The sequence below is a fragment of the Melospiza georgiana genome, chromosome 2, assembly GCF_028018845.1.
Source record: "Melospiza georgiana isolate bMelGeo1 chromosome 2, bMelGeo1.pri, whole genome shotgun sequence".
NCBI lineage: Eukaryota > Metazoa > Chordata > Aves > Passeriformes > Passerellidae > Melospiza > Melospiza georgiana.
Window position 1 is genome coordinate 70,834,219 of NC_080431.1, and position 144,179 is coordinate 70,978,397.

Consider the following 144,179-nt stretch of genomic DNA (forward strand, 5'->3'; position numbering starts at 1 on the left):
CAGATAGAATCATAGTCTACAGGCAGTTGGATGGCAACATAATTGAGGGCTACCAATGGCTCATTAAAATGTCGTGCAGAGTGATCACCTTGCAAGGTAGTACCTGAGAAAAAGTTAAAATACAAATGTTTACAAAAAGCGGGAGTGAAAACCCCTCAGACATAGGCAGAAGGGTTTTAGTGGCTTTGTATGGCTGCAGTTCTGGCATCCTCAACTGCAGCTGAACATGGGGATCTGGAACTCACAAAAGAAGGGAACAGGAATTAAGAAAAGATGGAATGGCATCTCTATGAAGGGAGATTTAAATAAATTAGGACTCTTCAGCCTGGAAAAGAGACAGGAGAAAGTTTGGCAGTGATCTGTCAAGAATAACATGACAGGGTAAATGCAATAATTGTTTTTATGTTGCAAGACTAGAGATTATCACGTAGCAGGCTCAAAAGGCACATTTTTTTGTACCATGCATGAGCAAATTATGGACTCACTGCCAATGGAGGGTCTGGAAGCCAAACATATAGCATCACAAAAGGAAGATTCCATGAAGAAACGGAATTCCCTCAAGACTTGAGCAGCCCCAAAGCTAAAGCCAGCCAGCATCTGTGTAGATGGATTGTATATTGAAACAGTATTTCTGTATATTTGATTGACTTTGTACTTTTTTTCCCTAAAAAAGTGTGTAAATTTAGCTAGAGTATAATTTGTGTTCAGATAGACCTAGCAGAGCATCTATTCTAACAAGGGAGATTTAAGCAGACCAAAATAAATTTACTGAAAATGGCCCTTAAAGATTTCAGTGTTAGCTTTTAATTAAAAAATTTAAAAATGGAAGAAGCTGGGTATTGTACCCCATCTGGCCTTGCTCTAAACCAACAGAAACAACATGAGTTGAATTCATGACTTTCATCTAAGAGAGATGCTGTGAATGCTATTCAGAAAAGGAAGCCTATGGCAAACAAGTGTTTGGTGTCTGCAATATTCTCATCATGAAGTCATTTTGCTTTGATGAATGGATGGCTAGAATTTAACCAGATGCACGCATTAAAGCAAATCCTTCTATTCTTACCAAAGAGAAACAAAATGCAGATTACAAAATCACTAATTTCTATCACATTACAGTATCTCCCATGTGTTTTTGAATATTCATTGGTCACCACTGGTTACTCACATGCTAGATATAACTTTTGGAGCATATTAGAAATATCTCTCTAAGCACACAACAAACCTGCTCCCAGAAAAAAGAATTTTATGGATGTAGCAGCAAGTAGTTGAAACAAAGTTCTCCATTGGGTAGGATGTGAAATAAACACGTATCATGTCCTTAACATCTCTTCAATGTCTACACAGAATTTAGTCAGTCAAGTCCTGAGATGCAATGACAAGGTAGAAAGAATGAACACTCAACTCAATACAACTTTAAAGATCTGTTAATTTTATATTTTCTCGAACAAAGTTTGGCATTGTTATAAACAAAGTAGAATATTGCATAAATGCTTGACACAAATATTGTAATTAGTGAGTCAGTTCCTTAAATTAAAAAACCTGCAGTCATGGATAGCCTACTGGGAACCCTTTTCTGAAATAAATTTAATGATAATAGCTCATGCACATGGCTCATTTTTTTAATGAAACTTTGGAGGAGTATTTGGAATACACATAAATTTGACAATTGAAAATGGATGTTTTCCCACTGGAAATTCTTCATAGTAGATAAATTAATTAATGATGTATGTCTAAAGATGACTGAAGTTTATGAGAAGCTTCAGAAGACTGCATTTCTCTTGTGTAGAAAAAAAAAATCAAATTACTTTATCCTACATTCTCCATGAAAAAAAAAAAAAAAAGAAGTTGTAGGAAAGCAGCAGCTGGAAACGTTATTACTTAAGTCAAGTCAGTCACAGATATAGGTAGTTCTGCTGAAGAAATACTGGCAGGAAAGAAGAAATACTGGAAAGCAACTAGCATAACAGGTTAAGGTGGGGAGGTTAGTGGTTAATCTCCAAGCGTTCCAGCTGCCCAGCACTGCTGAACTCTTCACACTCATCCCTGTTTGCCGTCTTTGCCGATTAATTCTGGCTCGAAGCTTGCAGTGCCCATCCAAAACCGGGCTCCCCAGCCCTGCCAGGGCACCGCTTTGTGGGGCCAGCACAACTAGGGCTACAGCAAAGCCAAAGCGCATCCCTAAGGATGGCAATGAAGTCACGGTTAAGGAGCCTCTGGACAGCGCTTTTAGTGACATGGCCTGGCTTTAGGTGCTCCTACATGGAGCAGGGCGTTGAAGATCCTGATGGGTCCCTCCCAAGTGGAGACACTCCACGATTCCATGGGCGGGTGCTGCCGCGGGACAGGAGGCCGAGGCAGGCGGCGGCCCCGCACCGGGAGCGGCACCGCCTCCCTCAGCCCGCGCACGGCCCGCCGGCCCGCCCGCCGCCCTCCATGGTTCGCTCCCGTCGGGCGCATGCGCCGCGCCGGCCGGCTCCACATCGGCGGAAGGGCGAGCGGAGCCCGGTGGGGCGATGGCCGGCGCGGGCAGGGAGGAGCTGGGTGAGGCGACCCGAGCCGTGCTACCCGGCGGCGGCGGGAGGGTGGCTGGCTGCGGGGCGAGAAGGAGGGGGCTTGAGCGCCGGGACCGGCCGGCCGGTCCCAACCCCCCTCCGCTTCATGAGAGATGGTTCGGCCCACCGGGGATGCGCTGCGGCGCTCAGCGCACCGAGGCGGGCGGGATGAACCATCCCACCTGGAGCGGGGGTGGGCGCTGCGGTGCGGTGTCTCCGCCTCGCCGGGGCCGCGGCGGCGAGGGCTGAGTTGCCGGGGCCGGACCACCGGCACCGGGACCGGGGCCGGGCGGGCTGAGGGCAGCGCAGCCCTCAGGGGCTCTGCGCGGCGGCAGGGGCCGCTCCCCGGCCCGTCAGTCGCACCTGGCTGGCGCTCGGTTTCTTGGTGAAGTCACGGCCTCCGTAGAAGTTCATGGAAATATGTTCTTTTTGCATCGGTGATGCATTTATCTGCCCTGCAAGGCTGGGTGGGGGTTTCCCGGGGCATATGTGTGTTTATGTGTTAGTGGTATTGTATTTATTGCATTTACAGTATATTACTCTTACCACCTTTAAATCTAATTGATGGAGGACACCTAGATGTTCATCTCTTGATTTTTCTGCCCATGGCTGGACAAGTTAGCTCGTAGTAGGTTTAGTTATAAAGTGCCGTTGTGGCTGGACTAGACTCATGGAAGATCGCATCTCAGAGCGGTGTTTCCAGAATCACAGAGTGGGTCCGGTTGGAAGGGACCACAGTGGGTTTATGTGGTCTGAGCTCCCTGCTCGAGCAGGGCCATCCTAGAGCTCATGGCACAGGATTGCATCCAAATGGGTTTTGAGTATCTCCAGAGAGGGACAATCCACAGCCTCTCTGGGTTACCTGTTCCAGTGCGCAGTCACCCACACTCTAAGAAGTTCTTCCTCGTGTTCAGGGGGATCTTGCTGTGCATCAGTTTCTGCCCATTGCCTCGTGTCCTAGTGGTTGGCACCACTGAGCAGAGCCTGGCTCCATCCTCCTGGCACCCTTCTTTAAATACTTAAATATATTGGTGAGGTCTCCTCTAAGCTGCTGCTTCTTGAGGCTGATCGAGCCCAGCTCCCTCAGCCTTTCTTCATAAGAGAGATGCTTCATTCCCCCAGTCATCCTTGTTCCCCCAGCTGGGAATCTGAGGATTACAGTTCCACTGTAACCTGCAGATTTTGTCCTGTCCCATGGCAATGATAGGACTTGGAAGACATGCTTCAAATTTTGTTGTCCCCAAGGCTGATCCGTCTTGCATCGAGAGTTTGTCACTTTGGAGGAAAGGTTGCTGAAAGAAACTTTAGAGCTTTTTTCTTTTTCCCCCCCACCCCGAAGTTCACCCATTGGACAGTTTTTCCTGTCAGAAGCCCTAGAAACTGGATTTTCTATGTTATTAACTATTTATAAATGCTGTTCCATACCTGATAAGAATTCCAAAACCTTTTGCATGGTTCAGTGCTATTGAATACTTAATAAAACTGAAGTCTTGCCAATGCGTTGTCACTTAAGAGCGTGTTAATTGTAGAAATGTGTGGCTTGGTCTAGACAGGATAGTGGATTATTTAAGACTAGTATCTGTCAGAATAAATGATCCATTGTGGGTTGGGGTAAAATTGCTCCTCTGTAAGTGTGCAATAGCTATGCAGACCTGTGTGCACTTTGGTTTAATAACTGCAAGTGTGCCCATTTTATGAGCCGTCTGGATCCAACAGTTATGATGCAAAAGCAAACACTTCCTCCTGCTTATTGTGAGGCGTTATTGACTTTCAACATTTGCTTAGAAATAACCATTCTCTAGATTAATACAGTCTACCACAAAGCTGAATAAATCTACTTTATTAAGTTACAGTCTGTAATGGAGAGAAATAAATGATCCGAGATTTATTTTCCAAAGAGAAATAAAAAGGGATGCAAATAACTGCATGAGGCATAGCTTGGAGTTCTTGACAAACACAACAAAAGCTGATGCTCACTTTTACTGTTTTGGAAAATGTAATTATTAGTATTTAATAGTAATTTTTAAACCAGATGAGATTTTCTTTTTCAATATTCAAACTGAATAATATATTTTATTTTGAGCATTTTGTTTGTTTATTTTTATGTCTCTTATATTCAGCAGGAGTAGCTGTAGTGGAAAATAAAAAGGGACCTGGCTTGTGTGTTGTTTAATGGTGTTGTCTGTTACTTCCCCCTTGAGCTAGGAAAATTTACCAAGGTTGATCCGTCTGGGCCAGCTAGGAAAATTTACCAAGGTTGATCCGTCTGGGCCAGCGTGCCTCTGGCAGTACCATTCAGAGTCACTTTGTCTTGCTCTGTAATTTCTTTGGAGGTGGTGGAGGCATGTGACTTAGCTGATCATGTGTGCTTTGTGGACAAAGCTGTACTGTGCAGAGAGATGTCTTCTGGAGAAGTGCTGGGAGGGTTGTTTGTAGGCTAAAGTACCTAAATACCTAAACAGCTATTTCTTTCTGTGGTTGAGGGAGTAACTGAGCATTACCATGAAAAAAATTAGTCACAATGTTTCCTTTGTAATTAAATTTGTCTTGGGAGCCATGGTTCTGAATGCTGAATTGAAAAGCCTCTCCACAGGACAGAGGTAATACACGGATCATCTGGCAACTGAATGCACTTGCTGGGAACAGTGAGCCTCTCCTGTTGTCACAGGTGTGGCTGCTGCCAGATATAAATGTTTATTCTGCGTTAACACTGCAGTGAAGGCTCCTTGAATGTGTCTGCTTGTTCATAATTCAGTCACTAACTTTGTCCCATTAGAGCAGCCAGCCCTGGTTGGTGACAGAAGCTCTGGGTATGTCCCCAGGATCATGAATATGACTTTTCATAGCCTGTGGGAAAACATTAGCATAAACTTGCATTTTAGGCTAGTGTAAAGATGATGTGGTGCTGATTTTCTCTTTTATGGAGCATGCTGGCCCAGTCAAAATAGCTGCTTGCTAAATTGAATCTTTATCCCAATTACAGAGGCACTGGGTCACCCTCTTTTTAATAAACACAGTTCACAGTTTGTGAATCTTGGGCAGTGTTTCTGGCCCTGTGGGCATGTTCTTGTGTAGAAGCTGACTGAGCAGTGAAGTGTGTGCAGGACCTCCTCTGCCTACTGCTTTTTGCTGAGCATTTAAGATACTTGTGAAGTGTTGCTCCAACAAGACCTGCGTGTTCCCTCTCCCATAAATGAGTCAAACCAGCTGATGCAAACAATGTTATGCTACGTCCTGTCCCCCAGATCTTTATATGCTTGTATGTCAAATCCAGTTCATTCACTTTGCTGACACTGCCTTCAAAAACCTGAAGGGTAAAAAACCCCAAGCAAATGAAAACCAGACCATATTGCTAAATTGGATTTGGAAAAGGGGTTTTAGACATGAATTTGTCTGGGGCGTGACCTTCTCCAAAGGAACATTAGAGGATCGTACTTGGTTTTTATTTTTAATATCTCCTTTAGCTTGCTATGCCTGCCTGGCAAACTCCTTCATTCTTTTGTCACTGTCTCTTCCACAAAATGAAAATTATGGGGATCAGTTTTATCTCCTGTGGTACTGAGTGGTTCAGTTAAATTTGGAAGTGTTAATTGCTTGAGCAATATAGAAAAATTACCTAAAGTCCTTGGTGAAAATTAATTTATTTGGTGAACTTTTGAACTAGAGGGTTTCTTCAGTGTGCTCGAAAAGCCTCAGAATTAAGTAAAGTTAGTAACAGTTCAAAGGTTTCTTTGGCAGTACATCCATAAGTGTTGGCAACATGCTGGCAAATTCTAGGGGATAGCAAAGTACACAAAATTGGGAGTAATAGTTGGAACAATTTTAATACTATGGATTTAATCTCTCTGTGTTACTGGGGGCTGATTAATGATTGAAATTTGGGTCTTTGAGGATACAGTGTTGACATTTATGCATGATTATAGTGTGATGTGCAGCTATAATGAATCAGAGATTTATCTCTCCAGTGGCTTAAGGAATTAGTTTCAAGATTGCTGTGATAAGGCTGGGAGAAGATGAAATTCACTTTGTGTTGCCTTGGTTGATAGCAGTAGATGCAGAGCTTTTTGGCACCCTGCTTGCATGGGTGTTCACAGAAGAAAGCAGAAACAATGTCAGTTTAATTAACTGTTAAAGACAATCAGAAGACAGCATTTGATCTGAAAAGATTTTTGTGGTGGAACAAGGAGGAAAGAAATTCATATTGGGTGATGGAAGGACAGGTCTGAAAATTGTCTTGTTCTTCGTCTAAGTGAAAACAAAAGGGTGTGCAGAAATGAATTCCCTTATTTTTAGTTATGCTGAATGATGATAATGCAAAATTTTCAGTGGCTTCTGTGGCTGATCACTGGGTTGGATTATTCATAGTGTGTTTGGGTGCAGCCAGGACAGTTTGGTGGAGCATGGGTCTAATGTTGGCTGAGGTGTTCTCTGTACCATGTGCTTTGTGAGAGCAGCAAGATAACTTCATCTCTGATTCAGGTCTCACATGCATATGCTGTGCTTGTGCTGCAGTTTGAGATTGTGTTTAAATTGCACGTATTGGACCTTTGTAGGAAGGAATCAAAGTAAATGTGGGGGTATTCAGTGCCAGATTTCTGGCAATGACTGCGGATGTTCCAGAATAATTTATTTCAAGCGAGATCCAAGTATGGAAAGCTCAGGCTTTTTTGCCTCATGTGCTTTAGACTACAAGTTTGGACCCATTAAATGTGGATGTTACACAAACCTGGATGTCACTGTGGGTATGGACTGTGGGACACGGCCACACTATTCCAACAGTAGAGATCTGTTATCAAATGAAAACCTGTGCTTAGAAAGTTGCATGATCCATACCTCCCATTAATGTCTCAGTACCATTACTGTCAATGGATTCACATATTTAGGCCAAAACTGTACAGCAGTCATGGGATGAAGGAGGAGTGATGAAGAAAAGAAGCAATTCAAGAGCATTTTTATGGCTAGGATAGAGACCAGATAGCATTCTTGGAATGTTTTCTATAATGCACTATTTCAGAGGAACATGTACTAAGGCAACCTGTATAGTTATGACAGTGTGAGTTGATGATGTTGCTGTAGCCTGTGTTTTAAAACTTCTGATGGAACTTATTCTCAAATGCATTGTTACATTAGAATAGGAACAGTGAACTCCAAGCCTTAGTGTGCATATTGGAAATGGATATTCTTGGGTCTAATTTAAGCCATTTCTGAGAAGGGGGGTGAATGGGGCAGTGGGACAGTGATAACAATAACCCTGAGATGACTCGATGGCTTTAAGCATGGGGACATGACTTTTCAGAAGAAAAATAGCTTGTGTTATGAAAAATTTAATTACTTGAAAGATGAGGGGAGTGCTTGAGTATATCTAAATCTGTTCTTAAAGGGCTACCTTTGTGATCATAAGATGGGTCAGGAAGTTGGGAGAGAAAGTAAAATGGGATGTCTAAATAAAGTTCAGAGTCTTTTGTGTGTCATCTGGCTGCATGGTAAACAGTGTAGGTGTATGTATATGCCAAACGTTCCAGTCTCAGGTTGCAATGAAAGAAGAAAATTTTACTTTTCTCCCTTGACTGAGCAGTTGCTGATACTCACCAAAGCATGGTCCTGTGGGTCATGCTGGTCCTGTGCTACTGCTAAATAAGAACCTGACTTGCTGCATGTTGTCATTATTGTTTGGCATTATGAAGAGTATCCTACAAAATGTGATGGAGAAAAAACTGGAAGATTAATTTAAGTATTATTTCTTTTATATGTTGTCGAATTTCATGTGATCAGAGACTTGCACACTTGTAGTTTGGCTTATTCCTTCAATTGCTAATTTAGAATCAATACCTTGAAGAATGAAAATCAGCCTAATCAGTTGCTCACTGGGTGAAACTTCCTGCTCCCTCTGATCCCTGAGGAGGCAAACTTTTATTCTAGAACTAGAGTGTGCAGGTCTTTGTGAGCATCAAATGTGCCCAGCAGGGACTCAGAGCTGAGGGGGAGGATGCTGGTGGCATTCTCAAGAACCAGTCAGCACAATGCTGTGGGAGCAGAGGGAGGGAACTCTGGTGATCCTTCTTTTGATCAATTCAAAGACTGTGTGCCATGTACAGAAATGTGGTGAAGTCCATCTTGATTTGTATAATTAGAACATCTGTGAGTATAAATTTGCTTTACAGTGTTCTTTCTGGTTGAGTCTCTGACCTCTGATTTTTGCTCTTGACTGGGCATCTTTGCTTCTGTCAAGTGCTTTCATTACTGCCTTTCAGCTTTTCAGACATGAAATTTTGACAACCTTTTGGTGTTTTCAGGAGAGTTTGAGCTATATGATTTAATGTTAATGACTTGGATAAGCTGCTTTCTCCTTTGTGGGGTTTTTACAGTTGTTCTCCAGTTTTTCTCTAGAAGTTGTTAGCACTGGCTTCAGTGCTCTGCTGGTGGGTTAAATATCTCCAAGACTTCATATAAACCTTAATCATTTGTTTAATGGCTGTGGTGGGTTGACTCTGGCTGGATTCTGGGTGTCCACAAAAGCTACTCTATCACTCCCCTCCTTAGCTGGAGAAAATACAACAAAATGCTTGTGTGTGGGTTGAGCAAAGGACAGGGACAGATCACTTGCCATTTGCAGTCATGGGCAAAACAGACTCGACTTGGGTAAATTAGTTAAACTTCTTATCAGTCAAATCAGAACAGGGTAATGAGAAATAAGAATAAATCTTAAGAAACCTTCTACCCATCTCTCCATTCTTCCCAGGTTCAACTTCGCTCAGAATTTCTCTACTTCCTCCCCTCCAGTGGTGCAGGGAGATGGGGCATGGGGGCTGTGGTCAGTTCACCCACATTGTTTCTTCTGCTTCTTTCTCCTCAGTGGGAGAACTCCTCACACTCTTTCCATGTTCCAGTGTGGAACATGTTTCCATGTTCCTCTCCCATGGGAGAAAGTCTTCTGAAAAATGCTCCAGTGTGGGTCCCCATGGGGTCACAAACATGCCAGCAAACCTGCTCCAGACTTAGACTCTTCTCTCCATGGGGCCACAGGTCCTCTGCCAGGAAGTCTGCTCCAGTATGGGCTTCCCTTGAGGTCACAGCCTTGTTTGGACATCCACCTGCTCCACTGTGGGGTCCTCCATGGGCTGCAGGTGGATCTCTGCTCCATCATGGACCTCCATGGGCTGCAGGGACACAGCTGCCTCACCATGGGCTGCCCCATGGGCTGCAGGGGAATCTCAGCTCCAGAGCCTGGAGCACCTCCTGCCCCTCCTTCTGCACTGAAGCCACTCCTGTAGCCCCATTACCAGCAAAACCCTGACACACAATGCCTGCTTTGTAACATAAATGTAAATTTTGTTGGTTTGTTTGGTTGTTTTTTTTTTTAAATACAAAATGTTAACATTACGGGGAACTTGAGACTTATTCAACAAATTTTATGAATGGATACTGTGGTAGGCAAGTGTAGGGTAAATAATCTTTTTGCTCTTGGCAGGATTTACTTTGCTTAACTGTAGTAATTTAGAATGGTTATAATTTCCTCAACATTAAACTGGCATAAGATGTTAGTTTTGCCTGAAAGGCAATTTTGTTCACTACTGACTGCTTGCTGTTACTTGGTGCTGTTACTTAGCTGGAATTTTATGCCAGTTTAAAAGGTTCAGGAAATTGCAGCTTTCAAAGCATGCAACCTGATTCCTGTATTTTGGTTCTTTCTTCAATGAATGGAGATGCTTTCTGTGGTATCTGTCTTGCCTCTCTGAGTGCAAACTCAGTGTTTAATTCTGAAGTAGCTACCAGTGTTTAAGATTAATCTCACCCTTTTGTAATGATGGATAACTTTTCTGTTTTGCTTTATGTTGCATTAGCTTGCAAAGTGATTTAAACTAGTGACATTTTCATGATAGAGATTTGCTTTTCTTAATGAAAAACTGTAGTGTTTGGCAATAATAATAACAACAACAATAATAATAACAATAATAACAATAATAATAATAATAATAAGGAGATGGTGTGCCACTTTAAAGAGAGAGACTATCCTGTGCAAACTTGTGCTCTATATGTCTGCTTAAATCATCTTTGTGTTTAGGAACATGTTAAAACCTCATTGCATGGGAAGTTTGGATCATGTCTTGCTTCTGAACTGTTAACTTGTTTCTAATGCTAATGTAGTGTTACCTCTGTTGTACAGGCATGGAAGTAATGAAGCCTTTAATTGAAGAAGAAGACTCAGATGGCATCTCAGATGAAGAGCATGAAAATACTTTCCTGCCAGTTAAGACACACTACCAGCTTGATAATGAAGAAGGCATTACGTATGTGTTAATCTTAAGCTTGTTCAGATTTCTTGCCTCTGTCTTGTTTCCTATGAGCAGTTTTCTAAACTCTGGAAGGGTCTTCTTGGACCTGCAGTTTTGTGGTTATACATAAGGACTTTGCATAATTCTCCCAAAAAACAGCCCATTTTGAGTAGGTTCTCACTTCTTTTGAAGCTGACAATGTACTGGCTGTAAAATAGTTCAAGGTTCCTATTTGTAAAGTGATTAGAACTATGAAAAGAACTGTGAAATGGCTGAGAAATTAACATTTTACAAGCTGGAGTAAAGAATTGAAGATCAGACTTGTGTGTTCTATTTGAGGGTGCTCACATGTAAGGATGAATAAAAGCATTATTTGAATGTGTTGCACTATTTTTAAAATAGCTGGACCACTGTAAATTTTAAGTTGAAACTTGAAATTTATCGTTTTATTATAGAGAAAGGGTGAGGCTTTGTTTTTGCCCTCTACCCCATCAGTGTGTACTTCTAATGTAACGTTTTATCCTCAGGTTTATACAAACACTGACTCACCTCCTCAAGGGAAACATCGGAACTGGGCTCCTTGGTCTTCCCCTTGCAATAAAAAATGCTGGCATTGTGGTAAGAATTCTTTTTTCATAGACTAGAAAAATCATCTAGAAAGATTTTCAGATATATGTCCTGAAAAACTAAAATCTCAATGCTTCTTATTTGTCACTGCCTTATTGATAGAGTTGTGTCATTTCTTCTCTATATTTTGGGGAAATCAGTAGTGAAGATTAAGATTTTTTTGTTTTATAGGAAGTTACTGCTTCACCCTGAAGACTTCATTGCATGAGTGGCATTTTTGCTTAGCCAAAGTATTTTTCTGGTCCAAACAAAAAGTTTGTCAGAAAAAAAGAAATATTTTGATTTACTCAGACTACTGTGATGTCTCATGGGAATTGTTTCTAGGGGTTGTCTTATCTTTATACAGACTTCTCTGGAGACAGATTGTATGTCTTAGGATGAAGCATCAGTTTGTTAAATCAATCTAGTGTTTCTGCAAAAATAGGATATAACCCAGCTTGTTTATACCTGGTAACAAACAATGCATTTCCTAGGGCAGGGTAAATTTAATCAAATGAAATTTTCACCTTATGACTAAATAATCGTGTAATTCCATAGTACATGTTGTTCAGTTTGAGAGTGAAAATTACATGGGTGTAAGGCAAGTTCCTTCTGTGAAAACTTATGGTCAAGCTTCTATTCTGAAGCAAATGATTTAATTTCATAGTTGTCTGGAGCTTTTAACTTTTGCTGTCATTGCCATTCAAGTGGCTCAAACTACTGAATTGTGCAGTCTGTGCAGTCTTCTTTCTTGAAGAAGTTTTTTGGCAAGTGAAACAGAGGAGTGAAGTACTCATTTCGTACTTATGGCTTGATCACTCCTGAATAGCCTTCTCTTAAGTAGTGAACTGAAAGTAAGGGATGACATGAAACATCAGCAGCAGCACCCTGCTGAGAGTGAAAAATTTTTAATTATTACTTTGTTTGCTACAATGTGAAATTTTTTCATGTAAATATTTTTCCCCAGCATACTTCCATGAAAGTGTCTGTATTTCCTGTGTCATCCCTTTTTTTTTTTTTCCATACCAGGTTGGACCAATCAGCCTTGTGTTCATAGGAGTTATATCTGTTCACTGTATGCACATCTTGGTACGTTGCAGCCACTCTCTATGTCAGAGGTAAATGTGGAACTATTCATTCAGTTGCTGAGTTTGAAGTAATTTTTTTAATTCTTCTTTTCTTTTTGTGATTTTTGGTCTACAAAATACTCTGGTACTGTAGCAGTTTCTTCTGTCAGTTTAGAATCTTCTTCTCAAATTCTTAGTGTGCACCTAGTAATGATAGCTATGCTTTGTGCAACACATTAAAAAAACATATTTGTTTTCTGCTCAAATACAAAATGAGTTTGGTTTAACTTGTTTTTTCCAGTACCTTTTTCCCTGCTGGCAAATAATCAAGTCTTTCTCTTGACAGTTTTAATTGCTTATTTTAAGTCCTTCTTTATATTCATAGAGCTTCTGAGTCTTCATAGCTTTGAAAAATGTAAATAATCTATGAATTCCCAGTTTATAAGTATTTTATAGGAGTAAAAGATAAATACTGGTAATGTCTTTCATGATTACATGTGAGCTCTGTCTCTGAATTGTGGCAACTTGATTCTTTGAATATGTAGTGCTGAAGGAATGTGTTAAAATGATGCTATTGAGCAGATAAGTACTAAATATTCCTCCAAGTGACATGTGCAGTACTGTGGGCAAGCAGTTACTCAGGTTTGACTGACAGAGAATTTTGATTAATAGTGACTTTCATTAAATATTTTTATTGTACTGTCAGGTGTTAAAGAGAAGCAGTGGGAGGGTCTCATGTTTCAGAGTGCAATGAACTTTTGAACTGAGTAGAATCACAAAACTATTAATGTCCCTGTAGCTGGAAAAATCTATTTTACCAGGTTTATATGATATTGTACTGTGAACAGACCCTTTCATTCCTGAATTTTTCCTGTGTAGTTTTGAATGGTCTTTAAAGTTGATGACTGAAATAAGATCATTGAATCAATTGTGATTAACTGCTTGTGCATCAAGAGTTGAATTCTGTTTAAGTTCTTTGTAACTTTTAGATTTGAGATTAATTTCTTAAGGTCATGTAAGAAGAATATGATTTTGGAGTAGTTTATCAGAAAAACCCCTTGTTTTGTAAGAAACTCATCTAGTACTGTTGAACTGGGGGGAAGCAGCTCTGTTTCACATGCTTGCAGAGTGCTAAATAGCCCTTGCTGGGGTAAAGAAGCCCAAACCATCCCTCTGAAATTCAGCAGCAGAGTGTTGCCACAGGTAACAAAGTGGTATAGTCATGGAAGACCAACAGCATTTTCAAAGTAGGGTTCTGGGTCGTCATAGTTTCTGGTAACTCTGTTTTTTCTTCACTTTTTGGTATCAGGATGAGGAAGTCCTCCCTGGGATACAGTGATACAGTCAGCTGTGCCATGGAAGTGGGGCCCCTGAGTGCTCTTCAGAAACGAGCTTCTTGGGGCCGGTAAGCTTGAGCTAGAATTGAATTGAGTACATTCATTTTTAAAAGTTAATGGCTACACTTGGAATGATTAGGAGATGTCTATTTTACTAAGATTTTACCTTCCTTAAAAATGCTCTTATGCAGTGTTATTTCCTCCTGCCAGCTGGTAGTGGTGAGATGGGAGGATATCTGACTTTATTAGCCATATCAATTTTCAGTTCTGCAAGAGCTCTGAAGAAAATGAATTCTGTTTAGTAATATAGAAAGAGGTGTGTTATAACCAGAAATGCATTCTGTGTTGTCTAATGCAATGAAGTAGTTTAAGTTTTCATTCTCTTTTCCCAGCATTTCTCTGCATTGCAGGTTTACCCTGCAAATGTTAATTGCTTTGATATATTTATTCTGAGACAAAGCAAAACAATTCTTTGGTTCCTGTTTAAATAAAAAAAACAAATAATGGAGAAATATTTACTGTTTTTGCAATAATGACATGAAGATATCAATGGATTGTTGTGTCTGTTAAATATTTTATCTCTCTTTTACCAAAAAACCACATTGTTTTTTCTTTGCCATCTGTTGCTGTTTGTAGAGTTTATGGTATGACTGCACAGTAGTGAAATTGTGAATCTGAAACAGACACATTGCTCAGCGTTTATTTAAAATGGTTTTTACCTCACTTGTGGAAGAATTTTTTAAATTCCTGTTACTTTCTAGGATGCAGCATCTTGCTAGTGAGCTGTTTAAAGGTATGTTGTGATGACTTCACAGGGATGAAGTAGAGCTCAATTAGAGGCAAATTTGGTTAGTTCTGATAAATAATTCTGATAGATTTTTTAATATTCTGAGATATAATTTTCTATTGCACCAAAGAATTACAAGCCTCAAATGGGCACTGGGGTCTCCAGAGACCTATGCTGCAGCAAATACATTCTCTGGGACAGATCTCTGCTCTGTGCTTGACTCTAGCAGAGTTTCATTGCAGTCTGTCTTCAGGCCACCATTGTGTATCACTTTTTTCTAAAGCAGTCTGAGCCACAGTGTTCTTGCAATGATCACCACCCTGTTTTGACAGGGGAGTAACCTGCACTGCACTGCTTGTGAGATTAATGTGGCATTTGAGTCTAGCGTTTTGACTACTCTTAAAAGGGGCAGTAATTGCATATTAGGTAGCAATGGGATAATTGTTTGATTCTGAAGTATAATGTATGTTTGTTTTTTCTTCCTCAGGTATATTGTGGACTTTTTCCTAGTGATAACACAGCTGGGATTTTGTGGCGTTTATGTTGTGTTCTTGGCAGAAAATGTGAAACAAGTGAGTAATGCTGCAATATGAAAGCAGTTAAGGGTTTAAATTCATTTTCCCACACTTTTATTTCCTATAAAGCTTTTGGTTAAAAGGGGCGCAGTGGGCAAGGTGAACTAAATTCAGCTCTGGTGAAAGTGTGTATTTCCTTCTGACTTGTTTGTTGAGTTTAAAAATTAATTGTGGAAATGATAGAAGATAACGCATAAAATGGTGTAGGAGCCAGTTGTCCCAGAAATATTTTTTTTCTAGGCTTTCTGCTGACTTCCTTTTTTTCTCTCCAAACTCCTGGGCATATTTTATCCTTTTCACATAACTGGAATTTTTTTTTAGGTTCTTGTTTAGTCCCTTCTATTCACAGAATCCACTGTATCTAAATGAATCCTGATTTTTGTTCCAAAAAATGCCTGACATTGACATTTCTACAGCTTCCTCAGTAGTCAGTTCCAATGCTTTCTTTATCTGTTAGACAGCTGCTTCTTCATAGAAGCCTCAGATTTCTTACTGATATTGTAAGTTCTTTTTTTTTTCATGTTCTAGCTATAAGTAATTTATTCTTTTCTATTTGTGGACATCTTTTATATTTTTGAATATTTTTATGCTGTCTCCCCTCTATCTAACAATGGGGAGACATGATATAATCTTAAAATTGTTCTTGCTCTTCTGTGAATGCTTTGCATTTGGTCACATCTCTTTCTTTCAAGTTTTATGCCTGAAGTTGCTGAAGTTGACTAAACATTGCAAATGGATCCCCACAACCACAAACACCTTTACACATTGCAAGCAACCCCAAACCTTACAATAAAGCCCCTTTTCTACCCCTTTTCTTCCCTGCTGCCATCCATCACTGACAAAAGCAAACAAAACCATGCCTGGCACTTTTGTGACGCTGCCCCTGCTTTCATTTATCTGCTTTGTCTCTTGCTCTCCAGTCCTTCCAAGCTCTTTCTCATAGGGGGATTCTCTTGATGGGGTCCTGGTGAGTGTTGGTTCTTCCTCAGGGCACACTTGGCAGTTGCAGTCAGCAGTTTGTGTGTCTGAGCACGTGGTCCATGGAGGGTCAGCCAGCACAGGATGGATGCTCAAACACGCGCGTTGAGCTTGTGGTGCCCTCTCTTCTTTTCACAATTCCAGGACACTACCAATGTGCTCTGCTGTGTTTTCTGCTCAGGGAACTATGGTTAGTCAGTTGTCATAAAGCTTGATGAGTCTGAATCTGCTTGGACCTGTATCCATACAAGCACTGGTGAGGCAGCACCTCGAGTTCTGTGTCCAGGTCTGGGCCCCTCACTTCAAGAAAGACACTGAGATGCTGGAGTGAGTCCTGGCAGGGGCAGTGAAGCTGGGGAAGTGACTAGAGAGGAAGTGATATGAAGAGTGACTGAGGGAGCTGGGGGTGTTAAACATGGAGAAAAGGAGGCTCAGGCATGACCTTATCACTCACTGCAACTGTCTGACAGGAGGCTGTAGCCAGGTGGGGATTGTTGTTTTCTCTGAGGCAGCCAGTGACAGGTTGAAAGGACATAGTCTGAAGTTATGCCAGGGAAGGTCCAGGTTGGACATCAGGAAGAATTTCTTCATGGGATGGTTTGTTAAGCATTGGAACAGACTATGTGGGGAGGTGGTGAAGTCCTGGAGGTGTTCAAGAAACAACTGGATGAGGCACACAGTGCCGTGGTATAGTTGACAAGGTGATGATTGGTCAAAGGTTGGACTTGGTGATCCTGGGGATCTTTTCCAACCCAAACATTTCTGTGACTCTCTGATTCTGTGTATGCTCCTGTGAGTAGTGAAGTGAGGAATAAGTTGTTGTAGGTTGCTGAGCATTAATTGTCCATATAGATTCTTACTCTACCCATAAGGTAGGCAACAGGTGTCTTGGCATAGCAGCTTACCTTAATTTAATTGGGAAGAAAAGTGTCCCCTTGGGCAGTTAGCACATAGAAGATAGTTTGGGTTTTTCATCCCCTTGTGGATGAGTATTTGTATAGTGTTTAAGAAGTTTTCCAAGTCTGTGGATGAAGATCTATCAGAACTAGGCAAATCTGTGTATTTGGAAGCTGGGTAGTCTGTAATTTGTATGTTGTGCGGGAGAAAAAAAAAAAAAGCCTTTAAAATTGCACTCCTGCCTTAAGAATCTGTCTCTAAAGCTAAAAATACTATCTGATGTCATTTTGCTGGCCTTTTGAAATGAGATCTTTAATGCATGCCTTGTAATGCAAGTTTAAATTAAAGCCTTTCTTATCAAATGCTTACCTGATCAGCTAGTTATGTTTATGCTGTGGCCTTAGGCAAAAGATGAGACTGAACATTTGCTGACCTTGGCTTTTGTAGGATGGGGGAAAAAAACCCCTAAAATGTTTTTCAGGAAACTTTTTGCTTTCTTGAGGAAATATTGAAAGCTCTTACAGGAAGGCAACTGCTGCAAAAGCAGTAGCTGCAGAGACCTGTAACATGGACCCTATGGATGGGTGGATTAAAGTCATAAGCAATTCAGAAGTTCCACTTCCAAAGGTACTTGATTTGGACTGCTCTGTGCTTGCTCTTCTCTGAGGGAGAACTCTGGTTTGTTTCTTCCTGGCAACTTTTATTGCAGAAATCAGTCCCGTAGAGGGCAGCAAAGAATGAAAATTGGTACAGCCTAAATCTCTAATGATTTGGGGTAGTGAAAGGATGGGGAAGGTGGACAGAGGGAGTGGGGAGGCAGGAAGGGGAGAACTGAGATAAAGGAAAAGCATAGTAAAATTACTACTCATAGCACACCTGATACATCTGCATTATAATCTGTACTTTGCTGATCATATTTGCATGTTGGTGTGTGCAAATTAAACCCATTGAAACTGCTGGAAACTTATACTGAGATTTTTCTGCATTGCATTATGGTTTCCCAGACACTGTGATGCAAGATCCTATCTTCAGTTATGTTGAATAGCAAGTCAAGCTTTTCCTAAGGAAAAATATTTTCCGGGAGCACCAAAGAAACTTAGACTGGTGACAAAAGTTCTGGTTAACTCTGTCGGGATGTAATACGAGACTTATGGGTGAAAGTGTTTCAGACTGGAGAAGAACAGTAAAGCTGGAACGAAAATCTTGAGGGCTGACTATAGCAAGGCTAGGGAAGGAACACACAGGGATAGAAAAAAGAAGCTGTGCTCAAAAAAACATGGTCCCTTTCATGCCATAGTTGCTTTGCATTTCCTGCTTGGACAGCAGAGGACCCTGTGTCAAGAGTCCTGGCATTTCATAGAGTCATGGAAATGTGAAGGTTGGTTTTGCAAAGATTTTTATCAAGATCAACAGATACTGCCATGTTCATCAGTAAGCCATGGTCCCAATTGCCACATCCACAAATTTCTTGAACGCTTAAAAGGGTGGTGATTCCAAGACTTTCCTGGAAAAGTTCTTCCAATGCCTCACCACTCTTTTTAGTGAAGGAAAATTTATTCCTTTCTTTTGCATGTTTGCTGAGTTCTCTGCATGTTTGCTGAGTTCTCTCTATGTTTGCTTAGTTCTCTGCAAGTGTCCTCTTTCATTGTTTGCTGATAAAGCTAAGAAATGAAAACATGTTCTTGCTTTTTGTGAGCATTTTTTTAGATCTTTAGCACCCTGAAGATGACCCATCAGTAGCATACTATGTAGTGGAATTCTGATTTTTTTTCCCAATTTTTTAGGGAAAAACCTCACAAAACTTTGGGAATTGTGCTTAGTCATAAAACTGGATGTGTTAAAAATGCTGCAAAGTACAATATTAAGTTTCAGGGAAGTGCCAGGACTAAATGAGCTGTGAAACATTTATTTGGCCTGTTCATGCAAAATTGCAGGGTTATAATATAGTCTTTATCTCTCTGATAACGTACTGATTTTATCCCAGACCTGGCCTTGTGTGTTGAACTGGCTGTTCCTCTGAGCTAAGTAAGTAAGAAATTAAGAGGAACAAGTGAGTTCAAGGACTGCTGCTTTGAGTTCACTAGATGTTGAAAAGTCCATAAAACTGCATGACAGAAAGAGTGTGGTTTGGGACACAGGCAAGGAAACAGTGGTCTCAGTTAAAGAGACTAAGGACATGGAATTATTTCATGCTTCTGAGATAGTTCCTGTAAAAAGGAAGTGTTTTGTTGTTTCAACTGGATTTTTTTCAGCCTCTAATTTTGCATTAGTTTTCTGAGCGGAGAAGGTACTTGATATCTAGATTTGCACAATGTTTGATATTCTTGTATTCAGCTGAATGCTATGCTTGGGTTGTGTAAATGAGTGAAAAAAACTTTTCCAGACATCACACCAGCATGGTAAATTAATGCTTGAGTAACTGAAGTAACTCCTGATGAAATCTTTTGTCTGGGGGCATCACTTTGCTTAGTGACTTCAGTGTCTATGTGCTTCCTTTCTAAAACCATAATGATATTTCTCATGTGGTTTGGGGAAATGTTTGACACCAGGTCATGTTGCTTTGTTCAGGACAAAGGCAGTTACATGGAGCGTTGGCTGCTCTTGGCTCAGCATGACTGCCACATGCAGTAATGCACTAGCAGAGAGCAGCAGAGCAAGATTGAAAGCGATTATTGTCCACAATAGAAATCTGAGGTAATATTAATTCTAATATTTAGGACACTACGTTAGATAGAAAGTGCATCATAGTCCGTCCTAACAGTCAGCAGTAGATCTGCACAGAACTAAACAGCACATGAAAATGTTTAAAAATCCAAAATTCTTCCTGCTCTTTTGTATTTTGGCACTTTTGGAACAGTTTTAAGTGTTGTCTGATCAATTTTTCAAAGCAAAATTTAGGAAAACACTTTAAAGTCATGATGATGTTAGCCTGAAAAAGTCATTATAATCTCATCTTCATTAGAGTTTTCCATTGCTACTCTACTGTCAGATCTCCCACAGCCATTGTTTCATTTGAAGAGAGAGAGTAGTGAGCCTTACTTTCCATAACTTTTGCATCTTACTTTCCAACTCAGCTTTCTTCTGCCTGTCAGTAACTGGTGCCTGTTTAGTTCTGCCACAAGATTAACCCTTGCTGGATCTTATCTGGTGTGCCTCTTCTGAGCTAATGTATAGGATCCCACATTTTGTCACATCTCAAAATCCACCTTTGCAGGTATTTTCTCTGGTCTTGCCTAAGCCTGTAAGTGGTACTGCTCTGACTGGTGGTGTTAAAGCTGCTCTCTTGATACAAAGTTGATTTAAAGGTGTATATGTATCCACAAAAGGGAATAAACTGTGTCCTCCCGTGCATTTTTATCAGTATAACTGTGTCCATGAATCTGAATTTGTACATGATGAGAAAGCACTAGATGTCACTTAGAATTTAGCAAGTTTTTCCATGCTGTCACTGACAGTAATTATCCTTGTATCCAAGAAAGGTTATTATGGGATGGATGGATGGATGGATGGATGGATGGATGGATGGATGGATGGATGGATGGATGAACGGACAACTAGCTAAAGAGGGGATAATAAAGCTGTTTGTGTCATCAGATTCAGAGGGTAGTGGTCATGATCAAGAGCCAGCAATGTGCCCTAAAAGCAGCAGCATCCTGGGTTGTATGAACAGAAGAATTGCTGGTAGATGGAGAAAAGTGATTGTCATCCTTACTACCCATTTGTTAGACCATATCTGCTGAGTTCTGATATCCTCAATACTGAAATGCCATTGACTGACAGAAGTGAGCTTAGGGGAGCCCACTGAAATCATTGGGACTGAGGCACCTGTCCTTTGAGGGCTGCAGAAACTGGGCTTTTTCAGCTTGGAGAAGTGGCTTTTGGAGGCCTTAGGGGCAGCCAGGACTGCAAAGAGTTTAGAAAATAAAGTCAAGTTTTGTACTTGGTGAGGTCAAAGGGGAGGACAAGGGAAAGTTGTAAAAAAACATACAAGTAGATGCTGTTCCTATCTCAGACTAAAGACAGCTGTGACTGCAAATCTGGTTAATGCAGAATAGTAATCTGTACTGAGCGGGTTAAGAATTTCATCATTTGTATATTTTTTATTTTTTCTCCCCTTACAGCTAGAATGTTTTTGATGCCCTGACTTCTTTCTTTAAACTATATTTCACGGAATGGGACCTGCTACAGGCTCCTGCAAGTCATGAAGTTTTTGAGAATCTGTTTGGCCTCCATCTCCTTCTCCAGGGAGTTCTGGAGCAGGGAACAATGTAGGGAGAAGGGTTACCACTCTTACTGTATTGTAAAGCAGATTATAGTGTTGTGATTTATTGCAGGAATATAACTCATTCTGAAAGTGCAAATGGGAGGTGGGAAGGTAGGGCCAGGGAGGCACTGTCTGAGAATTTTAGTCAGCTGTGTTTTGCTGATTGTGCATCAGTATCCATTCACCTGATGAAGGTTGGGGAGGGTTTGTGGTTAGGTGTAATATGTTCTTTCTCTGTGCTTCCCTCAGTACTCTTGTGAAAAAGTAAAAGGCAGATAATTACAAAGGCTATTTCATATGACCACACTTACCTAACAGAATGTGGAGATGTGATCTTACCACACCCATCATCAGGGCAGCTGATCACAGTAGGCCAAAATTTGGATATGATTTTATAGACTATTGTGTACTGCATTTTCCAACAGTATTAGCCAGTAAACTCCAGTTGAATGGAATTTGTGGTGGTAATAGGAAAAAAATATTTCTGACTTCAGGCACTTTCTAATGGGGTTTATGTGTACTAAGGGAATGCCTCTGTCTTTAAGGGAAGACTGAAGTGTTTGAATACTTGAAATTATTTGAGTAGAAGCTGGTTTATACTGTGGTTTTGTAAAAATGTATTTTAGAACCTGAACTGTATCTTGCCTACTAGTTTTTTGTTTGGTTTGGGTATTTATTTTTTTCTAATAGCTCATCAGGCTACAGATATTTGTATAAATTGAAGACTGTGCTGGGCTAAATGTTTATTGTAGCAGAGAGTTTCTGTGCTCAAATCACTTTGTGATTCTTCGAAGCTCTTTTACATGTCCTTGTGTGCAGAGCAGCTCTGGCTACCTGTAAGTGCCTGCAAGCAAGTAAACACACAAGACCTGTTAAAGTGAAAGGCCTAAAGTGCTTGTTCTGCATTTCTGTTTTAAGTGTAGTGGGAAAGCAGGAAGCTTCCACAGAGAGCTTTACTTCATGTGGCATTAGGGAAGTAATTTGGTTAAGTGTTTGACTTACAACTTGGCAAAGTCAAGTTATTGTAGCTGTGTGAATTAAATTCTAAATGTAATTAGAACTTCTTTGGAGCTTTGTAAAAATGGTATCTTAATGAGAACTACCAGATGTTAAATGTCTTGCAAGACACTTTAGATTCTTGCAAGGTAGAAACCATCAGTGTTTCCATAATGACCAGCGATGTTTTCATATAATTGAGATTTCTGGAAAGCATGCAGTTGCAGAATTATATAATTTGGCTTTTTCTTTTTCATTGTGGAAAAAAGAGTACAGTGCTTTTGGTTACAGAATGAATAGTTTTAAGTTAATTGACTCTTTCTGAATTTGTGGATTGTTTGAAACAATGCAAATCAAGCAAGTTATTTTGGTTATATATCAGTTTAGCATTTTTGTTTGTCTCTGTGCTATAAGGATTTTTTTTTTCGCTGTTTAGGTATGTTTTTGTAGCCATCAAGCCAAAGGCTTTATACAGCATGAGCAGGTTAAGTACAGTCATAGGCTCATTTGGAAGATGCTGAATGCAATGGTAGAGGAAGAAAAGGATACCTAAGGGAAACAGCATGAGGAGATCTAAAACAAATAAAACAGTTCTTGTTTTGCAGCAAGCAGAATCACCAGTAGCTCTGAATGTTTTGATTGTGGTGTGCATAGCACAGATGGCTGTGTAAATTTCCACAAAACAAATTTTGGCAGTTGCAGCCACGCTGACTTTTTCCGAAAAGAAGCAATGAGAGTCATAAAGAGTTCCAAACTCAATCTTCTGATTTGCACTACATGCAGCTATTGTAATGTTATGTACAAAAAAATCTAATGCACTTTCACACTGTGTACTACTTTTAATTTATAGGCATTAATTGGTATCAGTTTATTAGATACAGAACTCTCAATTCTGTCATGGTTTTAAAAGTTGAGTTAATACTCATTAATAAAAAAGTGAAGAGTGAAAAAAAAATCATTTGAATTAAAGGAAAGGCAGGCATGTTCATATTCTAACATTATTTTGTATGTATGCTGCTGTGATGTGTATGGTGAAGGCATAAGGTTGTTAGGCACTGAACTCAAGTGCAATAGCATTTTATTATCTAACCCACTTCCTCTCCCCAGGAAAATTCTAACTCTTAAGTTTTAGGCCCAGATCTGTCTGTCTTGCTTCCAGTTTACCAAACTCCCTTTCTGAAAGGACTCTGATCTAAACTGCATGTGTGAATTTCCTCAGTGGTGGGATAACGATGCTTTCAAGCCCTCATTTCATCATTTGCCTTAAGTATGAAATACTTGCTGGAAGTGCCTTGTCTTCCCCTCTGCACTGAGTACAAATACAGAGATCTCAAAATTCCTGTCCCTCACCAGGTGGAGCAGAGAGACAAACTTCCCTGTAGGAAAACAGCAATGTGACCATATACTCACTTCTACCACTGTTTAACATGTTGGTTTTGTTTGTTTTAATAAAGGTCCATGAAGGATTCTTGGAAAGTAAGATTGCTCCCATGAATGTTAGTGCCACTGGCAGCTCCTCTGAGAAAAGGAATACTGATTTACGAATATACATGCTGTGCTTCCTGCCATTCCTGGTCCTCCTGGTCTTCATTCGTGACCTTAAGACCCTGTCCTTGCTTTCATTGCTTGCCAATCTGTCCATGGCTGTCAGCCTGGTAATTATTTACCAGTATATTGTTAGAGTGAGTATAAAAAAGTTTATTATCTGTTCTTTGCAGTGTGGCAAGTTATGTTTGTTGAATGTGGCAGTTGGTTTCTGATAGATATATACTGACTGACAATTTCTGAAAGGCAACATTAACTTTATTTAAGGCATCTTAATTTAAGATAATAAAAATATTTATTTTCATGAGTGGGAAGTGGAGCATGGGGAGAGAGGCAATGAGAATATGGACTGAGCAAGAAGGCAGGAGAATTTATGAAAAAAATTTGGATAATTAATAGTAATAGTAATTAATCATTCTGCAGAACTTTGTCTTGTGTTAAAGAGATGTTCTTTTAGTGTCCCTTATGGTTTTAAAGAATATCTGTGCAGTATGAAAGCAGGTTAGAAAGAGCAGTACACTAAGAAGTTTGCAGAAGATAAGACTTGAGATGTGCCCTTTCCCTTCTGTTTTAATTGATGCTCCTTTATGCACGCCGATGTGTTACATTAAATGTGAAAATTTCTAGTGACAGTGATGGAATCTAGAATAAATACATCTGCAAGTTTCCATGTGGGAAGGTGGTATAAATGTGTATAGAGGACTAGGTTTGGGAGGAAAACCAGGGATTGTAAATAGCAACATATACACCACTATCAACATGTACTGAATTTTCTTTTGTATAACATAATGCATCAGTCAAAATTGTAGGAAGAGCTAATGCACTGTTTTGCTTTGTTTTCTTCAGGATCTAGCAGATCCTCGAAAACTGCCACCTGTGGTTGGCTGGAAGAAATACCCACTGTTTTTTGGGACTGCAGTATTTGCTTTTGAAGGAATTGGTGTGGTAAGTGCTTTTCACTGACTCTTCAAAATCACTGGTTTTGTGCTGGGGATACAGGCAGTTTTACTCCTGTTGTTATTTTTTTGGTTTTGTGAAGCACTGATCTCCTGTGTTCGTGTGAAAAGGATTAATTTGTCTGGTCAAATAAGGTGAAAGTTGTGGACACAACATCCCCATGGCTTGGATACTTAGCCCTGTCCCAAATTGCAAAAATGCATTTAGTCCCAAATAGTTAGTGTCAGGAAAATCCACAAACACCTGAAGTTTATGTCCAGAAAGGAGACAGAGGAGTCCTGCAACTTTATGTAACCAAAGGCAGAGTCCTCTGGGGCACACACCTGTGAGGTTTTCTCTCTCAAGGTTTCAGAGGGTGCAGCCTCCTTTTATCCCAAACTCCCTGCTGCATGTTGCCCTTTTCCTTTCCCCAGTGCTGAGGTACTCAGAGGGTCCAGCCTTCCTGAACTGCCTACCACATACTCCCCCCTTGAATCTACTGTTTTACCCCAAAGTTCAGAAGTTCAGGTTTGTACAGGGCCACTTGGCTGTTTCAGGAGCCAGACTGTTGGGGCTCTGTAATGAACCTGCTGCCCAAAGCCAGTAGAGATATTAAGACCCATTTCAAAGATGTTAACACCCGTCCTTTCATCCATCAAATTATTTGCAAAGACATTAGCTTTCCTCTCATTAGTTAACCACTTTTGTTCCATGTGGTATATTTTAAAAGGTAGCTCAAGAAGCCTCTTGGAATGGTAGGTCATAAATTGTTGGGAAATTAGTGTACATACTTTATTTGTTATATATTTACATATTTAAGCAAGTGTTATGCTTAAAGTGTATGTTTAAAATTAAAAACCAGCCAACCAACCCTCCTTCTGTCCCTAGCCCATCCCCCAAAAAAACTCTGAACAAACCCAAACTAAAACAACTCCAAAGCAGCATGCAGTTAAGCTGAAATTATTGTCTGTCACTCATATAACACAGAAGATTTTCAAGTCTGTTTTCTTTTTTAGATTTGTCAATTCTGACTTAAACCAGATTATTTTACTTTGTTGTTGTGTTGTCAGTGGCAGAATAGCTGAATAGGAAAACCTTTTTACTTAGTTTGAAAACATACTTTGTAACATATTTTCCACTGTTTCTCACATATGAACTGATTGATTCAGAGGTTTACCTACCATAAATCTCTGTGTATCTGAACATCTTTTGTCATGTGGAAATTTCATTATAGGAAATCAGCTGTTTGTCTGAGATAATTTGATACCTACAGGTCTTGGGCAAAAAACCTCCACAGACTCAGAGAATCAGACTGGACTACACTAAGCTTGTTACTTTTTGGTTATATAGTCTACCTGGGACAGACTACACTTGCTGTGTGTGTCATGCATAGTACATCTGATGCATGCCCCTGTTTTGTCAGGTTTGCTCATGTACTGCATTGCACACAGGGAATCCCAAGTGAGAGCTCTGTAAGCCTCAGGAAGGTGGTGAAGGCTTATCATTTGGTAGCAGTAGTTTATTAAATTATAGGTAGGGAATTGGTTTATTGTAATTATTTGCTGGCACATTGGATCCCAAATTAGACAGCTCCTTAAGTTTGCATCAGTAGTGGCAGCATTGACTTCTGATGTAAACCTCTTAAAGAACTGCCCAGAGCATTTGCTTGTTTGATTCCCTGGTTGTTACTAAGGACATCTTCAAGAAAATTAATTTTTTATCTCTCTTTTATTCAAGAGCTTAATGATGTAGGGTTTATTCTGTGTGTACCTTTAAAATGTAAAAATGCTACTTTATATTATTACATATTAGTGTTACGTATGTATTGCGTGTATTTCTGCACAGGCTGTCTCTGTTTTTTACTTGGTGATAATTTACTCCCTCTTCAAAGCAAATTGAAAGCATGGTTAAGTTTTCACCTTGTTATTAGTGTTTACAAACTAATTAAATGTTTATGTTTATTATGGTTCAATACACTTTGTGTGTGTGCTTACATTACAAAAAACCATTAATATAACATGGCTACCTTTATAAACTGAAATCAAAGTGAAAATCTATAGCTTAATGTCTGTTCATTATATGCAGCATGGTATTAAGATGTCCCTGCCTCTCAGGGATATTTTAGGCATGCAGCATGTTTGCTGTGCATGCTTATGCTGTATTTGCCTTCACTATAGAGAAGATCTGAAGAAGAGATTATTTCATATATTTGAATAATCAGAACTAAACAAAGTTGTTGAAGCATGAAATAAAAAAAAAGATAAGTGAAGCAAAGCAAGACATTTCCTCTTTACATAATTAGTATTTCATATAATTCTTGGTGAATGATTTAATTGATAACTAGTTATTATAGCTCAGGAAGTTGCCATCATAAACCTGTTGTGTAGCTGGTGTGTGGTAACTTTGTTACCCCCTGTCTTACCGTTCCTGGATCCATGTGGTTGAGTTGTTCTGGTAAGGAAAAAAAAGGCTCCATTTAATTCAATTGGCTCCTTAGTCTACTCTTGTCTGACTGCAGGCACATAAAATGGATTTATGTAATCTTGGTCTCGTTTTTAGATACTTGATTTTAGGTTCTGTTCTGGAATGTCTTGCAAATATCTAATATTACTGTGAAGCTGTCTGAACATGGCATTATAAACAGACGCCTTAAGGTCTTAATTCTCAGAAAAGTTGATTTTGATTGCTTAATTTTATACAGTAAGTTGGCATACCAGTTATGGTATGTTATGAGGTCTCATTTCTCCTTTTCCTTGAATCTGAATGTGTGTTATGCCAATTCTCATCTTGAGAGCTGCCAGATTACTGGTGTTATGAAAAGGGACAATGAAATTCTGAGGTTTTGGGCTAGTGAAGTCATCTTAAGCAGAACCTGACAAGAGAGGAAAACTGCCCTTAGTGTGTTTGCTTGGGTTTTTTTTCATCCCATTGCTCCAAAATACATATATCTTAATTTTTTTTTCTTTTGGTTTAGCACTTGTCATCACTTAAAATATGACTATAGTTCATTAGTAACTAATAAAAATTAGTGACACTAATAAAACAGAGGACCTGTTCGCTAAATTGAACATGTTTCAGAGAGCTGCAATGATTCAGCAGATTCCTACTAGAACTTTCCTCTTGATCTTGAGAAATCATGTTTGCCTCACAGATGATGAGTGTATGAACATGGGTTTTGGTTAAAATCTATTGTTAGATTAGGACTGATTAGCTGTCATAGTGCTGTAAGAAAATCAACAGTATGGATTTTGGAATATTGTTGCTTTGGGTATAGTCGATCCCTAAATAAATATACTTGAAGAACCTCAATTTTACTGATTTGAGTCTGTAATAACGAAAACGTGGACTATTTATATTTGAAATATAGGATCTCAAAGAAGCCAAGGTAGTGCCTAGAAAGTAGCATTTGGGTGGTACTAAGAGCTAGTTTAAACATTTCATCAGCCAGTATTATAAAACTATTTTGAGATATATTTCGTTAAAATGAAAACAATTAATATGATGAATTGATGATATTAATGTGATGAATTGAGCTGTTCATATTTGCCTGTGATCCATCTAGACTCTTACTTGATAGCAGGTTTGAGCAATTTTGATAATTTGCTGAAGTCTAGGCAAGTTGTCTTTTGTTGCAATTGCTGTAGCAGGAATAAGGTTAGAGCTGTTGGAGAGCTGATTAATGTTAATTCATGCTACACTCTGAGTGATGCTTGTAACAGGATTAAGAAGTGCTGCAGTCAGTTGCTTGTGCTGTTCATTTAGTTGCTGCCACTTAGAGATGTCTGTAAAAATGGGGTTACTCCAGATTGGTCTAAGGTTGCTGCTGCAAATGGTGGCTGTCTTGACAGCTGAGTGGGATTGATCATTACTGTGTGGGAACAGGAGAAGTTGGCAGCAGGGGCACCCAGTGACCCCGAGGTAGCAAACAGCAGCTGAGAGCTCAGTACTGTCAGTCTCGGGGTTACCATTCATAGTGTTGAGAGTTGTTATGGGATTTCATCACTTGTGAGTTTAGACTTTACCATGATCAGGGTGGCCTTGTGAAAATCCTACTGACTGGTGACATCAGTTCAGTTTGTGGAACAGCAGTGGCAACAGAAATGCAGTACTCCCAAGTGGATGTGTTAAGAAAATTAATCCACAAACACCAGAGGTTTATGTCCAAAAAGGAGACAGAGGAGTCCTTTCTGTCTTTTTTCCAATAAAGGGAGAGACCATGGGGCATTCTGGGATCTCTCAAATTTTTGGAGGATGCAGCCTCCTTTTTATCCTGATTTCCCAGCTGCGTTTCCCTTCTCTCTTTCTCCGCTGGCTGAGGTACTTGAGAGGTACAGACTCCCCGATACACCTGATAAAAGAGATTTCCCTCTAATGTATAACCCTCCCTTTAAATTTTTAATTGATATGGAATTTAGAGGTTTTTCTTCCCCATTATTTCGTTCATCTCTCAATGTCTAATTTTGTTTATCAGCAAACATAAAGTTTATTTGTAAAAGCAAGTATCTTTTTCCATTCATCAGTCAGTGGAATCCTTCCCATTGTTTCTTTTATCTCCCAGTGCTAGTTTTATCTACCAGCAGACCCACAGCTTGTTTGTAAAGACAAATCTGCTATTCCTCTCAGATGCAACAAACCACATAAGATGTTTGGTCTTGTTTAAACCTTCAAGTGAAGATTTTGGCTCAGGGACAGAATGTGGATTTCAAAGTGGAGAAAATGTATCTTCAGCCCTCAGTGAACCTTTTTGAGTACAGGACTCTGCTGGGGCTGGGAGATGTGGCAGCTGCTGCTCTCCCTCTGTAGTTTGGTTCTCTGTGGCTGTGGGTTCCCTGTGCCAGATGATGCTGCCTGGCAAAGCACGGGGCTGGTGTTCAGGCCACAGAACAGAAGAGAGAACCAATGCTACTCCTTGAATGCAGGAACTGTGGGTGATGTAGTAGAGTGAAGATGTCTTTCACAGAACATGAAACATTATTTTGTAAGAACCATGTTAGAATGCTCCTTTCATATTCCAGAGGTGAGTAGGCCTGATTTTAAAATTAATGTGAGATTTTGTTACTGAATTAAAAGTAACTTCAGACTGAGTTTGTCCAAAATGAAATTAAGAGTGTTGAACACCCTTTTTAAAAGGGTGTAAAGCAGCGCCTTCAGGCTTGGCTCTGTCTGCAGCATTGCCATGTACAGGTAAAGGCTTTGCATAATGTTCAGTTTATGTAATAACAGTTACACTTAATGAATATTTTGCGTCAAAAGTCTGCTTGGGTTTCTTGTTCTAGATATAAAAAACCAAATCCAAATGTGAAAGTGATACTTTATAATAAGCTTCAGGAGGAAGAAGGATGGAATAGAATCATAATATTTAAACAAGAAATATAATTTTCCTTCTCCATTACATATAAATATGCTACATTAACTGCAGTTTTTACAATTGAGTGTGATTTTTCTCCTCCTGTTGAGTGCTGCAGACAGATTAGCTTAGTGAAGAGAAAAACATTACTTTCCAACATTAATTTCAGGTTTGGAAAATAAGACTTCTTATATTTTGGCCTATTACTTGAAGATGTCTATTCAAACTGCTTTTGAACTTGGATATCACAGCTTTGCAGCTGAAGATAGGGCGGTATTTGTATACCAGAAGACAGGCTCTGGAATCACATTAGGCAGCAGCTAACCAATTCCAGAAGATTTAAAAAGAGAAAACTAAGTGGATTATCATTTTAAAATGTCATTATTTGGATTTGGGAAGTAATGCAGATGAGCTCGTTAGGCCTGTGGCTTTGAGATAAAAGCCTCTCATTGTCAAAAACTCTTTTGACAGATTAGTATTGTCCTTAAAAAAAAAAAAAAAGAAACCCAGTGGCATGCTTCCCTTGTCCTTAAGACCAGACTGTATTTATCAGAAGCAGACATTTAACAGGTAACCTGACATCATCTAAATCTACTTGAGGCATCAGCTCTTTGGACCAAGGTATATCAATTCCATTGGTGTTCTTTTTGATGATGCAAAGGCTTGTATCCTCAAAATGTGAAAGGTGGGAATTCTCTGAGGATGGTTCTGTGTTTCGACAAGCATGTCTTTGCATTTGGACTGGGTTTGATGACTGTGGACATGACCTACTACTAAATGTACATGGTAAGTGTGGACTTCAGGTGTTGTGTTAGCAAGAGGTGTGTTGTAGCTACTGTGCAAAATCAGGAAATGGTGATGAGCAAATGTGTTAGAAACAGAGATTGTTGTTAGGTGCAGCAAATAGAAAGATGTTGTATCAGAAACTGTTAAAAATATACATCTCCCCAATTCAGATGAATGTTGATAAAGTATCAGACAACTTGATATCACCTCTTTATCAAGTTAAATATTCCTTAGCAGTAATCTGCACTTCCTGAGAATGGAGGAACTTGCTTTCACCCTGGAGAACCATTGTTTTTTACATATTGTACTTTTATTACTTCTTATTTTGAAGGCAATTCTTAATAACACAAACAGAAAGTCCCTAGGATAACATTCTTTCAGGCAGCATCCCACACACATGCTTGCAGCATTCAAATGTTTCTTTTTCTTTAGAAAACCTAAGATATACATGCATTTACGCAATCGTAGAACAAAGGCATTTTAAGTTTACTGCTTACTTGCCTGAAACTTTTCTTAATCATTATGTGGTTGGTGGCTTGGAAGAAGGAGGCAAAGAGCAAGTGTCAGAGTGCCAAATTGTCGTGCTGTGCCTTGCCAGCTTATGGCAGGTGGCTTTTGGGGTGTGAGACACAGCTTCAGTGAGGTACAAAAGCTAATTTTCCTTTTAGATGTGACCCTGTCTTAGATGGAAGATGTGTCTGCCTTAATTATACATGCAGTAGAGGCAGAGTGATGCACAAACTACTTATGATGATGTTATATATAATTAGAAACATAGTTAAATAATTTCAGGCAGGAATATTCATCCAAATTATTTTGCTTTTTTGGAGCCAGATTTTTTGTTCCCCTGGCCCACCATTCTGTAAGTCCTCTAAACTGCAGCTTTTTTGAACTTAGTTGTGACATTTGGAAAAGATTTCCTTTCTGTTATGTTCTGAGTGAGCACTTACCTGCAGTGTATGGAATTCCCAAGTTGTATTTAAATGTAAGTCTTCATGATGTGAGAAAGATCTTGAATATAACCCTGAAGATGCAGAAATGTTAATAACTTTTCCTGGAGAGAGCAGCTAGCTAGAATAAATACTTGCATCCTTGGTTTTAGACTTTCATGTCTGTCATTTAATCAGCAGCATCTTAACTTTACCATCTATAATAGCCTCTGTGCAGGCTTTTTATTGATGAAAGTAGCATTGCAGTGTGCAATGCTTGTGTCTATATGTAACAATAAATAAAGTTTAAGTTCTAGTTTGCCTCTTAAATATTTTGCCAACATGTTTATTTTTTAAGTTAAATATGTTGTAAATCATGAATCATTTACATTTATTGAATAAGGGATGATGGAGACAGCAGCTGGAAAAAAGTGATTTTATTATATAGCTGAAAATACTAGGTATTAATAAACCTATCATTTTGTCAAAAGAATTTTTAACTCAGTAATGTTCTTGAATGTTCACTGAAGAATACCTTTCCTAAACCTAAAATTTTGTATTAATACATGTTCTCCCAGAGTTGAGAGCCCTAGTAATGTACTGCTGAACACTTTTGCAGGCATCAGTGATGGCTCCCTAATAAACGTTGTGGTTGAAAAATTATACTGATTTCTCAGGAGCAGCAGAAGAAAGAATCCTAAAAGAAATGGGAGAGGTGGAAAGGGAAAATATTGTAATGGGGAAGATATTTGGAGTGAGAAGATTATAGCAGGAAGTGATGTGGTGTGTGTCCTTCAACTTGTCTTGGTGTATTCTTGGTGTTGTGCTTGAGCTGTGTGAGTGTGTCATGGGAAGGGTGATGGGTAGTGTAGCTGCCAAAGCATGGCATGCTCTCAGGGCAAGCTGAATTGTATGGAACTGTTCTAAAGAAAGTGAAATTGTCAGTGCCTTCTCTTCCTTCTGTTTGGGTTGGTTGGGGTTTCTTTTCAGAATTGGGTGGTTATTTCTTTCAATGATGGCCTTGTAAAATGTAAAATGTGACATGCAAAACACTTTCTGTTTTGGGGTCCTGTTGTTTTTTTAGCTGTTGATCCAGGAGTGTATATGTCTGTATTTTCAAGGCTCCTTATCCCAGGGCAGAGAAATTTCTGTATTTAAAAATTTTGTATTAAATTTCTGTATTAATTTCTGTATTAAAAAATTTTGTAGGTCTCTAATCCCATTTATTTCCTGTCATACTCATTAGTCCTCCGTGGAAACCATTGTAATTTATTTTTTCACTTCTGCAGTTAGGAAATTTGCACAGCCCCATGCAGGACCTTGCAATATGTGTATACTTTGTTCTGTGTCCCCTTAGAAAATAAAGCAACGTATGGGTGGAGGAGCATTTCACATAAAAGACAAAAGACCTTTTGGGAAAACGTTTTATTTTAAACCTTTCCATTGCAACAGATTGAAGTTTGTAAATTTTTTCTCTTGCTTACAAAGGAACAGGTCGGGATAGGTGAGAACTTAGTAATCACTGTCACTTATTTTGAGGGGACTTAAATTCAGTGTGGGTTTGATCATTGGCTGGCATAAAAATTTAAGTGCCATTACAGCTTTGGGAAATTTCATTTTTACCTCCTGAGCCAGAAAGAGTCCAGAAATACACAATCATATACTACATCTTTATGTATTATTGCAGTAGATTGAAATATACCCTTCAGCAACACTTGCATTTCTAAGTAGTTTTTTCTTTTATCACCTACCTTGTGGAAATTTTGAGAGTGGCATAACGTATTCAGAACGTGTTAGACCATAGTGCTGTATAGTCTGTAGGCTGCAGTCCAAGTGGCTGGGGGCTGGAACTGTCTGATAAATTAGAAACGTAATTTTCTATTAGCATTTATCTTTTGCTGGATAAAACCACATACTATTGTAAAGGCCAGCAAAGCATATAACACTTCAGTGATTTTGACAGGACAGATATTTAAAAATATTTTAAAATATTGATGACTGAACTAAAATGCTGCTTTATCATTTCCAGTTTTCACTGAAGAGAAATTTTTTGGATTTGGTTCACAAAGTCACATAGGACATGATAATACACAAACTTGCAAAACTTCTGTTAAATTTCAGAGCAAGGTAAAGATTAAATAAATGTAATAATAAAGTGATAAATAAATTCTTGAATATAATAAAAGAAAAAAAAGAACCCCTGGAGTGTGCAAAGTTTGGATGGCAAGCTAGGTAAGATTTACACAATTCCTTCAAGCATTGTTAAATCAAGGCCATCAGAATAGGGTGGTAGATTGAGTTTGGTTTTTTTGTGTAGGTGAGTAATTCTTTTTCCTGGTGAAACAAGTGGAAAGGAGCTTTACTGGAGTCTGAGGAGATTGGTTTTTGGAGTGATTGGAATTGCTCAGCAGGTTTCAGAAGGCAGTGTGTTCTGTAGTGAGAACTTGTCTTCTGGGTTTATTTATTTCATATAAAACTTTTACTATAAAAATTGATGTACAGTCACCATTTGGCTTGCATTTTTCCTTGGGTAATAGTAGCTGCCCTTTTGTTTGCAGTCATGAGGGATCTGTTAAGGAAAATTGGATTGTTTATTCTACGTGTTCTAAATAGTGATGTTCTGTAGCTTAGTAAAGAGAGTGAGCTTTAGAAGTGTACCTAAAAGTGATGGAATAGAAGAAGCCTGTTGCTCAAAATATTGCATGACCTTTTTCTGTGCAGTGCAAGAGCACATGCACTAGGACAGAAAAGCAAACATGGTAATATAATAATGATGTACGTTGTTACTATTATTTTACTTGAGGTAACTGTACTTTTTCTGCAGCTCCCCCATAGGCTGTGTGGTTGTAAATCCGCCTTTCAGTGAGCAGATGAATTCATTGGTATCTTCTGCAGACAAAAAGGAATGGGCCAGGCTTGCACTGCATTTGTCTGCTGAGGATTTAATATTTGTCTTTGGAGGTTAGGTAATAGAATTTAGGTTTACATATCTTGAATACCTTTGATATCAGATTTTTTTGCTTTGAACAGGGCTTTATTTTGCTGCTGTAGAGCATTATTAGATACTTTTCTTCACTGAGTAAATTGATAAATATATTGGTTTTAATTTTCCAAAATTCTTGAGTTGTCTTTAGCTTAAGCCAATCAAAACTTCTATATAGCTGTCTGCCTGATATACTTACTTTAAAAGTGCAGGGGATAAAGGATGGTCATTTTAATGGGATTTCCTAAGAAATGGAAAGGTGACTTTATGTATTTAAACATTAAGCACATCTGCTCTTAAGCTATCCATTCCAAGATTAGCTTTCAGTGGCTATGAAAATTAAATAAAAGTTTATCTGATTGTCTGCAGGTCAAATTCTCTAGTAGGGTTTTTTTTTTAGTGCAGTTATATGAAAAGTACAGTAGAGATTTCTGATTAAAATTAGGCAGTCCCCTGCAGCTTATTTGCAGGAAGACTGTGAGTGTAGCAGGATATTCAAGGCAAGGGATGAGGAGGCAATGGTATTACTGGGAATATTTATACCTACTTCAGGCAGCTTGAAATGAAGGGGAAAGCACTTTGCATAATGGATGATAGCAGATTAGCCAGGTTATTTCAAACATTCTGTTATGATTCTTTGCCAGTTAATTATGGCTAGTTTTGAATTTATTTGGTGGATGAAAGGAAGATGTACTGTGCTTGTTTTGCAATTTTAAGAAGCCAAAGGTTGATTGTAACTAAAAGAATCTAGTATTAAGTTTCAAGGAGTATAATAGTAGTGATGTGTGCAAATGTCTCAAAAATTGTAGGAAAAACTCTGTGAAGCAGCTGACAGAGAAAAATTAGATAGAGAGTTTACTCAGTGAGGAGGAAAAAAGATGGAAATTGAGAAATTAGGAAAAGAATAAGCTTAGTCTAAAATATCTGATTTCGTAGATGTTTAAGGCTATGACAGGGACTAGTGTGAAGGGGAAAGAGCTTGAAGGAAGCACAGCATGGAAATCAGAAGCACAGAAGAGAGTCATTAAATAAAAAGGTTAAAAATGTATATATGAAACTGAATCTCATCTCACTTCCTGGTTCCAGGAAGGAAGCAGTAAAACTAGGACTAAAAAGCATTTGTGAAAAGAACCTTGTCTCTTGCATTCAGATGAAATGTTAGGTTTTCTGAAGTCATTGCAAGAGGGGCTGTGCAGGGACTGGAAAGAAATTTTCCCGTGAAGATCTATCCAGTAGCTGCCCACCAGTGACCCAGTGTCAGAACAAGCACTGGCTCACATCATATCTCCTGGCAGCCTCTGTCTCCTTGTGGATGCTGCAGTGATCCTTTGGATCCTGAGGGGCTTCAACAGCTTAGGGAGCTGGGTGAGTTTGGTAATATACATGTAATTGGTTGTTACTCAGTGTCATGCTAATCCCATGAGTTACAGAACTTTTTAGCTCGTCTGGAGTGGGTGATATTAGGTACTCTCTAAAACCTGGCTCAAGTTCTTTGCATGATTTCTTTGGGGATCAGTTTTAGTGAGGGAAGCATCTCCTGCAATGACGACTGTCTTGAGATTGCTGCTGCTCAGAGAGAGAACTTGAACCTGGGAAGGCTCATGCTGAGCTGGGCAGGGACACTCTCACCTGGTCTGAGTGATGCACAAAAGGCTGCATTAGCATTCTCATCTGCTCAGCCTGGAGGCACATGTAGTCCTGATACTAACTCAAGGATAAGCTGGGAGGAATTAGTGTTTTTAAATATAACTTCACGGTCTACGTATGCTAATGTGTCTATCACCACCAGTCTTATTATCCTGTATTTCTTTTAGTGTCTCATTTCCTTACACTGAGCAAAAATGAAAGTTGTAATGTTAAAGAGGGGATGTTGATAGGAGAACATGAGTTTAAATGGATATGTTTTACTCTGATTTACTCATAAGTATACAGGAAATGATATCATTGCATTTAATGAGTAAACTTGGTTTTGTGGATAGTTAAAAAGCAGAGTGTGTATGCTTAAGAGCATTGTCCTATAATGGTTTTAAATTGCTTTTAATTTTTTGATGCTTTTGTTTTCTTGGAGAAACACAGGTCTTCTGGTTTAAATGCTAAACTGTTTAGGTTTAAATACTAAAGATAAAAAATGTCTGCATAGTTAAAAATTTAAAAAGAAAATTTCAGTGCTTCCTTACGGAATCAAGAACATTGAATGTAGTGTGTGCCACTAGATCTTTACTTAATTTATGAACTAATTTTCAGAGAAACAATTCTATGATAATCTTGTCTGCCTGTGAAAAGAACTTTGTTAAAATATAAAAAGATTTAAAAGGCAGATACCCTGGTTAGAGTCTGTTATGGACGTGTCTCTTTTTGCATTCTTCCTGCTGCTCGACACTCATTTAAAAATTGATTTAATTTCTGAAACTCTTGGTTGTTTAAATTCTGCATTCCCCACCAGATCAAGTTACAGTCTAAGTTATGGTTCTTTTCTGGTGGAGCAACATCAGCAGTGAAGGCTCTGAAATATATAAAGAAGTTAACATGTATAATGCATTTTAATTGAATAGGAATAAAAATTGCCTCTAAATGTGTACCTTTTTAGGGATGTCTCGGTTCCCAAGTGTAAAATTACTTTTTGGGATTTGAAATGCAGGAGAAGTAGGGCCATGTGGTATAGACTGGCAGTGGTGTTATGCTACTACAAGTAAGGAAGTAAATTTCAGTGGGTGACTAGGAGGAAAGGAATAATTGCCATGTAGAAAATATTATGCCAGAAATTCAGATATATCAATTTGTTAGGTAATTAGTGGATGAAATCTGTTTTTTTTCATAACTCATATTGCTTAAATAGTAAATATTCAGTCAATTAAAAAGCAATTTTATATGATGAACACTAGCTTTTACAGGGCAACCTTATTGCACTGAGGCTGTTTGTCTGTATTAGATATGACATAAGTGCTAACCAGGGGTGACAAGCTTCTTTAATTAACTGTGCCGTCATCAAATATAACCTGCATGTCTACTGAAAGATAAGCTGAACTGTGAACTTTATTCTACTGTCTGTATTGCCTAGATCTCCATTAGCTGATTTCATCCTAGTGATGCCTTTTTGGGACTACCTAAAAACAAAGGCCAGAAAAAATTAAGAGAATAAAAAGTGGTTATATTTATTAAAGGCCTTCAGGTACTTTTAGGGCAGATGAAGCCCCCCACAGGGGCAACATCCAAAAATGGATGATGGGTCATGGATTTCCATACTTTTATAAGTTTGATCCATTTGCATATTGGGGATTAATCTTTCAATTTCAGCTTCAGGTAATGAAGTCATTTTACCCCAAGTTTGCTGCCCTCCAAATCACTTTTGTTTACATCTCTTGGGGCTGAGACAGTAAGATGTCCTTGATTCCCAGGCCTAGAGAGGAATTGTTTTGTCTGACTAAAATAGAAAAACAGTTGCTAACACTCTGTATGGAGTTTAGAGTTATACTCTAAAGAATTGCAGGATTATAAATATATGAAAAATAGAAAAGCTAAAATCCTAAGGCATCAATGGAGCTTGGATGTTTCACTTAGATGTAGACATACAGTATTATGTGTTTTAATCTTGGACTATATCCCATATTCAGTATTTGAGATGACTGTACAGTTCTCCTGAAAGAGGTGGGGGAAGTGCTTGTCTAGGAGAATCCATGTGCCATCAGCTGATGTTTTAATGATCTGTTCGCTGGTGAAATGGAAGGTAGGAAGAGCAATATGTGAGCTTGTCACTGGGTTTTACTGTCTTGCCTGGAAGTTTTGTCTGGGTGTCTAAAAACTTAAATTGGAACTTACTGAGAGTGTTTTTCTGAATGCTGTAGAGTAGTAAAAGTAAAAGGCAATTCCCAGCAAACTTCGTGCAGTAACAGTTGAAACGCCTGTGTCTTCACTTCGCAGTGATGGCAGGCCCAGTGAGATGGCTTGACTAAGTGAGGCTCAAAGCACTATAGTTGGGAAAAGCAGGGCCTGGTGTACCTGGCCCTGTATCTGTTAGAGAGATGAAGGAGAGCATGGGACTGCATTCTGGTAGTCATGGACTGTGACGGCGATCACGGGGGTTCTTGGATGAGGGAAGAGACGAGGATCTGAGTCCATGTTTCAAAAGGTTTGATTTATTATTTTATGATATATATTACGTTAAAACTATACTAAAAGAATAGAAGAAAAGGTTTCATCAGAAGGCTAGCTAAGCTAAGGATAGAAAAGAATGATAACAAAGGTTTGTGGCTCGGACAGAGAGCCCGAGCCAGCTGGGCTATGATTGGCCATTAATTACAAACAACTCTATGAGACCAATCACAGATCCACATGTTGCATTCCACAGCAGCAGATAATCATTGTTTACATTTTGTTCCTGAGGCCTCTTAGCTTCTCAGGAGGAAAAATCCTAAGGAAAGGATTTTTTTATAAAAGTTTTCTGTGACAATGGACTCCAGAGTATTTGCTGGGAGGGCTGAGGCTGTGTGCTGAGGCTGAGCTTGTGTGTCAGTAGCTTTATCTGTGATGGAGGCTGACAGTGCAGGCATACCTGACAGGAATTGGAGAAATGTCCTTGGATTCTGAAAAATTTTGTTGCCAAAAAAAATTTCATGTTACTATCATTGCTTATGTATTTTCATCTCCACACCATAAGTTTCTCTTGGCAGTTTTTCTAACCTATAAATGTTGCTTTATGATTCCACACTGATGCTTTTTTTCAACCAAAATATGTGCTTTTCAATCTCCAATTTTCTATTGGGTTACAGAAGACATTGTGACCAACTGGGCGGTAAAACATTATTGTAGAATAATCTTACTTATTTATAAAATAACCTGAATTTTGGAAGTTGGCATTGAAAGAGGCAAGACAAGTAGTTTTACTCTGAGAACATCAGATGTGATTGATTCTCCCTGTATTTCCAGGTGCTGCCGTTGGAAAACAGAATGAAGGACAGCTCCCGTTTCCCCCAGGCACTGAACATTGGGATGGCAATAGTCATGGCACTGTACATCTCCCTGGCCACCCTGGGCTATATGCGCTTCGGGGATGAAGTCAAAGGCAGCATAACTTTAAACCTGCCACAGGATAAGTGGTAAGTGCCTCTGTGATTGAAAAGCAGTAACCTAGAAGGCAGAAGTGTTAGAAAGGTTGTCCCATGCCCCAGTGCCCTCAGGGTGCTCAGACTTTTAATGTATCCACAATAGAGCTGTGGTCCTCGCCAGTCATTTCTTCCATATTTAAAAGGACTTGCATAGGGAGGGTGATCAATGATATTATAAATGCTGATCAATGATGTTATAAATCATTCCATCTCTAGAAGGAGCTAGTTCCAGGACTGTTGAGGGAGGGAATACACAGTTTGCAAGAAACTGTCACACAGTTCTGGAACAAGCAACTTTTACCTTGAATATCGTGGTAATCTGGTGCCCTTTCTTAGTGTAATCACTGAGTTTAGCAAGTGGCCAAATGGAATAGAAGACATCAAAGATGAATAGGTTTGTAGTTCAAGTGCAAGTCCAGGGATAGTGTATACGATGACTTCCTATCAGGAGAATGAAGCTTATGTTTGCTAGTGTCTTGAGGATTCTACAATTTTTATTTAGCTATTTTTTTTAATGTTATGAATGTCACATGCTGAAGATGCACTGAAGATGATTTGAACCACTGTATAGTTAGTTTTATATCTGTCTGTGGATGGACATACTCTAACTATTCTCTAATATAATTTATTTTTTAATAGTTTTGTCTAATAGGCCTAAAATTAGGTATATCTGCAGTGCAAAAGGGCTAAAACTGAAAAGTATGTTAATATTTTCATTCTGATCAAGTAATGTTTTACAGGTTATATACTTGCATCTACTTCTTCAATGTCTATTGTAGTAGTTTATTAAAGTAGTGAAATCTCAAATTACTGGCAAAATAACCCCTGCATAGATGAAATGAATGCTGATTTTTTATGTTTTGAAAAAGGGGAGAACACATGTAATGAATGTTCTCAATTTTTAAATGTTACTTTTTCACTTTCTTTTCTTCCTTTTCATTCCTTGGAGTCAATGTGATCTATGCATTTTTAATACTCTTAAGAAGTTTTGTTTAATTGCCAGACTGATTCCAATGTTTAATATATGAGAGTATAAAAAATGTGTCTTGAAGGATGAATGATTTTTCCTTGCTCGAACCTTCATCTATTTCTTCCTGCTTGTTTGCTTGCTTTGTTTTTATACTGCTGTCGTAACAACTGAGATTTGGGCCTTCCCTTCCCTTCCCTTCCCTTCCCTTCCCTTCCCTTCCCTTCCCTTCCCTTCCCTTCCCTTCCCTTCCCTTCCCTTCCCTTCCCTTCCCTTCCCTTCCCTTCCCTTCCCTTCCCTTCCCTTCCCTTCCCTTCCCTTCCCTTCCCTTCCCTTCCCTTCCCTTCCCTTCCCTTCCCTTCCCTTCCCTTCCCTTCCCTTCCCTTCCCTTCCCTTCCCTTCCCTTCCCTTCCCTTCCCTTCCCTTCCCTTCCCTTCCCTTCCCTTCCCTTCCCTTCCCTTCCCTTCCCTTCCCTTCCCTTCCCTTCCCTTCCCTTCCCTTCCCTTCCCTTCCCTTCCCTTCCCTTCCCTTCCCTTCCCTTCCCTTCCCTTCCCTTCCCTTCCCTTCCCTTCCCTTCCCTTCCCTTCCCTTCCCTTCCCTTCCCTTCCCTTCCCTTCCCTTCCCTTCCCTTCCCTTCCCTTCCCTTCCCTTCCCTTCCCTTCCCTTCCCTTCCCTTCCCTTCCCTTCCCTTCCCTTCCCTTCCCTTCCCTTCCCTTCCCTTCCCTTCCCTTCCCTTCCCTTCCCTTCCCCCTTAAGTTAAAGGAGGACAGGTTTCAATTAGAAATTAGAAAAAAATTCTGTAGTGTGAGGGTGGTGAGGCACTGGAACAGGTTGCCCAGAGAGGTTGTGGACTCCCCATCCCTGGAAGTGTTAAGGACTGAGCTGAATGGGGTTCTGGGCTACCTTATCTAGTGAAAGGCACTACCCATGGCAGGAGAGTTGGAACTGGATAATCTTTGAGGTTTCTTTAAACCCAAACTATTCTGTGATTGTCCAAAAAAACAGAAATCTGTAAATGTTTAATGTATCTTTTCTGTGTGATGCAGCTGAAAGGAAAAATACTTCTATTTCTAATAAACCATGGCAGTCCTTGTTGTTTATAAGATTAGTGAAAAGCTTGTTTTAAATGGTAGCTTTGGGTTTATTTGTGCCTTAAGAGAGGTGTTATTAAAAAACAGGGAGTGAGAGGAATGTGGAATAAGCTAAGGTTGCTACTCACTGTTGCTTTTTATTGTGCTCATGCAAGCAACAGAATGAACTTTATTCTGCATCCCTGCTGTCTAACAGAGCCGTTCACATAGGAGTTTTCAAATAGCTCTTGGCTACAGTGCAGATGTGATGATGATGATATTTGTGCTGATGGCTTTGCAGGCCTAATGCAAGGAAACAGATAATAAAAGTGATGGAAACTGGTGCTCTATAGGGTTGGAAATTGGCATTATAAGCGTAATAACCTCAAAGCTACTCAGGGCACATATCCACAGTTAACAAAGTCATCTGTTTTTGTCTTACCCTGGAGAGTACCCCAGAGCACCAAACAAAATTAGGAGAAGCAGCTCGGTGGTGCACGCAGGGATTGTGATGTACGATGCCAGTGCTGTGCAGGACTTGGGTCTGCCTGATACAGTACTGAGGGACAAATGGTTGCAATTAACTGGGCTAGCAAAACAAATTTCCAGTGAACCGTGGGACACTATTTTGCTATTTGGTCCTCACATAAAAAGCCAGTAAGTTGCCAGTTTGAACCAGAGAAATTGCAAGGAGCAGAGGAGTTTTTTCATAAGAAGAAAGACAGGTGAAAGACCTGGAGTGTATCTAAGCAGTGAGACTTGGCTTATGTGTTTAATTCCAGCTGGACAACCTCTGTCTTAAAAATAAGCTTTTCCTGATAAAGAAAATTAAATTAAAATTCTGCTGCTTTCTGAGTTTTATTTGATGTTCTCACAGATGAATTGACTGGAAGGCATACACAGGCCCTAGACTAGTTATGTTCTTAAGTTTAATTTAAATAGAGGACTACTTGTATTAAAAATATCCTGCTAGATTGGTGCTTTTGGATAAATGGCTTGATGCTGTTCTATTTAGATGGTGTTTGGGACTACAAATTGTCATTCAGCATAATATATTACTTAGAATATGTTGAAAATTGACTTAAAGAATAGTTTTCAGTATTTGCAGATGTAAATTACAGAAAATTCTGCTTTAGTATTTGTTAGTGTCTTTGGTTTGGGTCTTGTTGATTCATAAAATGGTTTCAGTTGGAGAGAACCTTTAAAGATCATCTGTTCTGATCCCAGTGCCATGAGCAGAGAAATCTGTCATAAGATCAGGTTGTTCCAAACTCCATCCAACCTGGCCGTGAGCACTTCCAGGGATGGGGCATCCACAGCTTCACTATCCTCATTGTCAAAAATTTCTTCTTTGTTCTTGTTTGGGTTCTTGTCTTCTTGAGGCTGAATGTGAAGGTTCTTTCCACCACCTGTTCTTTGTTAGATGTAAGTGAGTCTTTGTGCAACAGTTCCCTTATTGTGAATCCCAAAGGTTAATGACCATACAAACATTCATGTATTGAAGTTTGACAAGACTTCACATGCAGCTTAGTTCAAGTGAAAGCTTCACATAATTATTGCTCTGTTTGGTCTAGCTGTGTTGTTCTGCAAATTTTGTTGCACTGCTTCCCAGTGTTTCTACTCTTCAGATGAGTATAATGAAATCTAAAAAAACGAATTGAAAAGTGGTGTAGCACATATGAATGATTTAGATTTTTATTAAAAGGTAGCCTAAGGAGTCATCTTTTTCTGATTGGAATATAATATTAAATTACTAGTAAAATCACCTGAGTAATATAAAAAATATTTTTTTAATTTGGAAAGTTTTAATTGTCATAGAGCTGTAGAAAAAATAGTGTAATGGAGATGCTTACCAATCCTGTTTTTGAATATATTTTAGAAATTACTTTTGTAAAGGCTTGAGGTAGTCTGAAGCCTGAGAGTAGAGGTGAATTCTGGGTATCTGCTCAGCTAAAATTTAACCAGCTAAAATCTATCTATATCTTAATCTAAAATCTAATCTATATCTTCTGGAATAAGGACAGTCTTGCAGAACTCTTGTTCCCTCTAAATTTCTAAAAGCTACTCACCAGTCAAAAAGATGTGTGTCACGAAAGCAGTAGCTTCTAAACTAGCTACACCATTATGTCAGCATGTAAATTGATGCAATAACTTTTCTGTCCATTTGAATGTGGCTTTGGAGATTCCTTGACCTGTGTAAAGTGATGGTCAAAGCTTTGATACTGATAATTTCAAACCTATTAGTCAAAATGTAATTTTAGTTGAAGCTTATTTGTCTTTTCTTCCTCATATCATAGAATCATAGAAAGTATCGTGGAAAAGAACTGAGCTGTACAGATCAAAGTTTTGCCATGCCATTTGGTCACAGGATAAAGGGCCAAAAGCAGTCCTGCCTGGATTTTATTTACTAATGCAGATACAGACTGTGATACTCAAAGAGAGAATGTTCAAGTGACCCCTGCCAGGCTTTGAGAGATACAGAGATCCAGGTCCTATTTGTTCTTTCCCTACTCTTGCTGGTGCTTTTTGTTTTCTTACTTAAGCATTCACAGAATCACTAGGCTGGAAGAGACCTTCAAGATCACTGAGTCCAACCCATGCCCTAACACCTCAGCTAAACCATGGCACTGAGTGCCACATCCAGTCTTTTCTTAAACACCTCCAGGGATGGTGACTTTACCACCTCCCAAGGCCGGCCATTCCAGAATTTTATCACCCTTTCTGTAAGACACTTTTTCCTCATATCTAATCCAGATTTCCCTTGACACAGTTTGAGGCTGTGTCCTCTCATTCTGTCAGTTGCTGCCTGGAGAAAGAGACCAACCCCACCAGGCTACAGCCCCTTTCAGGGAGTTGTAGAGAGTGATAAGGTCACCCCTGAGTCTCCTTTTCTCCAGGCTAAACACCCCCAGCTGCCTCAGCCGTTCCTCACAGGGTTTGTGTTCCCAGCCCCTCTCCAGCCTCGTTGCCTCCTCTGGATGTGCTCGAGTGTCTCAATGTCCTTCCCAAACTGAGGGCCCAGAGCTGGACACAGCACTCAAGGTGTGCCCTCACCAGTGCCGAGTACAGGGGAGAATGACCTCCCTGCTCCTGCTGGCCACACTGCTCCTGACACAGGCCAGGATGCCCTTGGCCTTCTTGGCCCCCAGGGCACACTGCTGGCTCATGTTCAGCGGGCTGTCACCAGTGCCCCCAGGTCCCTTTCTGCCTGGGCACTGTCCAGCCACACCGTCCCCAGCCTGTAGTGCTGCAGGGGGCTATTGTGGCCAAAATGCAGGACTTGGCACTTGGATTTATTAAACTTCATCCTATTGGACTCTGCCCATCCATCCAACCGTTCCAAGTTTGTCTGCAGAGCCCTCCTACCTTCCAACAGATTGACACACGCTCCCAGCCTAGTGTTGTCTGCAAATTTGCTAATGAAGAACTCAATCCCCTCATCCATGTCATCAATAAGGATGTTGGCTTTGCTTCAGATGAACATCTTTTTAAGGACTGAAGCAATGAACCAAGCCCTCACCCAAGATTTTTATAATGTCCATAGAAAGAAAATCATACAAAGACTCAATTTCTGTTAGTTCACTGCAAGTAATGACAAATGCTTGTAATTAATGCAGCACGAATTGAAAATATATGTAAATTTAAACCTGTTGGAGGCATGGATAGCTCTTTATCATTTGTTTACTCAGCCACAAGTAACAGTGGTAAGAATGTCTGCCCTTTCTTGGAAGATTTACTCTAGTTGGCTTATCTTCTGCAATTTCTTAGGCAGTTAAAATATATTCATGTTTACTGGGGAAAAAAAATCCATATATACATATATATGTATCTCCTTATGGCCGTTATCAAGCGAATTTTTTATTAAGAATTTGCAACTTACATACTTACGTGACTGTAAATGTTTTCAACAGGTTGTATCAGTCTGTAAAAATTCTGTACTCCTTTGGGATTTTTGTGACATACTCGATTCAGTTCTACGTCCCTGCAGAGATTCTGGCTCCAGTTGTCACCTCCAGAGTGAGGCAGAAGTGGAAGTTACTCAGTGAGCTTGTGGTGAGAGCACTACTAGTCTGCTCAACCTGTAAGTATGTGCAGAACATCCATTAAAAAACTTGCTATTACATTTTTTGGGACCTGCTTATTTAAATATATGTTTTGTTGTTTAGTTTTCTTGAGGCTAGCAAACCTGACATTTTGACTTTTACAAACAAATGAAACTAATGTTGTATTTGTATTTTAACCACATTTGTTCTAGTAGGTTTGACCGATTATTTGACGACAATATATTTTGCTGGTAATACCCTAAAGCTGCCAACTGGAAAATAAACCTTTCTCAAATAAATTTTTTTAAGTGAGATGCACATTGCTGAGATTTGTCAGCATTTATCTATGTGATCGTCAGTACATACTTGTCGTGGAGAAATCGTTTCTGTTTTGTTGATCTGAGGATTAAGCCTAAAGATATGCTGAGTCTGTAGGCAAAAAGTAGCATTGGCAAACATGGATGCCTGGTCATGGAGTTCATGAAGTGCCACTTATTTTAGAATAATGCTCCAAAGTAGTTTTTGGAGGCAGGCATCTCTACCTTCACTGCCTGTTACTCTTGTGGTTTTTCTTGCTTGTCCCCTAATCTTCCCTCCTGCTGTGTCCCTGCTTTCTCACATCTGCTTGAGATGTGCTAGTAGGAGTCAGCAGAGCTGGCATTGGATGGTGAGTGTGGTCTCATCCAGGAATCAATACTCCTGAAGATAATGAACTGTGGGGGAAGTTCAGCTTTGCCTTCGCAGCTCCCAGCCAAAGTGCTCAATAACATAGCGACCTTTTCTCAAAGACATTGTTAAAAAAATTGTTTCTAGTACAAAGCTGACTTCTTGACTTGACCAGTTGTATTGAAATAAGCTGTTAATATCTTAAAAGCAATCAAAACTGATAAATAAGCAAAAAAATGCTAAACTTTGTCTTTTAGGGGAAAGTACTGATGAAAGAGAAGATATTAAGTTTTTTGTCTCCATTCCCTTGATGAATGCAGTAGATAATGTATTGGATGACACCTAAAGATTATTGTAAAAGAAGACTTTGACATCTAGTAAGACCTTCTAAATGTCAAGTCTGTTGAGAAAAACAGTTTAATGCCAGTGCAATTTAATTACTACAGTAAGCAAAGGGAAATACCATTAATCTAATAACTTGAAGCCCTGAAAATACATCTGCTTTGTGAAACTAACAAAATAAAAAGAAAACCCAAATTTTTCTTGAATGATGAAGTACATTTCTCCTGAAGCATCATATATAGCCTGTGTTCTATTTCAGGTGATCAAGGCATTAAGATTTTAAGATTGAGGACAGATGAATAGCTCTTGTAATACTTGAGAGACATCTAGATCAGAAAGCTTCAAGGTTCAAAACACTTTTTAGTATCTCTCCAGGACACTAAAAGGTCACCAGTTAGATCTCCAGTCCTAACCACACTTTGCTGTCATGACACCCTTGACTTCTCAATCTCTGATGCCCTTTATGTGCTCCTTATCACCTGCCCTGGTAATGATATCACAATAGATTTGAAAAGCTAAAAATCTTGTATATCCAAACTGTTGCTTACAGCCAAAGGCTTCGAGGGTTTTTAGGTGAAAGATAGTTCCATGTATGTGTCTGATGAGAATAGCCAGTGGTGAACAGGCTTAAAGGCACACTTCCCTAATTGACTTGGGAAAATTATAAATTACTTCATAGGTTTTTTCCTTAATTTTATCATTAACTTTGGTAATTTCTGGGTAGTCTGAAAAGGGAAAACTGGGAAACAATGTCCAAGAAAAGAAAGTAGAAAAAGAAAGGAAATTAGCCATATATATGTAAAGATACATATATACAAAAGATGTAGCTATATATATAAAGATGTAGTATTAGAATGCTCTGCCTTTATGTCTTTGAAAAAAATGTGTATAGTAAAAATTGTACCTAGTGTATGCCATTGCAACTTACCTGTGGTATGAATCTCTGAAATGGAGCTGCTGAAGTGTTATGGGTCTTACTGGGATATTTGAGGATATTAAATTGTTTGCTGCAAGGCACAAAACAGTAACATTAAAAGTTTGCTCTTAAAGGTTTGATATTTGCCAAGCTGTTGTGTGATGTGTTGTATTAACCTAATGGCATTTCAGGTTTTTCCCAAGTGTTTTCTAAAACTTGTATGCATGCAGTAGCTGTAATACTTTTTCACCAACAATTGTGTAAGATCCCATGCTTACATTCATCTTCATTTTTCATTGAAGCACTGGTTTTAAACAGAATTAATTTAAATAGCATCACTTTTCACTTAGCTGCACTTTGTCTGACTGCAGAACATTCTTCCTAAAATGATTCAGAAAGTGTTTTTCTTTAATAGAAAGTAAAAATCCGAAACCTTTTAAATTGAATTTTAGAAATTAAGTGGTTTTGATATCAGTGACGGAGTATGTTGTAATGTCTGGACCATTCAGAGGTCATACACTGATTAAAGGAAATCTGCTTGCTTGAAAGTAGCTCTTTGAGAAGAGGAACTTCAGCTGTGGTGCTAGTAGCACATTAGCTTTTTAAGAGCAGACATGAAAAATCACTTATTACTAATTCTTGGGAATTTTGCATTACTCAAAAGTTATGTCATTGTTTTATTGTTGGAGTGAGAGAGTTTTTGGAAGAAGCAGACCATGAGTCTATTTTTTTGTCATTTTTTTCTTGTCTGATAAGGTTTGTTTTAAGTAAGGATTTGACTGGGGATATAACACACATCCAAGAGCCATTTGTGTTGCTTAGGATTTTTCATTACTTACTTGCTCACTTTTGGACACTTAGGATTGCAGGAGAATGATCACAAGAATCTTCTGCATTTTTAGATTTCCCTGTTCTTCTTCAGCTATTTCTATTTTGTTTGCAAGAGACAAGCATCTCTTCATCTTTGCTTGGATTTCACTGTAGATGGTGTAGCAAGTTGGAAGATCCCACCACACTTCATTAATCCTGACATAAACCATTATTTTATAAACTAGGTGAGCAGCTGGTGCACTGAGTGGAGCGGCGAGCTAAGCTTGTGCTGAAAGTCCAGCCTAGAGCTGGAGCCTGGGTTTGGTGGATGCTGAAAGCAGGTGGGAGCTGGATGTCTAAATAGCTAGGCAGAAATAGGATTGAAAGTTGGACTAAGCATCACTGTGGTGGGCTAAGTTAGAAATTAGGAACACAGGAAAATAGAAGGAATAGGACAAAAGCCTTCATGGGATTTGGAAAATGCTAGAAGAGATACGCAGGTGCAATTTTGTGTGGGTACTGCCTTGGTATTTGTGGTATTTGTCAGATGACCTCAGTGCTTTGAAATATTTGTCAGGGTGGAATTTTTATAATGTTGAAAGTATTTACCCTGACTTTACATATTTAAAACACCTGTCACAAATATAGCTAGGATCTGTGTTTGCAGCATTCACCTAGGTGAAGGTTTGGCATCATGCTCAAGGTTCAGCTCTTAGCCAAGCCTGTTACGTGATGGGATTGTATGTCCAGCACATTGGGATTACCTGTTAAAGTGTGCACCTTTCTTAGTTTGCTTCTGAAGGACCTGGACCACCCTCGATAAATTGTTGAAAGATCATTTAATATTTTTATGTAGAAAACTGTAAGTTTTATCTTTCCAGAGGTCAGCTTGTCTCAGAGAGCAAGAAAAAAACCCCTTTTTACGCAAATCAGTTCTGTTATGCCCATTGCTTGAAATAAACTGCTGTTACATCATGAGCAAGAGAGCTCTTTGCTCTCTTTTGCTCACTTGTACTGAGATCGTGGTGATTCCGGGAGGGGAAAATTTGGAGAGATTTTGTTCAGCTTTAGCAATGAATTCCTCCTGTATTAAAAGCTTCAAAGTATGCTGAGAACTTGGAGATTGAGAGATGATCTGCTAAGCTTTAGTCAGTGTTGATGCTAAATGACATCAGACATATTCACTTTTGATGCCTCACAGTAGGAATTGTGGTCAAAAATTTCAGATGGGGCAAGACTGTAAGTTTCCTCTAGAATGAAAATGTAAATATCTCAAAGCAAAGGCCTCCTCATGTCTTCTGACTGAAGGACACTGAAATTAAATCTGCTTGCTGCATGTGTTGGAAGAAGTATGGGGAAAAAAAAGGTAGTATTGAGAAAATACTTCATCTGAAAAGGTGGCAGCAAATCCATGAAGTAAGGGAATAAAAAAGAAAGGAACAGTTCTAGCATTACTTTCATTTTTAAAGAATAAGTTGTGTTTGATTTATTAAAGATAGTAGTGAAAGAATTTTTTTTTTGTGAATTGGTAGCTGCTGAAGAATATCAGCAAGTATAATGGAGAAAACTGGAGTTGAGCATTAATAGTATATTTCATCTACACAAGAAGTTTAGAATATTATTCTTTTAATAGCTTAATTTAGGGCTGTGTTCCTGCAGCCACGGTTTTCCTGTTAAAAGGTAAATTAAGAAATACTGCATTTGCATGTGGATGTGGAGATATCACTTGAATTGTCAGCTGTTTTGATTATTATCTTGAAATGAAAGAAATTTAATTGAAGGGCTGATCCAGCTGAGCGTGAACGGAGCTGTTAGTGAGCTGCTTGCCATTAAGTCTGAGCTTAGTGTGTAATTTTACCAAGAGGAGAATAAATGCATTTTTCAGTTGAGCTTATCAGTTACATTTTCTACATATTTCCCTATTTGAACTGTACCTGATTTTAGGAAAGAACAGTTCTTCATGCTGAACAATTAGACAGAAGATAAAATTATGTTTACCAGATGTCTTACACTGTTTATTGACATTGTGCCAATAAAATACTTGCTTAGAGTAGCTCCAGGAGAGGTAACATGAAAGAGTTTTAAGGTCTAATAATGCAATACTCTTAGGATAAGCTAATAATCGTTTATATAGAAGAGGCTTATGTATCATTTATTAGACACAGATTTTTTTTTTTAATAAGAGTTGGCTAATTAATGACAGAAAAGTGGAATAGTTAAATTAGTGATTTAGGAAAATTCCAGATGGGATATAAAATATTTGTGTGGACTGCTAACAGGTCCATCAGAGTGGGCTTTAACACAAAACAATTGTTTATGAATTGTCAAAGGAATAAAATCACACATTTGATTAATTCAGTTCATGTTCCCCCGCTGTGTACTGGGGTTTTACCTGGGGCTTTTTGGATATGGGGAGCTGTGAGCATAATTCTTGCTTCCAAGCAGAAGATCTTGTACTGTGATTTTAAGTTGAGATATGATCATTGGGTGGTTTTTTGACATATGCTTGGGCATGAGAAATAGATATATGAAATCAGATTTTTTTCAACCTTTTGGACTATCTTTTCAAGAAGAATAAAGTTCTTAATTTCAGGGTTAATATATCCTGATTATGAGTCCTTTCTATTGATGTGCCATTACAAATTGTCTTATGAATTGCTGTTGGTGTAGGCATCAATTTATAGACATACAGTAACTTAATGATCTTTTTAACAGCGCAAACATTAAAATCTTCTTTTACCCAGCTTTAGTATATGGATACCAGCTATCTGTGGTTTATGATTAATGGTAAATGTTATGGTTTATTTGAATAAACCACAGAAGTGTTTCTTACTGCTCATTGTTCTAGAGACATTAATGTGTGAATACATTTTCCAAATAAAGCCATAGAGACTAGCAGAATGGTCTAATGTTAGTATTTATCATTGCAAAATTTTATATTTTAAAAGCTGTATATAGAAAGTTCAGGTTGTAAAGTAAATTCCTGAAAAGCTAAAACAAGTTCTGCTTTATCTGTTTGGGTTTTTTTTAAATTACTAGGGTGTATGTTGGATTTCTTCTGTTCAGGTGTTAGTTAGGTTTCTGAATGAATTGTGATTTTGTGCTTCAGATTTTGGAGTACAGTTCTTTTCTGAAAATATTTTGTGGGAAAGAAGGAAAAGTATGAGTTTGAATATTGGGCTGTCAATATATTCAAGAGCTGTCTGGACACAATCCTGTGCCATGTGCTCTAGGATGCCCCTGCTTGAGCAGGGAGGTTGGATCAGATGACCCACCGTGGTCCTTTCCAACCTTATTTATTCTAGTACTCTGATTCTATGATTTGTGATTGAGGTGAAAAATGGACAATTTTGAAAGATTTGTAATTAGAAAATTAAAAAGAAATTTAGGGCTTGTCATGAAATTTGCTTGATTTTTGTTCTGTGACATTTGTTCCATAATTTACAAAACAAACGAAGAACAAGTAGTTTAGCAATTCATTCATGTATTCGGAAGTACTTGATCATATTCTGGAGCAATAATTATTTTAATTCTTAAATTATTTGCATTAACTTTTTCATTATTAATATTTTTTAAAATTATGATTCCTTTTTGGAGACTCCTTTGTAAATTGTATTCAGTTATGGTGAAATGCAAGTAGAAAATTCCTAATACTATTTTTGGTGTAAATTGACCTGTCAGTCACTGCTCTGGAGATTTGAGGTCATGCCTGGCATAACTTGCAAAGTGTTCTGTGTTTTAATACTTGTCTAATTTAGCATGGAGAACTCTGTTGTCTGCACCTCTACAGCTGCAGTAGTTTTCCAGGCTAGACTCTCTGGAAGCAAGAGAGAGGAGAAGGTGCTTGGAATGTCACAATTTGCCTGATCTGGTTTACATATTTGCTTCTGGACAGGTTGAACTGGACCACAGAAGTGCTTATTCCCTTCTTTGGCATGTTTGAAGGAATATAGGTGAGAAATATATCCAGCATTTGGTATGATGAATTCTTCTCAGGAAGAGTGAGAAGTGGTGCTGAATGTCATGTTCAGTTGCCTACAGTTAAATCCCATTTTCCCTTTCTAACAATAATTTTAAAGCTAATCAAGCCTGCTTTTATTTTTTAGTTCCACTCTCTATTTTCCATCTGTGTACTTACAAATATAGTGAAGTGGTGATGTGAAAATTCTTTGTCCAAATAACAAAAAAAATATATGTTCTCTAGCTCATAGAAAGTGAACTTTATTTGTAATATTTCAATAATTCATGAATTTGTGTTTCTCCATTATTTTAGCCCATTATATTTCTATGCGTGAACTGACTTAGAAGAGAAGGTCATTTATCAGGTTTCTTCTTAAATGTCATACACGAGCCAGTGATTTTCTGTCATGCTTATTGAGTGGAGCAGCTATTTTTGTATGTACCCCTTATGCATTTTGCATCTATTCAGTGCTTCATAGACTTGAAATTTCCTTTAAGATCCAGAGTTTCCTAAGGGGAAAGTAAAGGATTCAGCAGATGGAAAAACATCACTTTCTTAGCGAGCAGTTAAGAGGAAAGAGATCACAGTGCTTGGCATTTTAAAAATCTCCCCATTTTTTCCCAGGACATTGACATATGTCTTCCTTCCAACACAGAATTGAAAAGTCTTTTGAGTTCATGGACATACCAAAAGTAATAACATGTGCTTTGCTTAGTTGGATAATCTGAGTTGAGTAGTGTTGAATATGAATCTGTACATTTTCACTTGATAAGGTCCCTCAGTGTAGAAGTTGTGATTATGAGCAACATTAATTTACTGCTGCAGAAAATCTAAGGAACCTGTAGCACAAATGGCATCCCATTCACTTTTTAATCCTTTTGTTTTCAACCTCATGTTCAAAGATTCAGTAGTTTGTTCCTTCGTGTTGTATCCTGCAAACCTTATTCTATCTAGATTTGTTTTTTTTAATCTGGAAGTTTTCCTGGGGCTGACTTGCAATGTCAGGCACAAACAGAAAAGCTGTTTTCCAGAGTTCAGGGGATGGGGAGAGAAAGAGGAATACTTCAACAGTATACTTTTATGGTATGTGAGGCAAATTAACATCTTACTGCTTACAAATGTAGAGTATCTTCTCTCTTTTCTTTGGTTTTCTTTATCTCACCACAGCACATAATTCCATATTCTTCATCATGCTAGCTCTAGCATCCAGTCAGAAAAGAGCAGATTGGCTTCACTGATCAGCACAACCCCCCTGTTCTCTGTTTAACTACTTTGTGTGTTTTTTCCTTCAGCAAGAAATGGAACATACTGTGTTTTGACTTGCAGTAATGCTCACTGATAAAACTGTTCTGTTGTCACAATAATGTTGTGATGTCAAAAATTCTATGTCTTGTTCTTTGAGGTTGAATGTTGTTCTTATTGAACATGTGGTGTTGTGGTAAGGTTATCTAAGCTAAAGTTCTTCCTTCAGTAAAAGATACCTTGGATCATGTTGCTGTCCTGATAAACTAATGTGAACCTCCTTACTAAAGACTCCTTCATTCAAAGTCAGATCTCTGAAGGAATTATGTGTTTACAATTATTCAATCAACATTTCCCCCCACAAGTGTCTTTGTCTTTGCTGGAATAAGATCAGATGCCATATTTTTGTTCTTACTGCTTTTTTATTCCCCTCAGTGGTACATCACCATAATCTTGCTGGTTGCATCTTCTGTGACCTTTCAGATTTCAACCTCCCATTTCTGCTCTTTTTGTAAAGCCTCTCATTCTCGTATTCTGTGTTTATCCACTACTTATTCAGTAACCATAAACTTTATATTTTATAACTTTGCTGCATGTATTTTTCCATTTTTATTTCTATGCCTTTCCTTTCATTTTTTGTTTTAATTATTGGACATAATTAATCTGTGATATCAGACAAGAAGCCAGAGGATTATTAGTATAAATGCATCAAATGAGCCATTACTATTATGTGACAAGTAATCAACTTGACACAATGTGTTCCAAATCTAAAGTCTAAGTGGTGAAGGAAGCTTTTATGTGGTTTATGCAATTATGTGGTTTATGTTTACTTTAATTATCCCTATTTCATAGCTACACACTATATTTCTTGCTGGAAGGCAAAATTATTGCAAATGCTTGCTGCAAAGTACACCACTGAGAATATGGCAGGAGTTTAATTTTAAGACCTGGTACTTAAGCATATAGACTAGGCTGGAAGAATTTACTGTTCAGTTTTACTGTTCAGTTAAATGTACGTTCTAAGTGTATGTGGATTGCGATTTAACATTTTGATCCTGTTTCAAGGTGGCCATCTAGAAGTTACTTACTTTGTGGAAGTGTCCAGTAGAATTAGCATGCAGCTCAGAGACATGAATAACTTTTGATTACAGAAGCACAGATTCTAGATTTATTACTTTTAGAAAAAAGAGGTAGTAATTTTGGACTTCATTGCATTAATTAAAGTCCTGTCTGTTCAGTTAGCTAGTTTTTAACAAATTCAATCAAAATAATGTTTAATGGGCTAGAAAGAAATTGCAAGATAGCTAGCTGGGGTTAAGGAAAAGTTAAAGTATCATGAATGAAAACTAAAATTACTCATTTTTGTGGCTCTGTTGAGCTGAATATCTAAGATATAATTCCTATTCATCTTTGTGCCAAATAAACTGTGGAGTAGTAATAAATTAACCTGCCTTTCGAGGATATGAGAGTGTGCTGTGGAATTAGGAGAAACTATGAATTATTTGGCAGTGTTAACATTTATTCAGTAGGAGAAAAGTAACCAGAATCCTTTATGTTTTGGGGTATCCCAGGTACATTTCCATGTGTCACTGTTTTAGAAACGACTTTATATCTTTTTTTTAATTGCTAAAAGGAACTACTGTCCCATTTAGCTCTGGTGGTGTCTACTTCAAAGCAGAAAAGATTACCTGAAGTGTTGGGCATATCCATCTTGATTGTAAAGATGAATCCAGCAAGTTACTATCCTTGCTCTTTTATCTGTGTATTTAAAATTTGCTTTTTTCTGTCTTGCATTTATCAAGCTGGAGCTTGTAGGTGCCATTCTTTTGTCTGCTAGTTTTAGAGATCCTTTCCTACACATATTTTGTTCTACACGTTAGTACAAGCAGGCCATCATAAACTTGTAGTTGGTGTACTCTCATAAACTGGAAAGACTGATGTTAGGAGGCATTTTCCAATACTTCGGATTTAAGGTAATTTTTTTATACCTGGTATAAAAGAATGTTAGCATTCATACAATCTCTTTACATCTGTTCAGGTTGGAAGGGACCTTAAGGATCATTCAGTTCCAACCTCCCTGTAATGAGCAGGAATACCTTACACTAGACCAGGTTTCTCAAAGCCATGTCCTGCCTGGCCTTGAGCACTTCCAGAGATGGGGCATTCACAACTTCTCTGGGCAACTTCTTCTAGTGCTTCTCTACACTCTTGAAGAAATTCTTCCTAATATCTAATCTAAATCTACCTTGTTTTAGTTGAAAACCATTGCCACTTGTTCTGTCACTCCAGACACTTGAGCAAAGTCCCTGTCCAGCTTTCTTGTGAGCCCCGTCTAGGTACTGGAAGGTGCTATGTCTCTCTTCTCTTATCCATCAAGGGGAAAGTAGTTAAAATTGTGCTTAAAATAGTGCTGGGCTTAGAAGTACACATTAAATTTGGGAAGGTATCTTGGAATCATTGTCCAGAGATTTCTGAAGCCATGAACTGAGTATCCACTGGCAACCAAAAGGACAGTGAAATTGTCAAAAAGCAAGGCAAAGGGCATCATTTTGCTGCCATGTAAATCTTGGCTTTCTGTGGTTTACGTGTCAGTGCAGTTCTGGACTCTATTTTGACAAGGACATACTTGGGTGAGAGAGAGTATGTGGAGAAAAAGGAGTGTTCTTTGACTTCAGCCCACATTCAGCTCTGGGGGAGTCAGTTTCTTATTAACACATGCTGGTAAATGTTTATGTCTTTAAAAGCCATTCCTTGCCAAAAGAAAAGAAATCTGATAGTTCCATGCAAAAATAATACAGTAACTATTTGTGTTACTCTTACAATTTTCATTGGCAATTATCAGGGGAGTAAGAAGATAACTTACTATTTTCATTTACTTTTTCATTCTATACATAGTTGTGTTTTGTTTTCCCATCAGTAGTTGGTTGAACCCCAAGGAAAAGAACAGCTTAGTTACTAAATGGTGCATATGCATAACGTAGAGTGCTCTGCTCTTGCCGTGAGGGAACTGGAATGACAATAATCACAATAAAAATAAACACACATATTATTGTGAGCAATTGTTTTAGCTCAAATAACTGTCATTCTATATAACATAAAATTACAGGGGATAAGCACAATAGAAATAATGGCTATGATTAAATACAAAAAAAAAGTACTTGATAGCAAAATATAAGGCAAGAATACGGTATTACTGATTTGGTTACCAAAGTGCAGGGTAACATTTTAAATTCACCAGAGATAATCAGTCTTCAGCTAGTTTGGAACAAAGGACTGTGTATAATAAAAACCATGAGAAGGTTTCTCAAAAGGATCTCGGGTCCTGTGGTTCTTGATTTTCCAACTTAAATGTAAAAGCCATGAATGTGGAGCAAGTTCAAAATCAATTCTCAGTGCTGAATATTGCCCCTCTCAATTGCCAGCACATGAGTCCTTAGGCAGTCAAGGTTTCATTTCTACTTGTTATTGAAAGTTATTTCTTAGAAAAAAGGGAACAAAGAGAAGTTATGGCTAAATTTTTTTGTAACTTATTTATTCAGCTCTATCACTTGAAAGAGCTACACTTTGCAAATGAAGATCCTAGAAAAACTGGTATGGTTACTTTCAGAATAGTTCATCTAAAGATGGTTTTCTGTGTGTTGTGTTTGCAAACACTAGACATGCTGAACCTCCTTTGAAGCTTTAGAGAAAACTGGAGAAGGAGTTTTGATGTAGGATGTCATTAATATTTGCTGTTTTGTGTTTTGGAAAGGCTTAGCATTTCTATAAAGCTGCCTGCTGGTTTATGTACAGCTATAAAGTTATCCCACAAGTTGAGAATCAAAATAATTGTTTCTAATAATATCACAGAAAAAACATTGCAAAATGCATTATGCAACAAAATGGACTGTTATGTATATTCAGATATATGCCTGTGTTTTTATTATGCAGACCACAAAACATTACAGAGAAAATTTATGAGGCTGACCCCGACTATTCTGGTGTAAAGTCAGGTTCATTGAGTCTTTCACAGCAGTAGAGAGTAGGTGAGCATTCCTATAGGCTACAATGTACGGAGTAAGACTAGAAATGACCAAAATAATAGCTGGGGTCAAAAAAACATGTATAATAGCTAAACTCCTAGTTAGCCTTTTTCCCTGAGTGGTGGTGAGTTGCACAGCAGCTTTTCAGCACTAAAGCACCAAGGCACTTCCTGCATTTCTCTTCCAGCAAATGTATTTCTCCTACTTGCACACTACTTTCCTGTGACCTGTTTAAAATATCTGTTGTATTTGTATCAATAAATTTCAAGAAAACCACTTGCTAGATGCCCCAACGATATTTTTATCTGGCACTGGAGAATTTGGATGGTGTGTGTACTAATATTATGTATGTATGAAAGAGAAAAATTTGAAGTTAGATAATAGGCAGTAAATACATCAAGCATATTTGAAGTCATGAACAAAACCCCATGTAATTTCAGTTTTGTTGCTGTCATCTGAAGGAATAACCCATAGCTTTTCTTTTTTTCAACCAAAGGCAGTTTAGCATATCTCTCTCCTTCCACAAATTTCTTGTACTTGAAAATGGTATTGCATGAATGGATATTGGGCAGTGGGTGAGTACTGGACTGGATAGTGTAAGTTAGAGAAAAAATTGTAAATAGTAAAATACTGGCACAAATAAGTTAATATTGTACTTTACTAACTGAAGGGGTTATAGCTTTGTCAGTTCATTGAGAAATTCCTAGTTATTGGGGATATAGATGATGCAGGAAATATTTTGGGGAAAATTGGCTGAGAAGTTTATGTTCTGCTTCTTCAGTCTTCACAGTTCATAGTGCAGCTCTGCTGCAAGCCAGTGGCTGGTGACAGAACTTCTGCAAAGGTGGTATTTAAAGTTAAAGTGGAATTCTAAAATTGACTTAAAAAATCTGCAAGTAACAGAGTCCTGATACTTATGCTTATGGAGAGAGTCCATAAAATACATCCCTTGCTGGTGTCAATTCCCTGGCTGAATCAGGAAAGTCATGATACCGTGTTTCTCACTGATGCACTTCAGGTAACTATGAAATCAGAGGACCTTGAAGAGACTTTATAGAAGCCAGTGGTTAACAGTATTACCAAAGAGGGATGTGCATATTTTAGAGAGTTGGACAATGCACAAGGTGTCAGTAATTGCTTCAAGAATCACTTTGCTCTTCTTTGTTTGTGAAAGCATGAATCCTGCATGGGATACTGAACATTAGAAAAGTATTACCTGGGGTTTGATGCAATTCACTGGACCACAGGAAATGAAAAGATAAGAATTATCTATTGCTGAAAACACCTGCTCTTTAAAAAAAATCTTTTATACTTTTCTTGTCCTCTATTTGGAACTCATGCTGTGATCTTCAGTATTGTCTGGGCTATTTAAAATTTCAACTGGCTACTTGTGTGTGTTGAGAGGGCCTGAGAGAGATTGTTCTTGCATGTCCTTCCAAGGTCTCTTTTTGTTACTAACTTCCCAGTTTCTTTTGCCATTTTCTCATCAGAAAGTTCATTTGTTTGGAATCCCTACACTGTGCAGCAGTATTAAATATTTAATTCCTTTCATGTGCATAGAACCATGGAAAATTGAAGTTTCACAGGAATGAAATAGTTTCCTAAGGTAAAATTTCGGTTTCCTAATATAAAAAATCAATGTTTTTGAAAGTACTCTGTCATACTGTTAAAATAAAGCATAGGAAAAAGTAATTTTGAAGGAGAAAAACTTTTAATATTTATAAGGATTTCACTTGCAGCAATATTAACTGAATAATTGGTAATAATAACGCATTTTGAGAGCATAAGAATTTATAAAACCAGACATAATTTTCAGCTTCTTTCAGTTCTTCCAGCCTTAGTACCAGTAGGTTTACAAAACAAAACTTAACTGTTTTTTGCTTTTCTCTATTTTGATAGACGTTCTTCTGTGCTGATTTACTCCTGCATTGGAGTACTTTTGGGCATGGTATACTGTTTAAATTTTGGAGCAAAGGAATTGAATACAATGTTTAAGCTTTTATTTATAGATGAACGTGAACTTTTTGAAGTTGATAATTTCATTATCTAGTTAGTTACTTTTAGAACCCCAAAGTTGCACTAGAATCTTGAGACTTGTTCAAAGACCAGTGAGTTATTTAAAATGTAATTTAGTTTGACCTTAAATTGATCTAGTATGTACAATGAAGTAATTTACTACAGCTCATGATTTAGAATTGAGTTTCTTAAACGGCAGCTTTTTAAAATAACAGTATTGGGTAATTGAGTATATAATTCTAGTTCCCTTAATTTCATAATTCCATAGCCTTTTCTGAAGGTTGCAATTCGGTTTTCATCACAGCTTTTTTAATCAGTGTGGAACTGTAATGGTGCAAACTATGACGCAGAGGAGCGAGATGTTATTTGCTCTCCAGTGCTGGGTGCTGGGGTTGGCCTGAAGCACCACTGCAGAGAGCTGCAGAGCAGGTGATGTGACTGCCTGACCTCTAGCTCAGTGAGGGGGGATGATGGCAACGCTTAAAACAAGCCACTGGGGATATGGGAGGTCCTGGAGCTCATGCAGGAAAGGCATGTTTTGCAGGGAAGGGTTGCACAATGTAGGGCCAAGCAGCTGAATGGCAGGAGAAAGATGATACCATCATTTTTTCCTGGAGACCTGTTGCCTCCAGGAATGAGAGAGTGCTGATAGTGCTGGAAATGTTTCTTTCTGATCCCAAGAAAGTTCCAATCAACAACATTCACACAGATGGAGACACTAGAGCAGTTTGATAGAGCTGTTAGTATTTTATGTGCTAAGCTGGTCAATGCATGCACTGATTATCTCGGATTGAGTTTCTTTACAGGTTCAAATAGTTGGTTGTTCTGAACAAAAATTGATTTTTGTGTGTGCTTCTACATTCCAAATTTTAATTACATTGTCTCCTATGTTTATTTGGAAATTAAGAGACAAATTGGACAGTCTGTTTCAATGTTGTACTTATGCTTTTGGGAACGAACAAATTCGGACCTTTAATTTTCAGCTGTGTGTCTCATTTAGAAGTGTGGCAGTCAGGATCTGAGATTTCCATAAGTAGGAAACAAATCTTCTACAGCAGTGTAAATGGTGGGTAAACTTCTGTGATCTTTTCCAATAACTTGTTTTACAGATACAGGCAATAGCTTTTCATCCTTCTAAGAGGCAGCAGAGAATTCAAAACCAAGCAAAACTTTTCCCTTTAACAGGCATTTGAAGTGATTTTTCAATTGTTCAAGTTGGGAATGTGATTGGATTTCCTTTCCAAAGCATTTAAAGCAGAGGCTTTCTGTTATCAGAGCCATCAAGTCCCATCCATTCCAGGGTTTTCATGGGGTATATATGGTGGTTTTCAACCTGGATTTTGAAATGTCAGGCACTGCTGCAGTGTTGTACTAAAGACACTCCGTGTATTTCTGGGGAATGACTCCCAACTGTTACTGTGTCCTCCACAGTATTGTTCACATCTCCATCTTCATAGTGTGGGGATTTGCTCTCTCCTGAAGTTTGTCTGTAAGTGGTGGGGTACTCCTAGAGTCCAGGACACGGGAGAATATTTTTTTAAATTATAAGGAGATATTTTTTTTTGTAAAAAGTATATTTCAATATAAAATGCAGAATCCTGTTAAAGACAGTGCCTTCACAGCACAGAAGGAAGACAGAGACCCTAGTCAAAACCAGGCTAACACTGCACATTGCTGGGAGTGGCAGACATGCTGCAGCATCTCAGTTAAGTCTAGTTTAATTACTCTGCTATGTAATCAGGTGGTAATTATGTCTTATGGATCAAATTCCAATTATTTATCCATTTCCATTTTATTCTGGTGACCTTCATGTGAGAAAGATGAAAACTATAATGTAAGTGTAGGGATTTTTCTGTTCTCTAAATGCTGATGCTTATAAATCAATATAAAAAAAAAAAAAAGGCAAATCTTCCTAGCCATTGACCCAATCCCAAGCCAGTGAAGTGTTTGGGACTGAGCCTTCAAATGTGTGGTTTTTATAGATCCTGAAGGATAAGATGTGTGAACAAATCTGGGATCAGTAGCAGTTTCCTGAAAATGAATGGAAAAAGATGAATCCGTGTTTAAGAGAAGTGAAAGACGTTCATGGTTATGAAGGGAGAAGAGACATAGGGTTGGTGAGATGGTGTGTCAGGAGGAAAAGTGTTTAACAGCTACGAGAGAAGGTGTGGAAGTGGATTAGTACAAATGACAAAATGCTGTGGATGAGTATCAAATAATCTGATGGTTTCTTCTGAAATTGACAGTATTGTTACTTTGTTAAAGAAACAGTGTATCAAGACTGAAGTTCTGTGATCAACTTTTCTTTATTGTGATACAAGAACCGAGTACATAAGAATACATATGTTTGGCTAAAATCTCAAATTACAACTTTTTCCTAAGTTTGTTGCTTAGGGTTTTTTTTACACAGCCCATTTTGCTATGGGCTAAGATAGAACAGAATACACAGATGCAAGATTTTATTAATAAAGCCTAATATTATATGAGTATAATTCAAGTACAATGCAGTTGTTAGTAGTCCAGATACAATGACACTAACACTCATAGGCCAAGTTAATTATGATAGAAAAGCTATATGCAATGTGAATTTGCTGTACAAAATAGAAGGTTGCTCAGTGGGTACATGAACTTAATAGATTGTTAAGAGATACCTTAATCTCAGAACTAAGTCAGTTTGACTGTTTGATGGCTAAAGAGTTGGTCTCACAGTTAAAACAAGCTAAAATCAGCTCAGGCTAATACAGGTCCAGACAAATCCAGAGACCCTGCTCTCTGAGGGTGTACAAAGCCTGTGGACTTTTTCTGATTGCAGCAAAATAATATTTAATGGCTTATATGTTTAATTAAAATGCATTTTAAAATATTGCTATGGATGCTGACAAATTGCATGCATTACTGTTGGAAAAGTTTACTTGAAGTATATCAGATACTTTATTTACCATGCAATTCTGTACCAACTTTTTGTAGCAACAGAATCTTCACTTTGCTTGGATAAGAAACCTTCATTCTGTCAGTTCCCAACTTGTAAAATGTTCTCCCATGTCCTCTTATTACCATGTGCTCTTGGGATATGATGTATTCATGGGAGAACTGAGTATTACATTCTATGTTAGAAACGGGATGTTAAATTTGAGGCTTCATCAACCTTAAATCTAATTTTCTTTGTTGTTGTTGTTGTTGTTGTTGTTTTTTGTTTTCAATGTGGACAAAGAGTTATTTCTGTTTTCCTTGTTCTACATCAACAGCATCTTTTCTGCCTGCAATAGCAATGCTAGTGTGTATGTTTTGTCTTGTAGAGCTGTAAAACATGGTACTTATACTGTCTGCACTGTGCCTTCTCTTCTCTGTAGAGGATGGCCACTGAGCTTGTGATGCATATACATACTAGGATAATTAGATGTTCCTTTGTTACCATCTTATATTCTTGCCACCTACTTGCTTGTCCAAGTGCTCTCAAGAGATGTCCTAATCATTAGGTACTTCGGAGTTCTGAAGAATTGGTGCCATTTAACACATATGTGACTCATTGCAATTACTTTGGTTTTGTGTGGGGTTCTCGCAATGCAGTTAATGACCTTGGAAGGTTCAGGCACTAGAGAGAAAGAAACACTCTTTGGTCATTTACAAAGAATCTTAGTATGGAGATAATTAGACACAAGATATCTAGGACAGTATAAAATACAGACTTCTGTGTTGTTAAAAATGCTGGTATTCACAGTGCCTGTCTCTGAGAATTGCACATAATTTACAGTCATACAAGCTTGGAAAGTCTTCTAGTTCTTCTTGTGTGGTGTAAAATCCATTACATTAATGGATTAAATTGTTTCACTATTTATTTTGTAAGTATAAAAAAATCAGATTAGTGAAAACATGCAGTCCCTTAAACCTTCATTAGCTATAATGTCACACTGAAAAAGGTAAATGCTTTTATTACCAAGTTTGTGCAAGTATTTATTCAGTTTAGACTTTATGAAGTCAACCTTTATTCTGTCTTACTTTATGCTCAGTATTGCCACTTAAATTAGTCATGTTCTTCTAATCTGTCTGTGCAACTCTATGTCCTTTATGTGGTCAAAATTTATTTATTTATACAGTTTATCAGCTGCAAATAAAAACACGTGAAAACATACTTATGTTTTTATTTGAGACTGATATGGGTTTCTTTTACTTTTGAAAAATACTGGACTTTTGAATTGTTCATATATCTGTTTGTGTATACAGTATGTGTGTTGCTTTATTCACCTTTCCAGGCAGTACTTCCAACAGCAACAAAAAAAGAAAAAAAAAAAAAATGGAAAAAATTAGATAAATAGTACCTGCATATAAGCAGTTCCATTGTACAAATAAACAACAAAACAGTCTTTTCGTGAAGACATGAAAGCAAATCTAGAGTCATAGGACAGCGGAGGTAGGAAGGAAGGCACCCCAGAGGAGCCTGAGAGCCCTGTTGTCCTGCTCAGGTGGTTCTTGAGTTCTCCAAGGATGGAGAGTACACAGCCCCTCTGGGTGACTAGCTCTGGTGTTGGCCACTGTCACAGTGATGTTGTTTCTCACATTCAGGAAGAGATCCTTGTATTTCAGTTTGTGCCTGCTGCCTCTTGTCCTGTGACTGGGCAGCACTGTGAAGATTCTGAGGCTGTATTCTTTGATTACTCCTATGAGGTAAGTGTACACAATGACAAGGTCTTCCTGAGACATCTCTTCTCCAGGCTGAACAGTCCCTGCTCTCTCAGCTCTCTCATGAATAATACTCAATCTTTGAGTCATCTTTGTGGCTCTTAGTCAAATATGCACCAACTAGTATGTTCGTGAGCTATGCAGGTGTAGATCCTTTGAGTTTAAAAAGACAATTTTAAAATGTATTTAAGCATTTTAAGAGCAAATTTTCTTTAGATCTCAGTTCTCCTTGTTCTTAAAGCTAATGCAATACTTTAAAAATTCAGCTTAACTCTTGGAGACATTTGAAATAAAGAAGTGGATATGTTCAGAAGAGTAAATATGAGATTTAGTTGAAAAAGTAGTACATTTTAAAATACTGTATTTTAAAATCTTTATACAGTATTTCCTGTATAAGATTATGAGTCACAACTCCGTGGAGCATTTGATAGATAGAGTGACATCATTAAAACATTGTTATTAGTGAAAGAGGTGTAGGACACAAGATAGCCAGTTCCTTAAAACTCCTCATATAAACATAAAGGGTTTTTATATTTATGGCCAGTCAAATAGTAAGGTATATATGGTAGAATGTGACTTAATTATAAATTCTCTTTATTTATTGCCCAGGTTTGTAAGATGACAGCATTTTAAGGAATGAAAGCCTGCAATTAATATAGCCTAGATCTAGACATTTATCTCATTTTCTGAAGTGCTGAGCCACACAACAAATGTAACTGAAGAAAAGTGGTGATTGCAGGTGGTGATTGACATTTCTGACATCCAGTAGATGTTTGAATATTGTTTTCACAGTTTAATTCCTGATACCTGTCAGCGAGGAGCATTACCAGAGTGAGGTTATTCAGCAAATTTGGAGCATCCACCCATAGCTAACAAGATAGATTTGATCCTTCAGCTTTGCAGTAATTTGGAAATGTTTTCAAAATCAATACATGACTGAACAGCAGAGATAATTAAAGGATTTAGCTCTCACAGAGTGCTTGCAGGTGTTGGATCATGTCTATCATGCTTTATAAGTGCTTGTAGTTTCTGAGTGGTTCCTGCTAGTGAAGAGTGGGTACACACTGCTTGTATGTTCCTGTGCCGTTAGATCTGGAGCTCCATAGCACTGGTCTGCTCTAGGCTGCTCTTTCTCTTTCTCCCAGCCTTTTAAAGAGGGTAATGCTTTGTCCTTTCCATAGCATATTTTTCCTTTAACTGCTGGTTCCTGTTGCCTTGAGGCCTCCATAGGCAAAAATGAGTTCTGGAGCTGAATCCATTAGTTGCCATTTATGTAGGCAGTAGAGATGCTGTTGCAAGAGTGAACTAGGAATATTTTGCTACCAGAAAATGTTACAACTTCCTGATGAGTTGCTTGTTATCTCTCAGAAAAGACTCAAAATTGCATACATAAAAACTTTTAAAATTTGCTGGTTTGGTATATGTTAGAACTCCATAGCATTTTAGCTTAATTTTTTCTGAGTCACACAGATCTACCCTATCTAGCTTAAATCACAAGACCAGACTCATTCAGTTCAACACTAGATACTTCCGTGTTATGCTAAAATTAGGAGCATCTCTGCCATCAGCATTCTTTGGAGGGGACAAATGCAATTTCAAATCTGCTTTGAGGGATGTGACCTCTCACACAGGCAGAGCAGTGGTTACAGCAGAAAGTTGGAGAAACAAGATAATAAGTGCCAAACTGAAATACATGACTGCAGATAGAAAAATACGCAAACATTTCATTTAAAAATACACCTAAAACATGCTCAAGGTTGTTTTGTTTACATAAGCATATTTCATGAAATATCTGACGCAAATGGTATATAGAGGTGCTTCTTGTGAGTGAATCAGTCTTCCGAATTCAGCCCACTTAAACTTGGTACAGGAATGTACTCTCAGGCATATGAAAACTCCTTTCATTTTCTAGTGGTGTAACTAGATCTTAATGTGGTCTGCTTTTCATTGCATGAAGAGTCAATACTGCTATTTTCTCTTTTCTGGTGAAGTGTCTGGATTTTAATTCTTTTGACAGTTACTGGGTTTTGTCAGATGGTCATGACAAACAACAAAGAGGATAGTTGGTCTTGTTAAAATGGTGAGGGTTGAAGTGCCTCAGTCACAGATTACTGAGTTCTCTCTACTTTTGCAATACTGTGATGAAATTACATTACAATCGCAATTTTCCAAAGGCAATTCCAGTACAGAAAATTGATGCTGGTACTTCACATGCATTGTGATTGTAGAGCACCTTGCAAACATGAGTTAGGTAAACATCACTTTTACAATAGATAAAAGATTTCTAAAATACTATTGGGTTTGCAAATTAGCCTGCTCTCAGAAAATAGCAGCAACAAATGTCTTTAACCCAAAATAATTTACAGTACATTGTTTAGTAGTTAGGAGAACAAAACGTGATGCAAAAATTGAAGGATGGTGATGATTTACATCTGATTGCTCAATTTGTAGGAACACAAAGAGGAGAAGAAACCACAGAAGCGAGGTGTCCCATAGTGTGCTGAAGCAGAGCTGTATTGTGAGTTTTAGGAGCAAAATGAACTATCAATAGAAGTTCTCTGGGGAGAGATTTTGAGCAATTCTGTGAAACTGTTCATTTCAAACCCTTGTTCTCCAAATGGTTCTGTAGTATTTCATACTGTGATTTTTTTTAATGTCGTAAAAGCCTTCATTGGCCTCACGCCATAAACAAGTTAGAGAAGACATTTATTAGAGATTATTTGTGAGATCTTTGATTTCACTCAAGTTAGGAGTTATTATGCTTCAAGAAACATGTTATGTACTGAGATCTGTGGCATCATTACTGCATTTTTTAATTCAGGCTTTTTAAACAAATAAATGAAACTGAAAATCTTCCAAGGGATTTCTTACTCATAATCAATCATGATTTCAAAGCATATCTACTTTAGCTGATAAAGGATACCTTGGACATTGAAATAATCATGGACAGATCTTTCCTGCACAAAAATAAATAAACTATAATCAAAACAAAATAATTTTCCTACCTTATCCTATTCCAGAGGAGCTAAAAAGCTGATTTGGTGAAGTTCTGTGTCTTGGTAGATGAAATGAGCAAATAAAGGGATGAGAGAGAAACAGGTGATATGTATCTACCCCAGTCCTTACTAACTATAGTGCTTCTAAAAGCAGAGACGTTTCTTGAGCTGCTTTGGTGAAAAAACTTAATAATAAACAGAAATAGATTTAGTATTTAGTACCCATCACATTCCTGTTGAGAGAAAACCCCAGAATTGTGGCATCCTGAGGGAACAGGTGTGTATTATTTGTGTATTAATTATCACTGCATTGATTTAAATTGAGTTAATCGGGAGGCTTCCATTTACATTGGAAAATGTGGTGGAAACTTCATTCTTCTCATACTCAGATGGGAAGGAAATCCATGATAGCCCTTAGCACTGGCTTTTTAAGGTACCTGTGGAAGGCAGAACTTAGTGCAAATACCTGTGGAGGACTCAACTTCCTAAGGTTGATAAAGAAGTTATTTAAAGCTAGTGTGAGTAGTGTGATGATGGGAGCTGTCAGTATAGATGCTTACTCAAGTTGGAAATGGGGCATGAGATTTTAGGTTTTTTTGATTGAAGCAAAGGGGAAGGAAAATGATAAATATGCTACACTTCAGTGTTTTACATTTTAATCAAATCCTGCAGCTAGAAAATGAGCATTTACCAAATCGCCCTCGAATAAAACTTAGGAATCATGATTTTTCTTAGTGTTTCTTCCAGCTTTTTATTCCTGTTGATTAAATACATTTTTTGTCAATATGCTCGTGTGAATGCTGAAAAATTGCATGGATTTTGACCTGGAAAATTTGGTATTATTTGAAAACAGTCAAGCACATTCAAAATGCAGCATGCAGTTTTGTATTCAAATCTGGTCTCAAATTGTGTTATTTTGTATTCTGTAGTTTTGCTATGAAGCTTTGACATTATGAAATCATGAAACCAAGATTTTCTGTACAGTCTTGATCCTTCCTGTTATCAAAAGAGCAAATGATATTCTATATATACAAATATATACCTTGCCTACATACTCTTCTGGTTGTCAAAGATTTGTGAAAAGCACTTACATTAAAGATTTAACATAAGAGCTCCCACTCTCACAAATAGACCACTAAGGCAGTGAAAAGCATGAGTTTGTCCATATTATGATTTCAAGACCAAGCCCTTTAACATTCATCTATACAATAAGGATGCCTAATGCATTCCTTACTTTATTTTGAACTTCTGCAGTTTGGAGTCCTTTCATCTGTCCCTGTTACAGCTAACATAGGAAGGGGGGGGTTTGTCTTCTTATAAAATATTGCACATTTATTGAAATACCTTTCATGGAATGGGACTAATACCTTAGCCCAAGTCAAAATCACAAAAGTCTATTGGAGTAAGAAGTAATATTCTTTCATTTTAAGCAAATGCTTATGAGCCAAAATAAATAGGCTTATCAAGCTTTATTTTTCATTTCCTGCCCAATTCTGTCAGGATTTTAGTCATTGAATTTTTGAAACATCATCCTCCAGAAAATCTAACTGTATTTCTACATTTTCTTTTCTCCCAGTGCAGACTAATCACTTTTCATAATGTTCTCATCACCTGTCTGATCTGCATGTTAATTAACTCTGTTGTTTAAATGTTCACTATCTCTCTACTTCAGCATTTCAAGTTTTGACTTCATTACTGCTGAATGGAGTGTTCCAGTTCCTTCATTTGTCTACACAGCCAAAGATTCAACTCTCTAGAATTGGGAAAATATACCTTTGAATTTGATCTCCATTAGTAGGCTAAATATAAAAATTTCAAATATTAAACATACAATTGAGAACGTTTAGATGTGTATGAGACAGGTTTTTTCCAGTGCTTTTCTCTTGCTATCCTTTGATATTGCAGATCTTGGAGGATTTACTTTTGTTCTTCAAGTCACGCTGCTGTGTGTCTGACACTTATGTTAAATGCTGTCATTCAGACACTTGTCGTGAATTATCCTTGTGCTGATACATGTAAGTCATCTTTAATTTCAGTTTATCCATAGGAAGCAATTCAGGGTTTGATGAGGTGCCTAAGGGGTACTTAGCTTTGACTGTATGAAAACACAGGGATGTTCAGATTTACACAGCCTGATACTTTGGTGCAGCATGCCAGTGAGGCTGATCTCATTAGTTTGGCCTATACAACTGCAGGTGGTCAGGCTGTGAGGAAAGAAGTCAGATCATTTAGATGCTATAACACACAGATACAATATTGGGGAGGTTTAATACTGCCTATTTCTGAAGACCTGTGTTGGAAAAATTTGGCCACAGCAAATCAGTTGGATACAATTGTTTTGTACTGATTTCAGTCTTTCTGCATTTGAGGATAGATCTAGGCCAACTGTGAAGTAACTTTAATCAAATTTCTTTGGAAGTTCCTAGAATTTCAAATTTTTTATTTAAATGATCCATTAAAACAATTATCAGTGCAAACTGCTGTGTTCTAAGGTCATACTATAATGCTTTTGATTTTGTCCCACACTCTGGGGTTTTTTGTTAGCAAAACTGAATAAGGTCAACCATAAATATTCCAATCTGCACAGTAATGTGGTAACATGAAACTAGGTAAGGTTTAGACTATTTGATATCCAGTACCATAAAGTATTTGGTTAGTTACAGAACATCCACAGAGCATAATGAATATACATCATTATGAAGGGCCACGGCCTCTAAGTTTATTTGAATTATTTTTATTTGTTTATTTGAAATAGATGAAAGTATTTGATAAAAACAGCTACAAAGCTTTTATAACTTTTGAATATGAACCTGTTGAGAAAACAAATTAATTGTGTCCCTTAATATGCAGAAGGACTTCTCTGTTGGATGTGTGTGACAGCCTTAGGGCTATTGGCAGTTGTGCTTCTTTTAAGGTACAGACTAGATAGTTACTTGAGTTGAAATTTAGAGTGCTCTATAAGGGAACAGAAAAAGCAGGATCAGTCTCATCTCTAAAGTAACTCTCAAGCTGATGCCTAAATATTGAATTGGATTTTGGAAGAAAATTAAACAACCTCATTGAGCTTTACCTTTTTTTCTGTCTTTAACATGGTAAAAGCTTGAAAGATGACCAGAACTTCCAAGTTCTATTCCACTAGTTTTATAAAGAGTTACTGTGTCAACCCTTAGGATTTAAGAAGTGTGTTTATTTGGAGAGTGTTTGACTGTGAGAGTTCTGCAGCTGCTACATCATACATTGCCTAGTCAAGCCTCAACTAAGCAGTGCTACAAAGTTGATTGCAGCTTGTCAAGCATTGCAGGATGCTCCTCTGTACTTATTGAAGTAGATATTTTCTAAAAGTATGGGTTTCCAGCAACACCACTAGAATTCAGAAGTTTCTATTTTATACAATTTTAAACTGTATTATTATACAGGAAAAGCCTTTCTTTAAACTGAATTTTGTTTTATTGAATGGAGAAGTGAAATAATTTTGGATCCTTTTCAATGTCATCTCTGAAAGGCTTCATTTTTAGTGTACAATTTTACAGGCAGTTGAACAGTAATGTAGAGTAGGCTGCCTTTTAATTTCTGACACTGTATTTTCTTAGACTTGTACTATAAAAACAGTTCATGTTGAAGTAGGCAGCCATTTTTGTCCCTCTTATATGTAGCTTTTTATTTGATAATAAATTCTGCATGGCAGAGACTACTGGTATAAAGGAGCCTGTGCAAAATAACACAATTCTGCATCAATTTTATTATATGGTAGAATTAAAAATAAAATTATGTCCTTCTCACAGTATGTCCATGTTTCTCTGTTGATACCTATTTACAACAAAATTGTCTGAAGTCAAAAGTGAGATTTTTGTTCACTGAAGGCATAATAAGTTTTCTGTAAGGAAATAGACCTGTGTGAAATAAAAGTGAAAGTTTTTTTTTTGGCATTTATCACAATAAACTCTTTCCACAGCTGTATTATAGATGTCCAAATATTTATCATCACAGTGTCTTACCTTATTACATTTATCATCACTCTGGCATTTGCCTTCCTTGAGAATCATTACTTTTCCTTTTGTTTCTCCTCTTTCCATCTCCATTTCTTTTAGTGTAGCTAATTCAGGGTTTTCAGAAGAGCATTAGTATGGCAACAGCCGAATCAGCTGATGTGCTGTTTTCAACTACTTATCCTGATGCAGCTTTGTAACTGTTTGACACTCATTGAATTGAAAGTGACAAGCCTGCCAGTAATAAAAGTTGAGATCAAAAAGTGTGCTATGTTTCTCTCAGGAAGCCATTTAAACTGCAGTAGGACTACATGATCCAGTGCTCTTGATGGCCTCCATCTGGGTACACACACTTGAATGGTTTGGGTTGGAAGGGACCTTAAAGACCATCTAGTTCCAATCCCCTGCCATGGGCAGAGACACTTTCCAATAGAACAGGTTGCTCAGAGCCCCATCCAGCCTGGCCTTAAACACTTCCAGGGGTGGAGCCTGTGCCAGTCTCACCACTATCACATCAAAGAATTTATTCTTGGCATCTAATGTAAGCCCATCCTCATTCCATTTAAAACTATTACTGCTTGTTCTTGTCCTTGTTCACTGTGTGCCATTGTGAAAAGTCCCTCTCCAGCTCTTTTGTAAGCACCTTTTAGGTACTGGAAGGTGCTAGAAGGTGTCCTCAGAGCCTTCTCTTCTCCAGGCTGAACAACCCCACCTCTCTCACCAGTGTCTTGGCTTTTCATTGTAGGAGAGATGTTCCATCCTTCTGATCATCTCTGTGGCCTTTGCTTGGACTTGTTCAAGCAGGCCCACATCCTTCTTGTGTTGGGGGTTCCAGAGCTGGACACAGCCCTGCAGGTGGGGTCTGAGCAGAGCAGAGCAGAGGGGCAGAATCCCCTCCCTGGCCCTGCTGCCCACGGGGCTTTGGATGCAGCCCAGGACAGGATTGGCTGCCTGGGCTGGGAGTGCCCACGGCTGGGCCGTGTCCAGCCTCTCACCCACCAGCACCCCCAAGTCCTTCTGGGCAGGGCTGCTCTGACCTGTTCATTCCCAGCCTGAGCTGATGCAAGGGGTTGCCCCAACCCAGGTGCAGCACCCTTAACAAGACCTCCTGAGACCCATGGACCCATTTCTTGTCCAGGTCCCTCTGGATGGCATCCCATCTTTCAGGAGCATCAACTGTACCACTCAGCTTGGTGTCATCTGTAGACTTCCTGAGCATGTGTTCAATCCCTTTGTCAATGTCGTCATCAATTAACAAAAACATCTTAAACATTGTAGCAAATATTGAAGCTATTCTGGGACAAAACTTTTTTTGTGGTGTTTAGCAGAGCTAAAGCACAAAGCTCAGGAATAAGTTGTGCTGAACTGATTTTGGTATGGAAGTTAAAGAGCAAAAAACTTCAGTTTTCTGATGGAGAGTTTTGATGCAAATTGAACTAATATGTTTGAACTAGAATTAAGTATAAAATGACCATAACAACAGAGGTAAAACCTATGAAAGAAAAAAATAACTGTTTTCTAAAGATAAGGCTATCATAGTTGTAGCATAATTTGCACAGTGATCTTTTAGTGGTCTCTTACTGGAGCAGCCAGCTGAAATTACTGCTTTTATCATGGCCAAAGCCCTCCTGTAGGTTGGGTTTGGGTTTGCATTGTTACTAATTCTCAGTGTATTGGTATTTCATTGTCCTTTCAGTGGTAGGTTGCAGCTTGCCCTTCAGAAATTCTTTAAAAATCATTTACTCTTCCTGATCTCTTGCTTTTCTAGCTTAATCCTAGCCTACACAGCCCAGGATAAACTCTAATCAACAGTGAATTAGTAACATAAAAATGAAACTGAACTACTTTCAGGGCAGGGGTGAGTCAGCAGAGAGAAAACAAACTTCTGAAAGTGTTGTGCAGGCAGTGTCTGATGGCCTAGGGAAATGAAGTCTCCCTAACATTTGAAAACCAGCTTAGATGGCTTCTGTGAAGAGCAGGAAGTTGGGACTTGGTGATCCATATGGATCCTTTCCAACTTGACATATTTTGTGATTCTCTAGCTCAAAACAGATTGTCACAGAATGTGCTTGTCTTTTTGTGGAAGCCACTTTAGAGCAAAAGAACAAATGGGTCCATTAGCCAGGGGATGACTTCTCTGGTTTGCAGCACTGAATAAATAAGCTTACTTGTGTGAGCCATCTCATTAAAGAAAACATACAGTTCTGAAGTTTATATTTATTTCTTTATATTTCTCTGCAAAGCAGAAAATGAAGTCTGAAGAATTTACTCAATAAAATCTTGGGAATTTTAGGCATTAGAACTCTGTCTCAGGCTGTCATATCTTGTAATCTTTACTCTGTCCCATGGTTGTGTTGCTGAATTGATCTTTATTTCTTACAAGTATGGGTTAAGGAAAGGCATTATATATAGGCAAATGTTCATACAACTGCCTAATTTTATTGTTTAGCACAAATTGTTTTCCCTTTCTTATAAAGCTCTGTCTGTATCTTAGTGGTATCAATCAGCCCAGAGTGATGTGAGTGTTTGGTCAAGTGGTCTTCCCTGTGGCTGTGGCTTAAAAGAAGAATGGGATAGTCAGTTAATCCCTTTATTGATTTTGCTCTTTGCAGACAGGATATTTATGTTGCCAGTAAAGATAAGCAGGCTCATTAGTAAGTTGGGAGATGCTGAACACTGTCCTCTCCAGAGGAGCCAGCTCAGTAAATATTTTAGTTAGGGAGTGGTGCAGCTTTGAGGAAGAATAGATGCAAAAATGTTGAGCAAAACCAGCTAAGCACTATTTGCTCAATGATATCCTCTGACTGATTGACAGTGAAGTCTGAGTACTTAATGGGGAGACTTAAAATCTTACTTAGGATACTTTTGAAAGTCATTTAGATACAATTCCAAGCCATTTTCAGATACACACTATAATTAAGACCTATCAAACATTCTACTTAGCAAGAAAGTGAATATGACTGAGGAGCTAGGTAATTCTATGAGAAAGGAAGATGAAAGTTATTGTCAAATACCCTTCAGGAACATATGTAAAATATGGAGCAAAATGCTAAGAGATGTTGCTACTAGTCAAGTTGTTACCAGTCTTTGCAACGTAGACACAGAAGCTATTTCTCCCTTGGAGTATGACTTCCTAACTCAAACTAGAAAACCAGACAAAAACTCTGGCTCAGACATGGCCTATGGGATTCCATTTCTCTTTGGAAATGTGTGCTCACAATAAGCTGGTAGAAGAAAATGGTCTTACTAGTTCAGCTAACTGATCAGGGACCTGTTTAAAGCAATGATGTGCACACTTTCATGTTTTAGCCACAAATGCAGCACACAGAAAGATTTGACTGCTGAGCAAGAAGGAAATAATTCCTCTAAACATCTCCAGGTACGTTTTACATTTACACATTGCAGACATTTTGTTTTGATTTTCTTGTGGTAATTATTTTTAACACGTCTAAGTAGACCAGCAACATACTGGCTCTAGTGTCAAACTGTGGTCCAGTGAATTCCTTGCTAAGGACTCTGTCCATGTGGAGAATTCACTGGAGAACTGGCACGTACTTCTGTGTGCTATGGTTGTGGGATTCTGGAGATCACTCAATTGACAGAGGGCATTTAGGTAGGATTTTATGTAAATTTAAGAGTGACGGGAAGTCTGATTATGTTTCTGTAGCAGCACTTGTTGAAGAGCAACCTCTGCTTTCTCAGGGGAGGCAGGGGAAGTGCAGTCAACATCACACAAAAGGTATGAGCTCATGTAAAAATGAGAAAACTGATCTTAATTTGTATTTCTAGGTTAGGATGAGAGGGCATTTGAAATTTGAATAGCTAAATACCATATTTAATGTTCACTGAGTGAAAAAGAAAATCAAAAATTGATTGTAAGTCTCTTAAAATGAGATCCAGCAGAACAGTGCTGCAAAGTTGGGTTGCAACTTACTTTCAAAATACTTTCCTAATTTATTGATGAGGAAATGCATTTTTCCTGAAGCGTAGATAGATTGCTGTGCAGAGAGCCAAATGTACAGAGTTTTTCAAAATACCACAAATGATAAGCAGGTTGCAAGTAAGTGTTTTGAAAATTGCAAAGTAGCAAAAGTATTCCTTGAAAATGTTTGAGAGGTTTCCACTGCATATTGAAAACAGAAATAAATCAAATACTCAGGGCCATCAAAGTATAACTTTTGTGCTGGTTTGTATACCTGCATCCTAGTGCCTCTTTTTCTTTTCAATAAGGGTGAAACATTGCTTTGCTTTCAGTTGTCTCTTAAAAATTACTTCATAGCTGGAATTAGTCACTCCAGGCATTTTCTTTGCTAGTGCTTCAAATAAGCATAAAAGCTAGAATATTAATGATGCCTGTGTGTTACTCATGATTTGTGGCTTGATAAGCTGATCTCACAAAGGTTTTCAAATTTCTGCCTTGGTTTCTGAGTGGTAGCAGCTTGTTGTGCTTTCTGAACTGCATTAGGTCAAAATTAGCAATTTTTAATCGTTGTTTCGTTTCATCCACCCTTACCATGTGTAATAAGCAGCAAACTCTTAGTCTTGAGAAACCAAGGGAACTATGTGAGAATTAAGTCCTCTGTGGATTGATTATAATGACTGCACCAGACTGCAGAGCTAGTACTTCAAAGATTGCTTGTCATAATAAAGGCAGCTTTAAAGTGATAGAGCAAAAATAAGGAAAAATTTATAGCACATTTAAATTAATTAAATCCTTGTAGTGTTATGGTTTTGGCATTATTGCTTTATTTTGGTTTTTTATGTGTTTTTCCTTCCCCTGGCTTACTGAAATACTGCAACTCACTCCAAAGAGGAGGATGCCTAGAAATGGCTGGATGACCTGATTGTAGTATATACTTGTAAACTCATGCCATGAAAAGGAGGGATGGATAAAACATTGTCATTTTCTTTTTCTTCTTGTTGAAGGACTTTCTTTTTTACACTGTAATTATTGAGTGATTTGTGTCATCCAAAAAGAATCCCTTTTCTTGACAGTGTATGAAATACCTTGAGATAACAAAGGCAAGGGATAAAATCGGACTGTTCCTTAGCACAAAAACTGTTTTTCATTTCATTTGTAGTAGATCCTTCAAGGTCTTTGGGAAGGGATCTCATAGACCTGTTCCTAATCTGTCAACACTTGGTGCTTTTAAATACAGAATTTCTTCCTTTATCTTTTGGTTTTTCATACAGTATCTGAAGTAATAATTTTATAATGAACTGTAATCAATATTATGTAATGCATGCAAATAAATAGCCACATTTTATAAAATTAAACTATTAAAATTATTTTGCTAATTAAGTATAATTACCCAGTAAATATACTGAGTATTTCCTTCCATGGGGTAAAACACTAAGCTTGCATTAAAACAAATACAGAGCATTACCACTGAGGTATGGATATTTGTTCATGACACTGATAGCAAAATTTTGACTTGCTGTGTTGTCTGACTGTATTAGACATTCAAGATGATCCATCCATCAGTTTTTGTTTATGCCCAGAAACCAGCAGTCAGCACTGATCTATCTTATCATGAGTCCCATTTTACTCAAATACAGATCTACTGTATTTTTTTGTCCTTTTATTTATGTTGGAAATCCTCCCAGTCCATTCTGATACCATTTGATGATACCATTCTCTTGTGAGTATTTTCATTGTTCCCTTTTCTTGTTTCTTTCATCGCTTTTTCCAGAGGGAAACTAATTAAATTCTTGCTCATCTGATTTATAAACAGCAGTATTATCTCTCCTAATTGAAAAAATTCGTGGCAATTTTGTGTTTCACTTGTTTTCTAAAGTGATTCTTACACTGAAAATGGGTAGATCAATATTCTAACTCCATGCTTATAATCACATCCTTAAATCAATATTTACAAAGCTCTTAGCAATGAATAAAGTGGTTTAGGTTCAGGTCTGTTTAGGTTGAGTGTAAAATATTGCTCCAACATTCAGATCAGTGTTTTGGGAACACCAAAGTAATGTAAGATCTTGCCTATACTTAACCCTCAAGGTGAATTTTGTTTTACGAAATTACTCTAGATTTGAATATTATATTCTGAATAACAGTGTGGTCCAGAGCTAACAATGAAATAATTATAGGAATTTTTTGGACAGTAAAAAGTTAGGGGTTTGGTGAATTTCAAACATACTGGAATTTACCTTTTTTCTTTGCTAGTTTACAAGTAATTTTTTTAAACTAGTTTGCAACTAATTGCAAATCATTTTTTAGTAATATGAGGACCACAGACAGCAAATATACATAATAATTTCCACAAGAATGTTCCAATAAATTTTAATTAAGGCCAGTATTTGTATCAAAGTATGGAGGTAGTATACTACTATGTGATTTTTTTTTTTTGGTTGGCTTTATTAGTTGATATGGTGGCTGTAATATCTGCTACTTAAAAATAACATTATTACAAAGTAATATCTTATGCTTGATATTTAGTATTGTCTTTTATTCTGCAGGAGTTCATACTGCTTTATATAGTATATTCACATATAATAATTTCATTCTCCACTTAAAAGCATTACCAAAGATAGAGTTGGTATGGGGAAAAAAAACACCCCTGAAACAGAATGCAAAGCATTTGAGGATAGCCAGGAAAAAAGTTTCTGCTCACATAAGACAAGCCCTGTTCCTTATTTAGAAAAAAAATAATTGAATGGTAATTTTGTAGGTGAAAACCCACTATTTGGGACTTAAGCCTTAGTCCTTGGAGGAACATGTCCAACCTGAATTCCCCTATTCTGCTGTAAGCACTAGGTCATTTTTTCACCATCAAGGTGAAAAGCTGATGGTGAGCTCTTTGTAAATTACGGATAAAGGATAATATGTGTTGGTACAGGCTTCTGATATGCAATCACATATTTTTGTTGGGTATTGATTCACTTGGGTCAAAAAAAAACTAAGAAAGAATGCCTAGGAGGGTGCCTCTTCCCTTGGGTGTGCTTAGCATGCAGTGAGTGTTCCCAGACAGTGGCAAAGTGTGATCCCTGCTCGGCTGATGGGATGCTGGGAGAGCACAGGAGCTGTGCCTGAATTTCCCTGTGCTGGGCCGGAGGTGAGTTCACCCATGTGATTGAAGCAAGCTGCTTCTCTTTGAACTTCATTTTGTGAGGTGAAATACCAACAAATTAAGACTAAAAACATCTGCAGATGACTGCATTTTCTGATGGATTTGGACTGCAGGCCATAATTCAGTACTGTCAACACAGGGAGCTGAACCTCAACCACATGATCCTCCCCAGGAAGCCAAGGCTCTTGGCAGCTTCTTGTTTCTCTATGATCAATCACCACAGCAGGCTTTCACTAGCCCGTGCCTCTGACAGCAGCTGTTGCAAAGCATTGTTTTGGAAATGCACTGGTCATCCCACTGCAGTGTGGTTGGTGGTGATTGTTATCTTTTTAAGGGCATTATTTTTTAATTTACTTTTGATACGTTGCAGCAAGCTCACAAGTTATTTATTACTATGTCAGTAATAATAGAGTAAGTGCCATATGCTACAGCTGCTAATCATACTGAAAACCTCTGCTTTTCACAGCCCAAAATAAGTAGGCCAATTCAGATACTTAAAAACAACATGAGAATCCAGGTATTTGCTTTTTATGAAAAACTTTTAACATTGTGTGAAATCAGAGTGTGGCTTCCCATTTGAAAATGGCTAAAATTTCTCTGTGGAATAAATAATTTTGTGTAGTAAAGTACTTAGCTGTTACTTAAATAATCTGATGTGTAATCTGAAGTTATCAATAAGCAGGAAATAATATGTTTTTAAGCCATTTTCATAAAAGTACTATGAAATATCACTGTTAAAATATCAAATTTGATCCAGTTTTGAATCAGGATTAAAAATTAATGATGTAAATTAATGTGAATGAATTACTTAAATGTGATGTCAGCTCACTTTCAACACTGGTACTTTGTGATACAGGGACATATTTAGATATTAGTGTTGTGGTGAGCACATTATCATTTTCTAGGTTTAAAGAACATAATTCATGTCATCTTAAGTGATCATTTAGCATTTTTATCAGTTACAGGAAGCTTTTACTTTCCCTACTAGCTGTAGGATTTCTACCAGCCTCCAGGTAGAGCACAACCCATTAACAGCTATTGTTTGATCCATTAAGGTTCTTTGCTTCTCTGTTTTCCCTCCATTCAGACAAGAATATTGTGGCAGACAGTGTCAGAGACCTCCCTAAAATTGAGGTAAATAACATCTACTGCTCTCCTCTCATCCATAAATCCAGACATTGTATCAAAGAATGCTATCAGGATGGTCAGACATGATTTCTCCTACATAAATCCATTAATTTTCTGTCCCCAGATACTCTTTTCTCCTTCATGAGCCCTGCAATATGCTCCAAGATGACTTTGCTCCATGATTTTTCCAAGGACCAAAGTAATTATGACTTGCCTGTATTTCCCTCTGTTACTCTTTTGGCCTCTCTTGACAACATTTAATTTCCCTTGTCACCAGGGATTTCCCCCAGATTCCATGACTTGTAAAAGACAATACAGAGTGATGTTAGAAGGACATTGGCCAGTTCTCTTCAACATTCTTGAATTCAACTCTTCATGTTCTGTAGATTGTTATGGTCTGAGTTGTCTCAAATAATCCCTGATTCAATCTTCATCTCCCAAAGGAAATTTTTCTTACTGAGGTCTTGCACTGACACTAGGGACTGGGAGGCTGACTGAGGCCAAGGCAGCACTGGATACCTCAGCCTTTGCTGGGTGTGCTGTCCCTAAATCCCACACTCCATCCAGGAGCAGGCTCACTTTCCTCCTTCCAGCCTTTTGTTGTCAGTGTGGTTGTAAAAGCTTTTCTTATTACCTGTAGCATCCCTTAAATGTGTCTGTTTAGTAGAATTTTCTGAACATCCAGACTTCTCCATGTGATGTTTCTAAATTTCTCTTTTATGGTATGTCCTCGCTTAAATCTCCTCTTTGTGGTTTTTCTTACTACAGAGCTCTGTGATGAATTGTCTGATTAATCAAACTGGTCTGGTACACTTCCTTGTTTGGAAATTCTACAAATTAATCTGTTCCTGCTGGTGGAAGCTGTAGCACATATAAATAATACCTGCTCCCCAAAAACATGGGTTAGAGACTTAGAAGTTTCTTAAAGGCTATTTAGAGCATAATCTCCTTGTTATGTTAATTTTTTTAATACTTGGTGAGAGAGGGCTAACTCATTCTATTACTTAATATATTGTTTAGTCCTTAGGCGGTGATTAGAGAAGATAATTTACCTGACATGATTGTTACAATTTATGGCACCCTGATGGATTCTATTACTACAAAAGGATTCCAAAATAACAGATGCTTCTTGTCATCTTAATCATCTGTTTCTTCAATTATCTTTATTAAAGAAATGTAAAATTGTATTATGAAATGGGAAAAGAAGCCTGAAGGATAAAGATAAGTAGTTTTTACTATTCCTAAAGGTGTCTTTGGTGATGTTTCTCCTTCATATTTATGTGTTTATGGAGCAAAGTATATTAGCTTGAGATTAAAGCTAAGTGTGTTCAATTTCATCTTCACCACATTATTTCTTGCTTTATGTAGTAATCAAAAGGCATATAATGAAAATTTTATTTTCAAGGGTAATGGCAAGACAAACTTTTTAATATAAAATTTTAATACAAAATTATTTGAATTTATTATTGCTTTTGTTATGAAACTACAAAGTAGCAGCCATGTATCCCCACCTACTTTCCTGTGGGATAGCTTGATATATGCAGTGCATCCAAGAGAAAGATTGGGGAGTATGGAGTGGTGATGGTGAATATTGGAAAATATCATTCTTTAGCATCATTGGAAGCAGTATGGCTGGCTCTTCAAGGCTTAACCACGCGTCCTGACTCTTTTCTTCACCTCTGCTCTCTGTAGCAAAAACAGTCTTGTCCTTGGATAAGCAAACATTATTTTTTGCTTATGTGTTTCAAAACCTTTCAGCTGTCTCAGAGCCACAAATTATTTTGAGAGAGTGAGACAAAGAGGACAAAAGTTCAATTGTGGACTCATTTCTGGTGAGCCTGTAGAATCAGAAGGAGACTGCCAGTGGGAAGTGCCAGTACTTTTATGGTCTAGGATCATCCATTTGTAGCTTAGTATTACTGAGTGTTGCTGTATGCTTTGCATTCATTCCTTGAATCCAGAAATGCATGTTAACAGCTGGCTGCATTATTTCACTGGAGAATGTCTTAAATTTTTTTTTATGATAAAGTATCAGCAGCAAAGCTCAAATAAATTTACTGCAGAGACAAATGAATAAATAAAATGCTTCACATCTGACAGCCTGAAACAGGATGCATTTCTGACCACATGGTTTGTAGTTAACTAAATGGTCAAATACATTTCCACCTAATCTGGTGTGTGCTGGGCCAAGCATGTCTGCTTACTGATTTTGTGAAGACCACTTGGTACTGCAGTTCTGGACAAACTGCAGTGTGAGGACGTTCCTTGGCCTCTCACAGCCTGGTTTTCTTGGTTTGCTGCCATCTAAGGGGGGTGCTTAGTAAAAATACATTAATTTTGAAGATCTGATGGGGACAGGCAGAACAGGATGAAGAGGCCAAGCTACCATTGACTTCCACTTGGACATTTGGCTCAGAGAGAGAAGTCAGTCTGGGTGGTCCCAAGGAGGAGAATAGAGGGAAGAATTGCATTGTAGCTGTGTCACTGCTGCTTCATCCCTGTCCCTATGAAACCACACCTGCTCACACTGCCTCCTCCTGCACTAGATTTTTGTGACACTGGATTTTGCTTAAAATGGGTGCAGGTTGTGGAAGCTGTAATCTGAAATAATTGCACTGCCTGAATTTTGGGGTTATCTAGAACACAGACAGCTTAAGGGGAGTGATTTTATTAGTGGAGCAAGGAGGGAATGCTGCCTTGAAACAGCTGTCTCATAGCAGTGGTATGTGCCAGTCCTTTGCCCTGGCTGGAGGTATTTTAAGTAGCCTGGTAAGAAGAGTGGACTCAATAGTGCTGTTAAATTGCTCTTTGGTCTGGTGTCATTCTTCATGTGTCTTTCTGCTTAAGGAATAAAAATAATAAAAACCCTTCTAATAACAGTTTTGACATCTTGGATGCAAATGCTGTAAAACCTGAATTTATTTACATGTTTGAGAAAGGTGGGGGGCTCTGGGGAAGGAATGGATCTGCCCATTCCCTGCTGTGTGTCAGGGCAGTGACCTGTATCACCTCTGCTTGTGAAAGATTAGGGTATTGAAACCATCTTCTCCTGTGTGAGTCTGGTCTTTCCTTCTAGCACAGGACAAAGCAATAAAAAATGTGGTGGTATAGTATGAGGGCAAGTGATGTGAAGTACTTTATGTTTCTCTCATACTGTGTGTTGCAGGAAGATAAAGATGAAGGAGTTTTTCATTCCAAAGGGAACAAAGCCAAACTAGATGATGTGTGTGGTTGTCCTGTGTGCAAGCTGTCCCTCCTTCTCTCCAATGTGCAAGTAGAATTTGTCACCTCATATATAACTGCAACATGTCTTCTGCTTTGTTCCTTTTCACATTTAGTTTTGGTTTGAGATTGAGCAAATTTAAAAGTCTGCCTTTTAGAAAATTGGATTAAAAAAATTACTTTTTGTGAAGACAATCAAAATATATTTTTAAAAAATTACCTTCTATATGTATCTTAGAGTCTTAATGTCTCAACAGCTGAGACAAACACCACCTAAACCCCTATGTTAATTATCATTTTTAGCAAAAAATAAAGTAAAATTATGCCAGAATCTTTAACTAAAATCCTTCTTTTAAACTGCAGGTATCAACATGTAAATTATTCACAAATGTTCTTAAGTTATTATTTGCGTTGGTTTATCTGCAGATAGATAACAGTTTTTACTTGGTCTCATATTCCTTTGTACATATGTATCAAAACAGTTTGGTGTCCACTGTGAAAGGCATTCTTTTTTATTAATTTACACGAGCAACTTCTCACGGAAACATTAGATTTTGTTAGACTTTGACATTTATTTTTAAAAGGTGAATAGTTTTAATTGTGATGTAGGATTGGGGAGGTGATGTTATCTTGACTTGCCAGTTGTCCAGCCTGCACGCGTTTGCCCCTTGCAGCCAAACTGGCTGAGCCTTCTGGGGCAGTCCATATCAGAGAAATGTTCTCCCATTCTCACAAAAGATAAAGGAAAAAAACCTTGGGCAGTGTGGAGGGAAGTGTTGCAGAAAAGGAGGAGGGAGTTGGAAGGAAATACACAGGTGCTGCATTAAGGAAGGGGATCCAGGAAACACTGCAGTAGGGGGAGGGAAGAAAAGGATGGCAGACTGAGTGGGTGAGCACTACTGCAGTAAAGAAAGATGGACAGAGGGGGCAGCCTGGGATATTGGATAGGAAAGAGCATTCAGGCTGAAATTGTGAATTGCTGTTTTACCTACAGGCAGAATTCTTGGCAATTTTAACTCCTGGAAGGGATCCATTCCTTACCATATCATAGACATCTGTATGCTAAGAATACAATTTTGTTTTGTGTTTTTGGAAGGTCATGTGGATGTCAGACACCCGTCAGTGTTGTAGTCTGCTCTCTGGTCCTGGAAAAGTGGTACAAATAGAAAGTTTGGTGTATGCTGGCTTCCTGCAGGACAGGGGCTTCCCCAGCACTGTCACTTCCCTTTGAAGAGAACTGGTTGTGTATCACTTGAGACAATTACTTTACTTTTCAATTGTATGAACTTACCACTCCCTAGTAATATCCAACATTTTTGGTACTTAAGAAGCCCCCAGTCTTTTTGACTATGCCTATTTATAAAACCTGTTGTTAGGACAAGTTTTTTTGTGCCATACTACTGATCTGGTAGTGTATGTACTACTTATTTTTTTCAGATGCAACATTTGAATACCACTAACCTGGTTTTCTTTGTCAGAATTATGTTTGAGTACCTAGATAAAATCTAAAATCTGCTGTTATCAGAAAAATGATTTCTTTTAATGATTTTAGTGAAGAAGTATTAAATAGCTTTATTATTGAGGAAAAGAAAAATATAGTAGAAATTATTATTATTATTAGCATTTTAAATTTCAGAATTGGTTTCTGAGGTCCTAAAGATGCTTATAAATTAATTAAGTTCTACTAGAAGTATGGGAATAAAGGCTTTTTAAGTAAGTTCTGTGATTAAAGTGTCCTGATGAAGTCATAATATGCTTTGCTTTTCAACTATCTATGTATAGGACCAAAGTTATATTCAATCTTTACTTACATCCATGAATCCTGATTACAGCTGTGCCTGTCCTGCTCAAGGATTTAGCATGGAATATGCATTACTTTCTGATATAAGTAAGGTAGCACAATATTTGATTATTGGAGGAAGTATTGGAATATAGTAATCACCTATTTGACTTCATCAGCAGGTATAATGCATTTAGGTTGGGTGGAAATGGCAAAACTTCGTTCCTCCCCAGCAATCTTACTGGAATTGCCTCCCAAGAAGCAAGTCTGGCAACTAATACGCTGATTCTGTAACAAAAAGTTGTAAAAGAAGCAGCACTACAAAATAAAGATAATAAAATTAAGAGTATCATCCCACTGGGGTGTTATGTCCCTTAAGAAAATCTAAACATTGCAGTATAGCATTCATCTCCTTAAAAAGTCTCAGCTGACCCAAATGTGGAGCTACATAGCTGAGAGAGGCTGGAGAAACCATGAGTTGTAGGTTTTGAGATTACACTGCAGAGTTTAAGGTAGAATCAATATGATTATACCTTTTGTTATCTCTGCAGAATGTTTTGTTCATATGACCCACACTCTTTATTCAAGCCTAAAGACAATTTAACTGTTGACCAAAAAAAAAGGGTCTTATTACTAATACAGAAGTTACTTCTTCAGCTGAGCTTCCAAACCAGAAGGTTTCATAACTGCTGATGAAGGATCAGAATTTCTTCTTTACATTGTATTTTTGAAACCTACAAATGGCTGGGAAAATTAGGCTTCCTACCTGTAGGAATGCCCCTTATTTGCTTCTGGAAAAAGAAGCCCTTTCTTAACTCTTGAATACATTCTTTGGTAGGTAATAAACATGCATTGTATTTCTCTTGGCTTGTTAGGGAATAAATAAGACACTAATTAAAACCTTGAAAGACTTTTCCAAACTTCCTCCCACAGCAATATCCAGATTAATACAAATTTGTATGAGTCAGACAAACGTTTGATGAGATTCAAATCAACACACTGCATTTTGTTTTTCTGTAACTTGAAGCAATTACAAACTTGAGTTGGATTTTTTTCCAATTAAAAAATATGAAACATAGTCTCATTATTTTAATAAGTGTTGGAATCAAAACTATGAACCATAAATTAATGAGCGCCTTCTAAACTCTGGACACATGTGGAACTGAAAGAGGTCTATTACAGAAGTTGAAAATCTATATTTAATGAATACACCCACTACATCTATTGAATTGGCAAGATAATAAGTGTGCAGCCCTCTCTTTTACTTTAGAACAACACATTCAACATAGTCATTAGCTGGGAGTTTTACCAGACACTGCAATACACTTCAGCTGCACTTTTCAGTTACTTTTGGACTCTGTATGGCTGTGTAAGTATCACACATAGCAATGTGGTCTGAGTGCTCATCTTGTATTGTTTGTACGTTTATGGTGCCTACTCTTGTGGCTTGAACATTTCTGGCTGCAAAAGTTACAGTGGTGGGTATTTAGTGACTTTTATTAACTTTGGCATAATTCCTTTTGCCTTTCATTCAGCTTTGTCCTGGATAATGCATAAGCATGTGACATTTCCAGTCTTCAAATGTCACATCATGAAATGGAAGAATATGTTTGGCATTGAGTAGGTCCATCCTAACAGTGGGATAAAAAAACCTGTCTTACCTATTTTTGAGTGCCAGGATGTTTTTAAGGTTTCCACTTCTGTCTCTGCCCAGTTTTTCTTTGACTAAACAGTGCCTCTCATATCTCTGTAGAATCCCAGTGTTAATAAACTACAGTCATCTCAAGCAGGAACAAGTTAATAGATTTTTTTTTCTGGCAGATCTGTGTGTGATATGTTCCTTTCAAATAGGATGAGCTAGTGAATCCACTCTCCCTCTGCAGTTTTATACATTTTAGTCTTAGCTCCTTTTTATGTGAGAACTCTATAGTTACAAGTTTCATTAAGATGTGTAGCAAAGTTGCCAGACAGCAGTGGACGGCTCTTGTGTTCCGTAAGTGAATTTTGAGTGTATTTTCCAGTGCAGTTTTCCCAAAGTTGTCCTCAATGGAGAACATCAACAGGAACATCATTTGAGTATGCTGCCTTTCATAATCACAATGTGTCAGAATTGATGCAGCTGGTGCCATTCAGCCCACAGCAAAGACACTCTACAAATAGAAAGCACAACTTCATGGTTATGCATTATAAAGCTAATACACACCTTTTGGTTTTCATCCTCGCGTATTTTGTGGAGATCTCCTTCCTGCTTGTTCCATTTGTTCATTACCATAAACACTGAATAACATATGGTCAGTGAAATTGCTCTAAAACCAAACATGCTTTTATTTTGGCTTCAGAGTGAAGAAGGGAGTTAGAGAAAAACCAAAACATATTACATGGTATTTTTATGTGTATTAATGCATGGTATTAATGCTGGTGGCATTTGCACCTCTTTTCTGCTTCCCCTTTCTTTATGATTGCTTCTTTGTCTCAATGAGATGTGGTGGAAGGGTGCAAACAGTCTGGTGCTCTTTACACTAATGTCTGATAGTTAAAAGGCAGTATATTCGTGGAAGGGGAAAAAGACATTTCTGCCACATACAGGGGTCATATAGAGGCTTTTGAAAGCTGTTTTCTAGTCCAGGACTGAAAAGATGACACAACTGATATATCTGAGTTAATACTAGGGGACCTTGCCAGCCAAAGCAGTTAAAACCAGAAGTGTTTCTGGTCCAACATGACGGATTCTGTTTCTGTAACTGTTGTAGTTTCAGGAGGTGACACTGGCCAAGCTTAAAAGGATTGCTGGGCCTTGTGTTCAGACTCCTCTTGGCAGGGCCAAGTTTTCATTTAGTTAACTGGGCAACTATTACAGCGACATTTTACAGACTGAAAGCAGTTGTACAAACCAAGATTGTTCAAGTGGGTAGGTAAAAGTCACTTAAATGACTGTGTGACTGCCAAGCCACACAGGTTTGTTCATTTTGAATAATTTTATGTGATTTTTAGATTATTAATTATGCAAATTAATAGACATATTAATAAATAAATTAATAAATAAATTAATTTTTGCCCCTTGTCTCCTGAGCAGCATGCAACAGCCCCTTCTACTCTTCCTCAGCTTTTTTTCCTTCATCCTAAAAATCTATCGACAACCAAAAACTAAAACATTTCCTTGCAATTCCATATCCTTCATTTCTCTGTGATTTGCAGGCCAAATCTCTTTACCCTGTAAGTACAAGAATACTTTAACTTGATGCTCTGCCAGCTCATGCAGAAATTCAGAATTGAAGCTGGGTCTCTCGGATGAGCATGAAGATGTGGGTTACTGACAAATATGTGCATTAATCTACAGTTCTCACACACTCTATAGTGCTATATAGGAGCTGGAAAAATACAGAATGATGGAACTTTGTAAAAAGCTTGACCCACTCGATGATGTGTTTGTTGCAGTTTTGTTTCTCATGAGGACATTGAATCTGAAGCCACCATTTCTCCTGTTATGCTTTAGGTGCTGTAGCAGTTCTGATCCCTCGCCTAGACCTGGTGATTTCTTTCGTCGGAGCTGTCAGCAGCAGCACTCTGGGACTGATTCTGCCACCTCTGATTGAAATCCTCACTTTCTACAAGGAAAACCTAAGTTTATTGACAATATTTAAAGATGTTTTTATAGCTGTGGTTGGATTTGTTGGATTTTTAACAGGGACATACGTGACGGTTGAAGAAATCATTTATCCAGCATCCACAGTTCTTGCTAATGCAACAGGGAGCTTTCCTGCAGATGTAAATGCTACAGACTTGGTGGTTGGGTTCAAGTAATTAACCAGGCACTGTGAACTATTTCATTCCTTAACAAGAAATTCTTGACTCAGGACCTGCTTTCAACTACTGGTACTGTGTAAAGAGGTACAGTTTGTAAGATATAGGATATACATGTGGAAATGCATTATTTTTTTAGAAAGTAATTATATATCTCTTCTGGACTTTGAATGAAAAGTTACAAGATTTTGTTTTGTTTATCAAAGCAATATTATTTTCATGCAAAAACATTCAACATCACACATGATAAGCAGTTTATTTTTGTACATTTCGGTAACTGTTACCCTGACCCATTTTTTACACAATTTCTTTATCCTTGATTTCAACTATACAAAAGTATAAAATGCTGTATTTTTTATTGCCTGTGGCTTGAAGTCTGTAGACTACATATCTATATTTCTATTGGAACATATAATAATTATTTTTTCATTTTTATTTTCTGCCTTAAGTAGTATCTAACATGCTCTTTACGTATTTTTGCTTCTTTTGTCTTTTTTGAAAAAAAAATAGTAGGTTCATAAGTTGGTATCTGGGTAGAAATTAGTTTTGTTTAGCAAGCCTGCTGGCTGAGTACCTATGAACAATCCTGATTTTCAGGGTTCATATTTGACTTTCTGTCTCACACTTCATAGATGACTTTCACTCCAAATGTTGAAGCACTGTTTTTGGTCTTGTTTTCTAAAAACCCTATAGTTTGTGCAATAACATAACTATTTATCATTCTCATTCCTGTTATGAAGAAACAATTTTTTCTACAGAATATTTTTAATCATAACATTCCCCCAAGAAATATGTTATGCCAAAACCTCTCCACCTTAGTCATACAAATTAAGATAGAAATATATGTAATATTTTGCCTGCCTTCAGTATATTCCTCAGAAATTTACCATTTGGTAATCTACCATTTGGCATTACAGTGCTAGAGTAATATACTACTAAATATATCTATATTTATATTTTCTCTTAAGAATTCTTCCACTGTCATCTACCAACTGGTGACTGTAATGTGCACTTCTATCTCCATGTGGATGAGGGCATTTCTGATAGGGATTTGTTACAGTATGTAGTTTAAACTGCATGTATTTGTTCAAGCAATAGTTCTGAGTAATCCTCTAATTTTGATTTTAGCATGGACAAAATTAGATACTTGGCAGGCACTTGGAAGGGATGAGTCTGCTTGTGTGATACCACAGATTAACCTTTCTTATGGAAGTGCCACAGCGGAGCAAACGCAGGTAGTTAGCAGAGAAGAAAAAGGTAACTTCAGCTTTTCATCTTGAAGGATTTTTAGTCTTTAAGCTGTTTTAAAAGACATTAAATCTCAGTGTTTCCATCTGTTTCATAGTGAATCTGTTACTTACCTTACCCATACACCTATAGAATATATTTCTGTACAGCATATTTTACTTGACATGAAGTACTTCTGCAAGGAACATCTTTAGTAGGACTGAGAGGATTTAAATGTGAGTTACTTTTCCTCTTGTTTTTTCATCCTTCTACTTGTGTGTTGGGAGAATAAAGGGCTTTGAAGTCCATTCATATCTGTTCTACTTCAGTTGTGTCTTGGTGAGCAGCTCTGAGAAGGTGCTTCTACCAGGGTGCAGAAGGACTGGTCCAGTTCAGAGTTTGGTGGTGATTTTGTCAGGTGCAAGTGAATACTGCCACGCTTCTATCAATGAATATTTGCTGAGCTGGATACCTACAGCCTACAGAGGTGGCCCCAGTACCCAGTGAATGTAACATATCCTTGTGAAACTCAGATAACTTGTTCAGCAGCTTGATGGGTTTGAGGGTTCTGATCTTAGCCATCAGACCTTGGAAAGGCTGGCCCAGAGACAGAGCCATGCACATCTTCCTGCTCTGACTGCAGTGCAGCCTGTCAAGGCACAGGTTTCCAGAGCAGTGAATGGCCACCGACTGACCAGGTATGAAGTAGTGCTTTTATGCAGTTGGCCAGTGTAGCCAAGTCTAACAATGTTATATCTTTTGAATCTTTAAAATGTTTATTGATGTATTTTGCACAATGTCAATTTTCTCCTACAGTGTAGGATTTTTATAATTTTAACACTCATACATTTGCATGGCCTGCTCTTTCAGACAGAAGGAGTCAGGAACCAGAGTGTCCTGCTTTGGATAAGATTAAAATGTCATGTGGTAAAAAACTAAGTCTGACTAATGAGAATGTCCTGTAAAGCATTGCCAAAGATTTAAGAGAGAGGAAATTCTGACAGAAACCTCTTCTGAATAAGAGTGTTCATTCAGCTTTTAAAGTGCTGTAATATTAGTTGCAAGTTAAGAGGCGGGGAATGAAACTGAGAGATTTCATAGGTATGGTTTACATTAAGGTATATATTTAAGATGGAAATGTACTTTAGCACAAGCTAAATTAAACTGCAAAATGTGTGATTAGCTTATGTTCCTGACAAGGAGCAGAAAGCCTTTGTATTTATATACTGTATATGAACTTATATTTTACAATATAATATTGTTAACAGTTTTAATGTAATTTAATCATTAGCTGCACTACAGGTAACTGGATAATTTTCTTGTCTGTAACTGTTCATCCTCAAGTATTGGGCAAATAAGAGGATGGGTTTGCCTGATGTTCTGTAAAACTTTAATCTTCTGTATCAATAAAACTACAAATTACCCTGCAAACTCAGTGTTATCCTGCCTGTTTCCAATACTGGATCACTAGAAGAAATAGCTGTCCTACTGCAGAATTTACCTTTGAAGTTGTCCAAGGAATGGTGACTGACGTGAGACTCACATGCAAGCTCTCAAACTGATTTTTCATTGATAAAAAAATCTCATTTTAAAGTCACATAGGCAGTAATGAAAAATCCCACCCTCACTCCAAGAGTTTTCATGAGGGCACAGTTAAAGTTAGGCTTCTGCATCTTTTTAGAGGTGCTGTAGGAAGTTAATTTTTAAATGCAAAAAGAGATGCAGGTGTTCCCACTGAAATTCCAGTTCCTGTTTAGAAAACTAAAAAGAAAAATCCAGCCACTTTAAAATGGGACAAGCTTATATAGATTTGCTGTGGACTTGGCCTTATCTGTAAGGATGGAGTGCTGTCTCAACATGTTGACAGAGAAGGGAAAGTGTTAACTTGGAAAACTCCTGACTAGAAGTGAGGAATGAGATTAGTTGATGGACAACCTAAGAGATTGCACTCAGTTCATCTCAGGGAGAGTAAAAGGCAAGAGGGACATAATAGAAAAGTGATTATTTTATTAATTATATATTAAAATGTTTCCTGATGAAGGACTAGAGAAGCTGTATACATCACTCACTACCATTCTATAATTGTTGGAATGTATTATGAACCTTGTCAGACCTCCCATTCTTCTGCTTTAATTTATTTGGTTCTGTAATGATTAATCAGTATTTCTGCTGCTGATTTCTCAATTTAATAATTCTGATTTCTCAAGTGACCAAGTGTTCTCTAGCAGAAAACAAGCAATACAGCTTCAACACCAACTGAAGTTCATTTTTCACATGCTGTCCATGGAAGAAATGACTGCAACATCTTGGTGGAGTTTCAGGAAGGGAGGAGAACCTTCTCCATGATTTTGTGTGTTATCTACAGATGTTTTGGTCATCCTGGACCTTCTTAACATGGCATAAGAAGTCTGAATCTTGCCCACAGTTACCGAGTTATCCTCCAGACTCTTACATAGTTCTGATTGGTGTAATGTAGGTCTGTGAGCTGACAGCATGCCGGGACGTACATACTGAGACTGGTCTAAATATTGGTTTGTACTCAGTATCTCAGTGGTTTCATCTCCAAGTTCTAGAATGCTTGGATGAGTAGCATCTGATAACAGTAATTTTTTTTTATTCTTGGTTTAATTTGTTTTTCATTGAAATGCTTTTATTAACAATTACGAATTGATCCCAATTTGCAGTTCCATAGATTCACTCCAGGCAGGCAGTAGCTGAGGTGTAGAAAGCAGCATCTAAGTAGACATTTAGATTGAGTTGAGCAAAAGTTTCTCTGCATCCAAAAGGAGGTGCTTCTCAAATTACAGAAAAAGAATCTGCCAGGTTATGTGGCAAAGCACTCATCTGCACAGACACAAAGAAGCACAGAGGCTCAACTGTGAGTGGATGAACCCCACTTCAAATAAATTCCCTTTGTTTTCTGTTCTTACAGAATAAGGGTTAATTTCAAAAGAGCATGTTTCACAGGTTGCACCAAATGATTAGGAGCTTGTCTCGTAGCACGGCAAAGAAAGGGAAGAGGGGCCACTGGTGTGCCTAAAGACCAGTCTCTGTCAATGCAAAGAAATGGGGGAACCAAAATACCTTCATCAGAGAAATGGAGCCCTAACCTGGCTTCTTGTAGTGTTTTCACAGCACAGCGATCAGTCCATGGTCCAGGTGAGAAAATCACCAAAGAGGTTGACTGGGGAGCATCTCTCAGGATAACTCTATAAACTGAGAGCGTTACTGCTTAGAGGGGCAAGGGAACACCCTGTAGGATCTATGGGAAGAGTATTTTGGGCATGTACAGGACTTGTAATGGAAATTTGGAGTAGCAACCAAAGGTGGGAGAAGTGATGAATCAAAGTGTATTGGGAAAAACGGAATTTTATGATTCAGTGAATGAAGAGATAAAAGGGTCCAGTCAATCCCATGTGAGCGGGGAATGGTCAGTACAGGTGTCAGTCTGTCCATGCCCTGTGCCTGACCAGTGCAGTCTCTCTTGCCTTCTCACTAAACTAGGACTGAATCCAGCTGTGCCTGGGCTCCTCTCTCTGAAAAGGAATTTGGAAAGCAAGGGGGTCCTTTCTGCACCTTGTGACTCAATGGTAGGGCTTCTTTAGTAAACATTTTCTGAAGCTTCTCTCCCACCCATGACAATGTCCCAGTACCTGCCCTGGAGGGCAGTTTCCACACCTGAGCCAGTTGGCATGGTAAAAAGCCTTATCCCACCTTGCAGGATCCACTTCTTATTGGCCTCTTCCCTTACCTGGCTCACACCTGCTTGGGATGTGTAAACACATGGTCATGTGCTTATCAGGAATATGTGCTCAGCATCACTGTGTGCTGGACATGGAGCTGTGGCAACCTCACTTCCTTCCTGCTACCAGCTTTGGCAGCTCCAACACTGCCCCCACCTCGTATTTCCTGGGAAAACTGGTTTCTCTGGGGCTCAGCAGCATCGCCTCGTCCTGCTGAGCTTTGGGCTTTCTGTCATCTTGCAGCTAAAAGGTACGTGTGCCCCCCCCAGCACTCCTTTTCCTCAGGTAATAGTTTCTTTAGTGGTTTTTAAACAGCTCAATTGCTTCTTGGAATTTGTGGATGTGGCATTTTGTGAGTTGTTTTTCATGATGTCTCTGGACAATTTGTGCTGTACAGTATTTGTCTCTTGACCTGATGGATTTACTTGACTTTGAATGAGTGAGCTCAAACTACTGAAGCCAGTGAAGTCCTTTCAGTTTTGCTCTTACATGCACTCAGAAACAAAGTTTTATTTTGGGAGCATTTCCATTTGTATCTTAGATACTTAGTGAGAATTGATTGTTCTATATTTTTGTTTTCAGCAACTTTCCAAAATTTAAATAACCTTTAATGTATCCAGCCCTCTAAATGTTGACATATAAATGCCATTGGAAGTTTCAGAGTTTATTGATTTTTTGGACCATCTTCATATCTAATATAATCTCTTTGTAGAACACGACCTTTTTTTTCTTGGTTTCAGTTACCAGTCCAGAGACCAAAGTCCTGGGAAACCAAGCCCAGTGCTCTTTTTTCATACTTCCCCAAGGTTAATAAAATCATTGTGAGGATTTGTTAGTCTTTCAGCATAATTTGTGCTACAGCATCTCCTCCAAAGCCTAGGACATTGTTACTGTTAATGGATTCATATTGAATAATAAATTATTGGAGCAATTCTTGCCCACAAGATAGAGAATCCATTTGTTCCTACTGCTGGGTAGGCTCCAGAGGGTGTCAGCCTAAGGCTCAGCAAACTTATTATTACTAAATATGACCCAACTATATACAGGAATAAATCTGTCAATGGGAACTTAACTCTTTTACCTGGTCAGCCTTACAAGCTACCCTTCAAAGAGTACACAGCTTTTACAACACAGGTACTGCTTTAATCTCCAAAACTTTGCTGAGAATATTTGCATGGATAGTTGGATCGGATTCATCTCCTTGCTTTCCCCTCACTTGGCAACTCCGCTGTTTCAAGTTTCTGTTAGAACCCATGGTGCATATGCTACCTCTGCAGGGTAATTGCATCTGAGTTCTCTCTCTCCTGAGTCTCATCAGTCCATGGATAATTTTGTGTCTTCCCAACCTGATGTTTCACCTTATCTGTCACTGGGGGATTCCTTACTTTTCTATTTTTTAGCGAATTCTCTGCCATCTTAAGTTCTATACTTTTATTTAAATTGCTGAACTCGTGTCAGCTTGGTTGAAAGGATCTTTTTATATATAAAAATAAATACATTTCATATACATGTTTATTAAAATTACCCATTCTCTTCCTACCTAAGCTATTTTTGTGGAAGTCACTGCTGTGCCTTGCATCCAATGATCTTCTCTGGCTCAGAATGCAAGGCTAGCTCTGTCCCTGACTATCAATTTTAGACAAAGTCATGCTGCTCATCATCGTGCTGTGAGCTGTTGTTTATGCTCTGCCTTGTTCATTCAAAACACTCTATATCATAAATGCATATCTGAATTATATTTATTGTGAATCTCAAATTCCTGCCTTTTTTTATTGAACCCAGGTGTCACAGCTGATTTTAAAAGGTGAGAATATGGGAAGTTCAAGGGTTCAGTTGACAATGATTCTAATAAGCAAATGTGTCTGTGTCCAGTGGAGTTATCCAAGAAACAAAATGAGGTATATTCAATTCAATTCAACTCCATGAAAGAAGCCTCTCAGGTCTGCCCTTGATAAAATTTTCTTAAAATAGCCATGGTCTTGTGCCTGCAGCAGAGACCCTCAGGTAAGCCCCAGAGGTTGTTCACGGGGCACTCGGGCTGTATCTCAAATAGCTGGAGGTGCTCCCCAGTCCCTCAGTTCAAAGACCTGGCCAGGGTGGGCCTTGGCTCTCTTGTGGAAAACACACCATTTGGGCTGGGGTGGTGGGATGAGAGCAGCACTGGTGAGGATCATGTCCGAGCAGAAATGCAGCTGAAAAAGCTGAGATGAAGGTCCAGGCTGGAAGCTGGGGCACCCTCCTGGGTACAGTCCATGTGCATGGGGACAACCCAGGGAGATGGTAGCTAACAAGACCTGATCCACTGTTGAGGAAACCACCAGCAGCAAGCAGTGGCCTCAGCTCTTTCCTCAGGCCTTTATAGGCTACTTTGGGACTCACCATCAGTCCTGCCTACCTTCCATAGCCTCAGACTACACACTGAAGGTGTGCTTTGTTCACAAAAATCTGCACCAGTCAAGCTTTGTTCTTCCAGATATTTCCTTCCCCCTCTATTCATCAGACAGTTTCTATTTCCATCAGATTCAGCCAGCTCAGCTGATCATCTCTCCTCTCTGCAATCACATTTCTGCCATGTTACATTTTATTTCAGTAACATGCCTTGCCTGGCACTGTCAAATGCAGTACCAGTTATTACAGTTTCTGTGGTTTTGTCCTGTAAATGTTGGCATCTTCTTCTGGAGGCAAAGCTAGAGTTCCTAAGAAGCTTGTCAAACATTTTATAAGAGAACTTTTTCCTTTGTTAAATCGTAAGTGCTACATTTCTTAATTAAAATGGAGCAGAGTGACCCTTCTCAATGTCCTAAATTATAATGCTCTCTTTTTATATAGAACAGGGCTATGGATCTTGTGACTGCCAGAGGCCAAGCTGGCATCACAATTCTCCTACAACAGTCATGTTGTTCAATTCAATGACAAATGATCCCTTACAGACGCTGCAATGCCAGCAAAATTTGCTGCAACAACGTTATTTTCCCTGTGTAGTTTGATTCTTTTGGGGCTTAGGGGAAGAAATGTGCAGTTTGTCCTGCAGTGAGGTCAGCTACCCTGTGGCAGCAAACAAGTCTCTGACTTGCCTGGAGACTTTAAACTGTGTAACTTCTGGCTTTGCAGTGGTTGTTGACTGCCATTTTTCAGCCCTTACTCTCACATCTCTGTATTTGTGAGAGAAATTGGGGGGTTTAATATTTTTTTTTAATTGGGACTGTGTGGTTTATCTCTCTTTTTCCATGTTATTTTAGAGTTAGTTGAAGTGATATGGCAAGAGCAGTAGTGATATTCAACAAAAAAAGTATGAATCAAAAGAGAGAAATGCATAAAGCATCACAATATTCTGAAATCAAACAGAAAATAAAGTTCTTACTAGCACTGAAGACAGGTTGCTGGGCTTGACAAGCAAACATAGCAAATAAGTCTGTTTCCCTCAAGAATGTACCTGCCATAAAGTCTGCAGTGTTCTCACTTTCAGACAGCCCTAGCTCACTGTGAATTGCCTTGGAAGCATCTCTGTAAAATAATCTCCAGGGTGCTGTGCTTTGAGGAAACCAGTCAGATTTGTATCAGCATCAGCAAGGGTTTAGCTCACCATAGTAATTAAGCAGGTGAGAATAACTGATTCCTGTTTTCTTTCTTGTTTCCCTTCTTCTTTGCTGCTGAAGGATGACACTTCAAGAGCAATAATACAATGCATTCCTATCAAAAGATCAGAACTGTAGGGCAGTTACCCAGAACTGTCTGCAATACAAGTTATTTTTTTTGCAATATCTCAAGTCAGGCATGCAGGTGAGATCCCCATGTCTGATAGCTACTTCAGAGAATCTTGGCTTATATAATTCATACTTAGGAAGGCACCATCCATCAGGGAGTTATGGCAGATGTTCAGTGCTCTGCACAGAACACAGATATGGCTACGGATGGCTCACTTTGGGCAATGTTTGCTGAAAGTTACAAGTATTTATTTCTGCCATTACAGGTATTTATTAGATGTTGCCTTAGCCGTGCAACACACGTACTCCCCTATAGAATAGTATATAAGAAGTTATGAGGATATTGTCATCTCATGTTCAATTACCTCCATCAAAGTTTGGCACAAAACAGGATTTTCTTTTTGATTGATCCAAGTCATGAGCAAATGCCATTTCTCTGCATTATGAAGCACCTCTCCCTAGCATTTATTTTTATCTTCCTCTTTAGTTGTTTTGTGGGGTTTGTTTGTTTATTTTGGTTTGGGTTTTGTTTTGGTTGTTGTTTTGGTTTGTTGTTTTTTTTTGTTTGTTTGGCTCTTTTATTAGAATATTACATCATAGAAACTTTTGTTAAAACTCTCCTAATTTTTTCCTGAACTCTGTTACTAATATGGGGTCACTCTGCCATTAGGAGTCTGGAGGATTTATAAATGAACAGTGTGCATCTCAAACCTCTCTGTCTCTTTTTCTACATCATCTACAAGTGTATTTTCACTCTTCCTTTGCTGAATTAATGAATAATTCCTACTCTCTGCAGCCATGTGAGGAGCTGGGATTAACTGATTTGAGATTTCTAAGAATGCTTCAACTTGTGCAGCAAAACCAGTGCCATGCAACAAAAAGGGCTCCATGCACAGCCCTCAGCTCTGTTGGGCAAACACCTACAGCTCTTGTCCTGTCATTTCCTCTTTCTTCATTGCCAAAATAGCATGGCAGGCACACATACATGCATTAGGAAATGAATCCTGCTGCCAGAGCATCTCGAGGAGCCGTCACCTCATGCTTGCTTATCTCAAACATCCCATTCCAGTGGCTCTGTTGTTTTTTATAACCCAGCCATGAGTCTCAGAATTTTCATTCTTGTTTTATTGCACTGAATGAAGATAATAGAAGAAGGCATCTATTTGTTTCTGGCTATGGGTAGATGAATAAGTAGGTACCATCTTTATATGACACAGGCTTCAAAACATTTTAAATTAAAGAATTTCTCCTTTCACACATTGCAGGACACTCCAGACCCTGATGTACTGGCCAAATGGTGAAACACTTTAAAATGTAGACTTTGTAATGTCTTATTTCTTGGTCTTTCTGTTCTAGAGAGACATGGGGATAAGACTCTGAAACTGAAAGGTGAGATCTAATGATAGAAAAGACTAAATTTCACAGTCAGTTGTAGTGTCTATTCAACACACAAAGGAACAAATTATGACTTCTATCTGACTTTTTTAATATTTTCTTCCTCCTTTCTCATAAATATTTATAGTCTTCCTGGCTATTAATTTTGAGGAAGGTAAGTTTATTACCTTGGGGGGAGTTTAATTTTCATTTATTTTGCAGTTATCTATGAGTAATACCTGTGTAAATGCACTCACCAGGTTCTCAAAGGCTGGCTTTCCATGAGGTTGCTCCTGGCAAGCCACAAACACCTTTACACTTTTCCCTACATCATCAAGTGCCTCCAACAAAATCTTCACAGCTCTTCACAGCTCTGCTCCCGAGATGCTGGACCCACAGCCTCTCTGGGCAGCCTGTGCCACCAGTGCCTCACCACCCTCATAGTGAACAGGGCCCTGTTTCTGGTTAAAGCCATCCCCCCTTGTTCTATCACTAGACCCTGCTAAAAAAAGTTTGTTCCCAACCTATGGGTCCCCTTTAGGTACTGGGAGGTGCTATGAGGTCTCCCTGGAGCCTTCTCTTCTCCAGGCTTGGGAGTTGTTACCCAGTCCAATACCTCTTTCTGCCAGCAGATCCTGATTAAGGGTGGTTAATTGTTCATTGGAAATATATTTCTCTTTTGAGCTGAACTTTCTTTGCTCCTTCTCATCTTGTGAATCTCCTGCAGCTTCACTGAACACTGCAGTTATCATGTGCCTTTTAAATGGTGTTTTAATTAAACCCTGATAAAGGTAAATGAGTTCCAACTTTCCTGTAATAACTGCATTGCCTAAAGCTCACAAATCTGAGAATTTAAAGTTTTTTTCCTATTCAATCGATTTTTATTGGACCCATAATATATATAGAGACAAATATCTACAAGAAACCATGCCATTTGGGATAATGGCATGCTGCTGAAAAGCCTCACAGGCAACAGAAGAAGAAACTAGCAGAATATATTTTGCAAAATACTGTATAAATACACAAAAAAATACTTCTACATTGCTGGTTTCACTTCATACTTCATAGTGCTTAACTGGCATTTGGAAAAAAAATATGAAAACATGTATAGCCCAGGAGTATAAGTCTGGGGCTTAGGCCTTCTTCAGCTTCCTCTTCTCTTCCAGCTGTTGGAACAGAAATGGATATGTATTAATAAAACATGGACTGATTCTAGTTAGGCTAAGCAAAAGATTTTATATTCCTTCTCTATTTGGCTAGAAACTGAAACAAAAAAAGGAACAGCTGTGGAAGTGCAAAGTCAATATTTACAGATATTCATAGATTTTACAAATGAAAAAGAGCATCAGGAGATCACCAAACCTGAGTCAAATGCATTACAGACAGTTACTTTGCATCCAGAATCTCAGCCCTGACACAAAAAGTCATCAGGTCATTATGCAACATCAAGAGGCTGAAAATCCAACATTTTCTCTGTTGTTTTGCTCAGGACTTTAGTCTCTTTCACTGCTAGAATTTTGTCTGTAGTTTCCAATTTAGATTTCCTTTTTGCTTCTAGACATCTTGTTAAATATTTTTGTTTTATTCCCCACCAGATTAGAGCCCCATTCAAGATGTAGGACATTGTGCTTTCTCCCACAGAAGTATTCCAGCATTTGAATGACATAATTGATTATCTTTGAAAACCAATTCAACTCAATTCTCTCTCTGAAATATAATCTTTTGTCATCTTTTTCTAGTCTTTCCTGACAGTTCTCCAGTGTGTGCTCACTGCCCAAGATAACCCGTATTTTACTGTTGATAAAACCCCTTGATGCATAAATATTGGATTTCTTTTCCCCAGGAATATGAATTTTCACTTATTTCGATGAAATAATTTCCTCAACACCAGCCAGCTCTTAATAATGTTCTGTCTCTGGTACTATTTTTCTCTTCACTCTTTTTTACATCATCAGCTCTACAAATCTTATACAGTGGTTTTATATTTACTCCTAGTTCATTCATGAAAATGTTAAACAGTGTCAGGTCTTGCATTTATCTCATTGGTCTCATCTCCAACAGCTAAAACATTTTCAAGCTGACAAGGCAGTGAGCTCTGAAGGTCCAGGCCAGGAGAATTTTGGGGTGCACGTGAAGATGCTGGTGGGAGACAGCCTGGGGCAGTGTTACCTGGCAATACTGCTACCAGAAAAGTATCTTTGTAACAGTACTTATTAGTGTTTCAAAGCTTATTTAGGAACTTCACCTTCTCAGCACCTCATCTACTCTGATTGCTCCATCAGTTGCTGGTTTTAAGTTGCTCCTCACCTCTTAAAAACGGCATTTTGTTTCCAGTCTTATAGACCTGGATCTAGTCTACAATTTTTGTGCCTTTTTATGGCGTTTCTCTATTACAGAGGGAATCCTTTTGTGCCACTCCTCAAGGAGATGTGAAACAATCATACCTGAATTATCACTTTATTTTCTCTTTGGTAGAAAAACATGTCAAGTTTCTGTTCTCTCCCTGCAGAGCAGATTGCATATGGATCTCACTGTTTTCTCCTTGGTAATATTTTGTTCTGGGAAATTTGAGATTTTTAGCCTGATATGCCAAGGCAGTGAATTATGTAATTGCACATTAGGATCTTTGCCTGTCATATCACCTTTTAATGACTTTGACACATTCAGGGCTATTCACCAGTCTGGCAGAGGGCATAGATATCACCTTGAAAATGTTGTCAAAGATACTCTTTAAAGTTTCCTCAAAACTGTGACTTGGGGAAATGCATTCAAATGAACCCTGTGGAGCTGTCAGCTCCTCTGATTATCACACTTACTCATGGAGCTGCTGCTCCAGCAGCAGAGCTCCCAACCCTTGCAAGCAACCACAGCTTGCTCCAGCTTTTAGCCCTCCAGCTTTTAGCCCTTCAGCTCCTGGGAGATGGATGGGGAGTTTTGCTACAGAAGGAAAGGAAACAAGAGGCTGTAAGCGTCATTAAGCAGAGATCTGTGTGATTCATTAGATTTATTCTTCATGGAGGAACATATTTACACAGGGGACACGGTGTATTTTATTTGATTTGAGTTTGGAAGACTTCTTTGTAGTTTTGAAGCCTAAGAGCCATTCACCATTGAGGAAAGGGATTCAGAAGACCTGTGATGGCTGGTTGAAATGGAAGAAAAAGCACCAGATATGATATCAACTTCTGATCCCATTGAGTATAAACTAACAATCACAGCTGTTACTGGGTATATTTTGCCCTTCTACATGACCTACATGGCACCAAAGTGTATTTCATGTTTTGGGTCAGCTTTGTATTGCAGAAACCTGATCTTGCTCATGTTCCTCATTTCTGTGATTTCCCCTGGGACAACAACTCATCCTGAGTCTGTGAAGGACAAAGTACAGAAGGATAAAAAATGCTATTTTATGTGTTAGTACAAGTAATATAACCACAACTGAGGTGTAGAACTTTTCAATAATGTAAGGTGAAGGAAGAAAGAATTAGTTCATGGCTATGGAGCTGTTTACCTGTATTTGCTTCATTATTTGCTGTTTTCCTTATTTGCTCACAGTATCTGAGATCTTAGGTTACAGTGACACATTTTTCCTCATAATATGCCTGCAAGATAGAGAAACTATCTCTTGCATTTCATGGACAGTGGGAATGGAGAAATGTTAGTGGTTTTAAATTTGCTAATACTTCTGGGTGTCTAACAAACAAAGGTGTCTGTGCGATTTCAAATGAGATCCAAGAAATCTCAAAATGAGCAGGCAGCTCCAAACCAAGAAAAAGTCTATATGACCTTTTTGAAAATTTTAGTTAAGGTCAGTATCCAGAACTCCTTGCCTCTAAAGAAAAGAAATAAACTCTGATAAAAAGCCTAGTATGAAGCTGGCATAATGTTATTTACTTTTATGGAGTTTTTCCAGCTTAGCAGAGAGACAGATAACCAGCCTACTGGTGAAAAGGATTTGGTCTTCAGAAGCATGAGGAAAAGAAATTACTATGTCTATATAGAATAAATCTTGCCAGATTTTTCATAGAGTAGCTAAGACAGTCACTGAAAGCAAAGCAGTTGATCTAGTTTATTATGCTTTTGGATTAGAACACATCATTTCCTTAAGCAGTGAGCAGGAACTGCAGTGGTTGAAAAACTCACACTCAGAAAGAATTCAGATGAGCCTGAATACAAGCTCTCCTGGGACTGAAAATGAAATTAGGAACATATAAGGTTAGCACTAAGGGTAATATTTTTGGCAGAGTGAGGTGGCAAACCAGGGATCTTTGTAATTACTGTTGTCAAGTAGCTCCTTCAGTAATGATGCAGAAGAAAAAGAAGGTTCTGTGTTAATGCAGTTGAATGCCCTACTCTGAGAGGAGTCAGGCAAAGACAGAGATGTTGGGGGTGGGAGTAGAGCAGAAGGAAAACTAGGGACAAATTGTGGAGGAGGAGGAAAGGGAGAAAAAGTAACCCTGGAAATAAAGACTACTCAATGTTAAAGATCCAGTGTGAGGTGGTTTGGGTCCCTGACATCCAAGTCTAACTGCTAAAATATAAAGAAACATAAAAAATGGAACTAGAGGGACTAAAAGAGCAATATTTGACTTAAATTTGCTAGCTACAGAGGTCATCTGCCAGTCTGGAGAAGTTCTTGGCTATCCTTCAGGCTTAAAGTAGCAAGTTTTGGTGTTTTGGGAAAATCCATTGGGAAAATAAGCATTTAGGAGTACTGGATTAAATTATCTGCAATTTACAGGTGTGAAGTATCCAGTAAAAATGCAGATATTAACAGTGGATATCTCAAAAAGACAACTCTAGTGAAGATGTGTAATGATACAATGTAAAACTTTAAAAATGGTGTTCATATCCACAGATAATTTTATAGTAGGAACATTTCAAAAAATTTGAGTCTCTAATCAAATTATAACAGAAGTATCTAGTAAATTGTGAATCTTTCCCATTTACTCTCAATATTTTTGAGGGATTTTTTTAAATAGATCTTTATAAAATTGATGTTTACATAAGGGAATTTTAAATGTTTTAAATGTGATCTCTTATCTGCATGAATTCTGACCTATCATCTCTGAATGTGTCAGTGATCTGTGATCTGAATACAGGAAAAAAGAAACAGAGTGCCATGACGTGTGCCAGTGACTGCAAGATCCTGAGAAGGAATACCAAGAGGAAATATCCACTCCCAAAACTGCAGAGAGCCCTCTGGAGGGATAAAGGAGTGTGAGGAGTCCTGCCTGTGGGGAGGGAGGAGCAGCACAGACAGTGTGTGATGAACTGACTGCAGCCACCATTCCCCATCCCTCTGTGCCACTGTGGGAGATGAGGCAGAGAAATCACCACTGAAGCAGAGCCCAAGAAGGGAGGGCTGAGTGGAACATGTGTTTTCAGATTTGTTCTTATTTCTCATTATCCCACTCTGATTTGATTTGCAATAAATTAAACTATTTTCCCCAAGGCAAGCCTGTTTTGCCCACAATGGTGACTGGTGAGTGATCTCTCCTTGTCCTTATCTCAACCCACGAGCCTTTTGTTATCTTTTCTCTCCCCTGGCCAGCTGAGGGGAGTGATGGAGCAGCTTTGGTGACACCTGGCATGCAGTCAGGGCAAGGCCCTGGTACACATGCACAAGTTCCCCAGTCTGCCCTCTAACATTTTGCAAAAGAACAGAATTCTCCAAAAACCCCACAAAGGCTGTTGTTATAAGCATTCCCTCTTTCTTTTTCTTAATTTCTTTTTTATTTCTTCCCTTTTTTCCCCCTTCTTGTTTTTCTAGACCTCTAAAATTTGAAGTTTGTCACTGTCAGAATTTTCTCTCATAGTTTCAAGGTATCATCAGGTTCTTCAGGAAAAGGGCAATTGTTTAGAAAAAGGGCTCCTAATTTGCTTGTTTCCTGTGGACCTGATTCTTATACCACTTTCTGATGCAGGTGGGAAACTGGTTACGCTGCCTTTATGGAATGATGTGCCCCTTGAAGTCTTTCAAAAAGAGCACAGATTTGGATCCTCCATTCCTACTGGGTATAAATGCAGATCTTTAATAAATGTAGCTATAGATAGGTCTTGGAATAATAGCTAGTTATTAAAAACAAAACAAAGCAAAACAAATAAAAACAAACAAACAAGCAAAAAATTAAAAAGTAATAATTAATCCCTGTCTTGCCACTGAAAAAGCTACATTAGATCCATAAAGCACCTTCCATGACCATTTCTGAGTTTGGATTACTCTAAATCCAGTTCCAATGATTTTACATCAAAACCGCCCTTTTGCAGTGGTGTGCAAATGTTTTGTGCATTTCCTAGTCTTTTCTGACATCCTTTCTTGAAGAATTACTTTCAGTGGACTGCATTCTTGTTCAGATATTGTAGAGGTGTAATTTCTCATTAGCTAAGAAAAAGTAATTCTTTATTACCTGGGGGCTTGTGGCCAAGTAATATTGTTTCTTTTAACTAAAATAATTAATCATATCCTGTCCCTCCTCTTTAGATCCCTTCTAGCTGGAGTCTTTTGGTCTCAAGTGTGATATTCACTGCAGCAGGGAGAAACAAGAAGCTGATCAGACTCACTCCTTCCAATACTGCCTACACCTTTCTCCTCACTGAAACCTTCTTGTCATTGCAAAAGTATTTGTGCATAAAATATCTTCAGTGTTATCCTGCATGAAATCCTGCATACTTGGTATTGACACCTCAGCAAATCTCTCCAGACCTGTCAGAAGGCGTGGAGAAGTACAGTGAGGTGTGTGGTGCTTTCAAGGGGCAGTCAGTGGCAGAATCTGAGGAGTCACAATCTTGAGTCTAAATTGAGAACAACTTCCTCACAGTCAGCATGTGTTCCTGGCAGAGCAAAGATTCCATCTGCGTCCCAAAGCCCAGCCTGGGATGTGGCACTTTGAGACAACCCTAGAGGCAGTGGGAGAAGGGTAAGAGCAGAGAAAAACTCAAAGAAATAGATGACTTGGCAGCAGGTGAGGGAGTTGGGGTGAGCTGGTCATACTGACCTCTGTAGTGTAAGCGAAGGGAATGAAGGGCACATGTTATCAGCTGGACAGTGTAAAGGGTTTGTGAGTAATATTTTCCCCAGTAAACTCCTCCCAATATTTGTGCAGAGGATTTGGATGTCCTTTGGATTGCTGCAATGAAATGGTGACGTGATCTGCTGTGGAATTACTGCTCTGAGCAGGAGGGAATTCAGGAGGGGAAACAAGACACGTGAACGTAGCTCTGGCCTTGTGATGGAGGCACCCAGGCTGGGGCTTCCCTCAGCACTGCTCTGGGACATCCAGCCTGGGGCCAAGGGAAATGGGCCTGGGGTGCCCTGCCTGTTTTACATACCTGAATTGCAACATAGGCATGGGTTATGTTCCCCAAAGCTGCTTAATACTGAGAAAACAGGACAATTGGGGATTTTTTTTTCCCCCTTAGATATGCCACATGAGTGTTTTGTGCCCCTCAAATGGAAAAGAAATAATGAAAGATCTCATGGGATGATTATAAATTTTGCAAGATGCCACCTCATTTTGTATATGGACTCAGACTGGCTGCTAGAAAAGGTTTCAGTAAGGAATGGTGGAGGAATTAATATGAAGGAGCCCTGAGAGCCCAGATCATTGCCCTCCCTGCTGGGAATGGCTCTTTGGATGCCAGGAAGTGGCAGAGATATTGGCAGCACAAAGGGGAAACAAACTGCACATGAAAACTAGAGTGTGCCTGTAAGTCATGTCACTTTTTGTGTCTGGGTTAAGCCCTTTATTTTGGCTTCTGTGACACAATATTAAATGTAGTTTTTGTCTGACTGTGACATGAGAATCTTTGTTTTCCAATCTCTGCTTATGGAATAAAAAGTCTCCCTTGGCAGAGGAAATGGAAGATGTCATCCTGAAAAAAAGCAGTCAGAGTGGCACATGCAGTGTTTCTTGTTATAAACTTGCATAAAAATCCAATGTGACAGTCAATCTTGTGTAATATGCAGATTATAGTGATTAGTTAGTTCTAATTTGACATAGCCTGTTATCCCTGAAGTAGAGATTGCTCCAGAGCATTCCTTAGTCCTGTTTCAAAGAGGAATCTCGATAATATGATGGAGGTCATTGGAACAAAAGAAGAAACATACCTAAAATTAATTTTAACAGATAAACCATGTTTTCACTAAATGTTTGTCACCCTGTTCTCAAGAAAACCTGCAGTCTTTTTGTATTCACTTATTGTCAGCCTTAGACAATTGTGCTGTGCCCTGCTAATAGCAACAGTTTGGCTCCAGTTGTGCAACTGTGCACTAATTGCCTGCAAATCAGAATTAGATGTGAAGATGCCAATGAGTTTCCTTCTAGAAAAAAAAAAAAAGAAGTAATGAAAGTCATTCTCTTTCCCCCAAAATTACTGTCATTCAATTTGACTGAAATATTCCCTCCTCCACCATGCATTATGCCCAACCAAGCAGGAGTTAATAGCATTCCACTGATATAGCAAATTACTTTTTACTGGGGATGACACAGCATGCTTAAAAAATTTTGCCCCCACTTTCATTTTTTCCTATTCTTCCAACATGATTCACCCTCCTACACCTTTCCTTCCATTGCCTCATGAGTAATTTCTCTTTATCTGCATCAAGCAAATGTAATGCTGTATAAAAGCTGGAAACAGCTGCTTTTGTACTGTAGTTACTATTAATAAGTCTCTGGTGTTAAAAGTTCTCTGATCAACGCATCCTGATTTTTCCCTTGTGAAATGTAACATTCAATTTGTAAAAAAATAAAAAAATATACAGATCAGACATTAATATTTGAGCAGGATCTCAGATATGTGATTTCCTTTAGTCCATCATTAGTAAAAGTAGATTGCAAGTGCCCATCCTTTTCAAGGTAAACATCATTCCTGCTCTTAAGTGACATTGCCCATGTAGTAGAAGCAGTGTGAGAAAACCTACCAGCTGACACAGCAGGGATATTGTCAGCTTTCTCCACAGTTCAGGACACGAAAGGGATGTTCCATGGAACAAGGAGGTGCAGAAGACTGGGATGATCATAAGGAAAAGACATTTGACGTGTGTTCAATGAAGGCTGGCAATGTGGTAGCTGTGGCCAAGGAAAGGGAAGCCGCTCATGGCTATTTTCCTTTCATACAATGGCAGACATAGAACAATAAATCAGTGATCTCCCTTTGTTGTCAATGTTGTCAAATCAAATCATGAAACCCATGGGTGAGACCATCTGTGGAGGTGACTCTCTCTTCAGGGTGGACAGCTGTGGGAATATGCACAAAGCTAGACAAAAGGAATTGCACTTTGCACTGTACTAAAGTGAGAAACATCTGTGGGAATGTCTAGACCACAGTCCTGACAGAGAACAGTTTATGTAAATGCTCTACCTTTGCTCGACTTACTGGATGAATTTGTGTGCTTCAGCAGCTCTGAGGGGAGCACCGTCCCCCTAAACCTTCCCTTTTAAACAATGCTGATGAGAGACAGGGAAAGCTGGCAAGTATATGCAGCTCACATTGCAAAGCTTTTTATGCAATAGCCAAATGCTTTGAGTGATACAGATGTACATGCCTTGGACTGAAGGCCTTCATGATGAGTTGGAAAGGAGCATTTAATTAATCTCTATAAAAATGAATAATTAAGTGCATTTAAATTTGTGATTCCAAGACCTTTTTAACTGAGATAACAATGTGGAAGGGCAGTCAAATCAGAAGAGCAAGTCAACAGTTGCCATTCCCTGTTATTGCCATACCCTTTACTAAGCTATTCCTGCATACCCTCCAGAAGTCTTCCACCACTTTTTTATTTGGCAAGCAAGGGAGGTAAACAGATGCTGCATGTTTTAGGCTGTTTTCACTGACTCGAAGATGACTATCTCCAAAAACAGCTCAATGTTTCCTCTCTGGAATAGAGAACTAGTCCAGTGGGAGGCAGCAGTGTGAGAAAAGTCAGCAATGGCTTAGTGGAACCACACCAGTCACACCAGCACCCAGGAACACACATTGCAGGAATGGGAGAGAAGAGTAGCTCCAGCACACTTCAAATTCAGGTCCTTTGCAGCACCTGGAAAATGGTTCTGATGCTCCTAGAAAAGCCTTGCAAGCAATTATGAAGTTGCAGAAGATTTCTACCTTGTTATTGAACATAAAAACAACAGGAAGTAATGTAAATGTCATAAGATTGGGTTATTAGGAGGGATTAAACTTCTTCATGAGCCTTAGATTTTTTTCTGATTCGGACTCAGCTAGCTTATTGAAGCAACTGCAGAAAGATCAAAGGTCCACCAAGTAACTCTGAAGATGTGGAAGGGCCATCTGCTGCTGGAAGTTCCAGATACTCCTTCCAAAGTACAGCAGCAGGGACTGCAAGCAGAAACCCTTTTATTTATTGCTCTGGAAAGTTTTCAGAAGAAGCCAGGTTTTGGCTGCCAGACTGAATAAGGATGTATGAAATCACCGCTGTGCCACAATGCTACTTCTGCTACATATAAAATCACAGAATTGTTAGGGTTGGAAGGGACCTTAAAGATCATCTAGTTACAACCCCTGCTATGGACAGGGACACCTTCCAGAGGTTGCTCCAAGCCCTGTCCATCTTGGCCTTGAACAATTCCAGGGATGGAGCATTCACAGCTTCTCTGGGTAACTTGTTCCTACACCTCACTGCCCTTCTGGTAAAGAATTTCTTCCTCCCATCTAATCTAATCTAACCCTGCCCTCTTTCAGCAAAAAGCCATTCACCCTTGTACCATCACTCACACCCTTGCAAAAAGTCTCTCCAGCTTTGCTGTAGAACCCTTTAGGTACTGGCTGGAAGGCTCCTAGAATGCCTCCCCAGAGCTTTCTCATCTCCAGGCTGAACAGCTCCAGCTCTCTCCGCCTGTCTTCACATTAGTGCAAAGGAAAGAGCCAGAGGGCTGGTTAGAGAGAGCTGAGCTGGCACTGAGTGAGCTCCTGTATCTTCATGGAAAAACCCAGCGTGTGCCTTTCTCCCAGAAGCAGCAGAGTTCTGCTGAGTTCACACACCTTCCTGAAATTTGCTTAGGGGTCTTCTGCAGGATGTGGAGAGCTCCCCAGCATCCTAATGTCCCAGTCCCTAGCTTTAATTAGCCAGGAGCAATCTTGTCCTGCATTCTATACTGCACACAGAAACCTAAGCACTGCTTTTAACCCCACTGGAGATGAAACATATTTCCAAATTTGACAGTCTTGCAGCTGGTTTGCAAGCACAGATAAGAGGTAAGCAGCAATTAGCATGCCAGATGGACTTGTATTGGTTGTATTTAGGGCTGATATGCATGGCTCTGAAGATTGAAAAGCAATTTTTGAGGCTGCCTCTTCAGTTGAATTCCTGTTCCTTATGCAGGATAGAGACTAAACAAGGTGGGCGTGATTTCTGAGAGCTTTGAGCAACTGAGCTGAGCTGTATCACAAAAAATAATGGAGGAAAGTGTGAACATGACTAAGGAAATAAAAGTTAAGTGATAAAAGTGATACAGGATAATAATTTATTATCCCATAAATGTGTGTAGTCTTCAGAAAGATTTTACATTTATGTGAAAATAGTCTGAATGTAAATTTTTTTCTTTTGTTTTTACGCTCATGTATTACAATATTTAGAAATACAACATTATTAGTATTAACACACTAAACAGATGTTTTGCAGAAGCAGCAGAATAGAATTTATTTTCTCTTCCAAAGTTTTTGGAAAGTATAAGTGTAAGAAGTGTATTGAAGAGATGATTTGTTGATAAAAACCAATAAATAATGACATTATATAAAAGCAGTAGAAAGGAAAAATAGAATACAGGATGGCAAGGAAGATAAGACTGAAAAGTGCAGAGGAAAACAGAGAAAGATGATGAGGAGGTGAAGTAATATGAGAAAAAAACAAAAGAAAAGTGAAATTTCAGGAATGTAGAAACTAGCAGTGTATTTTATACATATATAAACAAGGAGGAAATGTATTCCTGTGGCCTCACTACAGGACACTGCTTATTTCAAGGGTGACATACTGTGATACAATGTGTACCTTCAGGACTGAAGTCTCCAAAACTGTTTAACCTCACCAGAGTGCATTGCTGACCTCTCAGCCAGAACCCACTGAGCCAATGCAGAGGCTGAGGGGAACACATTTGACTAAGGAACACATTGGCCACGTCTGGCTGGTCACAGGACATTGCCTCTGTGCCACCGACAGGAATGGCTCCTGCCAGCTGGAGCCATGCATCTCAAGCTAGAGCTGATGACCAAAATAGGCTTGAGGAAACCTGTTAGGAAAGACATCTGGCTGGAAATCTAGATCTAGGTAAGGTGAACTTCATCACCCTGACTTCAGCAGGCCCTGGCCTGGTTTGAAGGAAAAGCTGTGTGTGACATTTTGTTAAAGCATTGCTAGTCCTCACTGCCTTCTGCCAGGGCTAGTGTAAATGAGCTACTACTGCATATAATCAAACCACAATTAAGCCTCTGGGGAGCATGCATCTGCAAAGAAATGATGAATGGCTTACATTCTCTGTCTCTTTTCTTCTCATACGCCCCAGTATAAGCATTGCAATCAATTTCTGTAATAGATTTTTTTTTTAATGGAAATGCCCTTGTTCAGTCAAAATGGCTTTTCCATTAAGTGCAAAGCTCAGTTTCACTGACTTGTCTTGAGTTAAGAGGACCACTGGCACTTCATAGGAGACTTTGGATAACATTTAGGAGAGACACAGTCCACATTGGCAAATATTGAGGAAGAGGGAGTTTCTTTCTTCCATTTCTGCTTCTCTGTGATTCTTTAGTGAGATCAAGTTGTTGGCTTCTTTTTTGAAGCTGATGTTGTGGGCAAGCCTGTGTTACTAAAACTCTGACTTATGAGGATGATAAACTGATGTGTGGATGAGAACAAGGGGTTGCTAACCAGCACAGCACAGGGCTAACTCTGCTTTGCTCTGTGTTTCCATGGCCCTGTGTGCCTGCTGACTTGCAACTTTCCTAGGTTAGCTATCCCTATCACTTTGCTTTTCAGAGGGTGGACAAACCCTTAGGCATAACTTGAGGCAACCCTCAAACTGTCCAGTCTCTGTCAAACCGTGTTGGGTGGACACTGCATTTGGCATCTGAAGTTACATTAATCATTTATTACCTGACTTCAAACAAAGGAAACACAGAGAGGTAGTGAAGACTGTTGGAGACAAATAAAAATCTCTGGGTAAGGAGTACTGTACTGTGAAAAAGCAATAGGTACTTCAGTTCATCTTCAGCAGCTCATGTCTGTCAGCAGCTGCTGGCTGCTGGCAAAGTGGCATCAGTGAGGGGACCTGCAGTGATCCAAGTTTCAGGAACAGGGGGCGATTAGCAAACCTTTTAAAAACACCTTCTCATGCACTCAGTACTGTTAATGGTCACTGATTTTTGAATAGCCAGCTGAAGGCATGCTGCTACTATTTGTAGTTTCCTCCTAAGACTGAATTTAAAATGTGGTTGATGCCAGAGTTGTGCCACAGTAGCCATTGCTAAATCCAACAGGAACTGATGAACCTGGATCATTCTGAGAGCCAGGCTGTGCCCAAGCACAGGTGGGAAGCAGTGTTCTTACCTAGAGAACAGAGAAGATTTAAAGCAAAATCAGTCTATACTACCCTAAAATGAAAGTAGTTTAGCCTATGCTCTGTTACATTGAATAGTGCCATAACCTGGTAGAAAAGTAGCTTTGAAACCTCTATCAGAGTTTCTGAGACTGATCTGCAGTGTTTCCTAACCACTGAGCATTTCTGGCTCTGGGGTGAATTTACAGAGCTGAGGGACAGACAATGCAGAGAAGAAAAATGTGTTTGCAATCCCACTTACACCCTGAAAATCAGGTTTCCTGAATGTATCAGTGTATTTCAGGGACACTGAATGTATCCTGTAATGTGTCTAGGTCTAAGCAACCACCAAACTTTTAATTATGGATAGTACACCATCTCCTCCCTTTCAGGAAGGTGAGGGCAGTATTTGCACTATTAACCTTTTATGTAATATCTTAGTGAGTAAAACATAACCAGGCATGAGGGATTTTTACTTAATAACACCTGGTCCTGGCAAACCCCCCCTTTTATAATGGATAAACTACTCCCTGGAGGGTGGAAGAAGGAAAAAGAAATAGGAATGAGAATCATGTTGGCCTGTCTCAGTTATTTGAACCAAATTACTGGTTTTTTATTAATCTGCTCATTAGAGTGTCACAGATTTTCAAACAACATAGGTTTTGTCCCAAAACTTATCTCACATTTATTTGCAAGTATCACATTAATGCATTAAGGAACTGTTTCATTTTGTGATCGCATGGTGAAAAAATAACAGATTTGTAATTCCCTCTGCAGTCCTTTATAATGAGAAATACTTCAGGAATAGGCAATTTTAAAGAACTTTAATTGCTTCTCCCTCCAGCAAAAAATCTGCAATCACTGATGAAAGGGCCCTCCTTTACTGTTAATGAACAGTCAGCAGTGCAAGCTTCTCTAGCCATCCAGTGTAGAGGCCATTGACTCATGCCAATATTCTGGTACTCTTACCTACCTTTTGAGAGAGGAACAACATCCAGAAACAGCCACTGTTTCCATTCCTGAAACTTTGAATTATTCCAAACCAGATTTCTCACATTGGTCCCTTGTAGTGGGTTTGCTTGGCAAGCTTTTGGTAGCAGGGGATCTACAGGGGTGGCTTCTCAGAGAAGCTGCTGGAAGCTTCCACCACGAGCAACAGAGCCAGTGTCAGTGGGCTCCAAGAGAGGCCCACTGCGGGCCAAGGACAAGCCCAAGGGAAACAGTGTTAGTGCCTCTGGGATACTGTATTCAAGAAGAGGGGAAAACCACATTGTGCAGGAGTGATTGTGGGCAGAGACAGAAAGAGTCAGAAACAGCCAAAGGAGAGGAGTAAGAACATGCGGCAGGAACAGCCCTGCAGACACCAAGGGCAGTGCAGAAGGAGGGGCAGGAGATGCTTCAAGCATAGGAGCTGAGATCCCCCTGCAGCCCCTGGTGCAGCCCATGGGGGAGCAGAGATCCACCTGCAGCCCTTGGAGGATCCCATTCCAGAGCAGGGGGACGCCCAAAGGAGGATGTGACTCCATGGGAAGCCCACACTGGAGCAGGCTCCTGACAGGACCTGCGGGACTTGGGAGAGAGAAGCTCACACTGGAGCAGGTTTGCTGGCAGGACTTGTGATCCCATGGGGGGTTCATGCTGGAGCAGCCTGTTCCTGAAGGACTGGAGCCCATGAAGGGACACACGCTGGAGCAGTTCATGGAGAACCGCAGCCGATGGGCAGGACTCACACTGGGGAAGTTTGTGGGGGACTGTTGCCGATAGGAGGGACCCACACTGGAGCAGGGGAAGGACTTTTCCCCACGAAGAGGAAGCAGTGGCAGAAACAAGGCGTGATGAACTGACCAGAGCCCCCATTTACAGTCCCTGCCCCACTGTCAGGGAGGAGGTAGAGAACAGGGATACAAGTTAAGCATGGGAAGGAGGAAGGGATGGGGGAAAGGTGTTTTCAATATTTGTTTTTGTCTGTCCTTGTCTCAGCCCATGAACCTTTCACTGTATTTTCTCTCCCCTGTCCAGCTGAGGAGTGCAGTGACAGAGTGGCTTTGGTGGGCACCTGGTGTACAGTCAGGGTCAACCCACCACACTCCTCTTCACCAGGAGAAACTCCTTCTCCCAGAGGAGATGACAGTGCAGTCTGTCAGCCAGATGCTGGGGCAAGTTTTAAATTTTATACATGGGAATGTGAAACAGGAGAGGTCTTCCTGTTGGAGTGGAACAAGAATTACCAGCCTAAATACACTCTGCAACAAGGATGTGGTGCCTTTGCTTTGATTTTATATTGGGATACTTTATGCTGCTTCTTAAAGGGATAAGAGAAGGAAAATTTATCAGAAATTTTCACAGAAGGTTTTTTGCTCATTACAGCTGAGTCATACTGGGTACAACACCAGACATGAATCAAACATCCCCTGGAAAGAGATGTCAGAAAATACACCCAAAATCCTTCCCACCCTTCCTCATACAGCTCTTAGACCCATGCTGGCAATATTTGCATATAAGGATTTTTTAGAGGAAAAATTATAAGAATCTATGTGTTTTCTTTACCAGAAGAGGTGCTGGATCCTTTATTTTATTATCAACATTTCTGAGCTACCAAAAATTCCCTGCATTATGTTTGCAGACTTTTTTCTTCAGCTGTTTCAATTCTGTAGCCCAGTGGAATAGGGTGCCTCACTGTTATAAATTATCTTGCACTGTACTCCAACCTTTTTATGAAATTTACATCCCTCTGAGCAGTGTTCAGTTGCCAACCTGTTATCTCCTTTCTCTGGCCCAATTAATTTAGAGGCAATCAATTTAATCCTTGAATAGTTTGAACAGATGCTTGCCTCCCTCCAGCTCCTGTCCATCTTTCTCTGAGAGATTTTCTGTTGGTGATACATGCTGTGTGCCAGACCACGTTGCACATTCAGGGGTAGCATTTTGGAAGAATGGAAGTTCATGTACTGGAAGAGGAATTTGTGACAGCATCTCAGATAGCAAATAAGAGTTGTCTTAATTTATGCAAACTTAAGCCAGGGTTTAATTCAACCTGTCCCATCGAATTGATACTGGACTTGTACAAAACCAATGCAATAGGATTCATTTTGCTTAAATAATTTTGTTTACAGAATGGCTTTTCACACATCTTGCTCTGTGTTTGTGTGGCTGAATCATTGAGGAGGGAGGAAAGGAGCCAAGACAGTTTTTTTCCTTGAGTCATTAAAAAAAACCTATGAGGCATTTCATCAAGGGAAGTTGGTGAGTTCCTGTGCTCTGCAGCAGTACTTCTGAAAGTATGCACCTACTGTCAGTACTTAAATGAAGTGTTCTCAAGCTGAACCTTTCAAAAGGAATTTTAAAGAAGGAATTGGTCCAGAGCCAGAAGGAAAGCAGAAAAAAGGAAAAGAGCCACAGAGTAAAAAAGCAGCATGAGGCTCTGCAGTGGGTAGTATTGTGGGCAGCACTGGAAATGGTGACATTTATACAGCAATAACATTTAAAGATGTAATCAAAGGAAAGGGCACCTTACACTGTTCTTGTGGGTATGTGAAGAGCTGAGTGGCTGACAGGGGCTGATAGAAGAGTGCAGAGGGGTGCACATGGAGTAGGAAGGACAGTATCAGTATCAGTATCAGTATCAGTATCAGTATCAGTATCAGTATCAGTATCAGTATCAGCTGGACTATCTGATCATAGCCCAGCCCACCTTGACCCTCCCATGGTCAGAACATAGGTGTAAATTGTGGAACAAAGCATCAGCACTCCCAAAGCAGTGGCAGTCTTAGTAGCTGGTTTAGTACTTGGCTGGCTACTACTGGTTACAATCCCTTGTCCTATGATTGGATCCCATCTTCTAAAATCCTGTCCATTCATAGAATCACTGTTAAAGATATGGACAGGAAGATGACTCCTCAATTAGCATGGCATCAGAAATAGACTGGACATGGGACAATTAGTTTAATTATTGCTAGTCAGTATAAGAGAAGGATAATGGGAAAAAAGAGCTTTAAAAACTTTCCCTCTATCTCACCATTCTTCCCAGGGTCAACTTCACTCCTGATTTCTCTACGCTCTCCCAGATTGGCACAGGGAGACGGGGAATGGGGGCTGCAGCCAGTTCATCACACTCTTCTTCTTCATCGTGTCTCTGCCACTCCTTTCTCTTCAGGGACAGGATTCCTCACTCCCTTCCCCTGCTCCAGTGCGGGGTCCTTCTCAGGGGAGGAAGTCCTCCACAACTTTTCCAACTTGAGTCTTTCCCAAGGGACACAGTTCTTCATGAACTGCTCCAGTGTGGGTCCCTGCTTCAGTATGAACTTCCCATGGGGTCACAGCCTCCTTCAGGCATCCCCCTGCTCCATGGGCTGCAGGTGGATCTCTGCTCCACCATGGTCCTCCATGGGCTGCAGGGACACAGCTGCCTCACCATGGGCTGCACCAGGGGCTGCAGGGGAATCTCAGCTCCAGAGCCTGGAGCACCTCCTGCCCCTCCTTCTGCACTGCCCTTGGTGTCTGTGGGGCTGTTCCTGGCCCGTATTCTCACTCCTCTCCTCTGGCTGCTGTTCAGCACTTATTCATTTTGCTTTGGCATTTTATCCCCACCATTGCTCAGCTTGCTCAGTGGCAGGTCACTCTGGGAGCCAGCTGGCATTGGCTCTGTCAGACATGGGGGAAGCTTCTGGCAGATTCTCGCAGAAACCACCTCTGTAGATCCTCTGCTACCAAAAGCTTGCCATGCAAACCCAGTACACCCAGTACACAGACACAGATATGTGCATGCCTCTTTGATTAGTGTCTGGGAAAGTTCCTTGGACTGTCTTTGTTCTCACCTCTGATTTTGCTGCAGGACTCTCTTTTGGGTAATTGCATCTTCATTTTTAGCAGATACACTCACTCACTTCTACACTTTAGGTATGTACAGCTGCTGTGTTCACTAGCCTCGATAAAATTCAATACAAACTATGTCATTATTTTCTATTTGTGTTGTTTTTAGGCCTAATAGCACAAAGCCTGGGTCTAATAGAGTCAGGTACTGGAAAAATGTTTAATACTGTTCTTGCATCCTAATAAGGTCCAATACCAAAAAAACCCCAAACTATAATTTGAAGAGATGGGCCACTTAAATTGTGGGAATCAGAAGAGTTGAGAAAGATACAGCAGTAGAGGGCAGAGATTAATGGCCAAATTTTCCAAGATTGTAAATTCTCTCTTTGGGACCTGAAGGAAGTGGCAGGGCTATTTAAACCTATTGAGAACCAACTGCCTTAAAAATTAGGTTTTAAGTGAGATACTAACATCTATCCAGAAATCAATAAATCCACTGAGGAGCTGAATCCAGATTCTCTGACTCTTAGATAAATACCAAACTATAAATCCTCTGGCCAGAATCTAAGCCCCAGTCAAAATTCCTATTATCTTCAATGGGAAAGTTTCCATCCTCAATTTTTCCCCATATCTCACACAATACACCACAAATATGCCAGGTATAATGCATGCAAGATAGGAAAGAAAATCTTTCTTGGAAGTCATCCTGTGCCTTAGAGTGCAAAATCCCTCACAATGAGAGCGCTGTTCTGGTGAACCACTCCCATTCATATTAACACAGTATGAACTTTAAAACTGTTTTCTTGCCTCCTTGCCTGTGTTTCTGTGCATCCATCAGGAAGCCACAGAAAGCATACAGGTGACATCCTCAACAAAAGCAAGATACCAAATTATTTAATCTTACAGCTTTGGCTTACCTCTGTTGGGGAATACGGTTTGTCCTGGATTGTGCACAATAGTTTTGTTGTTTGTCAAAAAGCTGAGAAATTTCTTTAGACAAAGAATCACTGTCAAAAAGCAGTTTTACTTCTCCAGCCCAGAAAACTTCAAAATGTCATACTTTGCTGAGAGAAGAACATGACAAAAGAGAAAAATTGAATAAAAAACAAATATAGGGCATCTTTGTCATGAAGATTAGAAAGAAGAAGAACTTTCCTCAAAGGAAAAGCAGGAAGACAAGAAAGAACCTTCTCCTTCTTTTCCCAAAAGCATCTAACATTTTGGAAATGTGCTGAGCACAGGCTGGACAAAACAGTTTCTTGGTAGCTTTTAATAAACTTTTAAAACATCTTTTTCTAGTATGGGGAATATTCTTATCATCCAATGCTTGCAGTCAAGACTTTGCTAGTCTTGTCCAGCCTCCCATTACCTTAAAACAAAATGTTGCACACCCTACCCATCCCAGGTTAGGCACTGCAAATGCTCTGAAACAACCTCTCTGCACCTTTGGATTTTACCCTTTGTTAATCTGCCTCAGATTGCCACTGCTGCCAAAATTTGTTATAATTTCATCTGAAGGCATCAGCTGAACCTGAACTGGGATTTTTAAATGATTGGTGGGTGAACTGAGTGTGCAAATTTAAGCTCATGGTCCATAAAATTTTAGCTGTCCTTGTGGACAACTTTCCTCCTGATGAAGCCATTCTGCAATGGCCAGCCCAGCCTTCATCATCATCATCATCATCATCATCATCATCATCATCATCATCATCATCATCATCATCATCATCATCCCAGTCAGCAATAGGAAAAGTTTGAACATCATTATTTTATGGGCCTCTTGTATCTTATGTTTTATTTCTGGGAGTTTATTGATGTCTTCAAGTTGCAGTCATTTCTCCTAGGTAATTCCAGCTTTCAAATTAAATGGTACTATACTGATAGCAAAGTGATAATCACACTATTTTTAGTCATCATTGGATAGGAAATCTTACACTGTTATGATGATCTTATGTTAAGTCAAATAAATGTTCCTCTGATAAATTATTCTTCAATTTCAAATAAATTAACGCATAATAAGAATGAATTTAACTGCACCTAAAATTGAAAAGAAGGATATAATATAGAGAGAGTAATAATAATTTTTTTTAAAAGCAGCAGCTATCCATTTAACCGTATTTGTTTTATATCTCATTGGTCATTATATGATCTTCACTCTTTCTTGAAACATCTCAGATCTGACTTGTGCATTCTCAGAGATTTTTCTCTTTTGAAGCAAATAACTGGAGAAATTGCCAGAGGGGAGATTCAAGTACTGTCTGTATGGAAGTCTGTTCAAATGAGCTGCACCTTTGTGTTTCACTGTGATTATCTTTGGTGGTGTCCCAGAGAATCTGCACCCATCTTGGGCGTCCTCAGGCTGTCTTTGGGGCAGGGACCAAGCTCACTTGTCGAGGACAAACACAAGTGGACATGAGGCATTGTTCTGTACTGAGAATTGGGAGTTGAAGAAGTGGTTGTGTGAGTTTCTCTCCACTCTTTGAGCCTAGAGGTCCTTTTTGTAGGATACCTGACACTGTAGGTTTTGCCCATGGGCTGCAGCTGCCACTTCAGCATGCACTGGCATCTGGAGGTGCTGCAACCCTCAGGTTTCAGTGGGTGGGACACACTGCTGTGCTGTTTGGGACACACTGCTGTGCTGTTTGGTGCCAGTGGACACAGTGCTGACTGCTCTGTTCTTTCACCAGCATCCTGCCTTCACTGTGCATTTTCTCCACATTGCTGCTCACTTTTTTGCTCTGTTCCTTTTTTTTTTTTTTGCAGCAGGGCTCCAATTCAGCTACCACTGCAGAAGTTATCAAGAGATACTCAAGCTCATGAAAGCTCGAGTCTCCAGTAAATTCTTGTTGCCTTTCATAGCATGCACATAATTATACATGATGATATACATAATGATTTATTTACACCTTATCAAATCAATTTGCCACGTAAACCTGAACTATTAAAAAGGAAAAATATTTTAAAGGGGATTCCAGGGCAAACAAACAAACTAAAATCCTCAACCACAGAGAAGGGTGCAATGCATGACACTTATTTTTTCTTATGAGCAGTGCAGATGTCTTTACCTAAGCAGTCACCTTAGACATGATTATTTATTGATGTTGTTTTGAACCATGCTAAGTATAATCATGACTCCCCATAATACATACAGAAAGGGTGTGTGTCATTACAGAAGATATAAAATTAGTGGCTTATTCACTGACCATTTTTTTCTAGAAATCTGGGTTCAAATACTATGTTTTCACAGAGGAGGCAAAGGATGTATATTACAAAACTCACGTGTCTGCTTAGCATGGCGACAAATGCCTGGCATGTGTTTAAAGAGGAGATAGGCAAAATGATTCAGTGGTCAGAAAAGTGAACTACAGTGAGATTTAATAGTTCTTGAGGATTCCCAAGGGATGTTTTAAAATCTAAATGCCATCTCCATATCTGCAGTGAAGAGGACATCCCTGAAAACTGGGCATTAATCATTTGATTCCACTACAGTTACTGGGCAGCCATAAGTGTTGCCATGAAAATGAAAAATGGATAAGCAAATCAATTTAACTTTTAATTGCATCTTCTCAAGACACTTACATTTACTTCACCATTACTAATAACATTTCTGAAAATCTATATGTCCTGCAATGTCTTTTCATGTGAGGATGGTGAACCTAATGTATGCTTCTCCTCTCTACATTCTGCCCTGCAAAGCAATCAATATCAGGGGTTATATTTACATTTTTCATTTTCAAATCTTGCTCACTTAGCAACTTAGTGAATTAGTGCATATCATTGTACATCAAGGCCAAGGAGATGCTTTTTTAAAATGCAACATAGAAAATCATTAACCTTCTTTCTTTCTTGCTACACTTTAAAATTTCACATATTTTCACTGCACATTAAATTAGACAACAGTAAGTTTCCCAAGGAAAAGTTTAGCTATGGCACATTGCCAAGCTAATTGTTTGGCCAAATACAGGAACAAGATGAACAAGCCAAGTAATCATCCTAGAACACAGTGGTCCCAAAGAAAGCTCTGTGTTTACAGGGACCTGCATCTTCCAAAGGTAATTTGGAAAGGCTTCCTACTGAGTATTTCAATAGAAAACAAAATGCAGTTTCTAATTTACTTTCCCTGAATAAGAGTCTTAAAATGTTGACAAGTGCTGTAAATGTCATCTGCTTGGGATGTGTCCTGTATACAGCGATAATATGGGAAATTCTCACAAAAAATTAAAAAAATTGTAAACATTAGTCCAAAATCAATGGAGCTCCCTCTGCAGAACTGGGTGGTTTGAGGGTTTTTTTGTCCACCCAAAATGTGCTATTGTGTCAGTTTTTTTGCTAATTAAACAATACTGGAAAGTAGACAGAAGTAGAAAGAAGATTGGCACACACCCGAATGTGAGCAGAGCAGGGATTCCATTTACTAACCAGCCCATCACACTTAGGGCTTAGGAAATAACTCATTGTTTCCTAAAAAACTTACATTTTTTTATTTTATGGAGATCTCAGTTGTGGAAAATCTGCATGAAAATTCCATAACATAATATTGCAAAGCATCTGGAAAATAGAGAATCCTTCTACACCGATTTCTCTTATAGATAAGGCTGGGATCATAGCTTGGTACACTGAATGATGGGCCAAACTTGGCAGCCTTCTTAAACATATCTGATTTTTCATATTCTTTTAAAACTTCTTCACTCATAAAGCCAAAAAACTTCTTGCAACCATCTTCCCTCCCTGACAAAACCCTGGTACACACACCTCTCTTTTCTGGGGTGAATTTGCTGTCTCTCTCTTTGTCACTTTGCTTATTCCACATATTTATGGCATTCTGCTTCCAGCTTCAGGTAGCTTTCATTCTGCAGAATATAGATTTATAAATCTACATAAATTTATATATATAAGGTATATTTTCCTCCATTATCTCTAATTATGTCAATTTTAGACACAAAAAAATGGCCACAGGTGCAGGGTTATGACATTTACTTGAAACTGGGCCAAGCAGTGTGCTGGGCAGATGGAGCTCAACTTTTGTCACTGGAAGGCTTCTTTTGCTTTTTCTTAAGGATTTTGCAGGTGTTAAAGAAGTCTCAATTTTAATAGTGGTCCTGAAGAGATTTGGGTTAAAATGTGATGGGTTCAGATATGAGGGCAGAACTTGGTCTGCTGTCTTCAGTGGCGTTAAGGAAAGAAAGAATTTGGTGCCTACTGCTCAGATTGGCACTTAACAGAGTAAGAAACATTGCCAATAAGACATTTGGCCTGAGGACATAACTCAGTCCATAACAGTTCTTCAGAAACACTGATAATTAATCTCATGATACTCTTCTGTGTAGTTGGTGCAAGTTTTTTTTGCGCTTATTTTACAAAATACAGTGAAACGCAGAGGGTTAACCTGTCACTCCAAGAGCCTTCAAATCAGAAGGCAGAAATGGAAATGGTGTTGTCCTGATCCTTACCTAATGTCAGGGACCATTGCAGGAAGGAAATGTTGAGATTTTGAGTGATTCAGAGTATGAGTGTGGCAGTGTCATCATTCCAAAGGTCTTGCTGAAAACAAAGGGAATACAAAGAATGGACCGTCTACAGGTGTCTCACCAAAATCAGCAAGGAACCAGCCTAATGCCATCTGATTCTTTCTCCCTGAGAAGCTCTTGTTTTGTTTCCTGTGAAGCCTGAGCAAGATTTTTTAAAAAACCATTCAGTGCAGGTCAGCACTGTATTATTTATTAATGTACTCACTGTATGAAAGGATGAAGTCAAAGCAGTAAGAGTATTCTTTAGGTTTGACCCGAAAATTCCCCTTTCAAAAAACCAAACCAAAACAAAAAAAAGCATCCCCAAAATAAATTAAAAGAACATAAAGCAAGAGCAGTAAGGTACTCTAGGGAAAGTTTTATAAGTCCATTACTGTACATGCTTCAAGGCCTTAAGGGGAAAAAGGCCTTGTTGATGTGCCTGGAATAGCTATGGAAAATATGCCCACTTGTGCTTTACTGAGTAATTAAATGCTCTATAAATTATTGATGTACCATGATGGCACAAGAGAGAATACAAAAAAAAAGAGTATTACATGGAACAATTGCTTCAAACCAGTTGTTTCCTTCCTCAGATTAGCTGATGTTTTCACCTCCTAAAAGGAAGCTAAATGATGTATGAATGAGGGAAGGAGCAGACAGCCAAAAGCATTACAGCTGGTATTTTGCTGCCATGTTTTTTAAAGCATAAAATTGCCATGGATAGTGCAATAGTGCAGCTTGGGGGGAAAAGTTTATTGTCTAAACCCAGTCTCAGTGAGAGGATATTTTGAAGTTTAAGATGTCACAGTCTTATCCTGAACTTTATTTTTTTTCTTTTCTCCTTCTGAAAATCATTTAACTTCTGAGAAGTCCATCCAGGGATGGACGAGAAAGTGTTGCAGCCATTTGTGCTCAGAAAATTTTCATCATAAAGGATTTGCTAGAACGTATCTTGCTGCCTTCCACAGGATACAATCAGAATTGTCCACTTGTTATCCATGGCCTCTGATATAAATAGTCAAGAGATGCAGATCACCATGTTACTTCTTTTCCTTGAGGTTGTAATAAAAAAACTTAAATTTTATATAATTTTTTTCAAAAGGAAATAAAAATAAATTTCTTTTCAGATTGCTTTTAGCTAAAATGTCCTTCTAATGGCTAAAACCAGTAGTATCGTTTTCTGAAGCATTGACTTTTGAATCACAGACAATGGAGTGCCTTTCTCTGCAGCACATTTCCTCTGGGGATCTCTGTTACCAGGAATCTGTTTTGTTTACTTCTGCATATGGGTCCCTGGAGACTCACGGATGATGTGTTGGTTATTGTGTGTCTATGAGGTTTTTCAAGGACACCGGGGATATTTTGACAGTAGTCCAGAGAATATGGTCAGGCAAGGCAATGAAGACAGATGAACTGCTTATGCATTGCGATAGCTGAAAGAACAGAGTTATTAAAATTGGAAAGACTTCTAACAATCATTTTAACAATGATTTACCTCTGTCCTATGAAACAAACAAATACGTACGTGCCAATATTGTGAATTTCATAATTTTTTCTTTTGAGGCAGCACCTCCAAATAAAAAGTCAACATTTCCAAATGTATTCAGTGAGAAACAAAAAAACCCCAACACTCTGACACACAAACACACAGAAAAAAACCTGACGAAAAAAGAGAGGGTAACTTTGTCTTGGTTTTTTGAACCACATGTGGAAATGACAGAATTTCCCTAAACTGTTCAGATCTTTCTGTGTTTTACTCCTCTCTGTAACAGATGCTGACTGTACACATCGCAGGGGACAGACACTTGGCTTTCAGCACTGAAAGCATGGGGACCTATCCTGCTCTCACAAGCACTTTTGAATACTCACCGTGCTTGCTGTGGCCATCTGTCAGTGATACCCACAGTATTCTTTCTCTTCAGGCATTTTTAAAAATTCCATCCTTTTCTGAAAATAAATAATCATCTGCATTTGGTTTTGGGCAAAAACTAAGTGGACAAAATATATTGCATAGTGAAAAATGGAGGGTCCTTCTAGATGACAGCTTGTAAGAATTTCATTTCAGGGACAGAGAGGAAAATTGAAATCATAAATTAACAAAAAAAGCCCAAAATTTACTTTTTGTAATTGTAACACCCCCCCTTTGTTATTTTAACAGTGATTTGGGAGAAAGAGGGGTGATTTGTGTTCTTCAGGTGAGTTGGCAGTAAGATTACTGTAGTGCCAATTGTTCAAAGCCCAAGGAGAGGAGGGAGGGAGTGAGGACTGCAGCAGTGCTGAGCAGCCAGAAGGTTTCATGGATCAGTGGTTCATTCAGCACAAAGGAGCACAAAGAAGATAAGCAGAGATGAAACTGAGATAATAGCGGTTTTCCACATGTATGTCACAAGGAAAATGAATTATCCTGGAGACATTTTTGAGGATGGGGGGACAAAGCAGTGGAGATAAGATCCTGACTGGAGTTTGATCTCATGGGTGCAGGGCTGAAGGAGGGCAGAGCCTTAGTTTCTGGATTCAGGAGGCTGCAGGCAGCAAAACTGAGATGAACTTTCAGTAATACCCATAGAGGCTTTGAATTGTCAGAGGCTAAAACAGTGACCTGTTCTTGATTAGGAGAGCTGAGAAATTTTACAGTATCAAGTCATGCACAACCTCATGGAAGAAGGGGATGGGCTTTTCCTTGTGTTAATTCATAGTAAATATTTTGGTAGTGTTTTAAACATTCTTATTCCTGTGTAAAGGAGTTATCACATCATTTCATGCCATGTGTAGTAAAAAATTCCTTTGGATATGACAAAATCAATTTGAGGGCAATTTCTTGTGCACAATTTTTCCTGACTTCATAGTTTGCAAAGGAGGGTTTTTGTGAATTGATTCACCAATAGTTTCATAATGTCATTGTCTTTCACAATATCATTGGCAGGCCAACCAGTTGTGGGTCAAGAACTATAAAGCAGTGTTGAGTTAGTGTAGTTTTATTAGTAGTAAGCTGAAAGTAAGTCCAAAAGAGTAGATCAACAAGTTCTGAGTGTCAACTCTGCCAAAAATTTTACTGGATGCTTAAATGAATGAAAATACAAGTTTAGGTGATGTCTTGCCAATAGAAAGTCTGAAGATTAGTAACTAATTTAAAACTCAGCAAACAACAAATTATTTATTATGGCCAGAGTTATTTTTCCCTGTCTCTTTGCTGATTCTTGCCTTTGGCTGCCTAGTGGGGTTTTCTGGGTAAGAGATGAAAACTAAGTGAAATAACTCACTCCTAATGAGCTGCAGGTAATCGCACAAATAAGTTATTACAATGAGAACACTTCTTACTGGAGAAGTACAGAATTTTGTCCTTCTCAACAGGTTAGAAGACTGAAGTCAATCCAAAATAGCTTTTAGATGCCTAAACTTTCACTGACTTCACTCTGTGTGGGAGAGCTGAAATTAGATGACAAACACTTACTCAGTTCCTGACTTAACAGTTTAAAGGAATTATTTCACTTCTTGTTTGGAGAAGGTGATTTTATAGAGACTTCTCTATTGTGGCCTTCACCACAGTGTCAGAAGCAGGTCCTATATAAGGATATACTTGTTCCTAAAACAAAGAGGCAAAGCCCAGATTAAGCCTAGGAACTTTGTGTAAAGGAGTGATATGTGAAACCATGTCTCCTTGTCACAGAAAACCCTCATGCCCAGAGCTCTTCAGGTGATCTTGGATATGTTCCACAGTCCTGACAGTTTTAGGGTGTCTTGTGTTCTGTGTACAGCTGCTCCTGACCACAGGATGAGTTTAATCCCTTGCCTGCCCTGTGCCTACATCCTTATCTGCTCCCAGGGCGGATGCTCCGGAAAAATTGTCAGAATAACTCACCTTTGGCAGACCCGTGGTGAAAAATCCATTAGACATAAGTGATGAGGGGAGATGAATTGCCTTGATGGGCTCAGGTATTCCCAGGATGTGGCAGGATGCTCTTTTTAAAGCATACATATGAGTAGCAGTTCAGATTTTCTTTTTCTCTAGGGCCATGGATAATTTTGCTATGAGATTGAACTGAGGTCAGATGAAGAATTTGCACTAACCCAGCACTCCATCTGTCTTGAGCAGTACTTGGGTTGCTCAGAACCATAGAGTGCTGGTGAGCCATAGAAATACAACACTGAGAGCCAGAAACAAAACATATTTATGAAACATATGACTTTGACAAATTATTACTTGCTCTGATTCTGAAAATCCAACACCTACCCTTAAAAGATGCTTTAAATGCCCAATTCCAACACTTTGCCAATAGAGAAGTTATTAAAAAGGAAAGAGCAGCCAAAATTTGGGTTGTTGGGTTTAGGATTGTATTTTTTCCAGAAAATGTAATCCCAGACTGAGGATGGAAATGTTCTAAATATTACAGAAGGAAGAAATTAATGCCTTAAGCTGTAGGAAATTTGGACATAAATATCTTGGCTTGTGTGTAGCATTCATCTGCATTGGATCCAGGTTTCTGTAGCCTCAAGTGGAACTGGAACACTACAGAGATGTGAAGCTTCAGCATGACCGTATGCTTTGGGATAATCGCTGGCATCATGTGCAAGGCTGCAGCCTTCTTTAGTCCAGAATAAACCAAAAGCTCAGGATAAGACTGATTTAGAGCATAAAGAACTATGAAATATTTGCTTGTCCTGTGGTGACTGTGGCTATAAGAAGACTTTAATTGATTAAGACCTCTTTAATTGCTGAATAAGCAATGAACAAAAATATTATCTCTTGCCAGAGGAGTCCGCAGCTGTTGCTTGCATACCTTTAATTCTTTACCTATTGTGAGGTAGATGTTTTTAAAAATTACTCTGCACAGGTATTTCAGACATGTCTCAAATTTTCTGCTTAAATGATTAATCTATTGCAAATAATCTCATACATTAGTTTATCTTGATAGATTTCCTACACCCTTCAGCTTTCCTTTCTGGGAACATGCATGAAGAAAAATAGTACTGAATATCTGAATATTTGGGCTAGAATTAGCTTGTATGATATGCTGCAGAAATATGCTTTAGATAAGGGAAAAATATTTAAGAATTAATTCTGTGTTTCTGTATATGTAGTATTTACTCTCCATCCTGCCCTAAGCACTGAGGTATGAAAACTCAAAGAATGATAATTTTTAAGAAAGTCTACATTGAAAATACAATTTTCATTTCAATCACTGTCCTGCTGCAGATATAATCTGCTTTAAAATTCTTGTTTCCTGGAATGTGGCTGGTTTTATAGTTAAAATAATTAGGAAAATGCATATATATAATAAGAAGGAATAAATAAGAGTAGGGAAAAAAACGCTGCTGCTGTACTGCTGTCAGGACATAGCCATAAAAATTTCACAGGTAGTTATTATTGCATTTTACATTCTGTTGGAATGAGATAGTTTTGAAATTATAATGACGCTCAGATAGTAAAACTGTGCATAGCTCCAGCTTTTTTAAAGCAGGTAGTAATCTTCCCTTCACTCTGATGGTGTTTGCAAAGTTGATCAACCCTCCCAGAACAAATCAATGGAAAAAACCTGTCTTTCACATTGGTTCATTTTCAGTGTGGCCACCACTCTGGATGGTGCAATGGGGGGGGCAAAGGATAAAGAAGGGATAGGGAGTGCATAGGACAGAGGAAATTTCAGAAGAAATTTATATAAAACAAGAATTTATTGCTGGTATGATTGAAATATTAACAGTCTAATCCAAGAAGCAAATAATAGTTCAGACCAAATAATTATATAAGAACGAAAAATGCTTCAATGCAGAAAAACTTCAATAATAATATAATAATGACAACTATACAATTACAATTACTAGTCTCACCCTGTTTAGTTTCTAGACCCCTTCTGCCTCACTCTTTCCCTGCTCTTCTGAGTGCTCAGGTTGATGGTTTTGTTTTGGTGGTTGATGGTGAAGGGGGAGCTTTAGCCCACTACCAGCATCTCGAGGTGCAGGATTTTCATGGTGGTGTTTTCCTCTCCCCCATTTCAAGACACACATGGGGCCACATTTATGTATTTGGTAACATATATTTGCACGTTACTCTTTTTTGATTGCTCTGCAGCTCCACATTACATGTGAATATACAATATGTGATGCATTTTACATGTCTCCATTACCCCTAAAGCCAGATTTGGCTGGCTTCTGCTTGTCTGCCTTGTGCAGGTTGTACAGGTCAAGGAAAGCTTGTTTAGAGCAAGCCCTTCCTCTGAGGCTTGAAGAGCTCAGTACAAAGCTTTGGCTTTCTTAGTGACAGTGGCAATAGTGCATTACAGGTTTGCAAGGTAATAACCTGTCCATTTTCTGCAGTCCATTTCCCTTGTGCAGCATTCAGTTCTTGAATTAGGGATGTTTGAAGGCACATCCTGCCCACCCTTTTGGTATCTCCCTGTGGGTCTGTTGTGAATTTCCTTTGTAAGAAACCTTTATACCAGACATAATTCCAGGGAAGAAAAAAAGTCATTCAGAGAAAGTGGACTTAAACCAGTCTTTGTCTTTGTTCTTTAAATCTCCCAAATTAACTTTGTGCTCTGTCTCTTAAGGATCAACTGGAAAAAAAGGAAGAAAGGGAATTCACTGTGTTTGTCACATATGACAAAATCCATAGAAAGGACAATCTTCTTAAATGTCTGTAGGAGACCAAGAAAATGAAGGTGCTCATGTGGTTGGAACTTTATCCAAACTAGTTGGCAGGGGAACGCTAATAAATCAGATTAGACAGGTATGCCTACTGTTCCTGTCATTTTAAATTAAATTAGCTTTCTTTCTGTCTGTTGAAGATATTTCAAGGTGTCCAGTGGTGAGTCACTTCATCTCAACCACCCACCCAAAGAAGAGGAAAGACAAAATGCAGATGAAAGGGAGCACAGCTCAGAAAGGGCCTATGAGTATTGAGCAGGGTTGATGTGATAAACCCTCATAAACATAACTTTATTGCAGAATGTTTCTCATAGAATAGTTTAGTTTGAAAAAAAAAAATAATTGTAAAGTTTAACTGTAAAATTATGCTGAGTTTTATTATTTCATTATACCTGTGGTCCTCTGTTAGGCAAGCCTATGCCAATTCCATGTTCCTGGCAGTGTGGGCTCCAGGGCTGGCCCTGCACACACACACACACACACATGGAGCAGGAGGCACTGCCCCACCCACTCACTGCCACTGTGCTCCCACCACTTCCTCCCTTGGATGTTGGGAGCCAGCCAGCCATTCCTCTGGTGTCCTGTAACAGCTCAGTGCTGCCACTTTTACCTGAATAACTTGTGTCCCAACTTTTCCTGAGTGCTTTCTTAAAGATGGTTTAAAAAAAAGCACAGGGTTGTCTATTGGAAGAAAGGGATTCAAATCAGGGAAGTATCTAGTAGTAGTGACACTTCCTCTCCAAAATGTCTTTTTCTTGTACACTGGTGGAAGGAAAGTGCTATGAGACTGTGACCTGACCCTGAGGAGGTTTGTAATGTCCCTCTCTGCCAGCTTCCCTAAGCTTTTCTTCTTGGGACTGTGTCTGGCTGAAAGGCAATTGCAGTATTTATCCCACCAGCAACGTTAGGGTGCTAATGTTCTTTAAGCTTCAAACCACGGAGGTAAGCAAGGGCATGATGGAAGTTCCTTCACAAACAGAAGTTGTTGGCAGAGACAAGATGTAGTTAGCAGCTAAGGAGTTGCCTAAAGGAGTATGCAACAGGCTATGTCCTGAGAGCAGGCATCTCCCAGTGGCTGTGCATCTCAGGGAGGCCTGGAATGGAGGGATCCCAGCCTGCACAGTTATTATGATCAGATAATCCAAAAGCCTGGGAAGAAATGTGAATAAAGAGGGCAGATAAAAACACCAAAGGGCTAACACACAAGAACAGACACTCTATTGATATGCAAGTGATGAAAAATACTAAACAGTCATTTTAGTTTTGTCTACAATGAAGAAAAATATCAAAGCTGATATTGTGCTGTCTTTGCAAGCTTGGTACTCTGTGGATGGTCCCAGTAGAACTTTGGGTGCAAATTTCAGATGAAAATGCATTTCTGGAATGAGGTGAAAAAGGATTATGAGGGCAAAATAAACATATAATTGATTACTTCTGATGCTCTGAGAACAATAAGTAAATTCTCTGAGCAAAAGTGCAGAGTAATTCCAATGCACAGAACTAATCTGTTCATCAAGCAGGATGAAATCTAACAATCACTAAGAGATTCAGGTGATGACTGGCAGCAAACCCTGCTGCTTTCTTTCAGCTACACCAGTGAATGGTGGCTGGCAAACATTGGTGATGGAATGCACTGTTAGAATCAGGGAACCTTACATAGAGCAGGTTTGTGAGAGCAGGGATTTTTTTTTTTTTGCCACATGCTAAATATGAAAGCTGCTATGTTCTCACACAGTACCCAGTGACTATGCTGGAGGTTTGATGGCAGTATCCTGTTATTTGCACAACTAAATGCAAGTCATGGTAATGACCAGTGTGCCAACAGCCAGGTGGAATGGCCTGTGCCACTTCAGGTGTCTATTTCCCTGCAAGAAACCAATTACTTGCAGCAGAAAACCACCATGTGACTCACAGAAATCATGAGGAGGCATTACAAATTAATTGGGGTTTTTACTTGTTATTTCAGTTAGCCTGCTTAATTCTGAATGCTGGGTGGACAGTGTGCTGGGATAGAATCAAACACAACATTTGCAAAGTTGTGCTTTAGGCTAGGCTGTGTGAATGAAATGCAAGATTGAGTGAATGGAATTGCCTCCAGTCTGGATAATTATTGCAGCACTGCCAATGGCATTCAGTGAAACAAGGTTATGTTTGTTTTGGGTGGCACTTTGGCTCTGGCAGGGTATCTCTAGGGGACACAGAATTACAGCCATTGCAGTGGGGGTATTTTTCTACACTGCTTGCTGGTACAACCACCAAGAGTGATTCTATCACATCCACCAGAACAACTTCTACTGGTGCAACTGGTTACACCATGCAAGAATTAATCCATGCAAGGAAAAGACTCTGTGGTCTTGCCTCTTTAAGATTTTGAGAAGCTAGCATTCAAAGTCCATGCCTTCTTTTGAGGCTCAAAAGAATACTTCCCTGTTAAGGTCTCTGACTTTTATCTAAGTAGTCAAAATCTAGCTGCTGATTATTTGTGAATGTAAATTATTCATTGATGGTAAGTTACTAGGGAATTATTTTATGAACAACCAGTGGCCTAACTCATTCCTATCCCTCAGTGGGGGACCTTGCATTTGGCTGTGTTGAGTTTTTACAATATAATTTGAAAATCAGGCATGAAAAGGTTTAGAAAAAGCAGTGAGACATATTTTACCTATTAACAGGATTTAGCAGTTAGGTATTAAAGCAATCAAGACTTTAATCTTTCATTTATATTATTATAATCTTTACAATGACCTTTTAGGTGGAAAAAAAAAAAAAGAAAATAGTATATATGTTGGGTATTACCATTTCCCTTGAGTTATTTTCTGTCCTTGCAGTTTTCTTACACCTGCCATCCACCATTTTTTCTAATAGATAGAAGAGGAAATGCAAAATCATTCCTTAAAATGTCTTTTTCTTCAGGAAATAATTTGTTTTCCCTTGTGCATATGTTGTGAACAGCCCCCCTCCTGCTCATGATAGAGGACTCACAGTTTTTGCCTCTGATGTATTTTAATGCCAGGAGAGTAGGCAGATTTTAAAAAATGCTGGGGATTTGGGGTGCTGAATTCCCTTGAAAATCTGACTTTAGTGTTTCTATAAAAGTGTTTATGGCCTCAGTTGAGACTCAGCTTATTTTTTGAGTTCTTGCCAACTACTAGAATGGAGTCATTGAAAACTCATTTTCTAAATTACCCCTTTTAAAGGCTGCCCAAACTGCCAGGAATTTTGTCTCAGTTATTGATTTATTCAAAATTAACTCAATGAGTCTAACTCTGGTGTTCAAAAGTAGTCATTAATTATCTAATGCTTTAACATAAAATGATCAATGGATTGAAGAGGATAGAAATACAATTAACTATTGATCCCTGGGATCAGGAGACGGTAAACCATGGGAGACTGCCTCCTGCCTCCTGTTCAAAAGCCTGCCCTTGGCTTAGAGGAAACTTGAACAGATTATTACCAGAAGGCAGTCTGCCCAGGGGAAAGCACAGTCTCCTGGGAACCAGCACTGTGTCAGTTCTGGGTTTTTTTTTTTTTTTTTTTTTTTTTTTTTTTTTTTTTTTCATCTGGGCTAACATCCTTCATTATTATAGCTCATACTTCTTCATTATCTATAATGAGTGTATACGAGCACTTCTTTCTCCATAAGAGGCGGTCTCAGGCTGACTGAAGCGCTGTCATTCCGACACCACAGGCCTTGTCATGCCGGCTCCCGCCTTCCCCGCCGGGCCGGCCGTGCCCGGGGCGGGCGTGTCCCGTGTGTGACGCCGGGGCGCGTTCCACGGTCGCTGTCCCCAGTGCCGGGCGCTGTCCGCCGCCAGTGCTGGCTCCCAGGGTCGCTGTCTGGGCCGGACGCTGTCCATCCCCAGTGTCGGCTCCCCGGGTCGCTGTCCCCAGTGCCGGCTCCCAGGGTCTCTGTCTGGGCCGGGCGCTGTCCAGCCCCCAGTGCCGGCTCCCCGGGTCGCTGTCCCCAGTGCCGGCTCCCAGGGTCTCTGTCTGGGCCGGGCGCTGCCCAGCTGCCACTGCCGGCTCCGTGCCGGCGGCATGGGCAGCGCGCCTCGGGCCCGCAGCGCCGGGACTGCGAGCGGCCTCCCGGACCTGGCCTCTCGGATCCGCGATTCCCGTCCCCACGGCCGCTTCCCCTCCCGGCCCGGGGCTGGGCAGAGGCGGCCGGGCCCCCGGTGTGTGTGCTGAGCCCAGCCCCGAGCCATGGTGCTGGTGGACCTGCACAGCGCGGCCGCCAGCGCCGACCTGGCCCGGCTGCGGCAGCACTGGTGGCTGAACAAGCGCCGCATCAATGGCTACAACAAGGACAAGCAGTAAGGACAAACAGCAGGCCCCCCGCCTGTTCAAAATAAGGGATTTGTCCAAATTATCTGAGTCTGGGTGGAGTTTTTTATGTATGCTTTCAAGCCTAAGCAGCAAGAAAGGAGACAATCAGTGGAACAGCATCCCTCAGCCAAGGACATCCTGGAACTTACAAGTGTTAAGGATGTAGTAAATCAAGATATTGTTGTTTCAGTAGAACAGACAGCAGAAGCATCCCTTAGTGAAGGACATCTACAAAGGTTGCTATAAATCAAGACGTTGATGTATTTCTATGTATATACATTGCCAGTTTGGCAGAAGACTCAAGGTCCATGTATAGTCTAGCTGTATTTTCTTCATTATAATACTGAAAATCACACCTGCAGGTTAAAAAGACCCCTGCCCAGGTGAAGACCCCTCCCCTAAGCATGCATAGAAGTTAGTTGTGGTTACATAACTTGTATGGAAACTATTAACCAGTCATATTAGAGGGGCTGTACTTGGGAAGCTGTTAATTCTGAACTTCTATGTATAAATAATAGCATGGAAAGTCTGGTGGGGTGTACTTTATCTATGAAATACCATTGAGCACCCAAGCACATGTAACTCTGAAACACACAATCTGTGCCTCTCACAAGTGTGTAATTATTGGCTTGCTGCGCACCCTGTGACAAACTCAGTTTTGCAGAGAACACACCCACCCCGTCTGGAAGAGCCAGCAAAGCCCGGAATTGTGTCTGGCAGCAGGGCCAGCCCCAGAGCACCAGCCTTACAGGAGCCCTGCCTGAGCTGTAATAGGAGACAGTGAAAGCTCCACTCTGCTCTGGCTTGCCCTGCCCTGCTCTGGAGCCTGGGCCCTGTACTTGATCTTCTTTTTGTCCCATCCCTGTTTATCCAAGTGGTCAGGCTGGATGGGGCTCTGAGAAACTTGGTTCAGTGGAAGGTTGGAATTAGATGGTCTTTAAGGTCCCTTCCAACCCAAACCATACTAAGATTTGATGATTCTGTGCCGCTCATCAGTCCTTCATTCAAGCAGAGACAGCTCCTTTCCAGGTGCCAGACTGAGCAGCGTGGTTTAGCAGGGCATGGATTTGCAGAAAGCCTGCACAGCGTTCCTAGTGCTGTCAGAAGTCCCATCCCATCACTCTTTGGGACAAAACTGATGCAGGGCTAATGTGGGGGAGCGGGGGTTCTCAGGGGCTCACACACTTGTTCTGCACTGTCTGTAGATTCACACAGCCTCCATTGCTAAGCAGTGTTTACCCTAAGTCAAGGACATTTTCAGTGTCTCATGTTCTGCCAGTGAGAAAGTACACAAAAAGCTGGAGGGAGCTTAGTCAGGTCAACATTCTGAAATGGGATTTGGCATCAGTCAAATGGGTTGTGGGCCAATGTATTGTACATCACAGTTTTTTCTTGGGATTTTTTATTTGTTTTTATTATTATTATATTTATTTTATTTCCTTTTTTATTTATCAATCTGTTATAATTTAATTGTTATTTAAAGTTTTAATTTTGATTCTCCTCCCTGTTCCACTGGAGCAGGGAGGGAGAGGGTGTGAGTGAGTGGCTGCATGGTGCTTATTTGCCATCTGGACTTAAACCAGGACAACTGCATATGTTTAATTTCTAGGACTCCTCTGCATCTTGCTTGCATAAAAGGCCATGCAGATGTTGTTCAGTTTCTGGTAGAAAATAAGTGCAAGCTAAACCCTTGTGACAAATTGAATAAATCACCACTAATAAAGGTATGCAGAAGAGGCATATGTTCTCTAATCTTTGATGGCATTCATACTTTCCAGTGTTGGGAAGGTGCGGGAGTTCTGACAGTGAGAAACATAGATGTTGGAAGTTATTCCTCCTTTGTGTCTTGTTTCCAGGCAGTAGAGCACCAGCACAGGGACTGTGCAGCTATTCTGCTGGAACATGGTGCCAACCACGACCACAGAGGTGTAAATGGTAACACCGCCCTTCACTTTGCTGTCAGGGTTTCTAGCAAACCTCTAGTGGAGCTCTTACTTGAGTATGGTGCAGATATTGATGCTAAGAATAAAGTAAGCTTGAACTTTGGGTAAAGCTGCTCTTCCCATGTCAGCTTGCTCGACTTCTCTCTGTTATTCTAAGAGAGATGATTTCTCCTTTCAGTGGGGATACACTCCGCTGACTCTTGCAATCACTGAAAACCGTGAAGAAATGGTCAAGTTCCTTCTTCAAAAAGGAGCTGATGTGAATGCTCAGGATGAAGTTTTTAGGTAACGGGTTTGCCAAAAGTGCATGTGGGGCTCCTTAGTACTGTTTGAGTTGGATTGATGGGAGGCATAAGAATGGGCTTTGAAAAAGGACCAGGAGTCGCCCAGAAGGATCTCCCATGTGACTTGTGAAAGCAGACCCCAGCTCGGGTGTCGCTTTCTTCAGGGGGTGATTTCCACACTGGGGACTGCAAGAAAGCACTGTTTGCCATGCAAAACGTCCACATGTGCATGCACATGCAGGCACACAGGCCCTGAGTCTGCTCTGGGCAGGTGGTTGTCCAGGAGTCCTCCTGAGGTCCCACATGCCTGAATTCTCCAACATTTGTAGGCATTTGGCTGTGCCTTCACTCTGCCTGTAGGAGAGGGGAAATGAATTGTTTAAGGAGCAAGGAGGAATTAAAGTATTGGCTAGGCAATGTTTTCAAAAGCTGATGTATTTAATCTCTTGGATGCCCTAGGACCCCTCTTACAGTTGCTACTTTTTCTGGAAATGACAAAATAATACAACTTCTTCTTCAACATGGTGCTTTTCTTCCTGAGTCAGACAAGGAACTCAACCTATGCCAACCCTTCACCAAAATGGTTCAAGATTATGTGTAAGTCTTTTACATTATTGTTAGAACAACTGCATTCTCCTAATATCTGTGCTGATGTACCTCCCTTTTTGGTAACAGCAGTAGGGTTTAATGAGGTGCTTAGAGCTTTGTAGAAGCTAAGCTTAGGGATGTCTTCTGATGTATCTCTTTCCATGTCAAGAGTAGATTTAGAAGTTGAGGAAAACCTTGTCCCTTCGCCCCAGTTGTCTCTGAGAATTCACCTGTGTGCTTCCAAGTTACATTGCATTGGCAGCAACTACTTGCCTTTTGTTTCAGAGGGGATCTAACTGATGTCCCCTGTGTGCTTTACTAGACTGAGGAAAAAAGAGCCCTCTTTCACAGTGATGGTAGCCAAGGGGTGGGTGAATGTAGTGCATTATTCCTATAAGCGTGCCTTTTCTAGCTATAAACAATTGCCCATGAACTCATGCCACTGGATCTTGACTTCATTTCTTCTACCTCTGCCCCTTCTGGCAACCTGTATTGATTGGAAGCAGGAGAGAAGGGAGCTTGTGTAAACTGTGGTGTAAAAACCCCTTTAGGAATAAAGCATGCTTGAAGATTGCTCTTACAATATGTGGTGTTCATTCCTTCCCTCTGGGCTTCTGGCACAGTATAAATGTCGTGATAATGCACCATTCTGCACAGCAGCCTTGATCTGGAGAACATATTTAATTTCTTTTGTTGTTTGATTGTTTTGGGTTTTTTGTTTGTTTTGGTTTTTTTTTTTGTTGTTGTTTTTTCTGCTTATTAAACAAACCCAAGCCCCAGTCAACTCAGAGTTGTTAGAAGACAAGACAGGTCTTGGAATGCAAGCACAATACTTGTTGGTCTCTTGATAACCCACTTGAGAGCTCTCTAAACTCTGAGGTCCTCAGGCTAACCCCAGGAATTTCTGAAGCCCTTCAAAGTGAGGACCAGGACTGAAGGAGCTTTAAACCATCTTGATGTGGAGAGTAGCTGCACCATTAGCATAACAGCTAGCTGAAGTAGAGGCTTTGGTGATGGCAGTCTTCCAGGAGGCTGGTTAAATGCATTGGCCCTTGAAATGGAGAGGGGATTTACCAGATGAGCCAGACTATAGCAGGGGTGAGTTACTCCACAGATAAGACTAGGCACCTGTACTGTCAGTATGCCTGTAATGAGGATTTCAGTCTCCATTTCTGTGGGACTGCAGTAAGTTCTGTGTATGTGTGTGTGACCCTTTTGCAGCCGTCTATGAATATGAATAGAATGGAGCATGCATGGCTTTTGCTCTTCCTGCAGAGTGCATGGAAATCTGGGGGGATTTTACCTTATGCATCTTTTTCCTTTCTATATTTAGTACTGCTGATGAAAAATTTGGGAGCTCCTGCTATAAGACAGCTCCTGTCATTCCCTTGGAAACAGCTGCATTGACAGAGTCGTGTAAGATACTTTTCTTTCAAAGAGCTAATGAGGAAAATCACTGGGGCTTGTAACAGAATGATACCCCATCAATGGGAAGCTGGTCTGGAGGGATGGGCCAAAGGACTGGAAAATAAACACTCAAGGCAACAACGTGCTTCTTATCTTATTTCTTAGGTGATGCACCCAAAGAAGAAGCAGCTAAAAAGAAAGACAATGGTCCAGCTGCAGACCAAAATAAAGTGTCTGTGTGCTCTATTAGAGTGCAGTCCTACAAAGGTAATTTCAGAGGGACTAGATGGTTAGCTTTGCAAGCCTCCCTGGAGTGAAGCAGGTAGAGAAAAACAGTGACATAAGCACTTACAGAAATGACACACTTATTATCTTTTTTTTTAGGAAAATACAAAGCAGAAGGAGCAGAAAAAAAGGAAGACAAATGCTCCCTCTGCAATCCTGAGGTACCTTCTCTGAGGGAGGCAATGGGGTTTCCCTCACTCCCTGGATTCTGTTGGATTTTTTCCTTTGCTGCTTCTGTCACAGACTCATAACTTGGACCTTGACATGCTGCTGCTTCAGACAAGCTGTTCAGCAGGGACCAAGACAAACTGGGGTCCAGCTAATGTCCTGGGCCTCCTGGCAGCTGGCCCTCAAGCGGGATTTCTAGTATAGCACAGAGCAGTGAAGCTCACTGTGCAGTGAGCTGCACAGTGCACTGGTTACAGTGCACTGAAAACTAAAAGGCTTGCATTGTGAGGATTGCTGTTTTTCCATTACACAGCTTGCTTCCCTAGATACATGCAATATCAGCTGGTTCCCATATGATCTACAGCCTAGAGATTCATTTTTGCCTAATTCTCTCCAGACTGAGCAGGTGGACTTGATTCTGTTTTGAAAGCAATACACAGCAGTGATCCAAACGCACTGGCTGTGCTTGCCCTTTCCATCACCTGATCCTCTCCTTAGGCCTGCTGGCTGGAGGAGAGGCTTTGAGCAGGGAAGTGGGTGTGGAAGCAGCCTGTGCCAGTTCTCATGTGTGTCTTTTAAATTGCACAGGCTGATCCTAAAGGTCGAAGGAAGGTGCGGGCCAGTGAGTGGCTTCCTGCTGCAACCAGCACCAGGCCGTGTGCGCGCTCTGCTGCAGTGGAGCGTGGCAAAGGTAATTTCAGAGGGACTAAATGGTTACCTTTGAAAGCCTCTCTGGAGTGAAGCAGGTGGAGAAAAGCAGAGTGAAATAAGCACTCACAGAAATGACACACCTCTTACCTTTCTTAGGTGTCTTGCCAGGCACAGCATCAGTAGAAGCTGAAAAGGAAGACAGTGATTCCTCCTGGGGTTCAAAGGTACTTTCTCTGAGGGAGGCAGTGGGGTCCCTCTGGCTCACCTGCATCTGAACTCATTTTGCTTTAATGCTGCTTCTGCCACAGCCTCCTTACTTGGACCTTAAGCAGTTGCTGCTTCAGAGAATCTTTTCAGTTGGGACTGGGACAAAGTGAGGTCCAGCTAAATTCTGGGCCCTCCTTGTGGCTGATTGCCAAGCTGGATTTCTAGGACAAAGAAGTAACTCCTCCTTCTGCTTACAGTCCTCTGAAGTCCTAGAAGGCTGGCATTGTGAGAATGGCTTTTTTCCATCTCACAGGTCTCTTCTGTGGGTCCAGCCAATATTGAATGGTTGTGTATGACTCACAATTAAGGATTTATTTCTTCTGCCTAGGTTCTCTCAAGCTTGGGCAGGTGGACCTTATCCTGGTTTGAAAAATCTGCTCAAGAGAGACGCCAAATGCACTGGCTGTGTTTGCCCTTTTTGTTCTTTCCTTGACCTGACCTGATCCCTCTCTTATTAGGCATGTTGGCTGAAGCAGAAGTTTTGTGTGTGGAAGTGTGTGCACAAGGAGCCTGTGCCAGTTCTCACATGTGTCTTTTAAATTACACAGCATCTCAGTAATCTTAGAGACAAAGCAATTAACCCCGTGCAGCGTCCTGCTGGAAAACACAGTAGAGTGGGCATGCACTCTCTTCTTGAGAAGCGTGGCAAAGGTAATTTCAGAGGCACTAAATGGTTATGTTTGTATGTTTCGCTGGGGTGAAAAGAATTTGGAAAAAGAGAGTGAAACAAGCACTCAGATCTATGATGAGCTTCTTATGTGTTCTTAGGGGTCTTGCAACCAGCAGGAGCAGCAGCGAAAAAGGAAGATACTGATTCTCCCAAGGATCCTGAGGTACCTTTTCTGAGGGAGACAGTGGGGTCCCTCTGACTCACTGGCTTCTGGGCTCATTTTCCTTTGCTGCTGCCTCTGCCACAAACTTGTAACTTGGACCTTAACCAGACAATGCTTCAGATAATCTGTTCAGTTAGGACTGGGACAAAGTGAGGTCCAGCCAATGTCATGAGCCTCCTGTGGCTGACCTCCAAGCTAATTTCTAGAATAGCACAGAGCAGTAAAGCTCCTTGGAAAGCAGTGAAAGGCTGGCATTGTGAAGATTGCTGTTTTGCCATCACTCAGATTACCCCTTGTCCCATCCTGCTGTAAAAGGGGAGTTGGGGAGGTTTCTTTTTGATAGATTTCTCGCATGAAAATAAAACACAGGTGCAGCAATATTATATCTTAGAACTGTTTATTTATAAAGAAAGCTAAGTGCTCCTACCGAAGGGGGATGGAAAAGAGAGCAAAGAGAGGAAAAGAGAGATGAGGAGAGAAAGAGAAGGCAGGGACAGATCATTACCCTGTACCCTGGGCAGCCTGTTGGCACCAGCTTGGCAGATGGAGTGTGAGTGCTGCAAGCTGCAAGGAGTCTGCGTGGCTCCTGTGGTGGCCAGGAGTGATTCTCAAACCACAGCTGGCCGTGTGTCCCTTCCATGGGTGAACAGGCTGCCGTGGTACAGACACACTCGTGGAGCTGCTGCAGGTTCTCCGGGCTGGAGTGTGGCAGCCGTGTCCAGCAGTGGCCGCTCTGTCGGGGCACACAGTGGAGCACTGGGTTTCCACGGCATTGAGCTGCACTGGGGGAACTGTGAAACGGGGCAGGTGTAGAAAGGGAAACAGGACTGCAGGAAGGGAAAAACAAGAGTCGGGGGGCAGCGAGCGAGCTGACCCTCTGGGACAGCCCCTGCTGCCTCCAAGAAACCCAAAGAAAATGTTGTGGTGTGGTTCACTGCTTTCATGTGCTCATCTCATGGCCCAATTTCCCAGGCACTTTTTTCCTGGGTATGCAGGGGTCTGCCCCACTGGCTAGTGGTGGGAATTACTTGTAGCCCAGACATGGAAGTTTTCTCTTTCCTGATTGGCTACCAGGTGAAGGCTCACCAGGGACAGAGTTCCCAGCAGGTGTACAACCCCTAAAGCTGTTTTTCACCTTGTGTATAACATATGCTCAGGCATTAATAAAAAACAGATTGGTTTCTCTCACTTCTCTAGGTGTGGTCAATGTCAAACTGTTTCCATATGACCTACACTTTAGACAATACATACTTTTGCCTAGGTTCTCTCTAGGTCAGAAGGGTGTCCTTGACCATATTTTGAAAACTCAGATCAATAGGATGCTAAACATGCTGGCTGTGTTGGCTCCTTTTGTTCTTTCATCACCTGATTCTCTCCTTAGGCCTGTTGGCAGAAGAAGATATTTTGAGCAGGGAAGTGGGTGTGGAAGCAGCCTGTGCCAGGTCTCATGTGTGTCTTTTAAATTGCACAGACTGATCCTAAAGGTCGAAGGAAGGTGCGGGCCAGTGAGTGGCTTCCTGCTGCAACCAGCACCAGGCCGTGTGCGCGCTCTGCTGCAGTGGAGCGTGGCAAAGGTAATTTCAGAGGGACTAAATGGTTACCTTTGTAAGCCTCTCTGAAGTGAAGCAGGTGGAGAAAAGCAGAGTGAAATAAGCACTCACAGAAATGACACACCTCTTACCTTTCTTAGGTGTCTTGCCAGTCACAGCATCAGTAGAAGCTGAAAAGGAAGACAGTGATTCCTCCTGGGGTTCAAAGGTACTTTCTCTGAGGGAGGCAGTGGGGTCCCTCTGGCTCACCTGCATCTGAACTCATTTTGCTTTAATGCTGCTTCTGCCACAGCCTCCTTACTTGGACCTTAAGCAGTTGCTGCTTCAGAGAATCTTTTCAGTTGGGACTGGGACAAAGTGAGGTCCAGCTAAATTCTGGGCCCTCCTTGTGGCTGATTGCCAAGCTGGATTTCTAGGACAAAGAAGTAACTCCTCCTTCTGCTTACAGTCCTCTGAAGTCCTAGAAGGCTGGCATTGTGAGAATGGCTTTTTTCCATCTCACAGGTCTCTTCTGTGGGTCCAGCCAATATTGAATGGTTGTGTATGACTCACAATTAAGGATTTATTTCTTCTGCCTAGGTTCTCTCAAGCCTGGGCAGGTGGACTTTGTCTGGTTTCAAAAATCCTTCTCATCAACAAGGATGTTTGTTTGGCTTTGTTTGCCCTTTTTGCTCTTTCCTTGACCTGATCTTTCTCTTATTAGGCATGTTGGCTGAATCAGAAGCTTTGAGCATGGAAGTGGGGGCAGAAGCCTCCTGTGCCACTTCTTATGTGTGTTTTTTAAATCACACAGCCTTTTTCTGCAATTGTAGAAAAAGTGTTTGCTGGTGGGTGGCGTCCTGCTGCAGACCACACACAAGGGGGAGTGCGCTCTCCTCCAGCGGAGAGCAGCAAAGGTAATTTCAAAAGGACTACGTGGTTACCTTTGTAAACCTTAGTGAAGAGAACCAGATTTGGAAAAGGAGAGTGACACAAGTACTCAGAGATGTGACAAGTCTCTTATCTGTTCTTAGGGGTCTTTCAAGCAGCAGGAAGATCAAGAAAAAATGATAATTCTTGGGATTCTGAGGTACCTTTTCTGAGGGAGACAGTGAGATTCCTCTAAATAACTGGCTTTGGGGCTCATTTTCCTTTGCTGCTGCTTCTACCACACACTCATACCTTAGACTTTGATGGCATTCTGCTGCTGCAGACACACTGTTCAGATAGGACTAGGACAAAGTGAGGTCCAGCTAATGTCCTGGGCATTCTTGCAGCTGATGTCCATGCAGATTTCCAGTAAGATAATGTAGTAAAGATCCATGTTTGTTACAATCCTGTGGAAACTGTGCAAGGCTGGCATTGTGAGGATTCATTTTTCCATCAAACATCTCTCTTCTGTACATGCAGTTAACATCAACTGAGTTCCCATATGACCTACAGTCTGCAGATTAATTTGTTTTGCCTACATTCTCTGTGGCATGGGGTGGTGTGCTTGGTCCCATTTTACAAACAATGCTCAATAGAGATGCTGAATGTGCTTGCTGTGTTTGCTCTTTTTGTTCTTTCCATCACCTGACCCCTCTTGTTAGGCCTCTTGGCTGGAGCACAGCCTTTGAGTGTGGAAGAGGGTGGAGCAGCAGCCTGTGCCAGTTCTCACGTGTGCCTTTTAAATTACGCAGACTGAGTCTGAAGGTGAAGGGAAGGCATCGGCTGCTGTCCAGCTGCCTGCTGCAAACAGCAACAGATTGGATGCGTGCTCTGCTGCAGTGGAAAGTGGAAAAGGTAGTTTCAGAGGGACTAAATGCTTACCTTTGTAGGCCTCTCTGGAGTGAATCAGATGCAGAAAAGCAGAGTAAAAGAAACACTCATAGCTGTTGTGTGCTTATCTTTTCTTAGAAGTCTTGAAACAAACATGGAGAGAAGTGAAAAAGGAAGAGAGAGTCTTGCAGCCAGCAGTGGGTGAAGCAAAACAGGAATACAATGATTCTCCCTGGGATTCTGAGGTACATTACAGTGGAGGTCCCTCTGGACTGACCAGCTTCAGGGCTCATTTTCCTTTGCTGCTGCTTCTGCCACACGTTCATAACTTGGACCTTGACGTGCTGTTGCTTCAGACAAGATGTTCTGATGGGACTGGGAAAAAACTGAGGTCCAGCTAATGTCCTGGGCCTCCTTACAGCTGATGTCCATGTAGGATTTCTAAGGCAAATAAGTTAACCTTCATTCTGGTTACAGTCTTCTCAAGTCCTAGAAGGCTGGTATTGTAAGAATCTTTTTTTCCCCACCTCACAGATCTCTTCTGTGGATCCAGTCAATGTCAAATGGTTGTGGATGACCCACAATTTAGAGATCTATTTCTTCTGCCTAGGTTCTCTCAAACTTGGGCAGGAGGAATTTGTCCTGTTTTGAAAGATCTACTCAAGAGAGAGATGCCAAACGTTCTGACTGTGTTTGCCCTTATTGTTATTTCCATCACCTGATCCCTCTCCTGTTAGGCCTCTTGGCTGAAGCAGAAGACTTGAGGGTGGAAGAGGGTGTGGAAGCAACCTCTGGCAGTTCTCATATGTGTCTTTTAAAATATGCAGACTGATTCTGAAGGTGGAAGCAAAGTGTCGGCCGATGTGCAGCTTCCTGCTGCAGACCAAAACAGAGTGG

General features: G+C 39.5%; 1 protein-coding gene across 1 annotated transcript; it reads left to right on the forward strand.

Annotated features, from left to right (window-relative positions):
* The first annotated feature begins 2,433 nt into the window (after positions 1-2,433).
* On the forward strand, positions 2,434-91,328 carry SLC36A4 (solute carrier family 36 member 4). The gene is given in 12 exon segments (XM_058045250.1): positions 2,434-2,455; positions 2,458-2,541; positions 10,717-10,840; positions 11,353-11,443; positions 12,461-12,549; positions 13,808-13,903; positions 15,110-15,194; positions 23,787-24,014; positions 24,724-24,822; positions 39,782-39,951; positions 45,909-46,078; positions 88,377-91,328. Coding segments are annotated over 12 exon segments (1,566 nt in total). The 3' UTR covers positions 88,685-91,328.
* The last annotated feature ends 52,851 nt before the right edge of the window (positions 91,329-144,179 follow it).